Source organism: Anarhichas minor, unplaced genomic scaffold (genome assembly GCF_050575085.1).
Source record: "Anarhichas minor isolate MPS153535 unplaced genomic scaffold, ASM5057508v1 ptg000014l, whole genome shotgun sequence".
NCBI classification, from domain to species: domain Eukaryota; kingdom Metazoa; phylum Chordata; class Actinopteri; order Perciformes; family Anarhichadidae; genus Anarhichas; species Anarhichas minor.
The window spans coordinates 16,026,827-16,140,627 of NW_027466460.1; the positions used below are offsets into that span (position 1 = coordinate 16,026,827).

Below are 113,801 nucleotides of genomic sequence, written 5' to 3' on the forward strand. Positions count from 1 at the left end.
AATATCGCTTTGTAAGATCCCCACGTGACTTATGTAACTCAGACTGCTGGAGCCTCAGCTTGTCTTCAGCTAAACTTCAGATCACATTGTGGATTCGTCTCCCACTGCTTACATTTGCACAAACAATGGATGGGAGTGTTTTCACAGCAAGTGCGGAGAGGAACCAATACAATGCACATGTGTGTACGTGATCTCTGTATTAGGGTAGACTTTATAAACAACGTGAAGCTATTCTTTAACAATACATCGTAGAAAACTCCTGAAAGAAGAGAAACTGCTCTGGGAACAAATGGTTTTTGGTTTTTTAGTGAGTGCAGAGCTTCTTTGCAGCAGGTGTTGTCTTTGCATTTCCGTGAGTGAAGTATAGATCCCATTCACAGACACCCAGACCACAACATCCACTCTCTCTCTCTCTCTCTCTCTCTCTTAAATGGGACAGGACAAGGTCACACTCTGCTCCACCCTTTACAGTAGTACAGTAACATGACACCACACACACACAGGTACGCACACTAGGTTCAGTTTACCTCTCCTTCCACAAAGCCTCGTCGGAAGAGTGACATCATCCCCTCTCTTTCTCCGCAGCTGTCAATCAAAGTAGACAATGAGGTCGGAGGGTTGAACCCCTCCCGGTGTGGGAGCAGCCAGTGTTGACAACAGAGCCGGCCTAATTACAATATCACGTAACACGCACCGACAACAGCTTACACCTCAAGTGTGTTTATAAACTGTCTGGAAACTGTCTGACGCCTCCACCTTGAGTGACTTGGAGTGAGTGCGACAGCACTAAAGTCATGCAGGGAGCAGCTGAAGAGCGTGGTCGGTGTGAGCGGAAGCAGGAACACGACAGTGGCCGTTCTCACGCTCCACGTCTGAACAAAGAGGAAACACTTTCCCTGCTTCTTCTTGCAGCTTTCAGCTGACGTTGGCTGATTTACAGTGAAACAAAACAAAGAAATGCAGATTGTCCTCGCAGTGAACTCACACAGTAAAAAAACAAACTCTCTTCTCTGCAAAGTGAAAATGACTTGAAAGAGCAGAAACAACGGGCTGTACAGTACACGGATACTTCTACAGCGTACGTTGATAGAAAGTGTCCTTGAAAAGCTTCATCTTCAGATTAAACTATCAGAACAAATAGAGCTTGAGGATGATACACGTCGGATCACGTGGCTGCTAAAATAAAGTGAATACAAATCATACACACACAAGTTACCATGTTTGGAATGCGGAGGAGTGACGTAGAGACGCCGTTTACGTCTGGTAGCTCCAGATATGATCTACTTGACTCTAAATTTACTAAATGAACATCATGCTGTATTGAAGAAGACTTGAAACTAGAGATTGAGACCATAAACTCATGTTTACAATGTTTACTGAGGTAATAAATCAAGAGAGAAGTAGAGTCATTTTCTCATAGACTTCTATACAACCAGAGGAGTCGCCCCCTGGTGGACACTAGAGAGAATGCAGCTTTAAGACGCTTTGGTTTCGGATTCACTCGGCAGAACCACAGGTTGCTGCCTGGACCAATCAGTGGTCCTTGAATCTCGACCTATCCACAACATTTTCTAATGGAAAACAAAAAAAAAGAGCCGTGCGGTACCATGCATCAACATTCTTTCTTTGCTCCATGTCATCGTGCACGTCTCTCAGATTTCATTGAGTATTTGAACGCACCGATATCGACCCCTGTCCCCGCTTCACTCCCTGCTCTCTGATCTGCTGCTGTTGTCCTGTTTGTTTGTTTTTCAGCGACCTGAACGGAAACAACCTGACGGTCATCACCAAGGCGGACTTCTCTGGCCTCAAACACCTCAGAGTCCTGTAAGTCGCAGCCACATTCACCCGTTCACAGAGTGATGCTTTAGCTCCGCAGTGACACACGAGCCACACACAGGTGCTTGTTTCGGGCGTCGGTGTCAGTCAGATTTACAACAGGGAGGGGTTCATCCGCCGCCTTTTGACCCGGGTCCTCTTCCCCCTCTGGGAGAGTGGGTTTACCCGTGTTTACCTGATGACCGGGACTGTTGCGGTGCGTCAGCAACGGACACGAGGCGTTAAAAAAGACGACGTGCCAGGAACTAATGACTCCCCCGGAGGCCTGCTCAGAACAGATTAGCAGCCCGCTGGGGTCCGCTGGGGGCCCCCGGGGCTCGTTGCTGTCAGGAGGGGATTGAGTGTTACACCGGTGGTCTATTATGAGGTGTTGTAAAGGCAAAATATAACAATAAATCAAAGTTTTTTGTTTTCTTAATTATATTTTAGGAAGATAAAGCTATGACGACCTTTTGTTGATACGAATACGTGTCTGAATCAATAGTAATATATTCCTTCATGTGTGTTTAGTGTTCATTTCTTTGTCTCTTTTTTTATTATTGTAGCCATCTGATGGAGAACCAGATCAGTAACGTGGAGAGAGGAGCCTTTGATGAGCTGAAGGAGCTGGAGAGACTGTGAGAGCACACACACACACACACACACACACACACACACACACACACACACTTCTATTTCACATCAACATTAGCTAATCCAACGTGTTTCTGTTCCTCCAGTCGCCTCAACAAGAACCATCTCGGCCAACTTCCAGAGCTGCTGTTTCAGAAGAATGAAGGCCTGTCCCGACTGTGAGTCTGCACACGTTACTCTCCTCTATCGGGACCCCGTGCTGCTCTGCCTGCTCCCTCTCTCGCACCTCTCATGGTGTTTGTTTACGTTGCAGACACACGCTGTGATTGTTGGACCGGTTATATATTTCAGTCCACAGTGTCGGCCGCTTGTTGTTGTTGAATGTTGGCACATAAAATCATCCGGTACGTGCTGTTTGAAGGGATTCTGATCTTCTGCCTTCTGATGAAGTCGCTGAAGTGTCGTCGTGTGTGTGTGTGTGTGTGTGTGTGTGTGTGTGTGTGTGTGTGTGTGTGTGTGTGTGTGTGTGTGTGTGTGTGTGTGTGTGTCGTCATGGCAAAATGTGGTCCTGGAGACACCTACTGTACTGTGGCGAGAACTACCACAGAAGTGGTTTTGGGTGCTTTGGCAGGTGTTAATATGTCCGTCAGATCTGTTATTTCTTGAAGCCTTGTCCTGCTGAATGACTTGTGAGCACATCTCTGGTGAACACAAGTTTTAACGGTCGTGCTTTTTATGCGGTTCTTGAAGGAACTCAGTTTAGTAAATCAACTTAGGACCATGTGTCCACATAGCGTCTTTCTCTGGCCGCAGGGCGTTGGGCAGCACACATATCACCACCGATGTATGACCGACTAGCATCGCTCCTGTGCTCTTTATTGTCTATTTGGGCTGCTATATGTATATATATATATCATGAGCACGGCTGGTGTGATCCATCGCGTGCTCGTCATTTTCCCTTTTAGGTCGATCCACTCAAAGTGCTGCCACGTACTCGCAGACTCTCTCTGCCGGTGGACGTCGAGGCTCAATCACAGGGCTTCTGACACCGTTACTCACGGTCACACGCTTGTGTGCAGAATCGATGCGGAAACCAAAACGTGGTCAATCCCTTCAAAATGTGTCGCAGTGATGAGAGTTTGTAGAAACCGGCCAACGGCGGCTGACCTCATTTATGTTGTTTATCGATCTTTAGGCGGCTGCTAATGTCGGACCTTGGAGAGTTCTACGTGTTTTATTTCTGTGCGGCCAACTCAGGGGAAATAGTTCTGTGTTGAACATAATGGACTCAACACCCTGAGACGACGGTGAAGTGCAGTTTTTCTTTCTTCGTTGTCCCTTTTAAGGATTGTCTCCATTGTTTGTTTCTTTATGTACTTTTCTACCACTTCTACGTTTTGTTTGTACCTCAAACTAATTAATTTTCATTTGTGGGTAAATATCCGATAAACAAATCAGCTTCCCACTTTACCATTATATTACACCATAATGCATTAGCACTGCGTGTTAGCTGATGTATAGATATCTAGAATTACTGATATTTGTTTGCTTTAAAGTGTAATAAAGCATCACATATGCAGAAAGGGACGTTTTTCCGCTGCTTCAGGCTGCCTGCTCGCCAGTTTCCAGATCAAAAATTGACCCATTTTACTCACCTAGAAAACCGCAAATCACTTCCCACAGTCCCACAGGAGCAGCAGGAGCGCACACACACACACACACACACACACACACACACACACACACACACACACGCACACACCACACAAAGAGCTTTCTCTTTTTCTTGTTTAATAACTGAAGGCTTGGACGCAGTTGGTAACCATGCAGCTAAATGTGTCACGCACACACACGCACACACACACACACACACACACACACACACACACACACACTGCTCTGAAGTCTTTGTTATAGATGTGTGTTTGTAGTGTAGGATGGGGAATGTATCTGCCTGGATACCACTACAAAACACTGCTGGAGAGAGAGAGAGAGAGAGAGAGAAGCAAACACAACACAACAGAGCACTTTAATGAACTTTTCTCCATTTATGACCGTGATGTGTTTTGTACCTGTGTGTGTGTGTGCGTGTGTGTGTGTGTGTGTGTGTGTGTGTGTGTGTGTGTGTGTGTGTGTGTGTGTGTGTGTGTGTGTGTGTGATGGATTCAGCGCTTGACACAGAAAATGTTCCCGTTCAAAGAGACACTCTTACGTTTCCTCTGAGCGCTGAGGGAGCAAAGTGGATTACAGATATGAAAAATACAGCTAATTACAGAGGGACGGTGCAGATGAATGAGTGTAAATGTGTGTATGAGGGGGAGAGAGAAAGAGAGTGGTAATGGTGAAAGAGTAGTGTGTGTGCGTGTGTGTGTGTGTGGGTGTGTGTGTGTGTGTGTGTCTGTCCTGATTATTTGCTGTTTGCCTTTTTGGCAATTTCACACTCTGGCTCCCATCAGGGAACGCCGAGATGGACTTGGCATGTTCGATCAATCAGCACACACACACACACACACACACACACACACGCACAGACCCACAAATAATGCGGCGAACACAGTGCAGAACCATTAGCACTTCCTCCAGCAGTGATTTCTTTTCCTCCTGCTGTGTTGATGGACTCTATACAGCCCGACGTGACTCGAAAGCACACACACACACACACACACACACACACACACACACACACACACACACACACACCTAGACTCACACACTCCTACACACTCACACACTCCTACACACTCACACACTGGGCTGCGTATTGTTTGTGTGCATTTTCCTCTCAAATTACCGCCGTACTCTTCGTGGTTCTTCATCTCTCCTCCTCCCTCGTATTCTCTCTTTTGATGGTTTGTGTTTTTTTAGCAGACTTTCACCATACGGACGTCTACACACCTATTTGAGGACCTGACGTCATGTTGTATTTGGTCACACACAGCGCCTGTTCGACGTTGGGAAGCTTCCTGTTGATGTTTCCTCGTGATCACAGCTTTCTCCTCAGGCTGGGTTTCCCGTCAGCTTGTCTTCTTTCTCCCACGTTGTCTCTTTTCTTTATACCTCTCTCTGCTGCTCCACTCTTTCCTTTCCTTCATTAGTTAGTAATACTCTCTCTCTTGTCTTTGAATGTTTTACACATATAGATAATAAGTAGATAACAAATACATTTAGACACTAAGGATAAGCATCGGATTTTATCCATACTAGTACTAGTGATTCTCTCTCTCTCTCTCTCTCTCTCTCTCTCTCTCTCTCTCTCTCTCTCTCGTTGGCTATGTGTGTTTGTGTGAAGCTCCAAACCCCAAAAACAGCCCTTTGTGTTTTTTGATGGTACCCAGAGGCTGCTTAAATGTGTGTGTGTGTGAGAGACATCCAGCTACACTCCTATAACTCTTGGGTTCCCCTGGGCTAAAGGGAGGGGGAGGGGCGCTCACACTCACACTCACCCTCACACTCACCTTGACCTGGGGGTGAACTGTGTGGTCATAAACGAGTGTGTCTGATCAAATCAGGCACAAACACTTTTGCTTTCCCAACGTGGTCGTACGATCTAGTTCTGATGGATTGTACCCCGGCTTCACGGGAACAAGTCGGAAGCAAAAAGACGTACGCACAAAACTCAAATATACAAGGAAATGACGTGTGATGCTGCGGGGATTCCTCCCGGTGAAGCGAGTGCTTGCAGGGTCGAGAAGTCCCACGTTCAGAGAGTCTGGTCTGAAGACTTCAGAACTAAATATAAACGTCCGTAAGACGTCGTCTGTCCGAGGCAAACACGAAGAAAAAGAAATCATCGATCTGCTTCGTGTGTGTTGACTTCTTCTATATATACATGATTTATAAAACAAACACGTGCAGTATCGAGAGCGCTAACGCCGCCTGTGCATCAGTCGAAAACTAGCGGACGGGGACCAGATTGAATCTGACAAAAGGCGTAGTGGACTAGAATCACAGGCTCCGCCTTTAAATCCATCTTTAGCCTCGATGTGTGTCCTTTCGAGTGTGTCCTCGCGGTTTCAGTTACTTTCCCCTCAGACACTTGGAGAGTGTCTCTCATTGCAACAGAAAGGCAGAGCCGTCCTCATTAGTGCGGCTAATTAGCGGTGTGAAGCTAGCAGAGGTGGCGATGGCAGCTGCCAGGCTGCGGCTGTTTAGAGGCTAACCGGAACGTGACCTCGCCGTTTACCCGACTAATTAACTGAGGGAGAGGAAGAGCACGCCGGGAGTAATACTGTGTGTGTGTGTGTGTCTCTGTGTGTGTCTGTGATAATTACTTGTATTTGTACAGTATAATTGTGTGTGTGTGTGTGTGTGTGTGTGCGCTTGCATTTACACGTGTGCTAATTACACCCATCTGCATCTATGCAGCAATCATGCGCGTCGTGTTTTTGTGTGAGTTGTGTGTCTGTGCGTGCATTCGTTCATTTTGTGTTTTTGCCTGTGTGACAGTTTCACAAAGTTGTCTGCCGTCTCGCTGTGTTGTGACATTATTGGATGTTCGTATGTGGATCTTTACTGTGTGTGTGTGTGTGTGTGTGTGTGTGTCTACCTTCATTTTCTTTCCGGTGTTTGTGTGCATCCTCTGCTCACACCTGAAGAAGACTATGAGTAAATCTTCTACTTCTACTTTGAATTTTGAAGCGCACAGAGCCCGTTTGTGATGAGGGGCGTTTTTTTTGTGTGCAGTATTTGCACGTCAATATAGCTTTTCAAACAGTTTCTGTCACGAATACTTTCACTTAGAACACAAATATTATGCGGCGAAAAAGCTAAGAAGCTCCATTTTTTTCTGAGCTTTGGCACCGGGAATAATGGCATCAACTAATCACGTTGGGCATACCGGGTCGAGTTGCGGAACTGTCTTAAAGCTGCATTCTCTCTAATGTCCACCAGGGGGCGACTCCTCTGGTTGTATAGAAGTCTATGAGAAAATGACTCTACTTCTCTCTTGATTTATTACCTCAGTAAACATTGTAAACATGAGTTTATGGTCTCAATCTCTAGTTTCAAGTCTTCTTCAATACAGCATGATGTTCATTTCGTACATTATGGTCCATTTAGAGTCACACAGACCATAAAGCAGGGGATGCTTTAGGGCGGGGCTACTGTGATTGACAGGTCGCTGCCGATACCAGAGACGTATACGGCGTCTCTACGTCACTCCTCCGAATTCCAAATATGGTAGCTTCCCTTTATCGGTTGCAAAAAAAACCAACATGGCGAACTCGAGGCTCAAAACATGAGTCCAGACCAGATGCACTCTTTCAGTCCTAACCTTCACAATAAAAGCCCCAGATGTACAGTATTCACAGATGATTATTATCTGCATTTTCGTGTTGATTACTCGCCACGTCCATACATATACCGTAGAGCCCCCTTGGTGCATGAAGTCCATTCACTAGATACTTGTTGGTTGAAATCAGTTGCCTGAAGCAGGAAACGAGGTTGAAGAAAGTCCACAGTGAATGTGAAAAGAAAATGAAATCCTTCTGTGTAGGATCCCTTTACTTTCAGCCATTTGGCTCATTGTTAATATTCATCAATGCAGGTCCAAGTAACGATGTTTTCTTTATAGCTTCCCGTGTTTAAAGTTAACACAGAAAACACACTCGTACGAGGCGCTTCGGATGAAAAGAGTCCAGCCGACAGCAGAAAAGCCTGCGTGTGCATTTCTATATTTACATTATCTGCAGGACTCGAATCCCCCATCGCAGAAACACACAGCAGCAGCATTTTTCCAAGATTTTTTTTATTTTTCTTGAAGCTGGAAAACCGCGGTACGCTCCCCGCTGCGTCTGGTAACGAGCGTCCCGCTGGATAACGGAATCCGTGGCGAGGACAGACCCCATCACCCCCTTTACAAAAACCTGCCCGGCTGTTATTCTTCAGCCCAGAGTGTGTGCGTGTGTGTGTGTGTGTGTGTGTGTGTGTGTGTGTGTGTGTGGGAGGTCGGGCCGTCATGTCTGTCCAAAGTAAAGCTGACACAGTCGGAGCAGAGGGGGAAAGAAAACACACACGACTGTTCAAACAGCCAGTCACTAATCTCAGAGTGACACGGAGACAAACGTTGGTGAGAGACAATCAACTCTCACATCTCCGTTGTTTCATTTTCACTCTCTCACCCGTTTGATTCATTTGTCCCCCTTTCCCTCCTCCATGTTTTTTTTTCTTCTTCTTCCTCCCCCATCACCTTTCCCTTCGCCGCCTGTGGGGGTTGTCAATTACTTGCTGTGTTCCCCTGCGGATGGATGGATGGATGGAAGGAGAGAGAGAGGGAGGGAAGAAGGGAAGAGACAGAAGGGAGGTAGAACAAGATGGAGCCAAGACTGATGTCTCGGTGGAGGGAAAGAGAGACGGGATTAGTGAGAGGTGAGAGAAAAGAAGGGAGGAAAGCAAAGTGAAGAATGGATGTAATGAAGGAAAGAGCAACAGGAAGAAGAGAGGGAGACAAAGAGACGGCGTAGAGGAAGGATTCACACTGGAGAAGAACTCTTGTGAGAATAGAAAAGATAATAGAGTGATGATGAAGATGAAGATGAGGAGTAATGTGGATGGAGGTAAAAAAAGAGAGTGAATTAAAAGAGGAAGTTTTCAAAGTAAAAGCGTGTTAAACACCCCAAAGAGCAACTATTTAATGAAGTTATTTTATCTCAATAAGAGAACTTAGTCTCCTCGAAGCTCATGACGTGCACATGTGCCCCGTGTGTTCGTGTGGCGTGTTTTGTGGTGTAATGTGCACGGATTGTGTTGAATTAAGGGGCAGCCATGTTTCCCCCTGGATGTTGTGTGAGGCTAATATTTAGCGTGTGCGTGTGGCGTGTGTTCATGCATGGTGTGTGTGTGTGTGGCGTGTGTTCATGCATGGTGTGTGTGTGTGTGCGCGCTGTTCTCTCCCTTCATGCTGTGTTTTGTCTGTGTGAGCTCTCTGGCTGCAGCAGAAGGGAAATGAGAAAAGTGAATGTCTTCAGAAGTTACACGAGAAGATTTTCTCTTTGTCTTTATCTGTCTTTCTTTAAACTTTTATCCTTAAATTCACACGTAAGAAGCTTTTCAAATTAGAAAATAAACGTATCCGTAGCCACAGAAACATGTTTTTATAGCTGCAGCGCTCTAATTAAACCTGGTTTTGTGCAGCTTTTTTTAATATATATTTGGTATCTGTAGAAACCTTTGGAGCTCCATTATAGTTGAGACCTCTGGGTTAGAACAATGCTCACTGAGTCTGTAATGAGCTTGTGATCTGTGTTGTTTCTCTTTTGGTCAAAGACAAACATGCACTGGGTATTATCGTGCTTCACTCTCAAATCACATTGTTCTAATGACGCACACTAATGCAGTAAAGCACACAGCTGACCCTTCGCTATGTCCCGCCCCTGGAATGCAGGCTGACCAATCAGCCTGCTTCGACCAGGGGTCCGACAGCTCTCATAGGCTCTCATGTTACTGTCCCTTTCTGTCTGCTTCTCTCTGTAATAACTTCAGATGATGATTATTCATGGAGTGCAGTTAGTGACGGTGTGGGCTCTTGATGTCGTTGGATTCAAATGTCTCTGAATATCTTTCATGTGGCATTTTTTTAAAACGTGTAAATGCTTCTTTTCTGCTTCACTTCACTTCCTCTGTGTGAATCCCTCAGGACGTCTCTTACAATCAAGAGGGTGTGTTAGTAAGTGTCAAAACGAGTGAGACGGGTTTGTAAAGGTGTGATCCGCCTCCTCTTGTCTGACATATTTTGACGTCCTGGTTAATCCCTCTTCTTGTGTGTGTGTGTGTGTGTGTGTGTGTGTGTGCGTGCGTGTGTGTGTGTGTGTGTGTGTGTGTGTGTGTGTCTCAGGTTGAGGAGGGGACCAGACTATGAAAATGAAATATTAACTATCTTGTTGCTCTGACTGTCTGCCTGGATGAGGGTCTCTGTGTTTCTGTGTTCACTGAAGCTCATCGCTAACTTTTAAAAGTGATCGACAGGCTTTTGCTCCAGGCACACATGCAGCTTTCTCAACTCTTTTATTATGTTACAAAGTTGACAATTATTATTCTGGAAAGAAATGTACACAACAGTCTACGGCGAGTCATTTTCTGATTCTGTTTGAATTGAACGTACATCCTCAAAACTTTCATTCTGCTTTTACAGTAGAATTAATTTCTTCTTTGTTATCAGAAGCATGAACTGCAAAGAAAGTTGTGAATGCTGTGGACACTTTGAGCACTGATGGGACATTTCTTTCGTCTTTCTGAAAGATTTACTTAAAAGCTGTTAAACACATAATATAGAAACAGAACAAAGCTAACGGAGACTCACAGTAACCCACGTTTGACCCGTCGTCAGGAGAGATGGATGGACGGAGAGGAGACGAGCGGGGAAACGAGTGGGAAAGTTTACCTTTCTCAGCCTACGCTGTGAGCAGGGAGGACGGGGGGGGGGGGGGGGGATATTGAAACGGCAGGAGAGACGGTGGAACAATGAGAGGATGAAGAGGAGCGAGTGGAGGGAGGACACGGACACAACAGATGACAGAATGGATCAGAAAATGAATGGAGGAGATAGAAGAGCAAATAGTATGAGACTACCTACTGTCCACACACACACACACACTCACACACACACACACACACACACATACATACGTCCAGCTGTGACCAGTCTGTGTTTCCCTCCAGTAAACATCATATCCAGCCTTCTGGTGTCCTGGCAACAGATATCTTGACAACCTGATGGGAAAGCATCTTTAATATTAGTGTGTGTGTGTGTGTGTGTGTGTGTGTGTGTGTGTGTGTGGACATAAGAGAAAGGTCTGTCTTATGAAACCCCTACACACGTGGATGTGGATGCATGTAGTTTTTAATTTGAGTCTATCTTTTATGCATATTTACATTCACATACATTATATTTGAGCTCTCACTGTTATCACTGCGATAATAACGCGTTAACGCATTCATTAATTAACGCCGACAATTATTTTATCGCGTGTTAACGCAGATAAATATCGCGGATCGATCTGTGATCCGTTACACCGCTAGTAAAAAGTAGCATGAAGTGCAAATACATAAAGTATCTCAAAATACAAATCCAGTTCAAAGTCTCTTTGTTTTTATTCTCTTGAGGATTTGTTCACTTTGTTCCGGCTATAAAACATTCTGCAGAGAGGACGACTGTATGAAATACTAATAACACGATACTAAACTCTTCTTCTCTGGTCACAGCAGCTGAATGTTTTATTATTCGATTTTGTTGATTCATTTTCTACAAATATGAATAAATAATTCATCTTTTATTGAGCCCTAAAAACACAGCAGACAGAGACCTCTTGATGCTGCTGTTGATTCAAAAATGATGAAAACTAAAATCCTGAAACACCTTTTATTAAACTGAAGAATAAGTGTTACATGACTTTATCCAATAATGTGTGTCAGCAATCATAATGTATTATATAAATGCTTCTTATTCCTGAGTACATTGTTGTTGATGATTCAACAGTCTTGAAGGCAGGTTATGCAGTTATTAGAATGAATTAGACGACATTATATAATATCAATCAGTGGCTTAATGTCTGTGTGTTGGAGTAGAAATACATTTACAGACAAAGAGAAAAAAAACATCAAAATCAATAAAGTTTACACCGTAAATCACCAATAATATAGATTTGTTACATTAAGTGAAAGAGTCTCTCTGTAGAAGATCAAGTGTTTGTTCTACTCAGTGTGATTGACAGGAGAGATGATCAGAGGAGCAGAGTTTTTACCACCATCATTAAGACCAGGACTAAAGTATGGGTAGAGTTTCTCAGTGAAGCAGCAGCCAGTAAAGGAGTAGATAAGAGCTGCAGCATCAACGTCATAGAAGGAGACCAGACCCTCCTCATAATCCACAAACACCCCCACCTTCTGAGGCTGAGACTTCAGAGAGAGACGGACTGATGGGTCAGTAAGAGCAGAGTACTGATTCTCATAAATCAACCATATCGTCCAGTAACCTTTCTGAGGAGTCCGTGTGATGAATCCCTTCCTGGTGATCGACTCTCTGACCACTCCTAAAGACCACCACGTCTTCCCTTTAACCTGAACCTCAAAGTAAAATCTTCCTGAAGAGAAACTCTGCTTTGCTAAAACAATAACACAACAATCAAATCTCTCTGGATTGTTTGGGAGATTCTTCTCTACGTCACCATGTTTAACTTGTTTTCCATCATCAGACAGGATGAGAGCAGGATATGCTGTATCAGGATCAAGTGTCACATCTACTGCAGACTGCTGGACCCTCTTCAGCTCGGCCTCAGTAAACAGCTTCTTCATGTGTTTACTGAGCGTCTCCTCCAGCTGGTTCACAGCTCTCACCACAGTCCCCTCATGTGAAGGTGGACTGACTCTGACTCCTGTCCAGTTCTTGGTGGGTGGAGCAGTGTTCAGGGTCCTGAAGCTCTGGAGGAGGTGGAGGTGGTCTTCAGAGTGTGAGAGCTGAACCACCTCAGTGCTTCTCTTCTTCAGCTCAGAGATTTCCTGTTCCAGCTCTTTGATGAAGCCTTCAGCCTGTTTCTCTGTCTTTCTCTGCTTCTCTTTGATCGTGTCGATGAGCTCGGCCTGGCTTCTCTCAACAGACTCCTTCAGAGCGGTGAAGACCTGAACACCATCTGCTATCTCTCTGTCTGCATCTTCCTCACTGAGCTCCACTGAGTGTTTGATCTCCTGAATCTTCAGTCGTCTCTTCTGGATCATCTGCTGGATTTCAGCCTCAGTCTTCCCCAGCTCGGCCTTCTTTCCTTCATATTCTTCTTCCAGAGGAACAAACTCGTGTGTCTTGTGGTCTAAAACAGTGCAGAGCATGCAGACACACATCTGGTCGGTCTTACAGAACAGCTCCAGATGTTTATCGTGCTTCGTACACATCCTGTCTTCCGGGTTCTCCACAGGGTCGATCAGCTGATGTCTTTTCAGACCTGATTTTGTCAGATGAGGCTCCAGGTGAGTCTCACAGTAGGAGGCCAGACACACCAGGCAGGACTTCAGGGCCTTCAGTTTGGTTCCAGTGCAGACGTCACAGGGAACTTCTCCTGGTTTGGACTCTTGTTGCTCTGAGCTGCTGGCTTTCTGTTGAGCTGACTGTCTGAACTGAGCAGCCATCTCAGAGATGAAAGTGTTGACCTGCAGCTCGGGTCTAGAGTTGAACACCTCTTTACAGTTGGGACACTGAAACGGGACATTAACGTTCCAGTGTTGAGTGATGCAGGCTTTACAGAAGTTGTGTCCACATGGTGTGGTGACTGGATCAGTGAACACATCCAGACAGATGGAGCACAGAAACTGATCTTCAGTCAGCAGACAGCTGGCAGCAGACATATCTACACTCTGAGGACAACAAGTGTGAGAAAACAAACTGTTATCACATCTTCAGCAGCAGCAACAGTGTGTGTCAGGTATTGTTTTCACATTGTGTGTCTCTGTGTGTCATCATGGTAGAATGTGTCCTGGAGACACCTACTGTAGAGGAACATTACAGAAGAGGGTTTGAGTACTTTAGAAAGGTGCTCACTAAATAGAATTTAAACACACAGAGTGATCCTCCATCACTGTCACATCACATATTAAATAATAATACTGCTACCCTGCTGCTTATATATTATCAGAGTGAATTTATATCATTTGTAAGGAGCCTAATCATTTTAATTCCACTTTTATATTGAACACATTACTATTTACTGACATGTTTGGACCTCAGGTTGAATGTGAGGTGAACTTCCTGTCTGAGTCGAGCTGAAGTGTTTGAGTTGAAACACAGTAAATATTATCAGCTGAACTTCCTCACAAAGACAGACAGCAGGAACTACAGAGACAGAGACGTTTAGAGGAAAGGCTTTACAGTTCAAGGATGTTTACCAAAGTACAGAACAGTTATGTAAGTTATAACACATCAATGTTGTTCCTCTATACTCAATAAATACATCCACACATTACATCAGATGCTGTTCTCTGTGTTTGGACAATCCAAAGGGAGCAGCAGCTAGGCTAGTTAGCTTCTAGCAGGCCTAGCTTATCTGCTGCTACTTTGTTCTTTGTTATGGATCCTGGTTTGAACTCACTTTTGACCAAATGTTGAGTTTCTCTGTAGAACAGTGAACTCACCAGAGTTTGTCGGAGACTCTGTTGTTGAGAAGAAGCTGCTGGATTCAGTTGAATGTTTCTTTGGAGAGAAACAGAGAGACTTGTCTCGACTGCAGCTCTGCTGTCGCTCAGACTAACTTTCACTTTCTCTTCAGGAGAAGTGACTCAGCAGCTCTCCTCTCTCACAGTTGCTCCTCCTCTCAGTGAAGCTCTGTGAACGAGCTTTTACTGCCTCTTTGAGGAACACCCTGACATTCAAACACCAGTTTAACTTCTTCCTTCTTATTCCTTTTTCTTGTTTTTTTTGTGTGTTTTAACGTTAAATCTGAAATACTGTACGTTTTTTTTATTTACACATTTTAAAGTTTTGTGTATTTTTTTAAACATCCTATTGCTGATGTCTTGGTTAGATTAACTCTTGATGAGATTTAGCTGGTTAAATAAAGGTATAAATATAATAATAATAAAATGTTATTATTAGTGCTGGGCAAGTTAACGCGTTATTGTCGCGTTAACGCATTCATTAATTAACGCCGACAATTGTTTTATCGCGCGTTAACGCAGTTAATTTTTTCATTATTAAGCGGACATTTTTAACACAAGAACCAGCCGGCAGCGAGCGGTGAACAGCTGCTTGTGTGGCGTCTCTTCAGTCTCTTCCTGTTTCCTTCACCTACATTCCCCTGGGTCCTAAGTCCCTCCAGGTACAGCTTCTTATCACCTTCTATGTACCAACGTACATTTATAACAAATACCACACATATTACGGTAATCAGCGTTGAATATGTGTCTGACCAAAATACCAAAAAAGAAATGATTAATTTAAATAATTTTTTTAGAATTTTTAAAGTGTTTTTGTTTGGAATATGTATAATAAGCATATCATCTAGTTATCGCTACTGAGAATTTAACAAACATAAAAATGAAAAAACACTGAATATCTATTATCAGAATCATCATAACTGTATTTTAACTGCTACTGTGTAAAGGGAATACTGCTGTTAAAAATAACCTTATTTGTTTAAAGTGTTTATTAACTAAATGTTATTGCACTTTTGTTCATATAGCAGTACTTTTAAAATAAAAGTGTGCAATACACTACTTTTTAATTCATTATTGAATCGCGATTAATCGCAAAAAAATCATGCGATTAGAAATTGTAATCGTTGCCCAGCACTAGTAAAAACCTGATCTTTTAATTTGTAGAATCTTTAGGAATGGGACGGTGTTTTGGGATCAGAAGCGTTCTGCTTTTAATTTGTAGTCGTAGCGCTTTGGCCGGAATGCAGTGACGCCGATTCAGCTTTTTATGAGCTAAAAACTCAACTATTAGCTGAGTGTCGGGTCGAAGACGCCGTCGCTCAAGTCTAGATCCTCACGTCTCAAGCTGCTAATGTAAACAACACACAGAGCAGGAAGGCCCAGATATGTGTCAAACATCAGTATATATATCTATACATGTATAAATATCTATATCTCTATACATATACATCAGAGCTACCAGAGTATGCAGCTTCACCTTCTATTCATCTGGCACCTGGTTTATCATTTCACCACTTTTCTTTACCAACATTGAAAGACACACACAAGTCCAGCTGTGACCAGTCTGTGTTTCCCTCCAGTAAACATCATATCCAGCCTTCTGGTGTCCTGGCAACAGATATCTTGACAACCTGATGGGAAAGCATCTTTAATATTAGTGTGTGTGTGTGTGTGTGTGTGTGTGTGTGCGTGTGCGTGGACATAAGAGAAAGGTCTGTCTTATGAAACCCCTACACACGTGGATGTGGATGCATGTAGTTTTTAATTTGAGTATCTTTTATGCATATTTACATTCACACACATTACATTTGAGCTCTCACTGTTATTTATTATTCATTAATAATTGGGTGATAGGTAAGTGTTTGGTTTATGTTTGTCACAAATGTAAAAACTAGTGCTGGGCAAGTTAACGCGATAATAACGCGTTAACGCATTCATTAATTAACGCCGACAATTATTTTATCGCGCGTTAACGCAGATAAATATCACAGATCGATCTGTGATCCGTTACACCGCTAGTAAAAAGTAGCATGAAGTGCAAATACATAAAGTATCTCAAAATACAAATCCAGTTCAAAGTCTCTTTGTTTTTATTCTCTTGAGGATTTGTTCACTTTGTTCCGGCTATAAAACATTCTGCAGAGAGGACGACTGTATGAAATACTAATAACACGATACTAAACTCTTCTTCTCTGGTCACAGCAGCTGAATGTTTTATTATTAGATTTTGTTGATTCATTTTCTACAAATATGAATAAATAATTCATCTTTTATTGACCCCTAAAAACACAGCAGACAGAGACCTCTTGATGCTTCTGTTGATTCAGAAATGATGAAAACTAAAACCCTGAAACACCTTTTATTAAACAAAAGAATAAGTGGTACATGACTTTATCCAATAATGTGTGTCAGTAATCATAATGTATTATATAAATGCTTCTTATTCCTGAGTACATTGTTTTTGATGATTCAACAGTCTTGAAGGCAGGTTATGCAGTTATTAGAATGAATTAGACGACATTATATAATATCAATCAGTGGCTTAATGTCTGTGTGTTGGAGTAGAAATACATTTACAGACAAATAGAAAAAAAACATCAAAATCAATAAAGTTTACACCGTAAATCACCAATAATATAGATTTGTTACATTAAATGAAAGAGTCTCTCTGTAGAAGATCAAGTGTTTGTTCTACTCAGTGTGATTGACAGGAGAGATGATCAGAGGAGCAGAGTTTTTACCACCATCATTAAGACCAGGACTAAAGAATGGGTAGAGTTTCTCAGTGAAGCAGCAGCCAGTAAAGGAGTAGATAAGAGCTGCAGCATCAACGTCATAGAAGGAGACCAGACCCTCCTCATAATCCACAAACACCCCCACCTTCTGAGGCTGAGACTTCAGAGAGAGATGGACTGATGGGTCAGTAAGAGCAGAGTACTGATTCTCATTAATCAACCATATCGTCCAGTAACCATTCTGAGGACTCAGTGTGATGAATCCCTTCCTGGTGATCGACTCTCTGACCACTCCTAAAATCCAGTCAGTCTTCCCTTTAACCTGAACCTCAAAGTAAAATCTTCCTGAAGAGAAACTCTGCTTTGCTAAAACAAGAGCAAAAGTATCAAATCTCTTTGGATTGTTTGGGAGATTCTTCTTTACGTCACCATGTTTAACTTGTTTTCCATCATCAGACAGGATGAGAGTAGGATTTGCTGTATCAGGATCAAGTGTCACATCCACTGCAGACTGCTGGACCCTCTTCAGCTCGGCCTCAGTAAACAGCTTCTTCATGTGTTCACTGATCGTCTCCTCCAGCTGGTTCACAGCTCTCACCACAGTCCCCTCATGTGAAGGTGGACTGACTCTGACTCCTGTCCAGTTCTTGGTGGCTGGAGGAGTGTTCAGGGTCGTGAAGCTCTGGAGGAGGTGGAGGTGGTCTTCAGAGTGTGAGAGCTGAACCACCTCAGTGCTTCTCTTCTTCAGCTCAGAGATTTCCTGTTCCAGCTCTTTGATGAAGCCTTCAGCCTGTTTCTCTGTCTTTCTCTGCTTCTCTTTGATCGTGTCGATGAGCTCGGCCTGGCTTCTCTCAACAGACTCCTTCAGAGCGGTGAAGACCTGAACACCATCTGCTATCTCTCTGTCTGCATCTTCCTCACTGAGCTCCACTGAGTGTTTGATCTCCTGAATCTTCACTCGTCTCTTCTGGATCATCTGCTGGATTTCAGTCTCAGTCTTCCCCAGCTCGGCCTTCTTTCCTTCATATTCTTCTTCCAGAGGAACAAACTCGTGTGTCTTGTGGTCTAAAACAATGCAGAGCATGCAGACACACATCTGGTCGGTCTTACAGAACAGCTCCAGAGGTTTATCGTGCTTCGTACACATCCTGTCTTCCAGGTTCTCCACAGGGTCGATCAGCTGATGTTTTTTCAGACGTGAAGCTGTCAGATGAGGCTCCAGGTGAGTCTCACAGTAGGAGGCCAGACACACCAGGCAGGACTTCAGGGCCTTCAGTTTGGTTCCAGTGCAGACGTCACAGGGAACTTCTCCTGGTTTGGACTCTTGTTGCTCTGAGCTGCTGGCTTTCTGTTGAGCTGACTGTCTGAACTGAGCAGCCATCTCAGAGATGAAAGTGTTGACCTGCAGCTCAGGTCTGGTGTAGAAAAGCTTTTTACAGTTGGGACACTGAAACGGGACATTAACGTTCCAGTGTTGAGTGATGCAGGCTTTACAGAAGTTGTGTCCACATGGTATGGTGACTGGATCAGTCAACACATCCAGACAGATGGAGCACAGAAACTGATCTTCAGTCAGCAGACAGCTGGCAGCAGACATATCTACACTCTGAGGACAACAAGTGTGAGAAAACAAACTGTTATCACATCTTCAGCAGCAGCAACAGTGTGTGTCAGGTATTGTTTTCACATTGTGTGTCTCTGTGTGTCATCATGGTAGAATGTGTCCTGGAGACACCTACTGTAGAGGAACATTACAGAAGAGGGTTTGAGTACTTTAGAAAGGTGCTCACTAAATAGAATTTAAACACACAGAGTGATCCTCCATCACTGTCACATCACATATTAAATAATAATACTGCTACCCTGCTGCTTATATATTATCAGAGTGAATTTATATCGTTTGTAAGGAGCCTAATCATTTTAATTCCACTTTTATATTGAACACATTACTATTTACTGACATGTTTGGACCTCAGGTTGAATGTGAGGTGAACTTCCTGTCTGAGTCGAGCTGAAGTGTTTGAGTTGAAACACAGTAAATATTATCAGCTGAACTTCCTCACAAAGACAGACAGCAGGAACTACAGAGACAGACGTTTAGAGGAAAGGCTTTACAGTTCAAGGATGTTTACCAAAGTACAGAACAGTTATGTAAGTTATAACACATCAATGTTGTTCCTCTATACTCAATAAATACATCCACACATTACATCAGATGCTCTTCTCTGTGTTTGGACAATCCAAAGGGAGCAGCAGCTAGGCTAGTTAGCTTCTAGCAGGCCTAGCTTATCTGCTGCTACTTTGTTCTTTGTTATGGATCCTGGTTTGAACTCACTTTTGACCAAATGTTGAGTTTCTCTGTAGAACAGTGAACTCACCAGAGTTTGTCGGAGACTCTGTTGTTGAGAAGAAGCTGCTGGATTCAGTTGAATGTTTCTTTGGAGAGAAACAGAGAGACTTGTCTCGACTGCAGCTCTGCTGTCGCTCAGACTAACTTTCACTTTCACTTCAGGAGAAGTGACTCAGCAGCTCTCCTCTCTCACAGTTGCTCCTCCTCTCAGTGAAGCTCTGTGAACGAGCTTTTACTGCCTCTTTGAGGAACACCCTGACATTCAAACACCAGTTTAACTTCTTCCTTCTTATTCCTCTTTCTTGTTTTTTTGTGTTTTAAACGTTAAATCTGAAATACTGTACGTTTTTTATTTACACATTTTAAAGTTTTGTGTATTTTTTTAAACATCCTATTGCTGATGTCTTGGTTAGATTAACTCTTGATGAGATTTAGCTGGTTAAATAAAGGTATAAATATAATAATAATAAAATGTTATTATTAGTGCTGGGCAAGTTAACGCGTTATTATCGCGTTAACGCATTCATTAATTAACGCAAACAATTGTTTTATCGCGCGTTAACGCAGTTTATTTTTTATTATTAAGCGGACATTTTTAACACAAGAACCAGCCGGCAGCGAGCGGTGAACAGCTGTTTGTGTGGCGTCTCTTCCGTCTCTTCCTGTTTCCTTCACCTACATCTTTAATATTAGTGTGTGTGTGTGTGTGTGTGTGTGTGTGTGTGCATGCGTGCGTGTGTGTGTGGACATAAGAGAAAGGTCTGTCTTATGAAACCCCTACACACGTGGATGTGGATGCATGTAGTTTTTAATTTGAGTCTATCTTTTATGCATATTTACATTCACATACATTACATTTGAGCTCTCACTGTTATTTATTATTCATTAATAATTGGGTGATAGGTAAGTGTTTGGTTTACGTTTGTCACAAATGTAAAAACTAGTGCTGGGCAAGTTAACGTGATAATAACGCGTTAACGCATTCATTAATTAACGCCGACAATTATTTTATCGCGCGTTAACGCAGATAAATATCGCGGATCGATCTGTGATCCGTTACACCGCTAGTAAAAAGTAGCATGAAGTGCAAATACATAAAGTATCTCAAAATACAAATCCAGTTCAAAGTCTCTTTGTTTTTATTCTCTTGAGGATTTGTTCACTTTGTTCCGGCTATAAAACATTCTGCAGAGAGGACGACTGTATGAAATACTAATAACACGATACTAAACTCTTCTTCTCTGGTCACAGCAGCTGAATGTTTTATTATTAGATTTTGTTGATTCATTTTCTACAAATGTGAATAAATAATTCATCTTTTATTGACCCCTAAAAACACAGCAGACAGAGACCTCTTGATGCTGCTGTTGATTCAGAAATGATGAAAACTAAAACCCTTAAACACCTTTTATTAAACTGAAGAATAAGTGTTACATGACTTTATCCAATAATGTGTGTCAGTAATCATAATGTATTATATAAATGCTTCTTATTCCTGAGTACATTGTTGTTGATGATTCAACAGTCTTGAAGGCAGGTTATGCAGTTATTAGAATGAATTAGACGACATTATATCATATCAATCAGTGGCTTAATGTCTGTGTGTTGGAGTAGAAACACATTTACAGACAAATAGAAACAAAACAACAAAATCAATAAAGTTTACACTGTAAATCACCAATAATATAGATTTGTTACATTAAATGAAAGAGTCTCTCTGTAGAAGATCAAGTGTTTGTTCTACTCAGTGTGATTGACAGGAGAGATGATCAGAGGAGGACCACCATCATTCTTAAATGGACTAAAGAGTGGGTAGAGTTTCTCAGTGAAGCAGCAGCCAGTAAAGGAGTAGATAAGAGCTGCAGCATCAACGTCATAGAAGGAGACCAGACCCTCCTCATAATCCACAAACACCCCCACCTTCTGAGGCTGAGACTTCAGAGAGAGACGGACTAATGGGTCAGTAAGAGCAGAGTACTGATTCTCATTAATCAAACATATTGTCCAGCAACCATCCTGAGGAGACAGTGGGATGATTCCCTTCCTGTTGATTGACTCTCTGACCACTCCTACATACCACATAGTCTTCCCTTTAACCTGAACCTCAAAGTAAAATCTTCCTGAAGAGAAACTCTGCTTTGCTAAAACAATAACACAACAATCAAATCTCTCTGGATTGTTTGGTAGATTCTTCTTTACGTCACCATGTTTAACTTGTTTTCCATCATCAGACAGGATGAGAGCAGGATTTGCTGTATCAGGATCAAGTGTCACATCCACTGCAGACTGCTGGACCCTCTTCAGCTCGACCTCAAACAGCTTCTTCATGTGTTTACTGAGCGTCTCCTCCAGCTGGTTCACAGCTCTCACCACAGTCCCCTCATGTGAAGGTGGACTGACTCTGACTCCTGTCCAGTTCTTGGTGGGTGGAGCAGTGTTCAGGGTCGTGAAGCTCTGGAGGAGGTGGAGGTGGTCTTCAGTGTGTGAGAGCTGAACCACCTCAGTGCTTCTCTTCTTCAGCTCAGAGATTTCCTGTTCCAGCTCTTTGATGAAGCCTTCAGCCTGTTTCTCTGTCTTTCTCTGCTTCTCTTTGATCGTGTCGATGAGCTCGGCCTGGCTTCTCTCAACAGACTCCTTCAGAGCGGTGAAGACCTGAACACCATCTGCTATCTCTCTGTCTGCATCTTCCTCACTGAGCTCCACTGAGTGTTTGATCTCCTGAATCATCACTCGTCTCTTCTGGATCATCTGCTGGATTTCAGTCTCAGTCTTCCCCAGCTCGGCCTTCTTTCCTTCATATTCTTCTTCCAGAGGAACAACATCATGTGTCTTGTGGTCTAAAACAGTGCAGAGCATGCAGACACACATCTGGTCGGTCTTACAGAACAGCTCCAGAGGTTTATCGTGCTTCGTACACATCCTGTCTTCCGGGTTCTCCACAGGGTCGATCAGCTGATGTCTTTTCAGACCTGATTTTGTCAGATGAGGCTCCAGGTGAGTCTCACAGTAGGAGGCCAGACACACCAGGCAGGACTTCAGGGCCTTCAGTTTGGTTCCAGTGCAGACGTCACAGGGAACCTCTCCTGGTTTGGACTCTTGTTGCTCTGAGCTGCTGGCTTTCTGTTGAGCTGACTGTCTGAACTGAGCAGCCATCTCAGAGATGAAAGTGTTGACCTGCAGCTCAGGTCTGGTGTAGAAAAGCTTGTTACAGTTGGGACACTGAAACGGGACATTAACGTTCCAGTGTTGAGCGATGCAGGCTTTACAGAAGTTGTGTCCACATGGTGTGCTGACTGGATCAGTGAACACATCCAGACAGATGGAGCACAGAAACTGATCTTCAGTCAGCAGACAGCTGGCAGCAGACATATCTACACTCTGAGGACAACAAGTGTGAGAAAACAAACTGTTATCACATCTTCAGCAGCAGCAACAGTGTGTGTCAGGTATTGTTTTCACATTGTGTGTCTCTGTGTGTCATCATGGTAGAATGTGTCCTGGAGACACCTACTGTAGAGGAACATTACAGAAGAGGGTTTGAGTACTTTAGAAAGGTGCTCACTAAATAGAATTTAAACACACAGAGTGATCCTCCATCACTGTCACATCACATATTAAATAATAATACTGCTACCCTGCTGCTTATATATTATCAGAGTGAATTTATATCATTTGTAAGGAGCCTAATCATTTTAATTCCACTTTTATATTGAACACATTACTATTTACTGACATGTTTGGACCTCAGGTTGAATGTGAGTTGAACTTCCTGTCTGAGTCGAGCTGAAGTGTTTGAGTTGAAACACAGTAAATATTATCAGCTGAACTTCCTCACAAAGACAGACAGCAGGAACTACAGAGACAGAGACGTTTAGAGGAAAGGCTTTACAGTTCAAGGATGTTTACCAAAGTACAGAACAGTTATGTAAGTTATGACACATCAATGTTGTTCCTCTATACTCAATAAATACATCCACACATTACATCAGATGCTGTTCTCTGTGTTTGGACAATCCAAAGGGAGCAGCAGCTAGGCTAGTTAGCTTCTAGCAGGCCTAGCTTATCTGCTGCTACTTTGTTCTTTGTTATGGATCCTGGTTTGAACTCACTTTTGACCAAATGTTGAGTTTCTCTGTAGAACAGTGAACTCACCAGAGTTTGTCGGAGACTCTGTTGTTGAGAAGAAGCTGCTGGATTCAGTTGAATGTTTCTTTGGAGAGAAACAGAGAGACTTGTCTCGACTGCAGCTCTGCTGTCGCTCAGACTAACTTTCACTTTCACTTCAGGAGAAGTGACTCAGCAGCTCTCCTCTCTCACAGTTGCTCCTCCTCTCAGTGAAGCTCTGTGAACGAGCTTTTACTGCCTCTTTGAGGAACACCCTGACATTCAAACACCAGTTTAACTTCTTCCTTCTTATTCCTTTTTCTTGTTTTTTTGTGTGTTTTAAACGTGAAATCTGAAATACTGTACGTTTTTTTTATTTACACATTTTAAAGTTTTGTGTATTTTTTTAAACATCCTATTGCTGATGTCTTGGTTAGATTAACTCTTGATGAGATTTAGCTGGTTAAATAAAGGTATAAATATAATAATAATAAAATGTTATTATTAGTGCTGGGCAAGTTAACGCGTTATTGTCGCGTTAACGCATTCATTAATTAACGCCGACAGTTGTTTTATCACGCGTTAACGCAGTTAATTTTTTTATTATTAAGCGGACATTTTTAACACAAGAACCAGCCGGCAGCGAGCGGTGAACAGCTGTTTGTGTGGCGTCTCTTCCGTCTCTTCCTGTTTCCTTCACCTTCATTCCCCTGGGTCCTCAGTCCCTCCAGGTACAGCTTCTTATCACCTTCTATGTACCAACGTACATTTATAACAAATACCACAGATATTACGGTAATCAGCGTTGAATATGTGTCTGACCAAAATACCAAAAAATAAATGATTCATTTAAATAATTATTTAAGAGTTTTTAAAGTGTTTTTGTTTGGAATATGTATAATAAGCATATCATCTAGTTATCGCTACTGAGAATTTAGCAAACGTAAAAATAAAAAAACACTGAATATCTATTATCAGAATCATCATAACTGTATATTAACTGCTACTGTGTAAAGGGAATACTGCTGTTAAAAATAACCTTATTTGTTTAAAGTGTTTATTAACTAAATGTTATTGCACTATTCTTCATATAGCAGTACTTTTAAAATAAAAGTGCGCAATACACTACTTTTGAATTCATTATTGAATCGTGATTAATCGTAAAAAAATCATGCGATTAATCGCGATTAAAAACTTTAATCGTTGCCCAGCACTAGTAAAAACCTGATCTTTTAATTTGTAGAATCTTTAGGAATGGGACGGTGTTTTGGGATCAGAAGCGTTCTGCTTTTAATTTGTAGTCGGAGCGCTTTGGCCGGAATGCAGTGACGCCGATTCAGCATTTTATGAGCTAAAAACTCAACTATTAGCTGAGTGTAAAGCATCGGGTCGAAGACGCCGTCGCTCAAGTCTAGATCCTCACGTCTCAAGCTGCTAATGTAAACAACGCACAGAGCAGGAAGGCCCAGATATGTGTCAAACATCAGTATATATATCTATACATGTATAAATATCTATATCTCTATACATATACATCAGAGCTACCAGAGTATGCAGCTTCACCTTCTATTCATCTGGCACCTGGTTTATCATTTCACCACTTTTCTTTCCCACATTGAAAGACACACACAAGTCCAGCTGTGACCAGTCTGTGTTTCCCTCCAGTAAACATCATATCCAGCCTTCTGGTGTCCTGGCAACAGATATCTTGACAACCTGATGGGAAAGCATCTTTAATATTAGTGTGTGTGTGTGTGTGTGTGTGTGTGTGTGCGTGTGCGTGGACATAAGAGAACGGTCTGTCTTATGAAACCCCTACACACGTGGATGTGGATGCATGTAGTTTTTAATTTGAGTATCTTTTATGCATATTTACATTCACACACATTACATTTGAGCTCTCACTGTTATTTATTATTCATTAATAATTGGGTGATAGGTAAGTGTTTGGTTTACGTTTGTCACAAATGTAAAAACTAGTGCTGGGCAAGTTAACGCGATAATAACGCGTTAACGCATTCATTAATTAACGAAGACAATTATTTTATCGCGCGTTAACGCAGATAAATATCACGGATCGATCTGTGATCCGTTACACCGCTAGTAAAAAGTAGCATAAAGTGCAAATACATAAAGTATCTCAAAATACAAATCCAGTTCAAAGTCTCTTTGTTTTTATTCTCTTGAGGATTTGTTCACTTTGTTCCGTCTATAAAACATTCTGCAGAGAGGACGACTGTATGAAATACTAATAACACGATACTAAACTCTTCTTCTCTGGTCACAGCAGCTGAATGTTTTATTATTAGATTTTGTTGATTCATTTTTTACAAATATGAATAAATAATTCATCTTTTATTGAGCCCTAAAAACACAGCAGACAGAGACCTCTTGATGCTTCTGTTGATTCAAAAATGATGAAAACTAAAACCCTTAAACACCTTTTATTAAACTGAAGAATAAGTGTTACATGACTTTATCCAATAATGTGTGTCAGTAATCATAATGTATTATATAAATGCTTCTTATTCCTGAGTACATTGTTGTTGATGATTCAACAGTCTTGAAGGCAGGTTATGCAGTTATTAGAATGAATTAGACGACATTATATAATATCAATCAGTGGCTTAATGTCTGTGTGTTGGAGTAGAAATACATTTACAGACAAATAGAAACAAAACATCAAAATCAATAAAGTTTACACCGTAAATCACCAATAATATAGATTTGTTACATTAAATGAAAGAGTCTCTCTGTAGAAGATCAAGTGTTTGTTCTACTCAGTGTGATTGACAGGAGAGATGATCAGAGGAGGACCACCATCATTCTTAAATGGACTAAAGAGTGGGTAGAGTTTCTCAGTGAAGCAGCAGCCAGTAAAGGAGTAGATAAGAGCTGCAGCATCAACGTCATAGAAGGAGACCAGACCCTCCTCATAATCCACAAACACCCCCACCTTCTGAGGCTGAGACTTCAGAGAGAGACGGACTAATGGGTCAGTAAGAGCAGAGTACTGATTCTCATTAATCAAACATATTGTCCAGCAACCATCCTGAGGAGACAGTGGGATGATTCCCTTCCTGTTGATCGACTCTCTGACCACTCCTACATACCACATAGTCTTCCCTTTAACCTGAACCTCAAAGTAAAATCTTCCTGAAGAGAAACTCTGCTTTGCTAAAACAATAACACAACAATCAAATCTCTCTGGATTGTTTGGGAGATTCTTCTTTAAGTCACCATGTTTAACTTGTTTTCCATCATCAGACAGGATGAGAGCAGGATTTGCTGTATCAGGATCAAGTGTCACATCCACTGCAGACTGCTGGACCCTCTTCAGCTCGGCCTCAAACAGCTTCTTCATGTGTTTACTGAGCGTCTCCTCCAGCTGGTTCACAGCTCTCACCACAGTCCCCTCATGTGAAGGTGGACTGACTCTGACTCCTGTCCAGTCCTTGGTGGGTGGAGCAGTGTTCAGGGTCGTGAAGCTCTGGAGGAGGTGGAGGTGGTCTTCAGAGTGTGAGAGCTGAACCACCTCAGTGCTTCTCTTCTCCAGCTCAGAGATTTCCTGTTCCAGCTCTTTGATGAAGCCTTCAGCCTGTTTCTCTGTCTTTCTCTGCTTCTCTTTGATCGTGTCGATGAGCTCGGCCTGGCTTCTCTCAACAGACTCCTTCAGAGCGGTGAAGACCTGAACACCATCTGCTATCTCTCTGTCTGCATCTTCCTCACTGAGCTCCACTGAGTGTTTGATCTCCTGAATCTTCACTCGTCTCTTCTGGATCATCTGCTGGATTTCAGCCTCAGTCTTCCCCAGCTCGGCCTTCTTTCCTTCATATTCTTCTTCCAGAGGAACAAACTTGTGTGTCTTGTGGTCTAAAACGGTGCAGAGCATGCAGACACACATCTGGTCAGTCTTACAGAACAGCTCCAGAGGTTTATCGTGCTTCGTACACATCCTGTCTTCCGGGTTCTCCACAGGGTCGATCAGCTGATGTTTTTTCAGACCTGATTTTGTCAGATGAGGCTCCAGGTGAGTCTCACAGTAGGAGGCCAGACACACCAGGCAGGACTTCAGGGCCTTCAGTTTGGTTCCAGTGCAGACGTCACAGGGAACTTCTCCTGGTTTGGACTCTTGTTGCTCTGAGCTGCTGGCTTTCTGTTGAGCTGACTGTCTGAACTGAGCAGCCATCTCAGAGATGAAAGTGTTGACCCGCAGCTCAGGTCTAGAGTTGAACACCTCTTTACAGTTGGGACACTGAAACGGGACATTAACGTTCCAGTGTTGAGCGATGCAGGCTTTACAGAAGTTGTGTCCACATGGTATGGCGACTGGATCAGTGAACACATCCAGACAGATGGAGCACAGAAACTGATCTTCAGTCAGCAGACAGCTGGCAGCAGACATATCTACACTCTGAGGACAACAAGTGTGACAAAACAAACTGTTATCACATCTTCAGCAGCAGCAACAGTGTGTGTCAGGTATTGTTTTCACATTGTGTGTCTCTGTGTGTCATCATGGTAGAATGTGTCCTGGAGACACCTACTGTAGAGGAACATTACAGAAGAGGGTTTGAGTACTTTAGAAAGGTGCTCACTAAATAGAATTTAAACACACAGAGTGATCCTCCATCACTGTCACGTCACATATTAAATAATAATACTGCTACCCTGCTGCTTATATATTATCAGAGTGAATTTATATCATTTGTAAGGAGCCTAATCATTTTAATTCCACTTTTATATTGAACACATTACTATTTACTGACATGTTTGGACCTCAGGTTGAATGTGAGGTGAACTTCCTGTCTGAGTCGAGCTGAAGTGTTTGAGTTGAAACACAGTAAATATTATCAGCTGAACTTCCTCACAAAGACAGACAGCAGGAACTACAGAGACAGAGACGTTTAGAGGAAAGGCTTTACAGTTCAAGGATGTTTACCAAAGTACAGAACAGTTATGTAAGTTATAACACATCAATGTTGTTCCTCTATACTCAATAAATACATCCACACATTACATCAGATGCTGTTCTCTGTGTTTGGACAATCCAAAGGGAGCAGCAGCTAGGCTAGTTAGCTTCTAGCAGGCCTAGCTTATCTGCTGCTACTTTGTTCTTTGTTATGGATCCTGGTTTGAACTCACTTTTGACCAAATGTTGAGTTTCTCTGTAGAACAGTGAACTCACCAGAGTTTGTCGGAGACTCTGTTGTTGAGAAGAAGCTGCTGGATTCAGTTGAATGTTTCTTTGGAGAGAAACAGAGAGACTTGTCTCGACTGCAGCTCTGCTGTCGCTCAGACTAACTTTCACTTTCACTTCAGGAGAAGTGACTCAGCAGCTCTCCTCTCTCACAGTTGCTCCTCCTCTCAGTGAAGCTCTGTGAACGAGCTTTTACTGCCTCTTTGAGGAACACCCTGACATTCAAACACCAGTTTAACTTCTTCCTTCTTATTCCCTTTTCTTGTTTTTTTGTGTTTTAAACGTTAAATCTGAAATACTGTACGTTTTTTATTTACACATTTTAAAGTTTTGTGTATTTTTTTAAACATCCTATTGCTGATGTCTTGGTTAGATTAACTCTTGATGAGATTTAGCTGGTTAAATAAAGGTATAAATATAATAATAATAAAATGTTATTATTAGTGCTGGGCAAGTTAACGCATTCATTAATTAACGCCGACAATTGTTTTATCACGCGTTAACGCAGTTTATTTTTTATTATTAAGCGGACATTTTTAACACAAGAACCAGCCGGCAGCGAGCGGTGAACAGCTGTTTGTGTGGCGTCTCTTCCTGTTTCCTTCACCTACATTCCCCTGGGTCCTAAGTCCCTCCAGGTACAGCTTCTTATCACCTTCTATGTACCAACGTACATTTATAACAAATACCACACATATTACGGTAATCAGCGTTGAATATGTGTCTGACCAAAATACCAAAAAAGAAATGATTCATTTAAATAATTATTTAAGAGTTTTTAAAGTGTTTTTGTTTGGAATATGTATAATAAGCATATCATTTAGTTATCGCTACTGAGAATTTAACAAACGTAAAAATAAAAAAACACTGAATATCTATTATCAGAATCATCATAACTGTATTTTAACTGCTACTGTGTAAAGGGAATACTGCTGTTAAAAATAACCTTATTTGTTTAAAGTGTTTATTAACTAAATGTTATTGCACTTTTGTTCATATAGCAGTACTTTTAAAATAAAAGTGCGCAATACACTACTTTTGAATTCATTATTGAATCGAGATTAATCGCAAAAAAATCATGCGATTAATCGCGATTAAAAACTTTAATCGTTGCCCAGCACTAGTAAAAACCTGATCTTTTAATTTGTAGAATCTTTAGGAACGGGACGGTGTTTTGGGATCAGAAGCGTTCTGCTTTTAATTTGTAGTCGGAGCGCTTTGGCCGGAATGCAGTGACGCCGATTCAGCTTTTTATGAGCTAAAAACTCAAATATTAGCTGAGTGTAAAGCATCGGGTCGAAGACGCCGTCGCTCAAGTCAAGATCCTCACGTCTCAAGCTGCTAATGTAAACAACGCACAGAGCAGGAAGGCCCAGATATGTGTCAAACATCAGTATATATATCTATACATGTATAAATATCTATATCTCTATACATATACATCAGAGCTACCAGAGTATGCAGCTTCACCTTCTATTCATCTGGCACCTGGTTTATCATTTCACCACTTTTCTTTCCCACATTGAAAGACACACACAAGTCCAGCTGTGACCAGTCTGTGTTTCCCTCCAGTAAACATCATATCCAGCCTTCTGGTGTCCTGGCAACAGATATCTTGACAACCTGATGGGAAAGCATCTTTAATATTAGTGTGTGTGTGTGTGTGTGTGTGTGTGTGTGTGTGTGTGGACATAAGAGAAAGGTCTGTCTTATGAAACCCCTACACACGTGGATGTGGATGCATGTAGTTTTTAATTTGAGTATCTTTTATGCATATTTACATTCACATACATTATATTTGAGCTCTCACTGTTATTTATTATTCATTAATAATTGGGTGATAGGTAAGTGTTTGGTTTACGTTTGTCACAAATGTAAAAACTAGTGCTGGGCAAGTTAACGCGATAATAACGCGTTAACGCATTCATTAATTAACGCCGACAATTATTTTATCGCGCGTTAACGCAGATAAATATCACGGATCGATCTGTGATCCGTTACACCGCTAGTAAAAAGTAGCATAAAGTGCAAATACATAAAGTATCTCAAAATACAAATCCAGTTCAAAGTCTCTTTGTTTTTATTCCCTTGAGGATTTGTTCACTTTGTTCCGGCTATAAAACATTCTGCAGAGAGGACGACTGTATGAAATACTAATAACACGATACTAAACTCTTCTTCTCTGGTCACAGCAGCTGAATGTTTTATTATTAGATTTTGTTGATTCATTTTTTACAAATATGAATAAATAATTCATCTTTTATTGACCCCTAAAAACACAGCAGACAGAGACCTCTTGATGCTGCTGTTGATTCAGAAATGATGAAAACTAAAATCCTGAAACACCTTTTATTAAACTAAAGAATAAGTGGTACATGACTTTATCCAATAATGTGTGTCAGTAATCATAATGTATTATATAAATGCTTCTTATTCCTGAGTACATTGTTGTTGATGATTCAACAGTCTTGAAGGCAGGTTATGCAGTTATTAGAATGAATTAGACGACATTATATAATATCAATCAGTGGCTTAATGTCTGTGTGTTGGAGTAGAAATACATTTACAGACAAATAGAAACAAAACATCAAAATCAATAAAGTTTACACCGTAAATCACCAATAATATAGATTTGTTACATTAAGTGAAAGAGTCTCTCTGTAGAAGATCAAGTGTTTGTTCTACTCAGTGTGATTGACAGGAGAGATGATCAGAGGAGCAGAGTTTTTACCACCAGCATTAAGACCAGGACTAAAGACTGGGTAGAGTTTCTCAGTGAAGCAGCAGCCAGTAAAGGAGTAGATAAGAGCTGCAGCATCAACGTCATAGAAGGAGACCAGACCCTCCTCATAATCCACAAACACCCCCACCTTCTGAGGCTGAGACTTCAGAGAGAGACGGACTGGAGGGTCAGTAAGAGCAGAGTACTGATTCTCATTAATCAACCATATCGTCCAGTAATCATTCTGAGGAGTCCGTGTGATGAATCCCTTCCTGTTGATTGACTCTCTGACCACTCCTAAAGACCACTTAGTCTTCCCTTTAACCTGAACCTCAAAGTAAAATCTTCCTGAAGAGAAACTCTGCTTTGCTAAAACAATAGCACGAGTATCAAATCTCTCTGGATTGTCTGGTAGATTCTTCTTAACGTCACCATGTTTAACTTGTTTTCCATCATCAGACAGGATGAGAGCAGGATATGCTGTATCAGGATCAAGTGTCACATCCACTGCAGACTGCTGGACCCTCTTCAGCTCGGCCTCAAACAGCTTCTTCATGTGTTTACTGAGCGTCTCCTCCAGCTGGTTCACAGCTCTCACCACAGTCCCCTCATGTGAAGGTGGACTGACTCTGACTCCTGTCCAGTTCTTGGTGGCTGGAGCAGTGTTCAGGGTCGTGAAGCTCTGGAGGAGGTGGAGGTGGTCTTCAGAGTGTGAGAGCTGAACCACCTCAGTGCTTCTCTTCTTCAGCTCAGAGATTTCCTGTTCCAGCTCTTTGATGAAGCCTTCAGCCTGTTTCTCTGTCTGTCTCTGCTTCTCTTTGATCGTGTCGATGAGCTCGGCCTGGCTTCTCTCAACAGACTCCTTCAGAGCGGTGAAGACCTGAACACCATCTGCTATCTCTCTGTCTGCATCTTCCTCACTGAGCTCCACTGAGTGTTTGATCTCCTGAATCTTCACTCGTCTCTTCTGGATCATCTGCTGGATTTCAGTCTCAGTCTTCCCCAGCTCGGCCTTCTTTCCTTCATATTCTTCTTCCAGAGGAACAAACTCGTGTGTCTTGTGGTCTAAAACAGTGCAGAGCATGCAGACACACATCTGGTCGGTCTTACAGAACAGCTCCAGAGGTTTATCGTGCTTCGTACACATCCTGTCTTCCAGGTTCTCCACAGGGTCGATCAGCTGATGTCTTTTCAGGCCTGACATTGTCAGATGAGGCTCCAGGTGAGTCTCACAGTAGGAGGCCAGACACACCAGGCAGGACTTCAGGGCCTTCAGTTTGGTTCCAGTGCAGACGTCACAGGGAACTTCTCCTGGTTTGGACTCTTGTTGCTCTGAGCTGCTGGCTTTCTGTTGAGCTGACTGTCTGAACTGAGCAGCCATCTCAGAGATGAAAGTGTTGACCTGCAGCTCAGGTCTGGTGTAGAAAAGCTTTTTACAGTTGGGACACTGAAACGGGACATTAACGTTCCAGTGTTGAGTGATGCAGGCTTTACAGAAGTTGTGTCCACATGGTATGGTGACTGGATCAGTCAACACATCCAGACAGATGGAGCACAGAAACTGATCTTCAGTCAGCAGACAGCTGGCAGCAGACATATCTACACTCTGAGGACAACAAGTGTGAGAAAACAAACTGTTATCACATCTTCAGCAGCAGCAACAGTGTGTGTCAGGTATTGTTTTCACATTGTGTGTCTCTGTGTGTCATCATGGTAGAATGTGTCCTGGAGACACCTACTGTAGAGGAACATTACAGAAGAGGGTTTGAGTACTTTAGAAAGGTGCTCACTAAATAGAATTTAAACACACAGAGTGATCCTCCATCACTGTCACGTCACATATTAAATAATAATACTGCTACCCTGCTGCTTATATATTATCAGAGTGAATTTATATCATTTGTAAGGAGCCTAATCATTTTAATTCCACTTTTATATTGAACACATTACTATTTACTGACATGTTTGGACCTCAGGTTGAATGTGAGGTGAACTTCCTGTCTGAGTCGAGCTGAAGTGTTTGAGTTGAAACACAGTAAATATTATCAGCTGAACTTCCTCACAAAGACAGACAGCAGGAACTACAGAGACAGAGACGTTTAGAGGAAAGGCTTTACAGTTCAAGGATGTTTACCAAAGTACAGAACAGTTATGTAAGTTATAACACATCAATGTTGTTCCTCTATACTCAATAAATACATCCACACATTACATCAGATGCTGTTCTCTGTGTTTGGACAATCCAAAGGGAGCAGCAGCTAGGCTAGTTAGCTTCTAGCAGGCCTAGCTTATCTGCTGCTACTTTGTTCTTTGTTATGGATCCTGGTTTGAACTCACTTTTGACCAAATGTTGAGTTTCTCTGTAGAACAGTGAACTCACCAGAGTTTGTCGGAGACTCTGTTGTTGAGAAGAAGCTGCTGGATTCAGTTGAATGTTTCTTTGGAGAGAAACAGAGAGACTTGTCTCGACTGCAGCTCTGCTGTCGCTCAGACTAACTTTCACTTTCACTTCAGGAGAAGTGACTCAGCAGCTCTCCTCTCTCACAGTTGCTCCTCCTCTCAGTGAAGCTCTGTGAACGAGCTTTTACTGCCTCTTTGAGGAACACCCTGACATTCAAACACCAGTTTAACTTCTTCCTTCTTATTCCCTTTTCTTGTTTTTTTGTGTTTTAAACGTTAAATCTGAAATACTGTACGTTTTTTATTTACACATTTTAAAGTTTTGTGTATTTTTTTAAACATCCTATTGCTGATGTCTTGGTTAGATTAACTCTTGATGAGATTTAGCTGGTTAAATAAAGGTATAAATATAATAATAATAAAATGTTATTATTAGTGCTGGGCAAGTTAACGCATTCATTAATTAACGCCGACAATTGTTTTATCACGCGTTAACGCAGTTTATTTTTTATTATTAAGCGGACATTTTTAACACAAGAACCAGCCGGCAGCGAGCGGTGAACAGCTGTTTGTGTGGCGTCTCTTCCTGTTTCCTTCACCTACATTCCCCTGGGTCCTAAGTCCCTCCAGGTACAGCTTCTTATCACCTTCTATGTACCAACGTACATTTATAACAAATACCACACATATTACGGTAATCAGCGTTGAATATGTGTCTGACCAAAATACCAAAAAAGAAATGATTCATTTAAATAATTATTTAAGAGTTTTTAAAGTGTTTTTGTTTGGAATATGTATAATAAGCATATCATTTAGTTATCGCTACTGAGAATTTAACAAACGTAAAAATAAAAAAACACTGAATATCTATTATCAGAATCATCATAACTGTATTTTAACTGCTACTGTGTAAAGGGAATACTGCTGTTAAAAATAACCTTATTTGTTTAAAGTGTTTATTAACTAAATGTTATTGCACTTTTGTTCATATAGCAGTACTTTTAAAATAAAAGTGCGCAATACACTACTTTTGAATTCATTATTGAATCGAGATTAATCGCAAAAAAATCATGCGATTAATCGCGATTAAAAACTTTAATCGTTGCCCAGCACTAGTAAAAACCTGATCTTTTAATTTGTAGAATCTTTAGGAACGGGACGGTGTTTTGGGATCAGAAGCGTTCTGCTTTTAATTTGTAGTCGGAGCGCTTTGGCCGGAATGCAGTGACGCCGATTCAGCTTTTTATGAGCTAAAAACTCAAATATTAGCTGAGTGTAAAGCATCGGGTCGAAGACGCCGTCGCTCAAGTCAAGATCCTCACGTCTCAAGCTGCTAATGTAAACAACGCACAGAGCAGGAAGGCCCAGATATGTGTCAAACATCAGTATATATATCTATACATGTATAAATATCTATATCTCTATACATATACATCAGAGCTACCAGAGTATGCAGCTTCACCTTCTATTCATCTGGCACCTGGTTTATCATTTCACCACTTTTCTTTCCCACATTGAAAGACACACACAAGTCCAGCTGTGACCAGTCTGTGTTTCCCTCCAGTAAACATCATATCCAGCCTTCTGGTGTCCTGGCAACAGATATCTTGACAACCTGATGGGAAAGCATCTTTAATATTAGTGTGTGTGTGTGTGTGTGTGTGTGTGTGTGTGTGTGTGGACATAAGAGAAAGGTCTGTCTTATGAAACCCCTACACACGTGGATGTGGATGCATGTAGTTTTTAATTTGAGTATCTTTTATGCATATTTACATTCACATACATTATATTTGAGCTCTCACTGTTATTTATTATTCATTAATAATTGGGTGATAGGTAAGTGTTTGGTTTACGTTTGTCACAAATGTAAAAACTAGTGCTGGGCAAGTTAACGCGATAATAACGCGTTAACGCATTCATTAATTAACGCCGACAATTATTTTATCGCGCGTTAACGCAGATAAATATCACGGATCGATCTGTGATCCGTTACACCGCTAGTAAAAAGTAGCATAAAGTGCAAATACATAAAGTATCTCAAAATACAAATCCAGTTCAAAGTCTCTTTGTTTTTATTCCCTTGAGGATTTGTTCACTTTGTTCCGGCTATAAAACATTCTGCAGAGAGGACGACTGTATGAAATACTAATAACACGATACTAAACTCTTCTTCTCTGGTCACAGCAGCTGAATGTTTTATTATTAGATTTTGTTGATTCATTTTTTACAAATATGAATAAATAATTCATCTTTTATTGACCCCTAAAAACACAGCAGACAGAGACCTCTTGATGCTGCTGTTGATTCAGAAATGATGAAAACTAAAATCCTGAAACACCTTTTATTAAACTAAAGAATAAGTGGTACATGACTTTATCCAATAATGTGTGTCAGTAATCATAATGTATTATATAAATGCTTCTTATTCCTGAGTACATTGTTGTTGATGATTCAACAGTCTTGAAGGCAGGTTATGCAGTTATTAGAATGAATTAGACGACATTATATAATATCAATCAGTGGCTTAATGTCTGTGTGTTGGAGTAGAAATACATTTACAGACAAATAGAAACAAAACATCAAAATCAATAAAGTTTACACCGTAAATCACCAATAATATAGATTTGTTACATTAAGTGAAAGAGTCTCTCTGTAGAAGATCAAGTGTTTGTTCTACTCAGTGTGATTGACAGGAGAGATGATCAGAGGAGCAGAGTTTTTACCACCAGCATTAAGACCAGGACTAAAGACTGGGTAGAGTTTCTCAGTGAAGCAGCAGCCAGTAAAGGAGTAGATAAGAGCTGCAGCATCAACGTCATAGAAGGAGACCAGACCCTCCTCATAATCCACAAACACCCCCACCTTCTGAGGCTGAGACTTCAGAGAGAGACGGACTGGAGGGTCAGTAAGAGCAGAGTACTGATTCTCATTAATCAACCATATCGTCCAGTAATCATTCTGAGGAGTCCGTGTGATGAATCCCTTCCTGTTGATTGACTCTCTGACCACTCCTAAAGACCACTTAGTCTTCCCTTTAACCTGAACCTCAAAGTAAAATCTTCCTGAAGAGAAACTCTGCTTTGCTAAAACAATAGCACGAGTATCAAATCTCTCTGGATTGTCTGGTAGATTCTTCTTAACGTCACCATGTTTAACTTGTTTTCCATCATCAGACAGGATGAGAGCAGGATATGCTGTATCAGGATCAAGTGTCACATCCACTGCAGACTGCTGGACCCTCTTCAGCTCGGCCTCAAACAGCTTCTTCATGTGTTTACTGAGCGTCTCCTCCAGCTGGTTCACAGCTCTCACCACAGTCCCCTCATGTGAAGGTGGACTGACTCTGACTCCTGTCCAGTTCTTGGTGGCTGGAGCAGTGTTCAGGGTCGTGAAGCTCTGGAGGAGGTGGAGGTGGTCTTCAGAGTGTGAGAGCTGAACCACCTCAGTGCTTCTCTTCTTCAGCTCAGAGATTTCCTGTTCCAGCTCTTTGATGAAGCCTTCAGCCTGTTTCTCTGTCTTTCTCTGCTTCTCTTTGATCGTGTCGATGAGCTCGGCCTGGCTTCTCTCAACAGACTCCTTCAGAGCGGTGAAGACCTGAACACCATCTGCTATCTCTCTGTCTGCATCTTCCTCACTGAGCTCCACTGAGTGTTTGATCTCCTGAATCTTCACTCGTCTCTTCTGGATCATCTGCTGGATTTCAGTCTCAGTCTTCCCCAGCTCGGCCTTCTTTCCTTCATATTCTTCTTCCAGAGGAACAAACTCGTGTGTCTTGTGGTCTAAAACAGTGCAGAGCATGCAGACACACATCTGGTCGGTCTTACAGAACAGCTCCAGAGGTTTATCGTGCTTCGTACACATCCTGTCTTCCAGGTTCTCCACAGGGTCGATCAGCTGATGTCTTTTCAGGCCTGACATTGTCAGATGAGGCTCCAGGTGAGTCTCACAGTAGGAGGCCAGACACACCAGGCAGGACTTCAGGGCCTTCAGTTTGGTTCCAGTGCAGACGTCACAGGGAACTTCTCCTGGTTTGGACTCTTGTTGCTCTGAGCTGCTGGCTTTCTGTTGAGCTGACTGTCTGAACTGAGCAGCCATCTCAGAGATGAAAGTGTTGACCTGCAGCTCAGGTCTGGTGTAGAAAAGCTTTTTACAGTTGGGACACTGAAACGGGACATTAACGTTCCAGTGTTGAGTGATGCAGGCTTTACAGAAGTTGTGTCCACATGGTATGGTGACTGGATCAGTCAACACATCCAGACAGATGGAGCACAGAAACTGATCTTCAGTCAGCAGACAGCTGGCAGCAGACATATCTACACTCTGAGGACAACAAGTGTGAGAAAACAAACTGTTATCACATCTTCAGCAGCAGCAACAGTGTGTGTCAGGTATTGTTTTCACATTGTGTGTCTCTGTGTGTCATCATGGTGGAATGTGTCCTGGAGACGCCTACTGTAGAGGAACATTACAGAAGAGGGTTTGAGTACTTTAGAAAGGTGCTCACTAAATAGAATTTAAACACACAGAGTGATCCTCCATCACTGTCACATCACATATTAAATAATAATACTGCTACCCTGCTGCTTATATATTATCAGAGTGAATTTATATCATTTGTAAGGAGCCGAATCATTTTTAATTCCACTTTTATATTGAACACATTACTATTTACTGACATGTTTGGACCTCAGGTTGAATGTGAGGTGAACTTCCTGTCTGAGTCGAGCTGAAGTGTTTGAGTTGAAACACAGTAAATATTATCAGCTGAACTTCCTCACAAAGACAGACAGCAGGAACTACAGAGACAGAGACGTTTAGAGGAAAGGCTTTACAGTTCAAGGATGTTTACCAAAGTACAGAACAGTTATGTAAGTTATAACACATCAATGTTGTTCCTCTATACTCAATAAATACATCCACACATTACATCAGATGCTGTTCTCTGTGTTTGGACAATCCAAAGGGAGCAGCAGCTAGGCTAGTTAGCTTCTAGCAGGCCTAGCTTATCTGCTGCTACTTTGTTCTTTGTTATGGATCCTGGTTTGAACTCACTTTTGACCAAATGTTGAGTTTCTCTGTAGAACAGTGAACTCACCAGAGTTTGTCGGAGACTCTGTTGTTGAGAAGAAGCTGCTGGATTCAGTTGAATGTTTCTTTGGAGAGAAACAGAGAGACTTGTCTCGACTGCAGCTCTGCTGTCGCTCAGACTAACTTTCACTTTCACTTCAGGAGAAGTGACTCAGCAGCTCTCCTCTCTCACAGTTGCTCCTCCTCTCAGTGAAGCTCAGTGAACGAGCTTTTACTGCCTCTTTGAGGAACAACCTGACATTCAAACACCAGTTTAACTTCTTCCTTCTTATTCCCTTTTCTTGTTTTTTTGTGTTTTAAACGTTAAATCTGAAATACTGTACGTTTTTTTTATTTACACATGTTAAAGTTTTGTGTATTTTTTTAAACATCCTATTGCTGATGTCTTGGTTAGATTAACTCTTGATGAGATTTAGCTGGTTAAATAAAGGTATAAATATAATAATAATAAAATGTTATTATTAGTGCTGGGCAAGTTAACGCATTATTATCGCGTTAACGCATTAATTAATTAACGCCGACAATTGTTTTATCGCGCGTTCCATCCATCCATTTTCCTCTGCTTATCCGGGGTCGGGTCGCGGTGGCAGCAGGTCAAGCAGGCCGACCCAGACCTCCCTCTCACCGGCAACATGTTCCAGCTCATTCTGGGGGATCCCGAGGCGTTCCCAGGCCAGCTGGGAGATGTAATCTCTCCAGCGTGTTCTGGGTCTTCCCCGGGGTCTCTTCCCAGTTGGACGTGCCTGGAAAACCTCCAGTGGGAGGCGTCCAGGAGGCATCCTAATTAGATGCCCTAACCACCTCAGCTGACTCCTTTCGACGCGAAGGAGTAGCGGCTCGACTCCAAGCTCCCTCCTGATGACCGAGCTCCTTACCCTATCTCTAAGGCTGAGCCCGGCCACCCTACGGAGGAAACTCATTTCGGCCGCTTGTAGCCGCGACCTAGTCCTTTCGGTCACGACCCAGAGTTCGTGACCATAGGTGAGGGTAGGAACGTAGACCGAGTCGTAGATTGAGAGCTTTGCCTTCCGGCTCAGCTCCCTCTTCACCAAGACGGTCCGGTGCAGCGCCTACTTTACTGCTGCAGCTGCACCGATCCGTCTGTCGATCTCCCGCTCCATCTTACCCTCACTCGTGAACAAGACCCCGAGATACTTGAACTCCTTCGCTTCCACTTATTGCGCGTTAACGCAGTTAATTTTTTTATTATTAAGTGGACATTTTTAACACAAGAACCAGCCGGCAGCGAGCGGTGAACAGCTGTTTGTGTGGCGTCTCTTCCGTCTCTTCCTGTTTCCTTCACCTTCATTCCCCTGGGTCCTAAGTCCCTCCAGGTACAGCTTCTTATCACCCTCTATGTACCAACGTACATTTATAACAAATACCACACATATTACGGTAATCAGCGTTGAATATGTGTCTGACCAAAATACCAAAAAATAAATGATTCATTTAAATAATTTTTTTAGAGTTTTTAAAGTGTTTTTGTTTGGAATATGTATAATAAGCATATCATCTAGTTATCGCTACTGAGAATTTAACAAACATAAAAATAAAAAAACACTGAATATCTATTATCAGAATCATCATAACTGTATTTTAACTGCTACTGTGTAAAGGGAATACTGCTGTTAAAAATAACCTTATTTGTTTAAAGTGTTTATTAACTAAATGTTATTGCACTATTCTTCATATAGCAGTACTTTTAAAATAAAAGTGCGCAATACACTACTTTTTAATTCATTGTTGAATCGCGATTAATCGCAAAAAAATCATGCGATTAATCGCGATTAAAAATTGTAATCGTTGCCCAGCACTAGTAAAAACCTGATCTTTTAATTTGTAGAATCTTTAGGAACGGGACAGTGTTTTGGGATCAGAAGCGTTCTGCTTTTAATTTGTAGTCGGAGCGCTTTGACCGGAATGCAGTGACGCCGATTCAGCTTTTTATGAGCTAAAAACTCAAATATTAGCTGAGTGTAAAGCATCGGGTCGAAGACGCCGTCGCTCAAGTCAAGATCCTCACGTCTCAAGCTGCTAATGTAAACAACGCACAGAGCAGGAAGGCCCAGATATGTGTCAAACATCAGTATATATATCTATACATGTATAAATATCTATATCTCTATACATATACATCAGAGCTACCAGAGTATGCAGCTTCACCTTCTATTCATCTGGCACCTGGTTTATCATTTCACCACTTTTCTTTCCCACATTGAAAGACACACACAAGTCCAGCTGTGACCAGTCTGTGTTTCCCTCCAGTAAACATCATATCCAGCCTTCTGGTGTCCTGGCAACAGATATCTTGACAACCTGATGGGAAAGCATCTTTAATATTAGTGTGTGTGTGTGTGTGTGTGTGTGTGTGTGTGTGTGTGGACATAAGAGAAAGGTCTGTCTTATGAAACCCCTACACACGTGGATGTGGATGCATGTAGTTTTTAATTTGAGTATCTTTTATGCATATTTACATTCACATACATTATATTTGAGCTCTCACTGTTATTTATTATTCATTAATATTTGGGTGATAGGTAAGTGTTTGGTTTACGTTTGTCACAAATGTAAAAACTAGTGCTGGGCAAGTTAACGCGATAATAACGCGTTAACGCATTCATTAATTAACGCCGACAATTATTTTATCGCGCGTTAACGCAGATAAATATCACGGATCGATCTGTGATCCGTTACACCGCTAGTAAAAAGTAGCATAAAGTGCAAATACATAAAGTATCTCAAAATACAAATCCAGTTCAAAGTCTCTTTGTTTTTATTCCCTTGAGGATTTGTTCACTTTGTTCCGGCTATAAAACATTCTGCAGAGAGGACGACTGTATGAAATACTAATAACACGATACTAAACTCTTCTTCTCTGGTCACAGCAGCTGAATGTTTTATTATTAGATTTTGTTGATTCATTTTTTACAAATATGAATAAATAATTCATCTTTTATTGACCCCTAAAAACACAGCAGACAGAGACCTCTTGATGCTTCTGTTGATTCAAAAATGATGAAAACTAAAATCCTGAAACACCTTTTATTAAACTAAAGAATAAGTGGTACATGACTTTATCCAATAATGTGTGTCAGTAATCATAATGTATTATATAAATGCTTCTTATTCCTGAGTACATTGTTGTTGATGATTCAACAGTCTTGAAGGCAGGTTATGCAGTTATTAGAATGAATTAGACGACATTATATAATATCAATCAGTGGCTTAATGTCTGTGTGTTGGAGTAGAAATACATTTACAGACAAATAGAAAAAAAACATCAAAATCAATAATGTTTACACCGTAAATCACCAATAATATAGATTTGTTACATTAAATGAAAGAGTCTCTCTGTAGAAGATCAAGTGTTTGTTCTACTCAGTGTGATTGACAGGAGAGATGATCAGAGGAGCAGAGTTTTTACCACCATCATTAAAACATGGACTAAAGAGTGGGTAGAGTTTCTCAGTGAAGCAGCAGCCAGTAAAGGAGTAGATGAGAGCTGCAGCATCAACGTCATAGAAGGAGACCAGACCCTCCTCATAATCCACAAACACCCCCACCTTCTGAGGCTGAGACTTCAGAGAGAGACGGACTGGAGGGTCAGTAAGAGCAGAGTACTGATTCTCATTAATCAACCTTATCATCCAGTAACCATTCTGAGGAGTCCGTGTGATGAATCCCTTCCTGTTGATTGACTCTCTGACCACTCCTAAATACCACCACGTCTTCCCTTTAACCTGAACCTCAAAGTAAAATCTTCCTGAAGAGAAACTCTGCTTTGCTAAAACAATAGCACGACCATCAAATCTCTCTGGATTGTCTGGGAGATTCTTCCATACGTCACCATGTTTAACTTGTTTTCCATCATCAGACAGGATGAGAGCAGGATTTGCTGTATCAGGATCAAGTGTCACATCCACTGCAGACTGCTGGACCCTCTTCAGCTCGGCCTCAAACAGCTTCTTCATGTGTTTACTGAGCGTCTCCTCCAGCTGGTTCACAGCTCTCACCACAGTCCCCTCATGTGAAGGTGGACTGACTCTGACTCCTGTCCAGTTCTTGGTGGCTGGAGGAGTGTTCAGGGTCGTGAAGCTCTGGAGGAGGTGGAGGTGGTCTTCAGAGTGTGAGAGCTGAACCACCTCAGTGCTTCTCTTCTTCAGCTCAGAGATTTCCTGTTCCAGCTCTTTGATGAAGCCTTCAGCCTGTTTCTCTGTCTTTCTCTGCTTCTCTTTGATCGTGTCGATGAGCTCGGCCTGGCTTCTCTCAACAGACTCCTTCAGAGCGGTGAAGACCTGAACACCATCTGCTATCTCTCTGTCTGCATCTTCCTCACTGAGCTCCACTGAGTGTTTGATCTCCTGAATCTTCAGTCGTCTCTTCTGGATCATCTGCTGGATTTCAGTCTCAGTCTTCCCCAGCTCGGCCTTCTTTCCTTCATATTCTTCTTCCAGAGGAACAAACTCGTGTGTCTTGTGGTCTAAAACAATGCAGAGCATGCAGACACACATCTGGTCGGTCTTACAGAACAGCTCCAGAGGTTTATCGTGCTTCGTACACATCCTGTCTTCCGGGTTCTCCACAGGGTCGATCAGCTGATGTCTTTTCAGACCTGATTTTGTCAGATGAGGCTCCAGGTGAGTCTCACAGTAGGAGACCAGACACACCAGGCAGGACTTCAGGGCCTTCAGTTTGGTTCCAGTGCAGACGTCACAGGGAACTTCTCCTGGTTTGGACTCTTGTTGCTCTGAGCTGCTGGCTTTCTGTTGAGCTGACTGTCTGAACTGAGCAGCCATCTCAGAGATGAAAGTGTTGACCTGCAGCTCAGGTCTGGTGAAGAAAAGCTTTTTACAGTTGGGACACTGAGTCTGGACATTAACGTTCCAGTGTTGAGTGATGCAGGCTTTACAGAAGTTGTGTCCACATGGTGTGGTGACTGGATCAGTGAACACATCCAGACAGATGGAGCACAGAAACTGATCTTCAGTCAGCAGACAGCTGGCAGCAGACATATCTACACTCTGAGGACAACAAGTGTGAGAAAACAAACTGTTATCACATCTTCAGCAGCAGCAACAGTGTGTGTCAGGTATTGTTTTCACATTGTGTGTCTCTGTGTGTCATCATGGTAGAATGTGTCCTGGAGACACCTACTGTAGAGGAACATTACAGAAGAGGGTTTGAGTACTTTAGAAAGGTGCTCACTAAATAGAATTTAAACACACAGAGTGATCCTCCATCACTGTCACATCACATATTAAATAATAATACTGCTACCCTGCTGCTTATATATTATCAGAGTGAATTTATATCATTTGTAAGGAGCCTAATCATTTTAATTCCACTTTTATATTGAACACATTACTATTTACTGACATGTTTGGACCTCAGGTTGAATGTGAGGTGAACTTCCTGTCTGAGTCGAGCTGAAGTGTTTGAGTTGAAACACAGTAAATATTATCAGCTGAACTTCCTCACAAAGACAGACAGCAGGAACTACAGAGACAGAGACGTTTAGAGGAAAGGCTTTACAGTTCAAGGATGTTTACCAAAGTACAGAACAGTTATGTAAGTTATAACACATCAATGTTGTTCCTCTATACTCAATAAATACATCCACACATTACATCAGATGCTGTTCTCTGTGTTTGGACAATCCAAAGGGAGCAGCAGCTAGGCTAGTTAGCTTCTAGCAGGCCTAGCTTATCTGCTGCTACTTTGTTCTTTGTTATGGATCCTGGTTTGAACTCACTTTTGACCAAATGTTGAGTTTCTCTGTAGAACAGTGAACTCACCAGAGTTTGTCGGAGACTCTGTTGTTGAGAAGAAGCTGCTGGATTCAGTTGAATGTTTCTTTGGAGAGAAACAGAGAGACTTGTCTCGACTGCAGCTCTGCTGTCGCTCAGACTAACTTTCACTTTCACTTCAGGAGAAGTGACTCAGCAGCTCTCCTCTCTCACAGTTGCTCCTCCTCTCAGTGAAGCTCAGTGAACGAGCTTTTACTGCCTCTTTGAGGAACACCCTGACATTCAAACACCAGTTTAACTTCTTCCTTCTTATTCCCTTTTCTTGTTTTTTTGTGTTTTAAACGTTAAATCTGAAATACTGTACGTTTTTTATTTATTTACACATTTACCAGAGTTGTTTATCATGAAGTACCCCATCATCTGGCGTTCATAAGCTCCACATGTATTATTTCCAACAGGGTGCGTGTTGTGATGTGTTAATATCCAGTTGTTTATAGACGGGATGTGTGATGCTGGTTGCATTTACTCGACCACTAGAAGTGAAGAGAGAGGGCCAGACAGACACAAAGAAAAGGGTTCGTTTGGTTCCCTGGCCTTGAGCTCCCTCTGAGATGAAGCAGAACAACTCTTTCCTCCTCTGCCTCTTTCTATCAAGCCTCCATTTCACCATAAGCACCCCTCTCTCCTGCTCCAACGCTCCTCGTAGTCTTCTTGATTCATTTCCTCCCTCTGACTCTCGTACTGTAACTTAACCCTCTGAACCCCTGAGCAGTTTTGGGCCGTTTTTACTCTCTGTGGCCTTGATTTTCAATGCAATATATATAAGTCCCGCCCCTCTATTGAAACAGAACAATAATGGCTAGAAGTAGAGAATATCTTTGGTGTAGTTTAATACACTTAATTTGTACAATTCTTTAAACTCAAATCAGAAGATTCTTTTTAATGTGTATTTCCTTTTTTTCTTTAAATGTATCTGCTTTCCAGTCAAGTCATCTGGCTGTAGATGGAGGAGGAGATATGGAGGTTTTCAGTATGCTTTAGCAATACAGCAACACAATTCTGCTAAAGCGTCATTGAATAATCTGAATCATTTATAAGTAAGAAAAAGAAGAAAGCATGTGTTTTGTCCCAGAGCTTTTGTGCCGCGTCTCTCGCTTCTCAAATTTGAAATTCAAACAGGACAAAGCGTGTGCTAGCGAAGCGTTCGCAGGGATTGTTGCGTGTTAACTCAAACTGTTGAATGTACAAACGTTAGTCGACTGAGAGTCGGGATCTCTCTCCTTGTTTTTCAGGGACCTGAGTGAAAACAGCATCCAGGCAATCCCAAGGAGGGCCTTCAGAGGAGCCACGGACCTCAAAAACCTGTGTGGAAGTGCACACACACACACACACACACACACACACACACACACACAAATACATATGACTTTTTATGAACCTTTGATGTTATACTAAAAAAAGTCAAAAAAAGTTTCATATGTCACAAAAGTCATAAAATGTTTTTTGTATAGTATGGAAAGATATATATATATATATATATATATATATATATATCCTAGTATACTAAAACAAAAGTCATACAAAAATTATAGTTTAGAATGTAAAAAAAAAAATTTAAAGGATGTGTTTGAAAATGCTCACAAACCAACGATTCACACAAAGTACGTAAATCTTCACACTGCGTAGTGTTTGCATTGTGTGTACATGACTCATGCCCGGATGTAAACTACATTAGAAGGATGCGACGTGAGCTTACTGCACGTGCTCAACTGCCCCACAATGCATTGCGTCTTGGTGCATTGAAACCAACTTCAAACACATTTTGTTCATTGATCCCTCGATCGATTGGCTCGATTAGACATCGTTCTGTTTGTCTCGCTCTCGTCACCAGGCAGCTGGATAAAAACCACATCAGCTGTATCGAGGAGGGGGCGTTCAGAGCGCTGCGATCCCTGGAAGTACTGTGAGTATTCTGAATACTTCTGTGTACTGCCATCACTTACTATTTTAATACCTTCTAAACTTCTGTTTTCATTTGTACTCGCCATCAACTTGTTTTTGTCTCACCGACTCTCCCATCATTCCTCTCACTATTTATTCTCATCTTTCCTTTTTTATCTCCTTTCTTCTCATTATGTCTCACTCTTTCTCTCTCCCATCTTTTCTCCCTCACTCGTTCTCTTTCTGTCCATCAATGTCTCTCTCTATCTCTATGTCTCCCTCTCTCCCTCCCTCTTTCTCTGTCTATGTCTCTCTCTCTTTCCCTCTCTCTTTCTCTGTCTCCCTCTCTCCCTCTCTCCATGTCTCCCTCTTTCTCTGTCTCCCTCTCTCTTTCTCTATGTCTCCCTCTCCCCCTCTCTCTTTCTGTCTGTCAATGTCTCCCTCTCTCCATGTCTCCCTCTCTCCCTCCCTCTTTCTCTGTCTATGTCTCCCTCTCTCCCTCTCTCCCTCTTTCTCTGTCTATGTCTCCCTCTCTCCATGTCTCCCTCTTTCTCTCTCTGTCTCCCTCTCTCCCTCTCTCTTTCTCTGTCTCCCTCTCTCCCAGCACGCTGAACAACAACAACGTCAGCAGCATCCCGGTCTCCAGTTTCAACCACATGCCGAAGCTCCGCACCTTGTGAGTCCTTCAAGTCAACGCACTACGTTACCCAGGATGCCGCATTCTGGAAACAGAACCACAATGAGATGCAAACAACGGTCACAGTCAGATGCTTACCAATACTTGCGTTCTCTCCTTTCCTATCTCCTACAATACTTCCTTCCCTACTCTGTTATGTCCTCCCACCTATCCACTCCTTCCTTCCTTTTCTCACCCTCTTTTACATCCTTCCGCTTTCCATTTCCTCTTCTCTCTCATCCAACTCTTCCCTTATTTCCTTGTACACTTCCATTTTCTGCTCTCCTGCTCTTCTCTTCATCCCCCTCCCTCCTTCTCTCCCACCTGTCCTCTCTCCCTCCCCCTGATCTCCCCTCTCCATCCTCCCCCCGTCTCCTCCCAGCCGGCTCCACTCTAACGCTCTGCGTTGCGACTGTCACCTGGCCTGGTTGTCTCCGTGGCTGCGGCAGCGGGCGGCTTTGGGCCTCTACACCCAGTGCAGCTCTCCTCCCTCGCTGAGGGGCCTCAACCTCGCCGAGCTGCGCAAGAGCGACTTCGCCTGCTCAGGTACGGCAGCCCGGTGACACGAGACGACGCGCTCGGGTCAAAGCGTGGCCCGACGGAGTTGAAAGTTGGTACAGTTGTTTCGTTGTTTGCTTGCAGGTAACGGTGGCAGTGCCTTCGTTCAGCCGTGCAGCCTGGCGTCCGGCTCCTGTCCTCCCATGTGCTCCTGCAGCAACAACATCGTGGACTGTCGGGGGAGGGGCCTCACCGCCATCCCCGCCCACCTGCCCGAGGCCATGACTGAGATGTGAGTATCATAGAGGTTTACATTTCAACCAGGCGGCAACCTCTGGTTCTGCAGAGTGAAGCCGATGCTTCATGTGTGAAAGCTGCATTCTCTCTAGCGTCCACCAGGGGGCGACTCCTCTGGTTGTATAGAAGTCTATGAGAAAATGACTCTACTTCTCTCTTGATTTATTACCTCAGTAAACATTGTAAACATGAGTTTATGGTCTCAATCTCTAGTTTCAAGTCTTCTTCAATACAGTATGATGTTCATTTAGTACATTATGGTCCATTTAGAGTCAAACAGACCATAAACAAACCAGAGTTGCGATGATGAAATATAATATGTTAGTCAAACCTTTAGAAATTAGTTAGGGTTTAAGTTTGATTTCAAAATTTCTCATCTTTTTGTTTTTACAGTGTGATTCAGTACGAGCTTTTTTCCAACTGCATCTCTTTATGGCCCCGTGGCCGCGCACAGATTTCTATTCAGGCAACAACTGTGTGTTCTGGTTTGTCTTTGAAAGACTCTGCACGCGTCCTTCTCTCTAAGCTGCACAAGCCCACAGTCACGCTGTAACAGTTGACAGGAGAACAGAACTTTGGATTAATATTGCATGTGGACAAATAAGTTTGAATTGAAACTACAGACACTCCAGTTGACAGCTGTGCTGTGAAACGGCCTACAGCTGTTACATTATTAATTATGTCTCTCTCTGTGTTTCTCTGCAGTCGCTTGGAGCAGAATGGCATCAAGTCGGTTCCTCCGGGCGCCTTCACCTCCTACAAGAAGCTTCGTCGAATGTGAGTCCTCTAAAGACACGATAACTCACGAGTAACAGTTGAGGTTAAAGAAAGGTTGTGGATAATTATTCAATCAAACTGAACCCTTAGCCAGGTTAAATAAACCAGGAGGAGACCCAGACATCCACGAGGGGTGCAACCAACGATTATTTTTATTATCAATTAATCATTTGGTCTATAAAATGTCAGAAAATAGTGAAAAATGTCTTAAATGTTTTTATCTAGTATTTAGTCAGTCCAAAAACCAAAGATATTATGTTCGATATGATTGAAAAACGGTAAATCGATTCATATAGAATATAATAATTGTCAGATTAATCGATAATGACGATAATCGCAGCCCTAATATGATCAGTATGACACAAAGGGATTCAATATATTCTCCATAGGAGGTAGTTTGAAAGACAGCTAACAGAATAACACTATCAAGTCAGCTTCGGTTTTTATGGCTCCACCCCTTTGAGTTTCGACTCAACCAATGAGATTACAGTATGTCTGCCTCCAGCGAGCCAATGCCTCTGGGGAAAGACGTCTGTTTTTTAAACTGTGATCCGCCAACTGGATCCCTCTCCTCTTCCTCTGTCTCCCCCCCGCTCAACATAACAAACAGCCCCAGTGGATTTTCAGCACCGAGGAGCGCTTGATTTATGTCAGCCAGCAGAGCGACGCCGTCCCCATCAGATCAGAGGCCCCCTTTAAGGGTCTCGCATGATGAATCCAGAGCATATCACTGAGATCTGGTGAATGTGTTTAAGATGCACATTTGACCACAATAATGTTATTTTATTAATGTTCATAGCTCTGTGCCCCATTTTCTGTCTTTGTGGCTTTTGTTCTGTTCACTCTCACTGCTTCTCTCTTTCTCTTTTCCTTTGCCCATTTCCATCTCTCTCTCTCTCTCTCTCTGTCTCTCTGCGGTTTTCCTTTTCCTCTCAAACCTATCCCCCCCGTCCTCTTACATCATCACCGTGAGACCGTCCCACGTCCCTGAGACGGGGGTTGATTACATTACCAGGCTGGTTTAAGTGGTTTTGTGTTCAAATTTATTGTGACAGTTGAGCGACTGACATGTGGCGGCAGAAGAAGGATTTTATAATCTGACATGTTGTGGTTTGGCCGGACCAGAACAAATCAGAGATGTAAGAACTTGGCCTGCAGACACAGCACTCGCTCTCGTAGAGCCTGCTTTTCACATAAAGTGCGGTTCCTCATTCTTTACGAAAAGTTCCGTATTAGATTTGATTTGAGGGATTAGAAAAAAGAACAATAAAACCATTCATGTATGCGTTGTGACCGTGATGTAGTTCATAGCTGCAAAAATCATCAACGTGGTGTTGATTTGTGAAGATTATCTTGCTGAACAAAACTACTTTTTGTCAACGGTATTGCCGATGCTAATTTCCAGGTCTGGCCTACAGATGGACGTTGTCCCTGCAGGCTTCTACAGGACAGCAGTCTCTGACTTTACCTCTCAAAAACAAAGCAGTTCTTTAAATGCATGTTTCTGGCCGCTGTGACTAAAGTCTGTGTGTGTTCTCTGTTGTATTCCCAGAGACCTGAGTAACAACCAGATATCTGAGATCGCTCCCGATGCTTTCCACGGCCTCCGAGCTCTCAACTCACTGTGAGTAAGACTCAGAGTGTGTGAGTGTGTGTGTGAGTGTGAATACACTGTCGGAGTGCCTCTACCAATATGTGGTTACATATGTCTTGTCTATACCTCCATATGTTTGCACTGCATGCGTGTGTTTCGTGCGTCTGTTGGTATGAATAATTCAAAAGTGGCGCCTGCTCTCTGTAAACAGAACTTCTTTATGATATATCAGGACTTTCAAACAATCACAGCGGGTGGCCTTTATGTTTTTGTGTGTGTGTGTGTGAGTATGACTGCCAGCGTGACTCTCTTCTGGTCGTGCATTGTGTGGAAATGTGTGGTTACAGCGAAGCTTTACCAATGGAATGAAAGTCGTACTGTTGTCTATGTTGATGCACATTGATAATAAAACATAGGTTCTATAACACACTGTTAGAATACATACAGTACGTCTTTGTGTGCAGAGTTCTGTACGGTAACAAGATCACTGAGCTGCCCAGCGGAGTGTTTGATGGCCTGGCCTCTCTGGAGCTGCTGTAAGTCCAAAATCATTTGTCTGAGCTTGACATTGACTGACCGTGTTTTACACAAACAAATTACAGGTGTCAAACGGCTTGAAAGTGCCCGTAAGTTGTTCCATTCTTGGATGGAAACGTACGAGTCTCTGTTTCTTTAGCCAAGTCAAACTGTTGCAGATCTGTTTCTCATAAAACAGGCTGTGATGTTGCTTGTTTTGATAACACTGCCATCGCCTTGTGTGCCACACAATGTATTCCACATGCTGAGGCGTCAGTGGTAGTAGTAAATCGGAGTAGAAGGGACATTTCCATTCTAATTAACACAGCAGGGCGGTCAGAGCAGCACACTTCTTTATGTGTGCCATTGTTTCAGTGGCTAACAATCAAAAACTGAGTTATTTTTGCAGTGACGACTACAATGAGTATCAAATATAACGGCTTAATGCTTCATCCACACGCACAGCTGAGGAAAGCACATCGCTATCAGATGAGCGACAACTTAGTTCGGCTCATTTTCAGTAACTAGTGTAAAATGTAAGCCTAGTGGAATTTACAAGCTAGCTAGCTAGTTAGTTAGTTATTTAACACGCTAGCTAGCTAGTTAGTTAGTTATTTAACACGCTAGCTAGTTAGTTAGTTATTTAACACGCTAGCTAGTTAGTTAGTTATCTAACATGCTAGCTAGTTAGTTAGTTATCTAACACGCTAGCTAGCTAGTTAGTTAGTTATCTAACACGCTAGCTAGCTAGTTAGTTATCTAACATGCTAGCTAGCTAGTTAGTTAGTTATCTAACATGCTAGCTAGTTAGTTAGTTATGTAACACGCTAGTTAGCAACAGGACCTTCATTTATAACCCTTACGATGAATTAGAAAATGATTGATGATATATGTGACAGTTTAATTAACATACTGCTAATGATCGTGTCATGTGTGCATCAGGTTGCTGAATGCCAATAAGATCCACTGCATCAGAGCCTCCGTGTTCAAAGATCTGGAGAACTTGGCTCTGCTGTCGCTTTATGACAACAAAATCCAGAGTCTGGCGAAAGGCACCTTCAGCTCGCTGCACAGCATCCAGACGCTGTAAGAAAACACACACACACACACACACACACACACACACACACACACACACACACACACACACACACACACACATGCTATTTTAAGCTCTGTGCTGTTCCACTCCATTCAGTCTGATCCGACTGATGTCCTGCCCCCTGTGATTTCCCATCAGCCACTTGGCCCAGAACCCCTTCGTGTGTGACTGTAATGTGAAGTGGCTGGCCGACTTCCTCCGTTCGAACCCCATAGAGACCAGCGGAGCGCGCTGCGCCAGCCCTCGACGCCTCGCCAACAAGCGCATCGCACAGATCAAGAGCAGCAAGTTCCGCTGCTCCGGTCAGTGTGTGTGCGTGTGTGTGTGTGTGTGTGTGTGTGTGTGTGTGTGTGTGAATTGAGACGGGTGGTGACAGTCTGGGTTTGCGAGTGTAAGATGATGAACCACTGCAAAGCTTCCCTCAAGAGAAATATTCACACAGTATGTGTAAGAAATGCAAATCATAAACCCCCCAAAAGCCTTTTCTCATATGCATGAGCTATTAGCATATATATTAGTTAGTGACATTCTGCTGTCAGACACAATCACTTCTCTCTGCATGGTACAAAAGGCATTGTGCAGAAAGAGGGGAAAGTTACTACAAGGAGTTATGAGACTGTCTCAATATAAAACTGATGCTGAAAAATGAGCTACATCATCAGAAACTGAAGATTTGTCCATTTTCTACATAAGGTCTATGGCACGCAAACTAGAAGAGCTAATGTTTACTCTTTCCCGTTTTGCAGCGAGTATTATACTGATCAGCAAAGAAAAACATTAAAGTCAGAACAAAACAAAACAACCCTTAAAGGGACAGTGTTAGAGCGGGGGTGAAAAACAGGAGTCAAACTTGGTCCGTCGTTCAACAGAGGGAGAGAATCAGCCCTCATCCTACACTTATATGTCTACTTTATTAATGCAGTACACCGGAGACGTGGTTTTACATCAATATATGAATTTACTTTGGTGACTTACACAAAGTTGACTTTGTTTCATCATCATCATATTACACGGATCGCTATCCATCCTGCACACAGCTGTGTTTAAAAAAGAAAGATGGTGTTAAAAATAAGTTTTCTTTCACTCACTTCCAAAACCAATGCACACACACACACTAGATCAAGACCTTTACGATGCAAGGCCGTTAAACACTACCGTCTTTGTCCACAAAATCAACGCAGATTGAAAGTTCCTTGTAGTTGCTTGAACCAAAAACAACTTATTGTCTCTTTTTATTTGATTCAAAACATCTCACATCAACGACAAGTGCACGTCTTGTCTGGCTTAACCAGCGTTAACCGATGTGTGTCGACCTGTGGACCAACTCTCTTTTCCTCTCAAATCTCTTATATCTGCTGTAAATAACAATAACAATATTATCTGTTCAGGTTCCTACCGCTCAATGCCAACTTTTGGAATGAAAACATAGCAATTCTTCTTCTTGTTTTAGACCTAAGAACCGTTAATATTTGCAGATATCAAAGTTCCTCCATAAAACACCAAAACATGGCTCGCTGTTACGCCTTCTTTCATGTTTAAAAATGTTAAACGTCTGCTGCTGCCAGTTTTATAGAAGACCTCCTCCTGGAGTGTGTGTGTGTGTGTGTGTGTGTGCGTGTGTGTGTGTGTCTGTTGAAGCTCTCAAACCTTTGGACTGACATGGTTTTGTTTCTTTTTCATGACAGCCAAGGAGCAGTACCACATCCCAGGTGATCTTTGTGTGTTTTCTAGTAAATACCGTAAAAAATAGATATTTCTGTGTTGGTTATTCATCCAATGAGGTGTGAGAAAGGTTCATGTGGATATCTGATCTGTTTGACCCACACGAGTCCTCTGGTCTGTCCTCCCTGTGCGTGTCTGTGTGTCCAGGTACTGAAGACCGGCGCCTGAGCTACGAGTGCAACAGCAAGCCGGTGTGTCCCGCTAAGTGTCGCTGTGAGGCCAACGTGGTCGACTGCTCCAACCTGCGCCTCACCAAGTTCCCCGAACACCTGCCCTCCTCCACCGAAGAGCTGTGAGACACGTGTGAACACATGAACACATGAACACATGAACAGCTTACAGTCCAGACAAAACTGCAGGGTTCCAGGCTGATTCCAGTATCAGAATTCATTAAACATCGTTTGATTTTAGTCTCTAGTTCCTCCAGCCCTCCTCAAATTGCTTTGTTTGGTCAAAAATATTTAATTTACAATTATTTAAAACAAAGAAAAGCAGCAAATACTCACTTTTGAGAAGCTGGAGCCGGTACATGTTTGACGGTTTTGCTTGATAAATGACTTTTATAAAAAAAAACGTTCGAAGTGTTCGATCTAAAGATGTCTCTCGCTAATATCTCTGATTCGGGAATATCAGCTGACGACATCGGCCTTGTTGACGTACAGTTACAGCGTGCCAGATTCTATTTGGGGGAAGCTTTTATTCAAAGTGCAAGATGCATTTTAGCACGTCCGGTCCCTGCGGGGTCGACAGTGTTAAAGCAAAACAACACTCCTATGCATGTACATACAGTACATACAGTACACACACACACTCACAGGCACTTTATGGATATCCGTGTTGACATGTTGTGTGTGGACTCGTACTGCATGGCTGCACACGCACACGCGTTCCAAACCGACTCCTCTGCTAATGATGTTTTCGCTCTCTCCTCCTCATGCCGTGCTCTCTGCGACCGTCCGCAAGGCGTCTCAACAACAACGACCTCTCCGTGCTGGAGGCCACCGGAGCCTTCAAGGGCCTGTCGCAGCTCAAGAAGATGTAGGTCACTCAGAAGAACCCTCAACGACGACGAACACCCCGTTAAATCAGCAAAGGGAACGTCCGGGAGATCGCATTGTCTCGCTGCACCGCGACCTTACAGGGATGGTTTGGATGTTTTAAAGTGTTTAAAGCTGTTTGAGGGTTCTTCTCCAGAGTCAGTCAATACAAGTTTGAGTTCTCTCTTCAAAGTCACCAGACTCCTTTAACAAACAGTGATTTTACCTGGTAGAACACGCGTGTTGCTGGTCCAAACTAACCGATTAAGGCAGCGGTAGACCTGCAACTCACGTGTTCTGCAAAGTACAAATGACTGTTTTCATCAATGGAGTCTTGTGGCTTTAAAGAGAGAAGAGAAAACAGCTTCAGTTCCCCGTCAGTAAGATGTCTGACAGCAAGCAAAGCTGTGAAACTGTTCTAAATATAACGTTCACTTAAACTGGTATAGATTATTTTAGGAGTCTAAAATACATCCTCAGCAGAACATTACTTTGCTCCCGTGCTGGTTCTCTATAAACTCATCTACTGTAGAACCCTGACTGTGGAGGAGAACCTCATACAAACACACTTCATAACATCTGAACTGTCTCTTTAATCCCTTTTAAGCGGTTCAGACCAAACTACTCTATAAGTAAACTATTTATTTGATTCATTTCAACACTCGAAAACAAATCTCCCAAAATGTTTAGTGCTGCCAAGTAACCAGGTTGACATTCTTTCTTGTCTCTAAGTGACTGTGTGAGAACGTTTTGTCTTCCTTCCTTCCAGTAACTTGAGCAACAACAAGATCTCAGAGATCGAGGACGGGGCCTTTGAAGGCGCCTCGTCTGCGATGGAGCTTCACCTGACAGCCAACCACCTGGAGTCTGTGAGAGGGGGCATGTTTAAAGGCATGGAGGGGCTACGCATGCTGTGAGTCCACCTCATACTCCTGCAGTATAGTTCAAACCTTTATTTCACTCTGAGCCACAGAGGACCAACCAGCTGTGCTATAGTGAAGTTGTGAGTGTCAAAACCATTTTAAATTCAATGTGTGTGTGTGTGTGTGTGTGTGTGTGTGTGTGTGTGTGTGTGTGTGTGTGTGTGCAGGATGCTGAGGAACAACAAGATCAGCTGCATCCATAACGGCAGCTTCACGGGTCTGAGCAACGTCAGGCTGCTCTCCCTCTATGACAACCAGCTGAGCACCATCCTGCCCGGAGCCTTCGACACCCTGCCCAACCTGTCCACGCTGTTAGTGACACACAGACACACACACACACACACACACACACACACACACATCGCGTCTTTGTGTCCCACTCTACATCTCGCCTCTGTCCCATCAAGGAATCTTCTGGCCAACCCGTTTAACTGCGACTGCCGCCTGTCCTGGTTCGGGGCGTGGCTTCGGAGCCGGCGGATCGTGACGGGGAACCCTCGCTGCCAGGGCCCCGCCTTCCTCCGAGAGATCCCGCTGCAGGACGTGGCTGTCCCCGACTTCCGCTGCGAGGACGGTGCGATACGCACACGCACTCTAATACACACGAATACTACTGACGGATTAATCACTGCAACATTAATCTGCACAGGAGCAGGTAGACAGAGAAGAAAAAGAAAATGCACACGTAGAAAATGAGAGGAAAATGTCAAATGTTATGTTCAATTTCATATTAAAGTTCAAATGTTAGTTTGTGGACCAGAGTATTTTGAACAGGGAGTCGTCTTTTGAACATGACAGCAGCAATACAGTGTCACCTCAATGTAAGTGAAGTAATCCGAGCCTCCGCGCCCCCCCCGTCTGTTCAGGTTCTGTCCTGGAGGACAGCAGCTGTGCCCCGGGGCCGCAGTGTCCCGCCCAGTGCACCTGTATGGACACAGTGGTCCGCTGCAGCAACAAACACCTGCAGGCTCTGCCCAGAGGACTCCTCCGCAACGTCACCGAGCTGTGAGTCGAAACAAAAAACGACAAACACGGCAACTTCCTTCCTCACTTGAGTTGCATTTCACGTCACATACCTGTTTAGACATTACTTGCTTGTTCTCTTGGCTCTCCAGCTTTAGTCCTAAAAATAAGAACACTGTTACAGTTATATTCTCAAAGCGTGGGTCTGGACCCATAGGTGGGTCGCAGGAGATTTATTTTGGGTCGCCAAATAAATTTGCACATTTTCTTGCGTAGTCTTTTCTTTAGCATTTGATATAGAGTAGCCTACACATCTGGGCAACATGAGGGGCCTGAATGCTCTGATAATTCTAGCCTACTTATAACATGGAATATAATATGAAATGCTAGCCTACCTTCTGTGTAGCTTAGCGTACATTCTATGTAGCCTAGTGTACGTTCACTATAGCCTATAGCGTACATTCTATGTAGCCTACCATACGTTCTATGTAGCCTAGCGTACGTTAAATGTAACCTAGCGTACGCTCAATATAGCTTAGCGTACGTTCTATGTAGCCTAGCGTACGTTCAATGCAGCCTACTTATAACATTGAATCTAAGATAAAAAGGCTAGCATTGGTTCAGGGCTGTACAGGGGTTTGGTGGCTAGCAGTGTCGCCTCACAGCAAGAGGGACCAGGGTTCGATTCCCCGGCTGCACAGCTCTTCTGTGTGGAGTTTTCATGTTCTCCCCGTGTCAGCGTGGGTTCCCTCCGGGTAAAAGGTTTGATGATGACGATGTTTTGAAACTAATTATTCTTCATCAAAATTGTATAATTAAGTTTATTTTATTCGATTGTTTAATCAAATACTGAGGGAGACCTGTTGAAGCCTTTTGGCCTCCCTTTGCACATTCTGTTATTATTTATATTGTTTTGTTTATGTTCTCTTTCATTAAATAGATCAAATCATCTTCCTGTTGTATGAAACCTTAATTAGCTCGAGTAAAGCAACAGTAATTATCTGATCAGCGATGTTTATCTTCTGTGATTAAGAAACGGTAATTGTGGGTTTCTGAGGAAGTTGGCACACAAATTATATTCGGTGCTCTGATTGTTTTCCTGCAGTAAGCAGACACATTAATTAACGTTTTCTTTCATATTAATGCCACTTAATTTAATTTCATTCATTCAGGATCAAAGCTTTTGATCATGTGTGTGAAGTGATCTCAGCATTTCCTGAATGGAGGATTTGAGATATTATTTAGCAGAGATGTAACAATAAATACTCTCTCTCCCTCTCTCTCTCCCTCTCTCTCTCCCTCTCCCTCTCGCTCTCTCTCTCTCTGTGTCTCGCTCTCTCTCCCTCTCTCTCTCTCTTTCTCTCTTTCTCTCTGTCTCCCTGTCTGTCTGTCTCTCTCTCTCTCTTTCTCTCTGTCTCTCTCTCTCTCTCTCTCTCTCTCTCTCTCTCATCCTCTCAGGTATCTGGATGGAAACCACTTCACCAGTGTTCCTCAGGAGTTAGCCACTTTTAAATACCTGCAGCTTGTGTAAGAGCCACTCGATGAAGCACTCCACTCACACTGGTCCTCCTCTAACCCTAATAAGGAGTTATAGTATTGTGATGCAGTGCAGTTACGCTGACGCACTGGATTATAAGTGAAGCGAGGCTCTAAGCTTTTACAGATTTTCCCGTTGAGATTTTGAATCTCTTCTACGGGGGGTCTTGGACCAAGATGGCAGCGTAAAACACACACGTCTTTATTTTACTCACAATGACTTTTTTGCTCCCCTAAAACTGAGGGACCTCAGACCAAAACAAAGTGCTAAAAGCCAGACACAGCACATCTGACATGGACGTGAACACGCTACATGTAAAGCTGAGAATCAGCACTTTAAACGCACACAGTAACACTTTCTCATTTTCTTACTCCTAGATTTTGTCTCGATGCAAAAGAGCTGCATGTGCAGACAAAACCCAGTGTGTGTTGATAGACACGTCCAGCAGGGGGAGCTGTGGACTGTGCAGCTCAATCTCATTCCTAGACAGCGTCACACATTCATATATCCACAAACACACAAAACACTCCTTCATGTGATCAACTGAACTCAAAGATGAGCAGCAGATTAACTGTGTGTCTCTGTGTGAGAGAATGTGTGTGTGTGTGTGTTATTAGTGTCTGCCTACGGTATGTGTACTATATATATATTTGTGTGACTAATGGGACCCCCGTAGTGTATTGTTAGTGTGTGTGTGCGTGTGTGTGTGTGTGTGTTCGTGTCTGTATTGATTGGAATTGACCGTTGCCTCTGCAGAGATCTGAGCAACAATAAAATCAGCTCCCTGTCGGATGACTCCTTCTTCAACATGAGCCAGCTCACCACTCTGTGAGTCCACACACACGCACGCGCACACACACACACACACACACACACACACACACACACACACACACACACACACAAGAGCAGGATTTGTCGTTAGTAAACATTCAAAGTTCTTCTCCAGCTCACGAGGGTTAAAGGTTGCCTTTTTAACTACAATTCTTTTCTGGTTTCCTCTTGGACGCAAGCTTTCAAAATCGAATCTTGTCGTCTTGTTTAATATAAATAAATACATAATTGACCCATAATCTAGTAAAGCTTTGATTTGTAAGTGTTCATTTTAAAGTACATTTGATGTGCGTGAGAGGGAGAGAGAGAGGGTTTAAAACAGGGACAGAACACTTTCATGGAAATCTGACCAACGGCTGTGGAGGTTGAAGTGTGTTAATAATATAGATTGCTGTGTGTTGTTTCTCCTCCTGCAGGATCCTCAGCTACAACTCTCTACGCTGCATCCCTCCTCTGGCGCTCGGTGGCCTTCGATCTCTGAGGCTGCTGTGAGCTCACACACACACACACACACACACACACACACGCACACACACACACGCACACACACACCATACTTGTCACTGTCGTCCCCTCGCTTTATTACAACAAGCCACCATCTGTTTGTGGACTCTGTGGTCTCTGAGTTTTCAGTGTCGACCGCCTCTCTGACCCTCCGCTGTGCCCGTCTTTCAGCTCTCTCCACGGCAACGACATCTCCGAGCTGCAGCGGGGCATCTTCAGCGACGTGGTCTCCCTGTCTCACCTGTAAGCACTCAAACATACGTGTAGCACACACACGTACACACGCAACGGACAGCAGGGTCCGTCCTCGCTGACAGAATGAGGTCTGTGTGTGTGTGTGTGTGTGTGTGTGTCCAGTTCCCAGAGAGGGAGTGGTTTCAAGTGGCTGCTTGGTGGATTGAATTAGCTGGAGAGATCCGTCATGTCCCCATGTCCCTATTTATCTGAGGTGTGTGTGTGTGTGTGTGTGTGTGTGTGTGTGTGTGTGTGTGTGTGTGTGTGTGTGACTGCATATACAGTATAATCATCTTCAGTCAAGCGTGACCCATGTGAGTCAATCTGAGGTTCTACAGTAAGGGGGAGAGGAGAGATGGATGGTGGAGGGAATGTTGAAGATGGGAGGGAATAAGGAAAGGAGGAGAGGAAGAGGTGATGGAGAGCAGGTGGAGGGAGTGTTTTTTTATACTTTTGTCTTCTGCTGCTTAAAATGAATTCTGAAATTAAACCCCATCAGTGAGGATAATGAATCTGAGAACTGAGGACTTGGTGCCGTCTTCTTCAGAGTTTAGATGATCTAAAGTTAAGAACAAATGTTGAGATGCTACTGAAAGTGAGTTTATTATAATTCCTCACTGAAAACAGACAAACTGGACAATGGACAACAAAGACACTTGTCTTCATCTCCATGCCCTCAGATCTCAGCAGAAGAGCCCAACCAACCAATAGAAGTGGTGAATGGAACCAGGACATTAAGCAGTCATTTAGATAATAAGACTAGACCAGCGATGGACTCATAAGAAGCCCAGTCTGACCCGCAGTGATCCAGGTGTGGTCATGTGACCATTCTGTGAGAGACAGGAAGAGTGTTCCTCCTCATCAATTGTTCCTGATGGAGTTTAATCGACTGAGGATAATTTAATATTCTCTCATATGACCTTGTGTGTGTGTGTGTGTGTGTGTGTGTGTGTGTGTGTGTGTGTGTGTGTGTGTGTGTGTGTGTGTGCGTGTGATAGGTAATATTTGATCCCACATTTCTCTGTGATAATCTTATCAAGTGAATCAATTGACCTGATCTAAATTAACATTATTAGCTCCATGATCGTGCGTGCACGTGTGTGTGTGTGTGTGTGTGTGTGTGTGTCTGAGCAGCGCTGTGAGGACTGAGAGCTCCACCATGTGGCTTTAAAAATTAGTGCAGAAATGTAGTTTTTTTGTTTTCTCTGTCTCTTGTTCTTTCTTTCTCTCCTTTGTGTCTCTTCCTGTATTTTGGTCTGTCTGTCTTTCTCTCTCTTCTGTTTCTGTCTGCATGTCCCTGTCTGTCTCTTTCTTTGTTTCTTTCATTCTCTTTCTTTTTCTCATTCTTTCTGTTTTTCTGTCCGTCTTAATTTATTTTTGTCTGTCCGTCTTTGTTTCTGTCTCTTTCTTTCTTTCTGTCTGTCTCCTTCCTCCTCTCCTCATCCTCTTAACCTTTCATTTCTTTTTTTGTTATCCGTCCTCTCACACCTTTCTCATCCATTTCTTTTACTTGTTCTCCTTTTCCTTCCTTCCTTCCTCTACTTTCTTTCTTTCATTTTACCCTCCTTCTCCCTCACGTTTCTTCTTCCCAACCTCTATAATAAATTAACTTCTCACCTCCCATTCTTCCCACTCTTCCCATTCCCCCTCTCTTTCCTCCCCTCTGTCAGTGAGGCTGACTCTCTGTTTATTCCTCCTCACCAGAGCGATCGGGGCCAACCCCCTGTACTGTGACTGCCGTCTGCTCTGGCTGTCAGACTGGGTGAAGAGCGGCTACAAGGAGCCCGGCATCGCCCGCTGTGCCGGGCCGCGCGGTATGGAGGGCAAGCTGCTGCTCACCACTCCCGCCGACAGCTTCCAGTGTCAGGGTAAGCCCCCCGCCCCCCCCCGACTTTAAAATCACACATGTGCAGAACTGTACATGAACGAGAAGCTCAGCAGCTGTTTCTCGTCTTCAGCACTTGTTTCGATCGTTTTTGAACATTTTGTCGTTCAGTAAAACGTCTGTAATTGGTTCTTAATAAAGTGCTTTCCATAATGAATGACCTGACATCTCAAACACATTCACATGACGCTATGTGGTCCTTCTGTGATTTGTGATGAACACAGGTTAACCGGCTGTTTTATTCCCGTGGGCTTCTGTCTTTGTGAGCTGATCTGAGAGAATAAACGCCCACACGCTGTCGCTTCCTCCTTTATTATGTTTAATAAAAAAAGGAGCTTTTTAGTCTGCGTGACCTCCATCACGAGCTGGCTGCTTTCACTCCTACACACACCTGTCACAGCTGAAGACGCTGCAGTGCTCACTGTCTTCAGCTGCGACGGCCTCGAGAAAAGATTTGACACGTTTCTCTGTGAATACTGTCGCCGTGTGAGTTGAACTCTTAACTTTTATGGGTTTTGTTAAAGATGCACAAGAACACACGAGCAAGGTGAGAGAGGAGCTAAAGCTGAACAAAAGTCATGTTTTCATTCATGTCGATGCAGGTGAACTTATAACATATAACATATAAAGGAACCTTGTTTAGCTGCTTGATTGAGTTTGCAGGAAATAAAAGATGACGTTACGTTACCTTCAGCTAGATTCTGTCTTTTATAAACTCCATCCAGAGAGACTTTTCAACAGTATTTGAAGTATTTTCTCATTCAATGTTACCAAAAACAACTGCCGGACATTTAACAGTTGAAAAATTAACGTACTGCTTGTGACGTTTGTGCAATTTTATATTCTTTGCAGTCCAAACAAAGCTCTTCATCACATTGTATCATCAGCTGTAATGTTGCTCATGCTGCTTGATCAGCTGCGCTGTAATCTTCATTGAACTCGTCTCTGTGATCGTACACAGAGTGATCTTTTATTCAGTGTGTTGTACTCAGTTGGGATCTGCTATCAACAGGAAGACGCTTAATTATTCTGCAGTGAATAATAACAAAGGTTCAGAGGCAAATCATCTTAACAGCTGAGAAACACACAATGGAGAGTTTAACTTGTGTTAGAGACACAGCAGCAGAGGTTTGATCCTCTCTCCTCACGGTGTCACGGTGGTGTGAACTTTACATTAGTGGCGGTTTTGTCAGACCCTGTGTGTGTTATCACAGCCGCTAATTGATCCATTTTTAAATATCAAAATATTCCAGCAGTGTAGAGTTAATAGAGAGCAGCTCGCTGTGATTGATGGTCCCTCACATCTCACACGGGGCCTTTTGCAGCTTCTGTATTCTCAATGTGCTCGATAGAGACACACAAACCTCATTTATTATTAACGGTAATAACTTCTGTGAGTTTAAGTCGTTTGAAAAGTTCAAATGTGAGCTTGAACTTCTCTGAAGTGGTCAGTTAAACATCACAGCAACCGCTCCTCTCTTATTCTTTACCTACTGGTACAAATAATAACACATTGCAGCCATATACAAGTGTCATAGATACATGTTTTAAAGGAACATTTCTTCTTCAAACTGATTATTTTCAGATTGTTTTTGCAATGTTGTGATGAATGGAAGAAGAAGGAGCAGAATGCAGCTGTAGTCGTTCGTCCTCCAGCATCTGCTAATATTTCATCTGTGTGTTATTTCTCACTCGTCTGTTCATTCTTTCTCATATTTATTTATTTATGAATTGCTTTTCATGTTTTCATTGCTTGCCTGTCATCTTTAAGACCAAACAGAAGTCATGTCAGAACATAAGTATAGTGTCACATCTTCCATAAGCAGCACTGAGTGAAGTGAGGACATACTGTACGGTGAAAACACAAATCATTATGATGTTTCAGGTTGTTTCACTCAGCCACCAGGTGTGATGTGATGCCTTCTATTTATATCAAACCTGCTTCTTCTGCTGCTGCTCATCCAGACACACTAAGAACTGATCGCTCCTCCTGTTCTGTTACAAAGAAGCGTTTTTAAGGCTTGTTGACAGTATTCATAATAACTAGTCTCAGTCAGCTCATACCATTTGTCGATTAGTTGATTCAATCGACAGTTGTGAGTTTCTCCACAAAATCACCACTTTAACTCTTATGTTTACCAGAGATGTGCTCGTATGTTTCCTGGAAATAAATCATTCAGCAAGAAAAAGCATAAAAACCAGTTGAACGACTAAAGAAATCTTAGTCGACTGAGACCAAAAACGACCGATTAATAGACTAAGAAGGTGCAGTTTTAATACTAACGTCTCGATAACTTGACATTGATGAAGATTAAACCACTAACTGTCCTCTTTGTGTGTGTGTGTGTGTGTGTGTGTGTGTGTGTGTGTGTGTGTGTGTGTCTCGACAGGTCCGGTAGAGGCGTCTGTTCAGGCCAAATGCAGCCCATGCGTGACCTCACCCTGCAAGAACCAGGGTGTCTGTCAAGTCCACCACACAGAGCTGTACACCTGTACCTGCAAGTCCGGCTTCACGGTACGACACTGTGTGCGTGTGTGTGTGTATGTGTGTGTGTGTGTGTGTGTGTGCGTGTGTGTGTGTTGTATGCTGCAGAGAGGCTCTCGTGTAATCTAGTTACAGAGTTGTCTGTTGCTGCCAGCACCTTGTGACCTCGTAATCACAATGTTTCGCCCTGTAGACACGACGACAATCTGTTTACAAACCCCGAGCTGAACATTTGAAACCGCTGGTTGCGTGCTGTCGGCGATTATTATGAGCCCACATCTGTCTCTGATAGTAATCCCATCAAAATACTCAGTTGATGTTGTGTGCGTGTGTGTGTGTGTGTGTGTGCGTGTGTGTGTGCGTGTGTGCGTGTGTGATATTTCAGGGTAAGCACTGTGAGACTCCAGTCGATGCTTGTGTCAGTAATCCCTGCACCAACGGAGGAATCTGCATCAGTGACGAGCAGACGAGAGGATTCAGGTGAGAAGTCTTAAAGCGTCTGTAGATTGTGATGGAAGAACAAAAACAAAACAGAAACAGCAACACAACCACCAGCAGACGTGTCCTGCCTGAGAACCCTGATCCCAAAACTCTAACAACAAAAGGAAACTCATTCAGGACGTCCAGGTTATTGACGCTCCTTCAGCGTAATCTTTTCCCTTTAAGTTCATCGTCTTAGTTGTGAATGCACCTCTGCTCAACTCTACTCTTTAAGTACACACTTGAGCTACTTTAAGTGTCACTTTAATAACATACTTGTCTTGAGTAGTCCGTGTGAATACCGAGGTGTGTTTGTCTCTTGGTTTTCTGTCCGTCTAGCTGCGCGTGTGCGTTTGGTTTCCACGGAACCTTCTGCGAGGTGAACGTGGACGACTGTCAGGACCACGGGTGTGAGAACGGCGCCACCTGTGTGGACGACGTGGGCAACTACACCTGCTTGTGTCCTCCGAACTACACAGGTGAGACACCGGCACCGGCGCTCTGCCCCCTTCTACCACTCAGGGATATTCATGAGGAAACAATAATGAACACATGTTTGGTTTATTAGAAAATAGCATGTTGAGAGGAGAAAATATTGTTCTGAGAGTCTCTCTCTCTCTCTCTCTCCGCTCGTTCTCAGGTCTGCTTTGTGAGGAAGAGGAGGGTGTGTGTTCTCCAGGTAGAAACCCCTGTCAGCATCAGTCCACCTGCATCAGCACCCCTATCGGCCCCAGGTGACGACACACACACACACACACACACACACACACACACACACACACACACACCACACACATGCACACTCGCACACTCGCACACACTCACACACACTTTATCCCTGCCAGGCTCAGCAAAATTTCGGATCCCAGATGAGATTTAAAATCTAGACACAAGCAGACAAGCACGTATAAAGGTGAATTTTGCTGAGGTCTGTGTTGACTCCAAAAATCCTACACCATGTGTCAAGTGTGTGTGTGTGTGTGTGTGTGTGCGCTCTGCAGATGTGTGTGTATTCCAGGCTGGGTGGGGCCAGACTGCAGTATAAACTACAATGAATGCGTGGATCATCGCTGTCAGAACAGAGCTCAGTGTGTCGACCATCTGGACGGCTACAGCTGCGTCTGTCCGCAGGGATACAGGTACTGGGAACACTGGGAATACTGAATACTGGGAACACTGGGGACACTGGGAACACTGGGAATACTGGGAATACTGGGACCACTAGGAACACTGTGAATACTGGGAACACTGTGAATACTGGGAACACTGGGAATACTAGGAACACTGGGAACACTGGGGACACTGTGAATACTGGGAACACTGGGAATACTAGGAACACTGGGGACACTGTGAATACTGTGAATACTAGGAATACTGGGAACACTGGGAATACTGGGAACACTAGGAACACTGGGAATACTGGGAACACTGGGAACACTGGGGACACTGTGAATACTGGGAACACTGGGAATACTAGGAACACTGGGAATACTGGGGACACTGTGAATACTGGGAATACTAGGAACACTGGGAATACTGGGAACACTGGGGACACTGTGGAACACTGTGAATACTGGGAACACTGGGATACTAGGAATACTGGGAAACTAGGAATACTGGGAACACTGGGAATACTAGGAACACTGGGAACACTGGGAATACTGGGAACACTGGGGACACTATGAATACTGGGAACACTGGGAATACTAGCAACACATGGAACACTGGGAATACTGGGAACACTGGGGACACTGTGAATACAGTGAATACTGGGAACACTAGGAACACTTGGAATACTGGGAACACTGGGGACACTGTGAATACCGGGAATACTGGGAACACTGGGAATACTAGGAACAATAGGAACACTGGGAATACTGGGAACACTGGGAATACTAGGAACACTAGGAATACTGGGAACACTGGGAATACTAGGAACACTGGGAATACTGGGAACACTGGGGACACTGTGAATACAGTGAATACTGGGAACACTAGGAACACTTGGAATACTGGGAACACTGGGGACACTGTGAATACCGGGAACACTGGGAATACTGGGAACACTGGGAATACTAGGAACAATAGGAACACTGGGAATACTGGGAACACTGGGAATACTAGGAACACTAGGAATACTGGGAACACTGGGAATACTAGGAACACTGGGAATACTGGGAACACTGGGGACACTGGGAATACTAGGAACACTGGGAACACTGGGGACACTGGGAATACTGGGAACACTGGGAATACTAAGAACACTGGGAATACTGGAAACAATGGGGACACTGACTACTGTGAATACTAGGAACACTAGGAACACTGGGAATACTAGGAACACTGGGAATACTGGGAATACTGGGAACACTGGGGACACTGGGAATACTGTGAATACTAGGAACAATAGGAACACTGGGAATACTGGGAACACTGGGAATACTAGGAACACTAGGAATACTGGGAACACTGGGAATACTGGGAATACTGGGAACACTGGGGACACTGGGAATACTGTGAATACTAGGAACAATAGGAACACTGGGAATACTGGGAACACTGGGAATACTGGGAATACTGGGAACACTGGGGACACTGGGAATACTGTGAATACTAGGAACAATAGGAACACTGGGAATACTGGGAACACTGGGAATACTAGGAACACTAGGAATACTGGGAACACTGGGAATACTAGGAACACTGGGAACACTGGGGACACTGTGAACACTGGGAATACTAGGAACACTAGGAACACTGGGAATACTGGGAACACTGGGAATACTAGGAACACTGGGAACACTGGGGACACTGTGAATACTGGGAACACTGGGAATACTAGGAACACTGGGAATACTGGGGACACTGGGAATACTGGGAATACTAGGAACACTGGGAATACTGGGAACACTGGGGACACTGTGGAACACTGTGAATACTGGGAACACTGGGATACTAGGAATACTGGGAACACTGGGGACACTGTGAATACTGGGAATACTAGGAACGCTGGGAATACTGGGAACACTGGCAACACTGAATACTGTGAATACTAGGAACACTGGGAATACTAGGAACACTGGGAATACTGGGAACACTGGGAATACTAGGAACACTGGGAATACTGGGAACACTGGGGACACTGGGAATACTGGGAATACTGGGGACACTGTGAATACTGGGAATACTGGGAACACTGGGGACACTGTGAATACTGGGACCACTGGGAACACTGGTATGAATACTGGGAACACTGGGAATACTGGGAACACTGGGAATACTAGTAACACTAGGAACACTGGGAATACTGGGAATACTAGGAACACTGGGATTACTGGGAATACTAGGAACACTGGGAACACTGGGAATACTAGGAACACTGGGAATAATGGGAACATTGGGAACACTGGGAATACTGGGAACACTGGGAATATTGGGAACATTGGGAACACTGGGAATACTGGGAACACTGGGAACACTGGGAATACTGGGAACACTGGGAATACTGGGAACACTGGGAATATTAGGAACACTAGGAATACTGGTAACACTGGGAATACTAGGAACACTGGGAACACTGGCGACACTGTGAATACTGGGAATACTAGGAACACGGGAACACTGGGGACACTGTGAATACTGGGACCACTGGGAACACTGGTATGAATACTGGGAACACTGGGAATACTGGGAACACTGGGAATACTAGTAACACTAGGAACACTGGGAATACTGGGAATACTAGGAACACTGGGATTACTGGGAATACTAGGAACACTGGGAACACTGGGAATACTAGGAACACTGGGAATAATGGGAACATTGGGAACACTGGGAATACTGGGAACACTGGGAATATTGGGAACATTGGGAACACTGGGAATACTGGGAACACTGGGAACACTGGGAATACTGGGAACACTGGGAATACTGGGAACACTGGGAATATTAGGAACACTAGGAATACTGGTAACACTGGGAATACTAGGAACACTGGGAACACTGGCGACACTGTGAATACTGGGAATACTAGGAACACGGGAACACTGGGGACAATGTAAACACTGGGAACACTGGGAATACTAGGAACACTGGGAATACTGGGAACACTGGGGACACTGTGAATACTGGGAGCACTGGGAATACTAGGAACACTGGGAATACTGGGGACACTGTGAATACTGGGAATACTAGGAATACTGGGAACACTGGGGACACTGTGAATACTGGGACCACTGGGAACACTGGGAACACTGGGAATACTGGGAACACTGGGAATACTAGGAACACTAGGAATACTGGGACCACTGGGAACACTGGGAATACAAGGAACACTAGGAACACTGGGAATACTGGGATCACTGTGAATACTGGGAATACTAGGAACACTGGGAATACTGGGAACACTGGGAACACTGGGAATACTGGGAACACTGGGAATACTAGGAACACTGGGAATACTGGGACCACTGGGGACACTGGGAATACTAGGAACACTAGGAACACTTGGAATACTAGGAAAACTAAGAACACTGGGAATACTGGGAACACTGGGGACACTGAATACTGTGAATACTAGGAACACTAGGAACACTGGGAATACTAGGAACACTGGGAATACTGGGAATACTAGGAACACTGGGAATACTGGGGACACTGGGAATACTGGGAACACTGGGAATACTGGGGACACTGTGAATACTGGGAATACTGGGAACACTGGGGACACTGTGAATACTGGGACCACTGGGAACACTGGTATGAATACTGGGAACACTGGGAATACTGGGAACACTGGGAATACTAGGAACACTAGGAATACTGGGAATACTAGGAACACTGGGATTACTGGGAATACTAGGAACACTGGGAATACTGGGAACACTGGGAATACTGGGAATACTAGGAATACTGGGAATACTGGGAACACTGGGAATATTGGGAACATTGGGAACACTGGGAATACTGGGAACACTGGGAATACTGGGAACACTGGGAATATTGGGAACATTGGGAATACTGGGAACACTGGGAATACTGGGAACACTGGGAATACTGGGAACACTAGGAATACTGGGAACACTGGGAATACTAGGAACACTGGGAATACTGGCAACACTGAATACTGTGAATACTAGGAACACTGGGAATACTGGGAACACTGGGAATACTAGGAACACTGGGAACACTGGGAATACTAGGAACACTGGGAATACTGGGAATACTAGGAACACTGGGAATACTGGGAACACTGGGAATATTGGGAACATTGGGAACACTGGGAACACTGGGAATACTGGGAACACTGGGAATATTGGGAACATTGGGAACACTGGGAATACTGGGAACACTGGGAACACTGGGAATACTGGGAACACTGGGAATACTGGGAACACTGGGAATATTAGGAACACTAGGAATACTGGGAACAATGGGAATACTAGGAACACTGGGAATACTGGGAACACTGGCGACACTGGGAATACTGGGAATACTAGGAACACTGGGAACACTGGGGACACTGTAAATACTGGGAACACTGGGAATACTAGGAAAACTAAGAACACTGGGAATACTGGGGACACTGAATACTGTGAATACTAGGAACACTGGGAATACTGGGAACACTGGGAATACTAGGAACACTGGGAACACTGGGAATACTAGGAACACTGGGAATACTGGGAACACTGGGGACACTGGGAATACTGGGAACACTGGGAATACTGGGGACACTGTGAATACTGGGAATACTAGGAATACTGGGAACACTGGGGACACTGTGAATACTGGGACCACTGGGAACACTGGGAACACTGGGAATACTGGGAACACTGGGAATTCTAGGAACACTAGAAATACTGGGAACACTGGGAACACTGGGAATACTGGGAACACTGGGAATACTGGGAACACTGGGAATATTGGGAACATTGGGAATACTGGGAACACTGGGAATACTGGGAACACTGGGAATACTGGGAACACTGGGAATATTAGGAACACTAGGAATACTGGGAACACTGGGAATACTAGGAACACTGGGAATACTGGGAAAACTAAGAACACTGGGAATACTGGGAACACTGGGGACACTGAATACTGTGAATACTAGGAACACTGGGAATACTGGGAACACTGGGAATACTAGGAACACTGGGAACACTGGGAATACTAGGAACACTGGGAATACTGGGAACACTGGGGACACTGAATACTGGGAACACTGGGAATACTAGGAACACTGGGAATACTGGGGACACTGTGAATACTGGGAATACTAGGAATACTGGGAACACTGGGGACACTGGGAACACTGGGAATACTGGGAATACTAGGAACACTAGGAATACTGGGACCACTGGGAACACTGGGAATACTAGGAACACTAGGAACACTGGGAATACTGGGATCACTGTGAATACTGGGAATACTAGGAACACTGGGAATACTGGGAACACTGGGAACACTGGGAACACTGGGAATACTAGGAACACTGGGAATACTGGGACCACTGGGAATACTAGGAACACTGGGAACACTGGGAATACTAGGAACACTGGGAATACTGGGAACACTGGGAATACTAGGAACACTGGGAACACTGGGAATACTAGGAACACTGGGAATACTGGGAACACTGGGAATACTAGGAAAACTAAGAACACTGGGAATACTGGGAACACTGGGGACACTGAATACTGTGAATACTAGGAACACTGGGAATACTGGGAACACTGGGAATACTAGGAACACTGGGAACACTGGGAATACTAGGAACACTGGGAATACTGGGAACACTGGGGACACTGTGAATACTGGGAACACTGGGAGTACTAGGAACACTGGGAATACTGGGAATACTAGGAATACTGGGAACACTGGGAATACTAGGAACACTGGGAATACTGGGAACACTGGGGACACTGTGAATACTGGGAACACTGGGAATACTAGGAACACTGGGAATACTGGGGACACTGTGAATACTGGGAATACTAGGAATACTGGGAACACTGGGGACACTGGGAACACTGGGAATACTGGGAATACTAGGAACACTAGGAATACTGGGACCACTGGGAACACTGGGAATACTAGGAACACTAGGAACACTGGGAATACTGGGATCACTGTGAATACTGGGAATACTAGGAACACTGGGAATACTGGGAATACTAGGAACACTGGGAATACTGGGAACACTGGGAATACTAGGAACACTGGGAATACTGGGAACACTGGGGACACTGGGAATACTGGGAATACTGGGGACACTGTGAATACTGGGAATACTGGGAACACTGGGGACACTGTGAATACTGGGACCACTGGGAACACTGGTATGAATACTGGGAACACTGGGAATACTGGGAACACTGGGAATACTAGGAACACTAGGAACACTGGGAATACTGGGAATACTAGGAACACTGGGATTACTGGGAATACTCGGAACACTGGGAATACTGGGAACACTGGGAATACTGGGAATACTAGGAACACTGGGAATACTGGGAACACTGGGAATATTGGGAACATTGGGAACACTGGGAATACTGGGAACACTGGGAACACTGGGAATACTGGGAACACTGGGAATACTGGGAACACTGGGAATATTGGGAACATTGGGAATACTGGGAACACTGGGAATACTGGGAACACTGGGAATACTGGGAACACTGGGAATATTAGGAACACTAGGAATACTGGGAACACTGGGAATACTAGGAACACTGGGAATACTGGGAACACTGGCAACACTGAATACTGTGAATACTAGGAACACTGGGAATACTGGGAACACTGGGAATACTAGGAACACTGGGAACACTGGGAATACTAGGAACACTGGGAATACTGGGAACACTGGGAATACTAGGAAAACTAAGAACACTGGGAATACTGGGAACACTGGGGACACTGAATACTGTGAATACTAGGAACACTGGGAATACTGGGAACACTGGGAATACTAGGAACACTGGGAACACTGGGAATACTAGGAACACTGGGAACACTGGGGACACTGTGAATACTGGGAACACTGGGAATACTGGGAATACCAGGAACACTAGGAACACTGGGAATACTAGGAACAATAGGAACACTGGGAACACTGGGGACACTGAATACTGGGAACACTGGGAATACTAGGAACACTAAGAACACTGGGAATACTGGGAACACTGGGGACACTGTGAATACTGGGAATACTAGGAACACTAGGAACACTGGGAATACTGGGAACACTGGGGATACTAGGAACACTGGGAATACTGGGAACACTGGGAATACTAGGAACAATGGGAACACTGGGGACACTGAATACTAGGAACACTGGGAATACTAGGAACACTGGGAACACTGTGAATACTTGGAACACTGGGGAACACTGTGAATACTGGGAACACTGGGATACTAGGAATACTGGGAACACTGGGGACACTGTGAATACTGGGAATACTAGGAACACTGGGAATACTGGGAACACTGGGGACACTGTGAATACTGGGAACACTGGGAATACTGGGAACACTGGGAATATTGGGAACATTGGGAATACTGGGAACACTGGGAATACTGGGAACACTGGGAATACTGGGAACACTGGGAATATTAGGAACACTAGGAATACTGGGAACACTGGGAATACTAGGAACACTGGGAATACTGGGAACACTGGCAACACTGAATACTGTGAATACTAGGAACACTGGGAATACTGGGAATACTAGGAACACTGGGAACACTGGGAATACTAGGAACACTGGGAATACTGGGAACACTGGGAATACTAGGAAAACTAAGAACACTGGGAATACTGGGAACACTGGGGACACTGAATACTGTGAATACTAGGAACACTGGGAATACTGGGAACACTGGGAATACTAGGAACACTGGGAACACTGGGAATACTAGGAACACTGGGAATACTGGGAACACTGGGGACACTGTGAATACTGGGAACACTGGGAATACTGGGAATACCAGGAACACTAGGAACACTGGGAACACTGGGAATACTAGGAACAATAGGAACAGTGGGAACACTGGGGACACTGAATACTGGGAGCACTGGGAATACTAGGAACACTAAGAACACTGGGAATACTGGGAACACTGGGGACACTGTGAATACTGGGAATACTAGGAACACTAGGAACACTGGGAATACTGGGAACACTGGGATACTAGGAACACTGGGAATACTGGGAACACTGGGAATACTAGGAACAATGGGAACACTGGGGACACTGTGAATACTAGGAACACTGGGAATACTAGGAACACTGGGAATACTGGGAACACTGGGAACACTGGGAACACTGTGAATACTTGGAACACTGGGGAACACTGTGAATACTGGGAACACTGGGATACTAGGAATACTGGGAACACTGGGGACACTGTGAATACTGGGAATACTAGGAACACTGGGAATACTGGGAACACTGGGAATATTGGGAACATTGGGAATACTGGGAACACTGGGAATACTGGGAACACTGGGAATACTGGGAACACTGGGAATATTAGGAACACTAGGAATACTGGGAACACTGGGAATACTAGGAACACTGGGAATACTGGGAACACTGGCAACACTGAATACTGTGAATACTAGGAACACTGGGAATACTGGGAACACTGGGAATACTAGGAACACTGGGAACACTGGGAATACTAGGAACACTGGGAATACTGGGAACACTGGGAATACTAGGAAAACTAAGAACACTGGGAATACTGGGAACACTGGGGACACTGAATACTGTGAATACTAGGAACACTGGGAATACTGGGAACACTGGGAATACTAGGAACACTGGGAACACTGGGAATACTGGGAACACTGGGGACACTGGGGACACTGTGAATACTGGGAACACTGGGAATACTGGGAAAACTAAGAACATTGGGAATACTGGAAACACTGGTGACACTGAATACTGTGAATACTAGGAACACTAGGAACACTGGGAATACTAGGAACACTGGGAATACTGGGAACACTGGGAATACTGGGAACACTGGGGACACTGGGAATACTGGGAACACTGGGAATACTGGGAATACTGGGGACACTGAATACTGTGAATACTAGGAACACTGGGAATACTGGGAACACTGGGAATACTAGGAACACTGGGAACACTGGGAATACTAGGAACACTGGGAATACTGGGAACACTGGGAATACTAGGAAAACTAAGAACACTGGGAATACTGGGAACACTGGGGACACTGAATACTGTGAATACTAGGAACACTGGGAATACTGGGAACACTGGGAATACTAGGAACACTGGGAACACTGGGAATACTAGGAACACTGGGAATACTGGGAACACTGGGGACACTGTGAATACTGGGAACACTGGGAATACTGGGAATACCAGGAACACTTGGAACACTGGGAACACTGGGAATACTAGGAACAATAGGAACACTGGGAACACTGGGGACACTGAATACTGGGAACACTGGGAATACTAGGAACACTAAGAACACTGGGAATACTGGGAACACTGGGGACACTGTGAATACTGGGAATACTAGGAACACTAGGAACACTGGGAATACTGGGAACACTGGGGATACTAGGAACACTGGGAATACTGGGAACACTGGGAATACTAGGAACAATGGGAACACTGGGGACACTGTGAATACTAGGAACACTGGGAATACTAGGAACACTGGGAATACTGGGAACACTGGGAACACTGGGAACACTGTGAATACTTGGAACACTGGGGAACACTGTGAATACTGGGAACACTGGGATACTAGGAATACTGGGAACACTGGGGACACTGTGAATACTGGGAATACTAGGAACACTGGGAATACTGGGAACACTGGGGACACTGTGAATACTGGGAACACTGGGAATACTGGGAACACTGGGAATATTGGGAACATTGGGAATACTGGGAACACTGGGAATACTGGGAACACTGGGAATACTGGGAACACTGGGAATATTAGGAACACTAGGAATACTGGGAACACTGGGAATACTAGGAACACTGGGAATACTGGGAACACTGGCAACACTGAATACTGTGAATACTAGGAACACTGGGAATACTGGGAACACTGGGAATACTAGGAACACTGGGAACACTGGGAATACTAGGAACACTGGGAATACTGGGAACACTGGGAATACTAGGAAAACTAAGAACACTGGGAATACTGGGAACACTGGGGACACTGAATACTGTGAATACTAGGAACACTGGGAATACTGGGAACACTGGGAATACTAGGAACACTGGGAACACTGGGAATACTAGGAACACTGGGAATACTGGGAACACTGGGGACACTGTGAATACTGGGAACACTGGGAATACTGGGAATACCAGGAACACTAGGAACACTGGGAACACTGGGAATACTAGGAACAATAGGAACAGTGGGAACACTGGGGACACTGAATACTGGGAACACTGGGAATACTAGGAACACTAAGAACACTGGGAATACTGGGAACACTGGGGACACTGTGAATACTGGGAATACTAGGAACACTAGGAACACTGGGAATACTGGGAACACTGGGGATACTAGGAACACTGGGAATACTGGGAACACTGGGAATACTAGGAACAATGGGAACACTGGGGACACTGTGAATACTAGGAACACTGGGAATACTAGGAACACTGGGAATACTGGGAACACTGGGAACACTGGGAACACTGTGAATACTTGGAACACTGGGGAACACTGTGAATACTGGGAACACTGGGATACTAGGAATACTGGGAACACTGGGGACACTGTGAATACTGGGAATACTAGGAACACTGGGAATACTGGGAACACTGGGGACACTGTGAATACTGGGAACACTGGGAATACTGGGAACACTGGGAATATTGGGAACATTGGGAATACTGGGAACACTGGGAATACTGGGAACACTGGGAATACTGGGAACACTGGGAATATTAAGAACACTAGGAATACTGGGAACACTGGGAATACTAGGAACACTGGGAATACTGGGAACACTGGCAACACTGAATACTGTGAATACTAGGAACACTGGGAATACTGGGAACACTGGGAATACTAGGAACACTGGGAACACTGGGAATACTAGGAACACTGGGAATACTGGGAACACTGGGAATACTAGGAAAACTAAGAACACTGGGAATACTGGGAACACTGGGGACACTGAATACTGTGAATACTAGGAACACTGGGAATACTGGGAACACTGGGAATACTAGGAACACTGGGAACACTGGGAATACTAGGAACACTGGGAATACTGGGAACACTGGGGACACTGTGAATACTGGGAACACTGGGAATACTGGGAATACCAGGAACACTAGGAACACTGGGAACACTGGGAATACTAGGAACAATAGGAACACTGGGAACACTGGGGACACTGAATACTGGGAACACTGGGAATACTAGGAACACTAAGAACACTGGGAATACTGGGAACACTGGGGACACTGTGAATACTGGGAATACTAGGAACACTAGGAACACTGGGAATACTGGGAACACTGGGGATACTAGGAACACTGGGAATACTGGGAACACTGGGAATACTAGGAACAATGGGAACACTGGGGACACTGTGAATACTAGGAACACTGGGAATACTAGGAACACTGGGAATACTGGGAACACTGGGAACACTGGGAACACTGTGAATACTTGGAACACTGGGGAACACTGTGAATACTGGGAACACTGGGATACTAGGAATACTGGGAACACTGGGGACACTGTGAATACTGGGAATACTAGGAACACTGGGAATACTGGGAACACTGGGGACACTGTGAATACTGGGAACACTGGGAATACTGGGAACACTGGGAATATTGGGAACATTGGGAATACTGGGAACACTGGGAATACTGGGAACACTGGGAATACTGGGAACACTGGGAATACTAGGAACACTGGGAATACTGGGAACACTGGCAACACTGAATACTGTGAATACTAGGAACACTGGGAATACTGGGAACACTGGGAATACTAGGAACACTGGGAACACTGGGAATACTAGGAACACTGGGAATACTGGGAACACTGGGAATACTAGGAAAACTAAGAACACTGGGAATACTGGGAACACTGGGGACACTGAATACTGTGAATACTAGGAACACTGGGAATACTGGGAACACTGGGAATACTAGGAACACTGGGAACACTGGGAATACTAGGAACACTGGGAATACTGGGAACACTGGGAATACTAGGAAAACTAAGAACACTGGGAATACTGGGAACACTGGGGACACTGAATACTGTGAATACTAGGAACACTGGGAATACTGGGAACACTGGGAATACTAGGAACACTGGGAACACTGGGAATACTAGGAACACTGGGAATACTGGGAACACTGGGGACACTGTGAATACTGGGAACACTGGGAATACTGGGAATACCAGGAACACTAGGAACACTGGGAACACTGGGAATACTAGGAACAATAGGAACAGTGGGAACACTGGGGACACTGAATACTGGGAACACTGGGAATACTAGGAACACTAAGAACACTGGGAATACTGGGAACACTGGGGACACTGTGAATACTGGGAATACTAGGAACACTAGGAACACTGGGAATACTGGGAACACTGGGGATACTAGGAACACTGGGAATACTGGGAACACTGGGAATACTAGGAACAATGGGAACACTGGGGACACTGTGAATACTAGGAACACTGGGAATACTAGGAACACTGGGAATACTGGGAACACTGGGAACACTGGGAACACTGTGAATACTTGGAACACTGGGGAACACTGTGAATACTGGGAACACTGGGATACTAGGAATACTGGGAACACTGGGGACACTGTGAATACTGGAAATACTAGGAACACTGGGAATACTGGGAACACTGGGGACACTGTGAATACTGGGAACACTGGGAATACTGGGAACACTGGGAATATTGGGAACATTGGGAATACTGGGAACACTGGGAATACTGGGAACACTGGGAATACTGGGAACACTGGGAATATTAAGAACACTAGGAATACTGGGAACACTGGGAATACTAGGAACACTGGGAATACTGGGAACACTGGCAACACTGAATACTGTGAATACTAGGAACACTGGGAATACTGGGAACACTGGGAATACTAGGAACACTGGGAACACTGGGAATACTAGGAACACTGGGAATACTGGGAATACTAGGAAAACTAAGAACACTGGGAATACTGGGAACACTGGGGACACTGAATACTGTGAATACTAGGAACACTGGGAATACTGGGAACACTGGGAATACTAGGAACACTGGGAACACTGGGAATACTAGGAACACTGGGAATACTGGGAACACTGGGGACACTGTGAATACTGGGAACACTGGGAATACTGGGAATACCAGGAACACTAGGAACACTGGGAACACTGGGAATACTAGGAACAATAGGAACACTGGGAACACTGGGGACACTGAATACTGGGAACACTGGGAATACTAGGAACACTAAGAACACTGGGAATACTGGGAACACTGGGGACACTGTGAATACTGGGAATACTAGGAACACTAGGAACACTGGGAATACTGGGAACACTGGGGATACTAGGAACACTGGGAATACTGGGAACACTGGGAATACTAGGAACAATGGGAACACTGGGGAGACTGTGAATACTAGGAACACTGGGAATACTAGGAACACTGGGAATGCTGGGAACACTGGGAACACTGGGAACACTGTGAATACTTGGAACACTGGGGAACACTGTGAATACTGGGAACACTGGGATACTAGGAATACTGGGAACACTGGGGACACTGTGAATACTGGGAATACTAGGAACACTGGGAATACTGGGAACACTGGGGACACTGTGAATACTGGGAACACTGGGAATACTAGGAACACTAGGAATACTGGGAACACTGGGAATACTAGGAACACTGGGAATACTGGGAACACTGGCAACACTGAATACTGTGAATACTAGGAACACTGGGAATACTGGGAACACTGGGAATACTAGGAACACTGGGAACACTGGGAATACTAGGAACACTGGGAATACTGGGAACACTGGGAATACTAGGAAAACTAAGAACACTGGGAATACTGGGAACACTGGGGACACTGAATACTGGGAACACTGGGAATACTAGGAACACTGGGAACACTGGGGACACTATGAATACTGGGAACACTGGGAATACTAGCAACACATGGAACACTGGGAATACTGGGAACACTGGGGACACCGTGAATACAGTGAATACTGGGAACACTAGGAACACTTGGAATACTGGGAACACTGGGGACACTGTGAATACCGGGAACACTGGGAACACTGGGAATACTAGGAACAATAGGAACACTGGGAATACTGGGAACACTGGGAATACTACGAACACTAGGAATACTGGGAACACTGGGAATACTAGGAACACTGGGAATACTGGGAACACTGGGGACACTGTGAATACTGGGAATACTAGGAACACTGGGAACACTGGGGACACTGTGAATACTGGGAACACTGGGAATACTAGGAAAACTAAGAACACTGGGAATACTGGGAACACTGGGGACACTGAATACTGTGAATACTAGGAACACTAGGAACACTGGGAATACTAGGAACACTGGGAATACTGGGAACACTGGGAATACTAGGAACACTGGGAATACTGGGAACACTGGGAATACTGGGAACACTGGGAATACTGGGGACACTGTGAATACTGGGAATACTGGGAACACTGGGGACACTGGGAATACTGGGACCACTGGGAACACTGGGAATACTGGGAACACTGGGAATACTAGGAACACTAGGAATACTGGGAACACTGGGAATACTGGGAATACTAGGAACACTAGGAACACTGGGAATACTGGGATCACTGGGGACACTGTGAATACTGGGAATACTAGGAACACTAGGAACACTGGGAATACTGGGAATACTAGGAACACTATGAACACTGGGAATACTGGGAACACTGGGAATACCAGGAACACTAGGAATACTGGGACCACTGGGAATACTGGGAATACTGGGAACACTGGGAATACTGGGAACACTAGGAACACTAGGAACACTGGGAATACTGGGATCACTGGGAATACTGGGAACACTGGGAATACTAGGAACACTAGGAACACTGGGAATACTGGGAACAGTGGGAATACTGGGACCACTGGGGACACTGTGAATACTGGGAATACTAGGAAGACTAGGGACACTTGGAATACTGGGAACACTGGGAATACTAGGAACACTGGGAATACTAGGAACACTAGAGACACTGGGAATACTGGGAATACTAGGAACACTGGGAACACTGGGAATACTGGGGACACTATGAATACTGGGAACACTGGGAATACTAGGAACACATGGAACACTGGGAATACTAGGAACACTGGGAATACTGGGGACACTGTGAATACTGGGAACACTGGGAATACTGGGAACACTGGGGACACTGTGAATACTGGGAATACTAGGAACACTGGGAACACTGGGGACACTGGGGACACTGGGAATACTGGGAACACTGGGAATACTGGGGACACTGTGAATACTGGGAATACTGGGAACACTGGGGACACTGGGAATACTGGGACCACTGGGAACACTGGGAACACTGGGAATACTGGGAACACTGGGAATACTAGGAACACTAGGAATACTGGGAACACTGGGAATACTGGGAATACTAGGAACACTAGGAACACTGGGAATACTGGGATCACTGGGGACACTGTGAATACTGGGAATACTAGGAACACTAGGAACACTGGGAATACTAGGAACACTAGGAACACTGGGAATACTGGGAACAGTGGGAATACTGGGACCACTGGGGACACTGTGAATACTGGGAATACTAGGAAGACTAGGGACACTTGGAATACTGGGAACACTGGGAATACTAGGAACACTGGGAATACTAGGAACACTAGAGACACTGGGAATACTGGGAATACTAGGAACACTGGGAACACTGGGAATACTGGGGACACTATGAATACTGGGAACACTGGGAATACTAGGAACACATGGAACACTGGGAATACTAGGAACACTGGGAATACTGGGGACACTGTGAATACTGGGAACACTGGGAATACTGGGAACACTGGGGACACTGTGAATACTGGGAATACTAGGAACACTGGGAACACTGGGGACACTGGGGACACTGGGAATACTGGGAACACTGGGAATACTGGGGACAATGTGAATACTGGGAATACTGGGAACACTGGGGACACTGGGAATACTGGGACCACTGGGAACACTGGGAACACTGGGAATACTGGGAACACTGGGAATACTAGGAACACTAGGAATACTGGGAACACTGGGAATACTGGGAATACTAGGAACACTAGGAACACTGGGAATACTGGGATCACTGGGGACACTGTGAATACTGGGAATACTAGGAACACTAGGAACACTGGGAATACTGGGAATACTAGGAACACTATGAACACTGGGAATACTGGGAACACTGGGAATACCAGGAACACTAGGAATACTGGGACCACTGGGAACACTGGGAATACTGGGAACACTGGGAATACTGGGAACACTAGGAACACTAGGAACACTGGGAATACTGGGATCACTGGGAATACTGGGAACACTGGGAATACTAGGAACACTAGGAACACTGGGAATACTGGGAACAGTGGGAATACTGGGACCACTGGGGACACTGTGAATACTGGGAATACTAGGAAGACTAGGGACACTTGGAATACTGGTAACACTGGGAATACTAGGAACACTGGGAATACTAGGAACACTAGGGACACTGGGAATACTGGGAACACTGGGAATACTAGGAACACTGGGAATACTGGGGACACTATGAATACTGGGAACACTGGGAATACTAGGAACACATGGAACACTGGGAATACTAGGAACACTGGGAATACTGGGGACACTGTGAATACTGGGAATACTAGGAACACTGGGAATACTGGGGACACTATGAATACTGGGAACACTGGGAATACTAGGAACACATGGAACACTGGGAATACTAGGAACACTGGGAATACTGGGGACACTGTGAATACTGGGAATACTAGGAACACTGGGAATACTGGGAACACTGGGGACACTGTGAATACTGGGACCACTGGGAACACTGGGACTACTGGGAACATTGGGAACACTGGGAACACTGGGAACACTGGGAATACTAGGAACACTGGGAATACTGGGATCAATGGGGACACTGTGAATACTGGGAACACTAGGAACACTGGGAATACTGGGAACACTGGGGACACTGTGAATACTGTGAATACTAGGGACACTAGGAACACTGGGAATACTGGGAACACTGGGAATACTAGGAACACTAGGAACACTGGGAATACTGGGAACACTGAGAATACTAGGAACACTAGGAAATCTGGGAATACTGGGAACACTGGGGACACTATGAATACTGGGAACACTGGGAATACTAGGAACACTAGGAACACTGGGAATACTGGGAATACTGGGAACACTGAAAATACTCGGAACTCTAGGAAATCTGGGAATACTGGGAACACTGGGGACACTGGGAATACTAGGAACACTGGGAATACTGGGAACACTGGGAATACTAGGAACACTAGGAATACTGGGAATACTGGGAACACTGGGAATACTAGGAACACTAGGAATACTGGGAACACTGGGAATACCAGGAACACTAGGAACACTGGGAATACTGGGAACACTGGGGACACTATGAATACAGGGAACACTGGGAATACCAGGAACACTAGGAACACTGGGAATACTGGGAACACTGGGGACACTATGAATACAGGGAACACTGGGAATACTAGGAACACTAGGAACACTGGGAATACTGGGAACACTGGGGACACTGTGAATACTGGGAATACTAGGAACACTAGGAACACTGGGAATCCTGGGAACACTGGGAACACTGGGAACACTGGGAATACTAGGAACACTGGGAACACTGGGGACACTGTGAATACTGGCAACACTGGGAATACTAGGAACACTGGGAATACTAGGAACACTAGGAACACTGGAAATACTGGGAACACTGGGAATACTAGGAACACTGGGAACACTGGGAATACTGGGAACTGGGGCAACACTGTAGATGACCGCACCCAGGACACTGAAGACTGTTTAGGGAACAAGCTTTCTGTTAATATGTTAAAGGAATTCTTCCCCCAGAAAGTGATCGTTTGTATTTCAATCAGACAATAAAAAGTGTCTTTGTTATCTTGAAGGAAACTTTTGTTTTCCTCAAGATCAAAAGACGGAGAAAAAGTCTTAAAAAATTCCAAGTAAACTGGGGCAACGTTCAACAACAGCCTATATGAAAACATCTCTTTACAAACTGTCACACAAGTCGAGCAGTATAATCGTCTCCTTCATCCGTACGCTCACTATACAACATAAAACACACGCATCTTCAGTAAAACATGGCTATTTAAAACACACGAGTAGCGCACCTGAACCAGCACCAGAGTGTTTATGAGGAAGTATTTAGTACGGTTTCAGTGAAGATGTGTTTGTGAAGTAGTGAGCATACGACTTGATAAAGGAGACTCAGATTATACTTCAGGAGTGAGAGAGTTTGTAATCAGCTGTTTGAATTTAAGGAAACATGCGGTAGATTCACTACGAACCCTAACCCTACGATCAAACTATCTGACACCCTCGCCGACTTCTTCCTCTTCTTCCTCCCAGTGGCGAGTTGTGTGAGGCGGCCCTTCCTGCCTCGTCCCTCTGCCAGCTGACTCCGTGTCAGCACGACGCCCCCTGCGTGGAGAAGGAGGGGACGGCGGGCTGCCAGTGTCTGCCCGGCTTCGAGGGTCAGAGCTGCGAGAAGCTGGTCAGCGTCAACTTCGTCGACAGGGATTCTTACGTTCAGCTCCAAGACGTCAAGAACTGGCCTCAAGCCAACATCACTCTGCAGGTGATAGAATATCAACTATCAGCAGCTCACACACACACACACACACACACACACACACTCTGATTAGTGTGTCTTAATGTATGTGTGTTTCAGGTGTCAACAGCAGAGGACAACGGCATCTTGCTCTATAACGGAGACAACGAGCCAATCGCTGTGGAGCTCCATCAGGGTCATGTCAGGGTTACATATGACCCCGGTAACCAGCCAGCCACCGCTATCTACAGGTACACACACACACACACACACACACACACACACACACACACACACACACACACACACACACAGTGTAAACTAAAAGGAAATAAATAGTTAGAGTGGAGTTGAACAGCGTTTGTTCTGTGCCGTGTGCTGAACCTGACCGGCTCAACATGTCTAACATCACATCATCGTGTTCCCATCATCACATTCTGAAAGCCGAGGGCTCGCCGTAGCCCGGCAACGCCGCTCAGAGCGCGTTGGTGTCAGATGTGCGTCGTTGCTCAGAGCGAGTCCTCCGGTGTTTGGGAATGTGGACGGTGCGACATCGACGGCGTGTGTTTTCTGGTTTAAATTAGAGACGCAGCCGGAGGACAATCGAAGCTGACTGTCCTCTTGATCAGGTGTCGAGAGCTTTGGATGGTTCACTGTGTGTGTAACAGCCGGCAGCCTGACACACACACACACACACATACACACACACACACACACACTGCAGTGTGCTGCAGAGAAGAGGAGATTGAGAGCATGACAAATCCTCTAAGAAGAGAAAAGATATAAGTAGCGAGAAAACGGTAGAAAGTTTGACACAGCAGAACAGGTTGTTTTAAGTCAACTTACACAAATATCAACTCTTTTGAAAGCTTCATTCCCAACAAGAAACCGGCTAACGTGAACACAATATCCGGCTGAATAAACAGAGAGTAATTAAGTGGTGATTAAGACTAGTTCTGAAAAAAACTACGAGTGATAAATTGCATCATTCTGTTTGGGTTCAGTCGTTATTTTTTGGCAAACGTTATGAAAATGAAATCTCTTAAAAGCTCATTTTCTGCCCGATAAAGGAGAGTCACTTTTCCTCTTTTTCTGTTCTTCTTCTTCCCGTCTTTTAAGCCCCGTTATTTCTCCAATCAGATAACTCGATTGAATCGAATAACCGACAGCTGAGAACTAACAACCTGCAGTAACTGTGCAGCTTTCAGCCCTTTGTTTCTGTCTGCGAGGTTGTGCATACTTCCGACTGTAAGGTTGAATTTCACATGTCACCAAACACACAGTCTAAAGCTATAAATAGGCATTTCCACCAAATCGCCATCTTGTTTTTATGGTTTGGGAGCGACCTGTCAATCACAAAGTAGCTCCGCCCTAAAGCATCCCCTGCTTTATGGTCTGTTTGACTCTAAATGGACCATAATTTACTAAATGAACATCATTAAAGTGTAATCCAGAGTAGGAGGATTAGGAGTCGTGTCTTTGTGTGAACATGGACCCTCAGTGATGAATATTTAGTGTGAAGGTGTTAAAAACACCCCACCAAAGAAAATGTAATCCCAGAAACGTTTCTGCTGTCTTCGTCCCTACGTTGTGGATTTAATATGAAATGTGTGTGTGTTGCGTCCTCGTCGTACAGCACAGAGACGGTGAACGACGGACAGTTTCACACCGTAGAGCTGGTGACCTTCAATCGGATGGTGAACCTGTCTGTGGACGGAGGAGAGCCGACGTCCTTGGACAGTCGGGGCCGCAGCCAGCCGGTGACGGGGGACGCGCCGCTGTACGTCGGAGGTAAGAGGGGCAGCGGCGGGACAACACACCTGAGCTTCATGGGACCAGAAGTTAATCCGTCTGTAGATTGGTTCCCCCGTGTAACCGCCTGTCTCTACAGGTATGCCCGAGGCGGCGATGGATGCCTCTCTGGGTTTCTCCTCTCAGACCCTCAACGTGTCCAGTTTCCAAGGCTGCATCAGGAACCTCTACATCAACCACGAGCTGCAGGACTTCACCCGCGGCCACATGAAGCCGGGCGTGGTGCCGGGCTGCCAGGCCTGCCGCAAACTCTACTGCCTGCACGGCATCTGTCAGCCCAACGCTGCTCAGGTAGGAGACGGACAGACGGAATACCACAGACCCTCTAACAGCTTGTAAACAATGACATGCATGAGTTTGTCAATGTAAGTAGGGCGGAGTGCAAAGGCTTGTCAAGCTGTGTGAGGACATTCATATTAAAGTAATAAGATTACATTTTAGTTTTTATAATAATCTGTCTCTTCAAATGAAGGATAAAGTAGATAAAGGAGCAGACATGTTGTCTTTCACAGGGTCCCCAGTGTCACTGCCAGTCAGGTTGGACGGGACAACACTGTGACCAGCCGGTAACAGCCGGCCTGACTGGAGCGGATGCTGTCACATCGGCAACCGGCGTCAACCCATGCGACGACAGCAAGTGAGTGCGGTTTGTCTCGGCGTTTAAGTTGTGACACATGTGACAAATATACAACTTTTTATGTTGATTCGTCTTTTTTCCTCCTCATCTTCCTCGCTGCGCTCATCGACCCCCCCAGGTGTGCGAAGGGCGTGTGCGTGGCGCTGGACACGCAGACGTACCGCTGCGACTGCGAGGAGGGATACCGCGGCGCGCTGTGCAACCTGCAGGGGGAGCCGGCGGGCTCGTGCCGGGGGGTCCGGTGTCTGCACGGTCAGTGTCAGGAGACGGAGGACGGAGAGCGCTGCGTCTGTGAGCAAGGATTCACCGGAGAGAGCTGCGACATCGGTGAGGGAGGAGGAGGGAGGGGGGGGGATATGACCAGTGTATCAGGCCTGTGTAGGTTAAAAAAAATCAGTTATATCTATTATATTTAGTTATATCTTAATTATAAATAACTTGTAATCCACAGAGTCCCCGTGTCGAGGTGAGCCGGTGAGAGACTACCACCGCCTGCAGCACGGGACCGTCCTCTGCCAGACGTCCAAGCCTTTCTCCTGGGTCGAATGTCGGGGTCGGTGTCAGGCGGGAGTCGAGCCGGACGCCGCCGCCGCCGTCGCTTCCTGCTGCGCTCCTCTGAGGGTCCGACGCCGGCGGCTCACCTTCGAATGCGAAGACGGGACCTCGTTCACGCAGGACGTGGAGAAGCCTGTGGAATGTGGCTGCAAGGAGTGTGTGTAGTGCTGTACACGTACACACACACATACACACACACACACACACACACACACACACACACGCACACACACACACACACACACATCAAGCTAAAGAGGTACACACACTGTAGGGATTCGCTCACTGATAAACGGACATTTTAATGTTTGTTTTTGTATGTTTTTCGCGCGGAGACACAGTTTTGTAACATAAGACAGTTCTTCCCTCTCGAAACATGAAGTCAACGAAGCCGACCTCACCGTCATCTTCCTCCTTCTTCACCTGCTGCAGGAGAACTTGCGCGCTAACTACCTAACTCCGGCTCATATTCAATCGCTCGTGTGTCGAAAAGCCTCCGTTTGCCTTCTCGTGTAGGTGTTTCTGGTGCGTGGCTGGTTACGTGCTGCTCTCCACTCCCTCACACCTCACATACGTCATATGTCGTAGTAACATTTAGTTTAGTGTGAAACCGATCGTCACCAACACCAACAGGGCCGCTGGCTAGCTAGCTAACTTAGCGATGTTCAACACATTAATGTAACGTTATCTTACCGGATGAGTTACAGCGACGCTTTTTCAATCAGCCGGGAAGAGACAGAACGATGTTAGTGTGAGTTCATCCTGGTACGAAACACACGGGCATCGTAGCTTCAGAGAGAAACGTCACGTTTGTGTGTAACGAGGTATTTTCACTTTCTTATACTTCAACAGTTTTATGACATAATTAGACTTTCTTGACGTGCGGAATTATCTTTTAAATTGACAAACATCACATGTGACGCAATTCAAACGGGATCAAAAAATGATTTGTGCCTCGTCGTTGACCAGCGTACATATTTTTTTCCCCCAAAATCAGGTCCGATGGTGTTCCGGCTGAAGGAGGCGGGGTTTCGTCTCTGTGGGGTTTCACACGTTATTAATATAAAGCTTAGTTTATATTCGCCGTAGCGAAGCCGGCCTTGAAAATGACGTAATCTGAGCTTTAGAGAGACGTGACTGTAACAAATACTTCACTGATGAAAAAACTATCAACATGTCGGAGGATTTTGCAAAGACGTCGTTCCAATTCGTCGTTAGACTCTTTAGCAACAGGAGGTCTTAAAAATCTACATTTGAATAATTCATTTGCAGCCAAATCAAATATTTTACAGGATATTAAACCGTTGTTTCTTTGTAACGCGTTAAATACTCGACTTGTTTCTTAACAGGGCTCCAACAAAGGCAGTAGAGTAGTCTGTGAGTGTGAGGTATGAGTTTACCGATGATTACAACCTTTGCTCACAGTAGAAATCGTTAAATTGTAAAATAAGCTCAGATGATTGAGTTTAAGTCATAATTTGAATATAAATAATAAGGTCAGCCCATCACCATGAGCAGCCGGAAGGTCAAAGGTCACCGGGTTCACTCGGGGGCAGCAGAGGGGGTCACGACACGTCACCAGAGCTGCTCACCAGAAGCCCTTTACTGGCGGGGGGAGTGTGTGTGTGTGTGTGTGTGTGTGTGTGTGTGTGTGGTTTACTCTTCTATCTTTGTGAGGACCGGTGTTTGTAGACCTTGAGAATGAGATTTCTCACTTCTTCAAAGGTCTGTTTCAAGTTTAAACTTGTTTGTTAGAGTTGAGGTTCGAACTATGTTCGAGTCAAAGTTATATCAGAATCTCAATACTGGCATTGAATGACTTGTCAGATTCCTAATTTTACTTTTATTACTGATACAATACAATTTTCTCAGAGTAAAGTGTTGCATCAGATATTGAAAGATTTAAAATAATACAGCCTGGGATGAGCCACGTATAGCTGCGATGGGTCGGGGCCAAGCAACACATTATGTGAATTAGGGTCCTCACAAGTATAGAAGTTCAGTGTTGTGTGTGTGTAGGTGTGTGTGTGTGTGTGTGTGTCACCGTAAGACGCTTCCAACAACAGGACGCTGTCCCCGATAATGAGCTTCATTATACGACGATGCGGCGTGTTTGTTCGGATCAAACGCTCCGTCTCCGACTCCGTCAGCAGAGCCAGTGAACGCATCGCAGAAAATGTAGCTTTTATATATGATGACATGTTATTTATATGGATGTGAAACTAAAAAATAAAAACGCGTGATATTTCGTTTTAACATGTTTTAATTGTTTTTTTAAACCTTTTTTGAGTTAAATTTTCCACAAAAGTCGACGAGTTGTGTCATGAATCAGATTCAAACTAATGTAGCTTTTATTGTTATTATGAATACATCTACACACAGTAACAGCCTAACAGATTGTAATATATATTATAAGCTTATAATGCGTTTGATTTTGTCATAGTATTTTTATATGTTGAAGAGGATGTTGTCACTGAATCGTCTGTAGACTGTAGAGAAATCTTTGTTTTCAGTTGCCAAAAAAAAAAAGAAGTTTCCAAACCAGCCTCGCGTCATCGATGGGACTTTTCACAAAACCAAAAAAAGAAAGAAAAAAATGTCAGATCGTGTTTGGGTTCATGTTGTCTCACCTGAAAGCAGACAACAATTAGTGCTTCTTTTTCCTATTTATTTAAATAAAAGAGCTGTTTCTCCTTCATTGTTTTTTTCTTTTTCTTTCCTCTCCAACCTTGACATTGACTCTGGTGTTCTTGTTGTTCTTGTTGTTCTTGTTGCTGCCCTGACCTTTGACCTCATAGTGTCACGGCTATCTAGTGCCCGGGCTGAGTCGGTGGCCGATGGCAGCTCGTGGAGATGAGGGAGGGGAGAGAGATAGTGACGATGGGAAAAGGGAAGAGGAGAGGTGGATGGAGGAGGACAGGAGGCCCGTTGTGAGAAGGTAGTAGGAGACAGTAAAGATGGAGGACAAAGTGAGGAATGATGGAGGAGAGAGAAAGAGGGATGTCCCGCTGGGGGGGGGGGGAGCACTCTGAGACTGAAGCCGTTTAATGAAACAGTGATTTATGCGTCCCCTCGTAACCATAAAACATAATATATACCCCCATCGGCTTTGACAGTCCCTCCTCCCCCAGCACACAGAAACACACACCCTTCCCTCTCCAGTGTGAAAAAGCTGCTGCATCTCTCCTCCACCACCCCACCTCCACCTCTGCAACCCCCCCCCCCCCCCCCCCCCCTTCAACCTTTTTACATCGCCACTTCTACCCCTTCCCCCTCTCCTGTCCTCTTTAAAGGAGGATAAAATCATAGCAGCAGCACCTTCCCAACCCCCCAATTTCAATAAAGCCGCCACATCTCCCCACATGGACACAAAGGACTCACACACACACACACACACACACAAACACACACACACACACACACACACACACACCGGCTGATTGTCAGCTGTGTGAACACAAGACGATTGATCATCCGCAGAATAACCGCAGAGGTGTTTGTCTCCAAACTGGAGACAAACACAAACTATAAGTCCAAGAAAGACAAAAAACAATCAGCCAGTGTCGGCACAAAATATTGACAATTTATTCAGTGTTATTTGGTGAATTTACGTTCAGAAGAAACGTATTTGATCTCAGAGGGGAAATTGGTTCATTAAAAGCAGAAGTGGAAAAACAAACACATCTCGCAGTGATAAAGTGGCTCTTCTTTGTGGGCACTTTGTTCTGACAAACAGAGAGAACTACAAACGGTTACGTATAGAAATGACAATGCATTGCACATATTCATACATAAACATAAGTGAATGTGTGGGTGAAGCATTCGATTATACTCGCTTAGCAGCTGGCTAGTTAGCCGGCTAGCTTGCTAATTCCACCTGCTACAGTCAGAGAATCTAAGAAGCACCACATGAACTGCTGGCATCGGTCTGCGTTACTTTAACATCTAGCCGGACTTTACTGTTACTGTTACTTGTGCTAATGCTAACCGCTAGCAATGCAGGCTACTCTTGTGATGACGGTGAGGTGAAGTTGCTGTGAAAGGGGCCGTTATTGTGACAAAATACGGGATAAAATCCCTTAAACATTTGTGAGTTCACATGCAAGTAGGTTGGGACATTTTCTGAGCAGCTGTTTGATTTGCTGTTCTGTAAGAGGAAGGGATCGTTTTCTTTGTAATTCTGAATGCTAGCAATTAGCATTAGCACTGTAGACCTGCAGAAACCTGGTGCTATGTTTGGGACGATGGCAAAAAAGTCTGGAGCCTCGTAGACCAGCTGCTATGATCTAACAACAATATGGATCATCGATGATCGGCTATTAGTATCAGCAGCAAAATACACATGATATAAGGATCTAAAAGTTATATTTGCTCCCTTTTTCCTTTTGTGCTGGTCCGATCTTTGATCCGATCTGTGGCTCTGATCCGTGATCCGATCTGAACCGTGAGTTTTAGGGTCCACGAGCAAAAATAGATGCAAAACGACCACAAAGAGCCCCCAAATAACCTAAAATAGATGCAGTTCATCCACATGGAGCCCCAGAATGACCACTAAGAGACCCGAAATTAATAAAGAATGATACAAAACATCCACAAGGACACCCACAAAAACTACAAAGAGACCCAAAATGACTACAAAGATGCCTGAAAATAGATGTGAAACAATCACAGAGATGCTAAACTGCCACTAAGGGACGCACAGTTCCTTATAGTGGACTGTTTGAGGATGTCTTGTTCCTGTGTGGACAGGTTGTGGGGGGGGGGGGGGGGGGCTCTGTCTCATACTTCGTCCACTTCAAGGCCCGGTTTTAATTGGTTGGCAGAGAAAGAAAAAGGCCTCAGGAAACGCGAAAAGAGATTTTCATTTGTAGCGTAACGTGTGGATGCCGTCTGACAGCAGCAGAGGGCAGCAGGTTTTAAACACCTGAGGACGAGGACTACCTGAGACCGCCACTAACGCAGAGGGATCCCCCCCCCCCGACTGCTTCCTCTCCTCTCTTCCTCTCCTCCTCTCCTCCACTATTATTGATTCATCCTGCTGTCTCCTCTTAACGCTTACATTTCATATTTTCTCTCCGTCTCTCTTTCCTCTATTGTTTTTCGTTCCCTCCTCATCTTCCTCCTCTTCCTCCCTGCTCTCCTTTCCCTTGTGCTCCTCTCCTCGTCCATCCTCTCTCCTCCTCTCCACCACTGAACGAGCTCTTTTGTTCATCTCTCCTTCTCCTTTAATCATCTCCTCGCACTCCTTTGTTTATTCTCTTCTTGTAGTAATATTTCATCAGTCTTTTCCTGATTGGATTTAGTTTTGTGTCGTAGGATAATTGGTTTAGCCCGAGTATTAAGTCCAGGGGCTTTTGCTCGATATTTGAACTTATGAAACTGTCCACCAGAAGAACCGTAGATGTCTCTCTGAACCAGCAATAGAAGCAGCTTTGCTATCAAAAGGCAAAAACACGTTGTATTGTATTGTAATTTTAATAAGGCGTTCCTTTTTATATTCTTCATGTCTTTTAAAGAGACGAACACATCGGAGACCTTGCAGTTGAAGTCTACAGATTGAAGCATTTCTTGTCTTCATTAACGGTTTATTTTTCTCTCTTCTCCTCTCCTCCTTGTGTTTGCTTTCCTGTCATTTATATTTTTCTTTTATTTGTTTTCTGTCTTCTTTCTCTTTGTGTCTAACTGTTCTCATCCATTTCATTTCTTCTCTTTATTTGTAATCATCCCGTTTTCTTCTTCTCTCCCTTATCCTCCTCTCCTCTCCTCTCCTCTCCTTACTCTTCTTTGTTCATCTCTCCACTGTCGTCCTTCTTTTCTTCACACAAACTCCCTCCCTTTTCTCTCTCTCCTCATCCTCTGCTTCCTCCTCCTCTCCGTTGCCTCTCCTTCGCTTGCTTCTTCCTCTCCTTTGTTCATCCCTCTCACCCTCCATCAAATCTTCTTTCCTCTTCTCTCCTGTACCAGTCCCTTCTTCTCCTCCTCTTTTTCCTCCCCCACCAACACATTCACCATTTCCTCACCTCCTCCTTTCTTCTCCTCTCATCACCTTTCCTCCACTCGTCTCTTCCTCTTCCTTTGTTCATCTCCTCGCTCCTATTTTTATGCCCTCTTCTTCTTCTTTGTTCACTCGCCCTCTTCTTCTCCTCTTTTTCCTCCCCCATCCACACACACACACACACACACCCTTTCTCTCTTTCCTCCTCCTCCTCTCCTCTCGTGCAGGTCTTTTTTGCTGTAGAGCAGATGTCCTTTTATTGATATGATCATGGTTAGTGGTCTCTAGGTGCTCATCGGATCCACTGTATAACCCTCTGCAGGCTGCAGCCAGAGGCCCCAAACACACACACACACACACACACACACACACACACACACACACACACACACACACACACACACACACACCCTGCAGCTACAGTGAATATGGTGAGTTGCATGAGAGGAAACAAGGAAAAAAGAGAAGAAGAAGAAGAAGAAGAAGAGGAGAGCAGAGGAGGATGGGATGAAGGCAAAGAAAAATATGAAAGAAGATGAGGAAGAAGGGGGAGAAACGAAGTTTGGGAAGGAAGTTGGGGGGGGGGGGGATGACAGAGAAAAGGATGGGGGAAGGGGTTTGAGAGCGCCGCGGGCTAACAGAATATTTCAGGCCGTTGCCAAAAGGAGTCGAAACTACCAAGGTGACCTGGAGGAGTTCCTGTTGGAGGAGAAAGAAAGAAGAGTAATAAGAGAAGTCACAGAACACTGTCTCAATTACTTTCAATTAGGTGTGACCTTGTTGAACGAGTTCTCTCCTCAAAGGAAGTTGCGATTGTGAGGTTTTCATTTCCCAGAGAATGTCACCTTTTTATTATTTTATTGTTTTTTGTGTCACGGCCACGTCGGGTGGAGGAAGCCGAAGACATCCAACCAGACGCGCCGAGGCTCCACGGTGGAGCTTCGGGGTCTTCGTCTGCCGATAAAGGTTCACGAGGCTGTTTTGTCTTCGGTTCAGTCACATTCAACAGCACAATGAAGCTCTGCGGAGAGTTTAAGGCTGATTGTGTGTGTGGCAAGGAAGTGGCTTTGTTCCCTTTGTTGGGTTTGATTTCTTTTATTGTGAAGGCTGATATATAAATATATAAACTTCACTATTTACTTCTGTTTGTAACATGAAATAGGTCACTTTGAGTTAAATTCAGTCCTGAGACATTTTGAGAGTTTGTGGAGAACTTTAAGATTAAACTGAATATATATATATTTATATACATTTTGTTTCCTCCTATTTCTGCTATTTTCGACCTCATTCTCACATTGATTAACGCTGAATCTAACACAGGAAGGAGCTCAGGCAGACGGAAAAAAAGACGAGATTTTACTGTAAAGTCCCGAAATGAGTTGATTTAATACAGTAACACAGTCAGCAATAGCTGTATATATATATATATATATATATATATATATATATATATATATATATATATATATATATATATATATATATATATATATATATATATATATATATATATATATATATATATATATATATATATATATATATATATGTTTACCTACATGGTTTTTGGTAATTCATGCAGTTTATCAGCTAACTTGACATATCAATGGTGGTATGCAGATTATATACATATACTATTTTACTGCCCAACCTGTCTACATGACAGTTTATAATTGTACCAGTCTACCACAGTATTCTATTTAAGAATCGTATTTTATTCTATTTTATTTACAGTTTATTCTATTTTATTACTACACTTTAACTTCTGCACTGTTTATGTATTGAACATTTCGTTTTTTATTGGCGTGGTTTTCTTTTTTAATATTTAGTAGAAGCATTGTTGGAGAGCCTGAGAATAAAATAATTAGATTATTAATCTCAGCGTCACTCTAATTGTTTTGTTTTTAGATTTGTCAAATAAAGAAACGTTGACCTGCAGGGCTGAATGCATTTAAATATCAATGTTGAATTTATAAATAAGATTATATTGGCAATGTAAATAAAACATTATAACCGATGCTGCCACCCGGTGTCTCTCTGCGCGCGCACGCAGAATTGATGCGTACATCCACTTCCGGTTGTGTGACCTGCTAATGCTGACGTCGTTTTCCACGTTGGAACACGAGCCTGGATGATTTTAGGGATTTCTGGACTTTGATCTTTTTAGGAGCGAAATCCTGCCCGGATGTGGGACGTGTTTTCCACAGAGAAGAAGAAACACCAGAGTTTAAGGTAAGACTGCTCACCTTTGCTCGCTCGCTCGCGAGATTACGGTAGTGAGATAACGCGAGATCTGGCTACGAGATCAGCTCATAAACTGAACTATACTTGAACACGTGTACACGAGTATTTACATGTCATGCTGCTATATACTTCTACTCCATTGCATCTCAGGTAATGTTGTACTTTTTTACAAGTCTACACTACTCTGCATGTACCTGACAGCTTTAGTGACGTTGCATATTTAGATTATTTAAAATATATTAAATATAATATTATTTAATACAGAATATAAATCCACTTATAACTGTTTCATCATCAGTGTGTTCCCTGAAGATGTAGATTAGATAATCCTTTAAAAACAATGTGAGTGATGCAATGATTGCAGGCGAGGGATAATCCTTTGATTCATATTTTTAATAATTGTCATTTTGCTCTTCTTCTAGTTGACAGTAGAGGAACAATCAAAGGGATGTTGTCGAGGTGTTTATCTTGGACCATGAGCCCTCTGAGGAACATTTTTAATATTGGCTTTTTGGGGGGAAATTGTTTGACAATGAAATATGATGCATATCTTTTATTTATTTATTTGCTGTTTGCTGTTTTTAAAGGGTTCAACTGTAGATAGTCAACATAGCTTTGCCTCCAAATATCATCCAATTAAGACCTCGAGTAAAGCTCCAATTAGCAGTTATTTCCAACATCAGTTAATCCATCACTTTTCTGTTTTCCGATCGATCATTTCATTGTTTGGCCGTCACAGGTTCACAGCTCACAGGTTCAAACTGCTTGTTTTGGACCCACAGTCCAAATAAGTATTCATAGGAACCAGCAAATGTTTTCCTGAAACACATCCTAAAGTATTATTTAATTATTCAAATCCTCGTGTTTTGTTGGCCCACTAATCGATTGACCGTCTCGTCGTATCTCCACTATAAACACTGTGCATCTGCAGCTGGAGCCGCGTGTCAATAATTCATATCTAATGTGGGTAAAAGGTTAAAGAGTGTACCGTCGTGTCCACGAAGCACCTTCCAAGCATCAAGGCGAGTCAAAGCGCTTCGGATGAGGCATGAAGCGACATTTAAAAGGAAGACCAGACGCGTATTTATAGAAGTGGCTTCACAGCAAAGTGATTTTTAAGGCGGTGCATCCGTTTCTGTTCGGGAGCTTGTTAGCAGCAGCCGTCCTCGGTGTGTGTCTCCGCTCAGACAGGCCCGGGGAGACGGCCGCATGGGGCTGGCGCTGAGTCTTAATTGAATGGAGCTGATGTGGTTCCATTAATCAGTAATGGGGAGCCTTGCTGGGCCCGGCCACCACACACCACAGCAGGAGGGGCCTCTGATGGGGCCTCTGATGGGGCCTCTGACATTCTCACAGCAGTCAGTGAGTGTGCATGAAAAACAAAGTGGGAGAGACGTGTTCACGTCTCGGGAGTAACAGGCTGGAAAGAGGAGAATATTTTATATCAACTGTTCTTGTACATTTCTTAAGCGCACATATTTGTTTTTGTGGTGCACTGTGCTGGAGGACACGATGGGAGCCGCTCAAGCTCTTATTTTTTAGGTTGACGCACTTTTGCAGCATCGACACGCAGTAGAAAGAGAGTTTAAATGTGCTTCTCCTCTCCAGTGCACGAGTGCTGCAACAATTAGTCCATTCATTGATACCTCGACCAACATAGAATTAAAAGACAGAAATTGTTTAACTCATTTATCATCAACAAAATAAAAAGAGCCGAACATTTGTTGTTTCCTGCTTCTTAAACGTGAGCATTTGCAGATTTTCTCTTTTTTTTCGTGCCAGTGTGAAGTGAGTATGTTTGTATTTCAGACTGACGGTCTAAAGACGTCACAATGGGCTCCGGGAGGTTGTTATTTTCTCACATTTTAGACTCTAATCAATAATTATATACTATTATTATCATTTTAATCAGCAGACGAATCACAAACGATTTCATTGCGTTTCTAAATGTGCTGCAGAGACATTTAGCAACACAACTTGTACAGAATTAGAAACGCAGTCACAAGCTTTATTGATTCATTTGTGGGGCTGCAACACATGATTGTTTTCATTATCAATTATTCTGCAGATTCGTTCTGTGATTACTATAAATGTCTTGTAAAATACGGCCGTGACAATGTCTCAGAGCCCAAGGTGACGTCTCTGCAGGTTTACAGAACAGAAAAAACTGATCGTTACAAATATACATATTTAAGAGGCTGAAGACAGCAAATAGCATCCGATATCCGGTTTCTTTGCAGGTACCCATACCTGGGCTTTGGGTATTGGCCGATACCAAGAACTGATCCGATACCAGTGTTTAATAATAGGTCTAATGCCTCACTGTGTGGAGGTGACTGGGATCATTATTCTATGTGTAAGGCCACATCAGGCATGACCCGCCGAACCCCAAAACCCGCCGGCGGGATGGAAAAGCATGTTTTATTTAAACTAAAAACACAATGTGTGTGTGTGTGTGTGTGTGTGTGTGTGTGTGTGTCACAATCCTCACATCTTCATCTTTCCGACGGTCCTTGAAAACGTCAAACTTCGACTGATCTCCAGGCTGTTTGTTTCACCTCATGTTTTGCATGTATTACGTTTTGTCCTTTCTGTGGACCCCAGGAGGATCAGCGGCCGCTAAGGCGTCAGCTAACGGGGATCCAGTTAATAAACTGAACACAGAGCAGAGAGGAGAGGCTGTAAGTAGAGCTTGTAAAAATGGAAATAGTTTAATATTTATAGCACGTCGAGCTTCCATTTTTTCCAACGTACTTGCCGTCGTGGGATATATATTGATGTCGGTAGCATTTTCTTCTTCTTATTATCATGGTACTAATTTAAACCATAAATTCTAGATACTACAGAAAGCTGCTGGATAAACACGAGCAGTCGTGGCTTCCACCAGTTCCCCGAGGCCTTTATGTCACTAAGACGCTGTAAAATGTGGAGCTGATCCGAACCTCCAGGATGGACGGCAGCCATCGGGGCATTGCATTGTGGGGGCTCCTCAGACTAAATTGAGACGGCTTCAACTACCAATTTAGACGAAAAGTGCAGCAATCAGGCGCTGAGGGTTTTTGAAGTACTTTGATTGCCACCATGAGCTGAGTGCCACTGCCGACTGTGAGCGGACCGAACTACAATATAATATTCAACATCTCTGAATTCAAATTCAGTCAGACACAGAAGATTAGCGGCCATATATGAGCAAAGCATGAAACCACACACACACAGAGTCTCTAAAGAGGGAGTCCTTTAGGAGCCTTGGGCACAGTATGAGAAATAAATATTTGATAGGAAGATGACCTACTTCCTGTGCCCTGAAAAGTTATTTGTCTTCTTCTGCCTCCATCCACTGCAGAGGCATCCTCCTTCAGGCCCTGCAGAGAGAGAGAGAGAGAGAGAGAGAGAGAGAGAGAGAGAGAGAGAGAGAGAGAGAGAGAGAGAGAGAGAGAGAGAGAGAGAGAGAGAGAGAGAGAGAGAGAGAGAGAGAGAGAGAGAGAGAGAGAGAGAGAGAGAGAGAGAGAGAGAGAGAGAGAGAGACTCCCCGTGAATCTCAAAATGGCGACGGCTGAGCCGGTGGCGAGCAGGTAACGATGCGGAGTCGCACACAAAATGTTGCAGAGTTAGCTGGAGGTGCCATTGATTTACATTATGATGCATTCAGGCTCTATTCTGTAAAATTCAGTATTGGGCAAAGGTAAGCGTTAAAACGTTATTATGACGTGTTCAAAATGTAATCTTTTAAAAATTAGTTTTTGACGAGAAAGTTAAATCCAGAAAAAAAATGTTTTTACAGTAAAATAAAATCGATATTAGAGAGGAAATTGTTACCTGTTTAATTTCTTTAAAGGCGTGAATGTTTGAGTACATGGGGTACTTCCTGGCTGTTCCCTCAGAGGGGCGGGACTTAACCTTTGAAGACCTTTTGCTTATTCAGGCTGTTAACCCAGGGGGGTCAGAGGTCAGTCAGGAATGGAGGACTACATGTGTGTCCGTCTCACACACACACACACACACAGACACACAACTTTCACATCCTCGACACAATAACACCGGCGACACGTTTTATTTTCACAACAAAATTTATTAGAAGAATAGTGGTTTTGAAAAGAAGGTTCTAGCATCCAGTGAACACTACCGTACACAACGTTACAGCTGAGATGTGTGGCAAAAATGGCAATTTTCTTTTCTACCAAATTGAATATAACATAACCAGTAAAATATTTTACACATGCACAAAGACAGATCTAATCAGCGTCGCGTGACGTTCAATGCAAAATGAAGTTTAAAAAAAACAAAACAGTAGGAAATCAAATCATCTTTTTGTCAAAAGAAATCGGACATTATGAGACAATTTATTATTCATCAGCCCAATCAGAATATCGGATTCAGCATTCAAAGAGAAAAATCAAATCAGTCAATCAAACTCAAACCAGTTATTGTGATCCTCGTTAAGTGCTCATTTACACGGACATCGATAATATAAGCCTAGAAGAATAAACGTCCAACTCACAAGGTACAAAATAAGAACAAAAAAAAAAAAATATTGTACATAAATAAAACTACAATATGAGAAAAATATTTTTTTTAAATTATACAATTGTTTTGTCAAACTGTAAACAGTAGATATTGAAAAATGAGGTCCATTCGGGGTATTTGGAGAACCTGTGTGTCAGTGTATGCGTGTTTATATGCGTTCTGTGAGAGGTACAGTCCAGCTGGGACCACATCGTGAAAAGGGGGGGCTTGGGGGGAATCCCGAGCATCGGCACAGCCCCCATCCCACACCCCCCCACTAGGGCCCGCTGGACTGAAGGAATGAGGTATATCGTCAAACCCGAAAACAAAATCTCTGCGGAGAAGAGGAATAAAAGCCCAGCAGGGCGCCCAGCCCCCCGTTAAGAGCCGAGGTGAGATCACGAGACGTTAAGGAACCTCAGCAGGACAAAAATCAAGACCGAAGTAAAAGGAGAGGTCTGTAGTCCAAACCCCTGGACAACGACTCCTGCATCTACCCAAATACCACGAGCCATTGCCAACCCAATCAGAGCCATCACAACAGAATCAGGTCACGACCAAGAACCAACAGCAGGAATGTAAAAAGTAATCTTAAGAGTTCTTACAACATGAAATACAACTTATCTTTAAGAGGTACAATAAATAACGGTGACCGGTTCTTCGTGAAATACCCTCTGAAGTCTACAGACTTCCAACACTGACACTGAGCAACAGACTGCAGAGGTTTTCAACCAATCGCAGCAGAGAAGAGCGGCCGACTTAAAGAGTCAAAGAACGAGCGAGAAACGATGAAGACTGAAAGGCAGACCTTTCTCTTCCTCTTCCTCCTCAGCTCTACAGTTCTGCAGGTCCGACCGCACGACGTCCGGCTGAGCGCCGACGTGTTTCCTGGTCCTTGAGAGAGGCTTACTAAGTTTTCCCTGAAGCGTAAGAATAACTAAAGGCAGATCCGTCACATTTCCTCTGTGTTGTGTGTGTAAGAGAGAGGACTCAGCACTTAAACCAGACGGATACTGTGTGAGGGCTTGTGGAGGCTTTCAAAAATAACACCATTTCAAAAGCCAAACCACCGTTTTGTGCACTTGTAGGAAACATTTTGTTGAGGTTAGCTCGGTTTACGTCGTCGTTACGTTCGGTGCTCTGTAGCCACACGATGCCTGTCGACGCTCGGCACACGGCTCCCCGACGCGAGTCGGAGAGAGAACGGAGCGCTCACAAAGACCCGGCCGTCCTGAACCCAGACGAAGATTGACATTCATAAGATGCTGAAAATATAGCAAAAAACTCTGAGGGTGAGAAATAAAACTTCTTCTGATCATTTAAGATTTTGGGTGTGACTTTTCTCTTGTCTACATAGGAACAGGCGTATGGAAACACACCATAGTTGAGGTTGGTCACTGCTAAAACTCGCTGTAGATTAAGTACCTGAATAAGAGTGAGAGCAGTGTTGTCGAGGGTCCCTGAGTGTGTGTGTGTGTGTGTGTGTGTGTGTGTGTGTGTGTGTGTGTGAGATGTACTGTTGGGGCTGTAAGTTCTTCAAACTTGTACACTGATCCATCGAGTTACCATCAGAGCACAGCTAGATTCATGTTCCTAAAAGGAAAACTGCTCTGGGACTAGAATATGGTTGAAGAAAAAAAGCCAAATCGAAAAAATTAGCGAGCTCGTCACACGGTTTCTTACACAGCCACACGGATCCACACTCGTACGTACTTTACACAAGGAAAAACAAACGATTGAAAAAGAGCTTTAGCCAAAAAAACACCACGAAAAGCTGTCGCAGTGACAAACAAACACCTTCGGTGCTCCTTCTTAGGAAAGGGAAGTCTTTTTTGTCTTTTTTTTTTTTTTTTAGGGGCAATATTTCATATTCAAAACATCAGCATCTGTCCTGCGGACAACATCCAAAGAACACTTTTGTATTAACCAGCCTCTTGCAACAAGAGGGCTGATAGGGGGCTCTGTACACCAGCATGCAAAAATATTGAGGCTCAACGCTGACAAAAAAAAACGTCCGTCGGTCCCAGCAAAGCTCGAGGGAGATGCGTTCTCTAACGACGTCGCTGTCTGCCGGGTTCTGTAGGGAACCCAAACAGGATCACCCCCCCCCCCCCCCACCCCACGTTCCTTCATTTAAAACAGTCTTCACTTTTCACTTTTCTCGACTTAAAAACACACAAACAGTTCCTCATCAGTGCCTTCAATATACAGTTCCACCTCGCCTGTGAAAAAGACAGGCGAGGGTTGAAGGGTGAAGCAGTTTTATATACAACTAACCTGAAGACCCCCCCCCCCCCCCCCCCCATGTGACTCACGTCCGGGTCATCTTCATAAATATACTGTCTTTACAGCGTCCACTTTAGAAAAGGAACAAAAAAACAGCCCACCACCACCACACCTTTTCACAGAATCGGGCTCAAATAGACTACAACCACACTACATCCTAGTTCCACTACTTCTTCTTCGGTTAACAAAAAAAAGTCACCACTGCCCCCTCGCCCTCTGCTACATCACGGGGGGGAAATAACGAGTAAGAACAGAGTCAGAGAACGAACACTAGAAGCGACGGAGTGATTCCACTAACGCACTGCACTGGACTTCTCAATGGTTTCCCTGAATCATCGATGGAAAAGGCTCGTCCTCTTCCTTTCTCAAGATAAACGTATACGACATTAGAGATCTGTGTATATACATATGCATTTGTGTTTGTCGGTTTGGGCTTGTATAGGTATATCTATGTGCACATATAGAGTATTTCTTATTCTTAAATATGTATAGTTAAATTAGAGGTTAGTTGTGTTTGCCTTTTTCTTTTCTTTTACATTCAGTTTTTAACAAAGATAAAGAGATACGTAGATAAAGAGGTATGAAAAAGGAACAACGTGGGGACTGTGCGGCCTTCTTTCTTTCTGCAAACCCACTTTATAAAGAACCAAACGGAGGGAGGATTTCTTCTTTCTTTTAATGCAACCCCATCTTTTGAAAGAGTCTCTTCGGTGGATCTTTCTGAGCTTTTGCGATCCTTCAAATCGTCTCGAAAAACAAGCGTCCTTGAAAGAGGATCGGGGAGTTGGGCTGTGAAAGGTTTGAGACCAAGACCGCTGACAAAGAAAGGACACGCATGAGGTTGTGAAACCAAAGCGGTAACAACCCCCCCCCCCCCCCCCCACACTGGGCGCTACGCACTGCATGGCAAAAGAAGCAAGAGGGGAAACGAATACGGAGGACGGGAGATGTGTCGACGGTCGGGATCTGACAATATGTGGAGGCTGTCAAGGTTACATGGATATCTTTTCTGAGGTATTCTGTGTTGTAAGTTTTTCTTTTTTTTTTCTTCTTCTTTACATTTTTGCACACCAAGAAACACCAAAGATGGAAATACATTATCAAAGACCGAAAGAAAGACCAAACACTCGGCGGTACTTTCAGCGCTCGCTTTTCTGTTGTTTCCGCGAGCAGCTTTCCTAAATTCATGACATTCGGGAAGGAGACCGTGTTGAGTTAGATCTCCAGAGGACCAACGCGGTGGAGCATTAAGCGAGCTCTGCACGAGCCTCCGCTGCTAAGAGTTAGTCATATTTACAATCCTTGCTGTTTTTTTTAATAAAGCACTGAAAAAAGTATTTGGCTGAAAATAATGTACAGAAAAGGCTTTTCAAAGAGCCTTTTAGGTGATGTTGTTCTGGCTCTCATGGGTCAACTCGCAGCAGATGAGTTCGAGGTGTTCCGTGAGAGAGTTGGTGAATAGTTTTGGCTGTTTTAATCTTCCGTATACTGCCAAACTTCCCGGCTGAGGACTGAACTCTTGAGATCCGCTCATCGAGCGCCGGTCTGTCTGAGCCGACTATCGATCGTGCCCACGAGCCAGCGCTGCTCCTCGGCTCGACTATAAATACACCGCTGTGGTTCTGTCTGCGCGAGGCGTAGACTTCGCCACCGACAGGAGGAGGTACGCGGCCGTCAAAGATGCCTAAAGTTCAACACGTAGAAGACGCCATCACTCGAAAGACTGCAAAGAGAGGCTACAAGAGGATCACGGCAATGCACTGGCAACTTCAACAAAACAAAAGCCCCCCCCCCCCCATTAGACACTTATTTTTTTTGTTCTTGGTTTTTTAAACACAGAAACTAAAAGTCAAGCTCGAGCCTGTTACCCTGAAACATCAAAGCGAGATCAGAGACTTCATACAACACTAACGGCCAAACCTTTAAAACATCGAGTCTCTTTAGTGGAGAGTTCACCAAGGCTGAAATATTAACCGACCGCCAAACATATACTGCATGTATGTTGTGCGTTAGTGTGTGTTTTTTCCAATATTGCAGAAGATTATGTCCCCCCCCCCCCCCCCCACCTTGTTGCTGAAATAACGACTTCATCAACTTCCTGATTTAAAATAAATCTAAATCGGCAAAGTTCCTCATCAGAGGAGAGCGTGGCAAAGCCTCTGTGAAAAGAGAAGAGACGGGGGAAGACCGTGTTCAGGGGCCTCTGGGTCGAGTGTACAATCCCAAGAGGCGGCAGTGAGGTTTAGAGAAAGACCTGATGAGAGGCGAAGGACCCGGGGCTGCCCAGGAACACCCCATCTCTCCTGGGATAAACGAGGGCCTGTCAGCCCCAAGGTGCTCACGCTCCACTGGATGCTGAGAGGATGACAATAGTTGGGGCGCGAAGGTGAAAGGGAGAGGAAGGAAGGAAGGAAGGGGGGGGGGGGGGGGGGGGGGGGGTTATGACTTTTCATCAAAGAAAATGACAATAAAATCAACATTTAACAGAGGTGTGGCAGGAGGACGCGTGGCCTCTACTCGGGCCACCGACGGTGCTGCAGCAGCATCACGGCGCAGAAACTTCACACTTCTGAGTGACGGGACAATCAAGATCTGACACATTTCTGAGGAGGAATAACAAGACGAGCAGATTGCTGTGGTCGGCGAACAATCAGAGGACACTGAGGCCAGTGGGAGGCCTGACAAATCATCCCGCTCACTCTCTGAGGGCTTAACTTTCATCAAAAAACCTTTTTTCGAACCTGACCTCAGAAGTTTACAAGGTCTAGAAATGCATGTGAAATGCCTGTAATGGTTACTTCACTGGCAACAACAGACTCTACTTTAGTTTTCAAACTAACCGATCCACTCCTGAAGCAGTTGGAATCCTGAAAAGATCCCTACGTGACGAACTGAGGTAGCAGAAACCACCGAGGAGGACAAACGTGCTCTTAGATGCTCTCGCGTGGACACGAATGAGAGCGGGACAAAGGGAGAGTCTGGCTGGAAGTGTAACGAAGGGAACGAGGACACGAGAAGAGGATAACGGACCTCCTGTGGTAAATATCTGTTCGCAGGTGTTGGACAAATGTTTTCTTTAATCACGTCTTCTGACAAAGCCCTAAGAATCAGCTTCAGAAGCCACAAATCGAATTCCCCCCAAACTCAACCCGAAGCCTGCACGCAAGAGATAAACCAGAGATTTGCAGAGTTGGATTTGACTCCACGTAGGCACCTCTACAGGGCCGGACACACCTCCACATGGGAACAATGCTGCAAGAATGTCAAGGCAACACACAAGGGCACCTCGTGAAATGCAATGAGGTCTATCTCAGAGCGTTTTTGATCAGATTTCCTTCACACAGCCGTGGCTTTTATTTTTCTCAATTACCTGATCAGGTGCTATATTTTGTCACTAATAATCCTCTTTCCTCTCTTAAGTGAGGTTTCTGAGCGACCGCGGCACCTTTTTTATTTATTTATTTCAACCGCAGACGTGAAAGTATACCGTTGGTTCGTGAAGTGAATTTCAGCGTCGCTCCAGTAAAAGCCCGTTGTTTAAGAGCGGCGTGGGGGTGGGGACGGCGACCTTCAGCAGCCTTTATTCTTTATTTCACTCCCGTCCACCTCCTCAGACTGCCACTTCTGTCTCACTGCCATCTGCAGGGAGGCTTTCTGCCGAGGCGGAGAAGGCGAGACGCTCGCCAGCACCGCGGGCTCGTCGGAGGCGAGAAACAGCCAGAGTGAGAGAGGAAATGTCTGCTGCGAGCCGCTCGCGAAGCAACATAATCAACGGAATTTAAGCCGACTAATTTGACCTGAATGTCACGTGACATTTTTGCTTCGACAGGAGAACGCTGTTCTTGAAGCAAACCGACCCTTAAATGATTTGAGATCGTGATTAGAGTCTTCAAAAGGCACCCTCGAGTCCACTGATTAAAGAACAGCAAACATATAATCCCTTAATCCTGGCGACATCATCGGATTGAGCGCGTTGGTTTCGTGGAGAAGATTAATGAGCCAGGTTGGGAATTTAGAAATCAACAGCTCTGAATAATGTCAAAGTAGAGAAAGCAATTAAAAGAGTGCACTTTGAAAACATTCAGCCCCAAGACAATACTTGTTTTTTAAAGCGCACGCTTTTCTAAAAGATCGTACGACTACTTAGTGTATTAGACGGTGAATTCAAGGTGTAGCTGTCAATATCCTGATACGGTAACGCTCTCTTACATGTGTAGTGATTTAACATGAAGACTTCTATCTTTAGACTCAAATTTTTACACTCCAGCGTTTCCATTTTTTCCCCCAAATTTCCTGCGTAGTGAATTTGAACGGAGGGAAGGTTTCTGTCGCGTTGATCGCTGCTGAAGAGCGTCGTTCCAGAGGCGTGTCTGGCCTCAAAGAGTTTCGTACTTATCTCTGCTTTCAAAACCAGGCTGCTGCTGCCGAGCGACTGCTTGTCACATCTCCACAAATGCTTTGACATTTACAGCACTCGGCGTCGCACCCCAGCGACAAACGAGATGCACATTTGCTCAGATCTGTTAGCGCCGCTTTGACAAATGTCTGGGGGGAACAACAACAACAACACCATCATGGCGGAGCTTATGACACGCAAGGTAAAGTGTAACTGTCAGTAGATGTGCTGATTATTATCTTTTTAAACTGCACTCAGAGAGTGGATCTTGTTGCAAGAGAGAGAGAGAGAGAGAGAGAGAGAGAGAGACTTCTTGAATATGCAGTTAAAAGAAAAATCCATCCAAAAGTACGACGGGTAGTTTCTCAGGAAGAGATCCAAGTTCTGGACTATTTACTGGACTGCGAACCAGACCCAACATATTTAGCTTCTGGTGATGTTCTTTGCATTCCTGCATCTATTTTGTAGCTTTTCGTGTCGTTTTGTACCCAAGGTGGACAATTCAACATGACCAGCATGCAATGCAGCCGCAAGACACCACATGGGAGCAACGCTCACTTTTTGTTATCTGCAGAATCTTTAATCTTTATCCTTCCAACTAGATAAACTGTAAACATAAGAGATTAGGGGGGAGCATTCCGATCGCCTCTCAGCGGCTCTCAACACGGCGACGCCTGAGCTGGCAGCTCATAGCTAACGGTGCAAACAGCGCAAAGTATGGTAACAGCGCTGACAGAGCTTTGAACGTGTTGACCCGAGGGGCAACCGGAGGGTGGGAGCTACACGGTCGGGGCGGTGTTATCAGCTGTAGCCGCCGCATGAGAGCTAACCAGTGGGGCACGCTCACGTGCACTAACAGCACATGCACACGCTCTGGTAATGCACACAGACGGAAGCGACTTTTCTCTGCTCAGATACACATTACTGCACTCATCTTTACAGGGATAATAGTTGTTTTAATGTTGGTTAAATCATAATTTAAGTCAAATGTTTGTGCTTTTTAGCAGCCAGACAAAACATCCCCGGCGTCGATGTTTAGCCCCCCCCCCCCCCCCCCCACACACACACTGGTAGCTCAAATACACAGAAGCCTTAACGACACACACGTGTCAACAGAATAACTGCAGGAATACACACATCATCACAGACTGCTCACATAGAATACAGCTGAAGGATGGATTTGTCTTTCCTTGAACGAGAACAATTTGTAGATTGATTTACAATAAAAAGCAGCGTTTTGTTAAAAGCAACAAACAACACAAAGTGGTTTTCACAGAGGCAGTGCCTGCAGTGTCCCAGCGAGCCAGATCAAGAACTCAGCCGGCAGCGCTGATGTTCTGCAGGCCGTGTGTACAAAACACCCCCACCTGCTTCTAAAAGAGAACCGGCAGACTCCCAGCTTCATAATTATACGTAAAACCCGCCCACACAAAGTGTGGCTACCTGATGAGGAGGGAGGGAGTGTGTTGCTGTGGGTGCCTCGTGTCTCTTGTGTGTGCGCTGTGTGTGCTCGAGAGAATACAGCGTCTGTATTCACAGAAACCTGGCTTCTGGCTTTTAAACAATTTGTCTTTTCTTTTTTTTTATATATAAGAAAACAAAGAAAGGAAAAGAATATTCCATCAGAATAACAGTACGAACGACAAGAAACGACGATTATTCAAAAACTGCTTCCGTCGGTTTAAGTCTAAAAATCTGGAAACGAGCCGTACTAAAAATCCTGATTCTTCTTTGTGTGTGTGTGTGTGTGTGTGTGTGTGAGCGTGTTTCTCATGTACAATCAGCTGCTTTGAAGTGGTCGGACCTGAGGTATAAATGACAACCAGATATGCAGCGTGACAGAAAAAGAAACGGAACAAAGCTCTCGGCAGAGAGGAGCATGGCAATCATATACATTGTGGGTCTTTCTTTCCCGGTAGCGCTCAGCACGACGCGCCGTCCCGAAACAAAACGGCGCGTCATGTGACGTCTACTAAGTGAGGTTACAGTAGTTGTTGTTCGACATTTTTCTTTTCTTTCACTCAGAAAAAAAAAGAACGAAAATTAATGAAATTAAAACCAACCTGAAAAGCAAAAGAGAGAAATCGATCGGCTTACCTGAAGACGCAAGAAAACAGTAAAATCAATACCTGTATATTCATAAGTATATAGCCTCTTTTCATTTTCATCATATAAAGGTACATTTTCCTGTTTGTGGTGGGGTTATTTTGGAATGCAAAAGATTTTGGATATATTTTTCTTTTACAAAACAGCAGATGAAGGAAGGTTAACTTGTCCACCTGTCCCCCAATCGCCCCTCTGGGTCTCTGATTTCTCTGAGTGTGAGAAATAAAAAAAATAAAAAAAGCCCTCTCAAGTTTCAACCTGGAGTTATATTTCACCTACAAACACACAATAAACCATGAAAGAAAACAAAAAAACACCTCATTGAACAAAAATACCTTTCTCAGACCAGGGTGGGACCGCCCTGACTGAGCGCCTCCAGGGTGAAACCAGACGACTGAATCCCAAAATGTTTGAACTTTCAGAGGAAGACATGAGAGGTTTGCAGCCTTCCCATACCAACCCCGTCCAGTGCTAAGAACCGGAATAGCTGTAGAGTCCCTGTTGTCTTTCCTCTCTCTCGATCTGCTGCTCTCTATATATTTCTATAAGGTTTTGTTGCCTGAAAAACCTGAAAGGAGGTAGGGTGGCAAATATTGGTCAGTCAGACACTTGAAGCGTCTCCCTCCTCCCTTCGCAAGAGGGAGGCGAAACAAAGAAAAGAAAAAACAGATAATAAAATAAAAGAAACAGCGGAGGATACTATATTTCCCAGAGTATCGGCTATCCCTTCGCCAGGCTCCCAGGTAAGGTATACATACAAGTACGAGGCACAGAAAGGAGTCATTATTCTGAGATTGAGGTATAGCACTCGGTCTCTGATGGCCAAGTCGACATATAGTATATGTATGTATGTGTGTATATATGTATATATATATATATATATATATATATATATATATATATATACACACGATTATAAATTACATCTAGTACAGGTAGTTAAGTCTGCGCCATTTTCCGACTGACAAATATTGCTGCCCATCCCGTTGGCTCGATCCTGAGACATTTACAGTACTGAAGGCTACGGTCGCACGCCCGCGTCAGAAAAGGACTGCATCTCCAATGCAAGCAGCGTAAAAAGTGAAACGCAAAAAAAGCAAAAAACGAATAAAAACAACAGTCTGTTGAGAATGAACCGACGGTGCCGTCTCTTGTGCAGACGGCTGTTCTGGTTTTGTACGTTTTGAGATATTCATTTCAGTTCACTACATTCATTATGTGAGTATTTTGTCAATATATATGTATATAAATAGATATATACTGTTCTCTTAAGTATATAATATGAGTTTTTCTTTTTTTTTAAACAGCAGTGAGAATCAGTTGCAAGGAGGAGGACTTTTTCGGACAGGGGGAGCCGTTAACCACATGACTATAAACAATACAAAGAAACCAAATGAAATGAAATAAATACACCTTTAAATGGCATGCACCTCAGCAGGTAAGGGCAGGCTGGAAATGGGACTTTTTTTTAAATGACCCACATTTTTAGAAAGCATTGGCACATTTATAGCAAAAAGCCAAACGTTAAGTAAAGATCAAGAGTTTCTTGAAGGACGGAGCAAAAAGGATTAGCCCTTGAGGAATCTCCCCTCTCAGGGGAATTCTGTCTAAGTGCTGTTGGAGTTCATCCATGCAAACCTGTGCATTAAGTGCCAATTATACCATTTCTACACGTGTATTTTTATTAAGTGGCTTTTGGGAAGGGGCACATTGTACGCCACGTTTTTTGTCAAACGGTATTCACAGCCGGCTAAGTGAGCAGCAACTATACAAGAGTTCATAACAAGTGCTTTACTCAGATCAGTGCGTTGTCCTTCGCTGGGTCAGACTCAACGCGCACAACAACCTTTTAGACACTTCTAAATGCTCAGCATTGTCAAAGTGTTGGACGCATTTCATGCATGACGACCCCCGGGACATGTAGCTGTCCCGGGGGTCCTTTCTGGAGCTCTTCCCGTTGGCCATGCACACCTGTCAATCAGGCCAAGGGAGCTACAGAGCTTAACGTGGATAACCAATAACCGCAGAGGGGGAATTAAGATTGTATGCAACAGGTAATAAATCATTCTAATTCTAATTAGATTGTGTTTCATTCATAATTTAGAATGAGTGTGAGATTGCGTTGAAATCGTCTCAACATCGTGATTAATAATATTCATAATATTCAATTAACTCGACCCCAAAATTCAGCCCAAAAAAGTGGTGCATGCCATTTTCTTTAAAAAGAATAATCCAAGAAAACAAATCAAATAAATAAAATATACAATACATTTCATAAAGGAGTGAATCATCGTCATCATTTCATCTGAACAGAGAGGTACAATTCTCACAGGCCGGGTGAGCACCAGGCAGTGTTGGGAGCGAAGAGCAACATTTACCACAGAGCACAAAAACATGACAACCAAAAAGCTTTTGACGTCTTCAGTCTTTCCCTCGTGGAAAATACCAAAAGAGCTTTTCCTTTTTCTGTCCTGACCTGTGTCTTGAGAGGGATATTCTTTTCTATCCCCGGTGCTTCAGTGGCGAGCGGAGGGGACACACCGAGACGACACTACACAAAACTCAACTTGTTCAAGCCGTCGACCGTTTCTTTTCACCTTTTTTTCTTTTTTTTTTTTGTCTTTTTTCGTTTTAAATCTTGGAGGTAATCGAGAGGAAATCAAAAGAGTTGTTTGGGTCCCGAGCTGCAGCCGTTTGAAAGTCTTCACACACTAAAGCTTTTATTTCTTCCATCTCTCTGCCATCCTGATCGCTCTCTGCTCCGTGTCACCCAGCGAAGAGCTACACTACATGCATAACCGTCAAACAGATTCTCTTCCTCTTCCTCTCTTGTGTTTTTGCTGACTTTTGAAAAGTGCCATCGTAGAAGTTTAGCGCCATGAGTTCGAGTCCCAAACCCAACGTCTGTCTGTCCTTTGTCGTGATTCATTAGCAGGTCTATCTACTATGGCGCTGCCATATTGACTCACATGGCCCCTCCCCTCGACAAAGAATTAGTGAGAGGCGTGGCTTGTCCTCCTGTCTGTCTACTATAGGTCCAACAGGAAATTACCATATTTAAAAACCCACATCATCCGTCTCAGTAACCCTGAGTTAAAAATGAGAAAAGAAATCATCCAGAATCACGGATTGGCTTTTAAATCATCGGTCGTAATAATTTACAATATATTAAATCTGCTTTTCCCTCGCTTCTATTAAGTACCCCTCCCCACTGCATATTGCCCCCCCCTATCCCCAAACCCCTCTATAAATGCACATTGTTGTAATAAACTGCCGTTAAAACTGTCTTTGAGGTTTGAGGGAGAATAATTTATTTTAAAACTCTTCAGCTAAGCCGCTTAGTTCGATTTCTATTTTTTAAAGGAAGAAAAAACAAAAAAAAACATCAGCAATGTGTTGTTGTTAGCTAAAACCCATTAGCGTAGGCTAGCTAAAGCCTTGTACAGGAGCTAGGTAATCAACTGGATAGCAGCAGAGTTTCACATTCTGATCCTAAAAGGCCTTCATCCAGTAAAGATTTCCATAAAGGGGATGAGCTCACTTTGGTCACCGTTTGGAGGGCAACCTGAAGGCGACTTCAGCTTTCCAGGATCAGCAGTGAGACACTGATGGAGGTCCATGAGGTAGCATTCCGCCTTAAAAACAGCCGATCCACAATCAGATTAAACCTAAACTTGTCTCTTGGCAAATCTCTTGGATCTGATTATGGATCAGCGTACGCAGGCGATGTGCACCTCCGACCCGTTACGAGGTTGCGACTGGGCTTCAGAGACAGACCATAATAAGTGCATGATGCAAGGGCAACAATGCCGAGGTAACCTGGTCTGTAAGCGCCAGAGCCAAAGTGTAGTGCAAAAGAAAGCAAATCAAACAAAAGGATAAAAGACAGAGTAAAAGAAGTCGATTATAGAAGTCAGTAGTGTCCACGAAACTCACAAACATGCATCCCTGAATGACTTGTGTGTCTTCTCGCATTCAAAAAGGACGGGTCAATGTTGCCTTCGTCCACACAGAGATTAACAGAATTTCTTAAGGAGGAAAGAAAGGTTTGCAGTTAAAACCTGGCTACCTGGCAATAAGAGAATGGGCTTTGATTCAGAACCCCGGTGAGGAATACCAATGGTGTGATTAAACCGTACAGTTGGCTTCAAATGTAATAGACAGTTCACTTACCAATCTTCAGCGAGTACTTGGTGAGAGAGGGGAGCAGTAAAGGGACTAATTTGTTTTTTTTTAAGGAGTTAATTTTCAATCTTCCCCTCATTTGTTTCCCCAAATTGGAATGGTCCAAAGCCCAAAACTGCATTTATAAGCAGCAATGGTTCAGTGTATCAAGTTCAGAAAAGAGGGGGATTGGGTTTTGGGGCTGGGGATTATCAGCATGCTTATGGG

At 43.9% G+C, this 113,801-nt stretch overlaps 6 protein-coding genes and 1 long non-coding RNA gene across 12 annotated transcripts; 2 read left to right on the forward strand and 5 right to left on the reverse strand.

Annotated features, from left to right (window-relative positions):
- Positions 1–11,475: 11,475 nt before the first annotated feature.
- LOC142950133 (uncharacterized) lies at positions 11,476–24,090 on the reverse strand. The gene is made up of 6 exons (XM_076092032.1): positions 23,782–24,090; positions 21,381–23,007; positions 19,658–19,800; positions 17,240–18,885; positions 14,524–14,662; positions 11,476–13,749 (listed from the first exon to the last, which is right to left on the reverse strand). The coding sequence occupies exons 2-6, from the start codon at positions 22,996–22,998 to the stop codon at positions 12,100–12,102; spliced, it is 5,196 nt and encodes a 1,731-aa protein (XP_075948147.1). The 5' UTR covers positions 22,999–23,007; positions 23,782–24,090; the 3' UTR covers positions 11,476–12,099.
- Positions 24,091–26,162: 2,072 nt separating this feature from the next.
- On the reverse strand, positions 26,163–29,180 carry LOC142949949 (E3 ubiquitin-protein ligase TRIM21-like). 3 transcript variants are annotated; one of them, XM_076091847.1, is made up of 2 exons: positions 28,879–29,180; positions 26,163–28,147 (listed from the first exon to the last, which is right to left on the reverse strand). In XM_076091847.1, exon 2 carries the CDS (start codon positions 28,136–28,138, stop codon positions 26,510–26,512), a length of 1,629 nt encoding a protein of 542 aa, XP_075947962.1. In that variant the 5' UTR covers positions 28,139–28,147; positions 28,879–29,180; the 3' UTR covers positions 26,163–26,509. The 3 variants fall into 3 exon arrangements, with proteins under 3 accessions (XP_075947962.1, XP_075947961.1, XP_075947963.1); XM_076091846.1 differs by having other exon boundaries at positions 28,922–29,179; XM_076091848.1 differs by having other exon boundaries at positions 26,163–27,988; positions 28,922–29,176.
- A 2,088-nt stretch (positions 29,181–31,268) lies between these two features.
- Positions 31,269–34,308, reverse strand: LOC142949947 (E3 ubiquitin-protein ligase TRIM21-like). Of its 2 annotated transcripts, none has more exons than XM_076091843.1 (2): positions 33,993–34,308; positions 31,269–33,261 (listed from the first exon to the last, which is right to left on the reverse strand). In XM_076091843.1, the coding sequence occupies exon 2, from the start codon at positions 33,250–33,252 to the stop codon at positions 31,615–31,617; it is 1,638 nt and encodes a 545-aa protein (XP_075947958.1). In that variant the 5' UTR covers positions 33,253–33,261; positions 33,993–34,308; the 3' UTR covers positions 31,269–31,614. The 2 variants fall into 2 exon arrangements, with proteins under 2 accessions (XP_075947958.1, XP_075947957.1); XM_076091842.1 differs by having other exon boundaries at positions 34,036–34,306.
- A 2,074-nt stretch (positions 34,309–36,382) lies between these two features.
- On the reverse strand, positions 36,383–39,309 carry LOC142949948 (E3 ubiquitin-protein ligase TRIM21-like). 2 transcript variants are annotated; one of them, XM_076091844.1, is made up of 2 exons: positions 39,151–39,309; positions 36,383–38,375 (listed from the first exon to the last, which is right to left on the reverse strand). In XM_076091844.1, the coding sequence occupies exon 2, from the start codon at positions 38,364–38,366 to the stop codon at positions 36,729–36,731; it is 1,638 nt and encodes a 545-aa protein (XP_075947959.1). In that variant the 5' UTR covers positions 38,367–38,375; positions 39,151–39,309; the 3' UTR covers positions 36,383–36,728. The 2 variants fall into 2 exon arrangements, with proteins under 2 accessions (XP_075947959.1, XP_075947960.1); XM_076091845.1 differs by having other exon boundaries at positions 39,108–39,304.
- A 2,865-nt stretch (positions 39,310–42,174) lies between these two features.
- On the reverse strand, positions 42,175–45,126 carry LOC142949946 (E3 ubiquitin-protein ligase TRIM21-like). Of its 2 annotated transcripts, none has more exons than XM_076091840.1 (2): positions 44,899–45,126; positions 42,175–44,167 (listed from the first exon to the last, which is right to left on the reverse strand). In XM_076091840.1, the coding sequence occupies exon 2, from the start codon at positions 44,156–44,158 to the stop codon at positions 42,521–42,523; it is 1,638 nt and encodes a 545-aa protein (XP_075947955.1). In that variant the 5' UTR covers positions 44,159–44,167; positions 44,899–45,126; the 3' UTR covers positions 42,175–42,520. The 2 variants fall into 2 exon arrangements, with proteins under 2 accessions (XP_075947955.1, XP_075947954.1); XM_076091839.1 differs by having other exon boundaries at positions 44,942–45,123.
- A 1,658-nt stretch (positions 45,127–46,784) lies between these two features.
- On the forward strand, positions 46,785–48,160 carry LOC142949950 (uncharacterized). Its single transcript, XR_012954118.1, has 3 exons — positions 46,785–46,856; positions 47,439–47,510; positions 47,893–48,160. It is a non-coding gene; the product is annotated as an uncharacterized LOC142949950 (long non-coding RNA).
- A 43-nt stretch (positions 48,161–48,203) lies between these two features.
- Positions 48,204–90,770, forward strand: LOC142950134 (slit homolog 1 protein-like). The gene is made up of 30 exons (XM_076092033.1): positions 48,204–48,300; positions 49,011–49,082; positions 50,635–50,706; positions 51,141–51,212; positions 52,135–52,278; positions 52,433–52,596; positions 53,980–54,003; positions 54,164–54,308; positions 54,980–55,054; positions 55,823–55,966; positions 56,144–56,287; positions 56,384–56,550; positions 56,843–56,981; positions 58,398–58,466; positions 59,233–59,304; positions 59,727–59,798; positions 59,986–60,057; positions 61,753–61,916; positions 64,324–64,448; positions 64,804–64,898; positions 65,238–65,377; positions 65,539–65,632; positions 65,900–66,037; positions 84,674–84,902; positions 84,996–85,126; positions 86,512–86,666; positions 86,767–86,978; positions 87,200–87,324; positions 87,443–87,651; positions 87,776–90,770. The coding sequence occupies exons 1-30, from the start codon at positions 48,212–48,214 to the stop codon at positions 88,042–88,044; spliced, it is 3,822 nt and encodes a 1,273-aa protein (XP_075948148.1). The 5' UTR covers positions 48,204–48,211; the 3' UTR covers positions 88,045–90,770.
- Positions 90,771–113,801: the final 23,031 nt, after the last annotated feature.

Excerpts from the sequence above, each read along its gene's own strand:
- LOC142949947 (XM_076091843.1), bottom strand. The coding sequence starts at position 33,252 with ATGTCTGCTGCCAGCTGTCTGCTGACTGAAGATCAGTTTCTGTGCTCC.
- LOC142950133 (XM_076092032.1), bottom strand. The coding sequence starts at position 22,998 with ATGTCTGCTGCCAGCTGTCTGCTGACTGAAGATCAGTTTCTGTGCTCC. Across the intron at positions 18,886-19,657 it reads AGAGTCTCCGACAAACTCTG|AGTGTAGATATGTCTGCTGC; the intron begins GTGAGTTCACTG and ends TGTTGTCCTCAG. Across the intron at positions 14,663-17,239 it reads TCTCCTGTCAATCACACTGA|TTCTCCTGAAGAGAAAGTGA; the intron begins GTAGAACAAACA and ends CTGCTGAGTCAC.
- LOC142949946 (XM_076091840.1), bottom strand. The coding sequence starts at position 44,158 with ATGTCTGCTGCCAGCTGTCTGCTGACTGAAGATCAGTTTCTGTGCTCC.
- LOC142949949 (XM_076091847.1), bottom strand. The coding sequence starts at position 28,138 with ATGTCTGCTGCCAGCTGTCTGCTGACTGAAGATCAGTTTCTGTGCTCC.
- LOC142950134 (XM_076092033.1), top strand. The coding sequence starts at position 48,212 with ATGTGCTCCTGCAGCAACAACATCGTGGACTGTCGGGGGAGGGGCCTC. Across the intron at positions 49,083-50,634 it reads TACAAGAAGCTTCGTCGAAT|AGACCTGAGTAACAACCAGA; the intron begins GTGAGTCCTCTA and ends TTGTATTCCCAG. Across the intron at positions 65,378-65,538 it reads GTGTCCTCCGAACTACACAG|GTCTGCTTTGTGAGGAAGAG; the intron begins GTGAGACACCGG and ends GCTCGTTCTCAG.
- LOC142949948 (XM_076091844.1), bottom strand. The coding sequence starts at position 38,366 with ATGTCTGCTGCCAGCTGTCTGCTGACTGAAGATCAGTTTCTGTGCTCC.